Source organism: Taudactylus pleione, unplaced genomic scaffold (genome assembly GCF_031769625.1).
Source record: "Taudactylus pleione unplaced genomic scaffold, aTauple2 ptg000018l, whole genome shotgun sequence".
In the NCBI taxonomy this organism is placed as follows: domain Eukaryota; kingdom Metazoa; phylum Chordata; class Amphibia; order Anura; family Myobatrachidae; genus Taudactylus; species Taudactylus pleione.
The window spans coordinates 17,503,890-17,648,068 of NW_028284420.1; the positions used below are offsets into that span (position 1 = coordinate 17,503,890).

At 44.7% G+C, this 144,179-nt stretch overlaps 1 protein-coding gene across 1 annotated transcript; it reads left to right on the forward strand.

The window, feature by feature from the left end:
- Positions 1-1,581: 1,581 nt before the first annotated feature.
- Positions 1,582-67,258, forward strand: SLCO4A1 (solute carrier organic anion transporter family member 4A1). The gene is made up of 12 exons (XM_088482934.1): positions 1,582-1,936; positions 3,293-4,209; positions 13,987-14,077; positions 28,366-28,487; positions 35,695-35,800; positions 36,778-36,932; positions 52,509-52,704; positions 56,305-56,470; positions 58,401-58,573; positions 61,224-61,288; positions 62,932-63,080; positions 66,747-67,258. The coding sequence occupies exons 2-12, from the start codon at positions 3,390-3,392 to the stop codon at positions 66,897-66,899; spliced, it is 2,196 nt and encodes a 731-aa protein (XP_088339060.1). The 5' UTR covers positions 1,582-1,936; positions 3,293-3,389; the 3' UTR covers positions 66,900-67,258.
- The last annotated feature ends 76,921 nt before the right edge of the window (positions 67,259-144,179 follow it).

The window sequence follows — 144,179 nt, forward strand, 5'->3', positions numbered from 1 at the left end:
TTCTTCGTTTAGGAAGCCGGACGCCTTGTTTGTCCTCTATGGCTTCCGTAAAAAGGGTTGGCCTGCTTCAAAGCAGACTTTTGAAGGCCTTCCGGTTCCTTCCTCTGTGAGGGCTCATTCCACTAGGTCTGTGGGTCCTTCTTGGGCAGCTCGACGTGGTGCCTCTGCAGTCCAGATCTGCAAGGCTGCCACGTGGTCCTCTATCCATACCTTTGTGAGGTATTATGCGTTTGACACCTTTGCCTCTCAGGATGCTTCCTTCGGGCGGCGGATTCTCCTTTCATCACAGGAGCGTCCCCACCCTTAATGGATACTGCTTTGGGACATCCCCAAGGTATCCTGTGGATACCCTATGGACCCTGATGTAGAAAATATGAGATATGGTAAGAACTTACCTTTGTTATCTCTATTTCTACGAAGTCCATAGGGTTCCACAGGACTCCCACCCTGTCGCACCTGTGCTGCAGATGGGCTTTACTCTGGTCACCGGTTTTTCCATCTCCCTCTGGTGAGAATGTGATTCTTGTGTGTGTCCAGATCTTTTTTCTCTCTTCCTTCTCCTCCTCCGGCCTATGGCTTGGTACGTAACTGAGATGCCTTGGCTCGGGGGCGGGGTATAGGAGGGGGACCCTAGTGCATCCTGGGAGGCTGAAAACTTTAACTCTATGGTGCCCGATGCCTGACGTCATCACCTATACCCCCAAGGTATCCTGTGGAACCCTATGGACTTCGTAGAAATAGAGATAACAAAGGTAAGTTCTTACCATATCTCATATTTTTTCCAAATTATCTATAGATTTGAGGCCTTATTCAGACCCACTCGCGAGCGGCTGTCCGCTCGCAAGTGGGTCGATGTTCTGGACTGAGCATGCGCACGACGGAGGGAGCTCCGTCGTGCGCATGCGCCAGACGCGACGAGCGAAGGAAAGTCCTTCGCTCGTTGTGTCTGATCAAAGGGGGCGTGCTGTCGATGTTGATTGACAGCACGCCCCCTTTGGTAGGCGTGCCGGGGGCGTGCCTCCCGTCAGAAGCCGGCCCACTGACATCACTAGTGATGTCAGTGGGAGTGATTTTGGCTCTGATAGAGCCAAAATCACCCCGGAGCTTGTGGTTGAAAACCTCAACTGCAGGCTCCGGCTCGCAGTCAAGACCATCGCGGCCATCAAACTGCACGCTCGTATAGCCTGTGGGTGGTGACCCACAGCTATACGAGCGTCCAGGAGGACGCTCCATTTTCATGGAGGCCGGCCCTCATTCAGAGCGTGCGCTCTGCTCAGAGCGTACGGCTCTGAATGAGGGCCTTGGTCTTATGACCATAGGCTAATTAAATAATTACCTTCAGGGATGATACAATGTATCTGAATGGCATGTAACACGTTTGTTTGTTTTTAAACATTCCTTTTATTTACTAGACACATAACCAAACTTTTTATATATTTTTAATTAAAATTTCCTATATGTGAGACTGAAGAACACTTAAGCCTTCCATTTACTCTATGTTTCTATGTTGCAGTGACTGTCAGGGTAGACTAATTCATTGCTGGTTTAACCAGGAGCCTATGGTTTTTTTGCTTCAATTGCTTCAATTGCACAGCATACTAAGAATTATATTTTCACTCACTTTGTTAAAAAAACAGAAAAAGGTCTATAAAACATAGTTAAGAAGTTGACTTACTACTTAAATTGATAGTTACCCTTAAACTTCCTCTAGCTGTATATATCAGATAGGTAACCATGGGTTACATATTTTGTCAACATACAGCATGTCAAAATTCAAACTGATGAAATGTCGACATTATTACACTGTTGACAAAGCGTTCCTGGTGGTCCAGCGTTGACTTACCTTGTTCAGTGGTTCCGGCCGCACCAGCTGTGTCTTCCAGTTCTGGTGGTCAGCTGACAGTGAGTTCTGACTGATCCTACTGTGGTACTGGCGGTGAGTAATGCTAAACCCTAATCCTAACCCTCTCCCTAGTGCCTAACCCTAACTTTATCCATATGAAGCCTCACCAACCCATCCCGCAGGCTAGCCTTAACTGTTGGCATGTCAGCATTTCAACATTGGGGTGTCGAAATTCTGATTGTCAACATTGTAAATGTTGAAATTATGACTGCATCCTGTAAGTTATCGCTAAAAAAAAAAGTTGTTAAATCCCTTGTTTATTTTGTCGCTCTTTAGATAATTTCTGTAGCTGTGGTTTTTCAGATTTTTTGATAGAATGATAGATATAGAAGCAGAGATTGGGTACAGGATCCGGGCGGTCAAAAACTGATGGTCAGAATAATGACAGTGGCATCCCAACTGTCAAAATCCGGACATATTTGTAAGTATTCTAACCCCGGTCCTAACCCTAACCATAACTGTCCCCTCCCACAGCTCAATGCTGGGTATACACTGGCCAAGATATCGGCTGTTCAATTGTGTGGGTCAGCGGGTGTGTACCAGCGATATGTCTATGAATGATGTCGTTCACAGACATATCGTGTCGGCTGTGCAGCACAGCCGATGACAGATATATCTGCACATCGTGCTGTGCGTACGGGCCGTCAGCCAACCACCCATACAGTTGCTGCAGAGGCCGCTGTTGACTGACATCACAACTGGGCGGGCACATGTAAATGCCTGCCCAGTTGTGATGTCAGGCTTGACACATCGGGTCGACGATTGGTAAGTGTGTATGCACTTACCAATCGTCAGATAAGACGGCGGAACAACCTGATCCAGGCTTAACCCTAACCATCCCCTCAAGCAGCCTAACCCTCCCCCTAGTGCCTAACCTAATACTCACCGTTGGAATCTTTTGTGATTGAGACAGTCGGGATGCCGCTATCGGTATTGTGACCATCGGCATTCTGACCATCGGGATCCTGACTGCATCCCAGAAGCAGAGTATAACAGGAAGTTTTGCACTACCATTATCTACAGTATATTTAATCTTCTGTGTTATGTTTATTTCAGATGTTACCTACAGTAACTACAAAATATTAATAGTATTAAGACATACTATACAATGACACGCAGAATGTCTCTGTAATAGTTCTATAAGTTATATAAATGCATCTTCCCTTCCATATTATCTCTTTCCCTGTTTGCTAGCCAGTAAATTGTCATTTCATATTTTTATCATGCGAGAATTGTAGTGTTGTACAGAGATGCAGGGAAGACTGGGCTGTGATCCCTGCAGCAAATCCAGCAATATGTTTAAGCATGTAGCCCAGAGTAGGGACTTGATTACACATTTCTCTTGTGCATTCTTGATATGATTTACTTGTTACTTTTTGTTTTGCACAGGTGACATTTTCGACTCTACCTGTCCTTCTCCAGAGTGCATAAAACATTCAGCTCTGCAGTGAAAGTGAAGACATCACTCTGCTCTTTTAATTGGGAAATGCTCCATCACTTATCCCCTGAAAATTCCTTTATCTCCAAGCAAGAGCTGCTCCGTTTTGTTGAACCTTCTCAAAGCGACAGTGATTATGACCTGATTACCCCAGAAGGCAGTGAGCTAGCAGACGCACTGCTGTCAAAAACGCCAATTCATTCTGATGCAAGCAGCTCTCCAGATTCCTATACTGCCCCTCTTTACAATGAGACCTCTACCAAGAAAACGTTGTATGGCGATGACCCTTGCGAAATTAAATTTATACCCTCTGAAAATGAAAACCTGTGTGGCTGGGGTGCTATCAAACCTAACTTCTTACAGTTTTTTAACACATCCAAAGGTGTGCTCTTTTTCCTTTGTGTGGCCTCTTTTCTACAGGGCATGGTAGTAAACGGTTTCATCAATACTGTCATCACATCCATAGAGCGGAGATTTGATCTACACAGTTATCACAGCGGACTGATTGCCAGCTCGTATGATATAGCAGCTTGTGTGTGTTTGACATTTGTCAGTTACTTTGGGGGGAATGGCCACAAACCTCGGTGGTTGGGCTGGGGGGTACTAATTATGGGAATCGGTTCTATAGTGTTTGCACTGCCACATTTCACCACTAGTGTGTACGAGGTGAACTTTGAAGAAGATAATGGAGTATGTCTCTCTAATGAGACCCATCAAGTCAAAGAAAGTGCCTTGAGTCTGTCTCACTACAGATATGTCTTCATGTTAGGACAATTTCTTCACGGGATTGGAGCCACCCCTCTTTACACATTGGGAGTCACTTACTTAGATGAAAATGTTAAATCAAGCTATTCTCCAGTGTACATTGGTGAGTATAGAGTTCCGTACAGTTTGTGTGATGCAGTTACTCATTTTGTCTACATTATTCCTCCATTTCCTTGTAGAATATATATTTCAGTGCTAGTAGTCAGCTGAAATGCACAATAACATGTTGTGTGTACATTCTTTATAGCTAAGGTTACAAAGTTATTCATGTTCTATAGGTAAGGCTTCAAGAATGTTCCCGTCCCATTACAGGAACTCCAGCAATTTTAGTATAAATAATTTACAGTCCTCTGTACCATAAGTGAAAATAACCATTTTGTCGAATATAAAGCTACAAATATGCTGGTAAATGTGAATGTGAACAAAAGTAAATAGGAGACCTATATCTGCACGTTTTCCTCAGTGAACTATTTGTCTACATACAGATTACCTGTCTGACATGGTGTGTCCTATGTGGTGCCTATGTATTATCATTAAAGGCATGGCAGAGACATTTACATTCCCACACAGTATGTAAATAGTGAGAGAGAAACAAATGATCCATTCAGAAGTTGCTTGTAGTATACTCTCCTTTCCCAGCTGCTCTGACAGCTGTGATGTGTATGGTACCACAGCACGACCAGCTCTCCTCCACCGGTTATCAGAGCTGCAGGGGAATATGGGGAAAGTGTATAATCCCTTTAAAGCTAGTGCAAATCTAAAGCTTGACACTTATTTGTATTTATCTATATATGTTTTCCATCCACTTTATTTTATTCACATTTTTCATCTTCCTCAAAATATCCAGTACTGTATATTATCCCATTCATAAATATGTATTGTGGAACATCCCAAACTTCCTCACCCTCTTGCAGGGTGTGGTGAATCTATACATGGGTTGTCACTGCTACAAAGGTAATGGTACAGGTCCTGGGGATTTTTGGTACAGGTCATGGTGTTTTTTTGGTACAGGTATAAGAAAACAAATACACATATCACATTGGCATATAACTATAGAGAATTCCTGCATACAAACTAAAATAATTAGATTTGAACAAGGGCCTTGATTAATTATGGTAAATCTCCTGAAAGAAAGGTGTTGAGTTTGTTTTAAGTCTAAATATGAAGCAAAAAGATTTAAATCAATATAATCAGATCAGTTTGGGTATGTACCCAAAGAAGCATCGTTATACAGTATATACTTCTAGTAACTCAATATGATGCACTTAGTGCATTCTGGCTACATGCCTAAAACACCAACAATTTTCTTTGCCTAATTGTCCATCGCAGACTATCATCAGATGCAGGGGGTAGTGTCTGCTTCCTGTTTACCTGCTCCCTGCCCTATATTCCAGACATACTGGCATCTCCTACTGACATCATATCTGTTATCCAATGACATCACACATATCACTTCCCAATATGTTTCTCCTATTTCATTGTTAGGTAATTATCAAACCTAAATATTATGGGCATGGGGGCTCTGAGAATGAGCAAAGTTATGGGAAAGAGAAGAGAAACAGTGACAGTTCTACTACACGATGAGCTGTGTAAGCCGGCCTACTAGAGCCATCATTATAATGAAGTAAAGCACTATATCAAAAACATTTTAATAGATTCATCTCCTAATATTTATAATGGACAAATACAAATAAATAAAAAATAGAGTGCTAGAGCCACTTTGAGTAGTTATTTTTGTCAATCCCAAATGGAAATGCAGGTCATCACAACCTCCATACTGTATATGAAATCTCACACCAGATACGCTTTATAATTTGTTTCATGGTGTATAAATCCTGTGTATCTTTTTATAAATAAAATTGTTAAAGTATACTATACCATGAGAATATGGGGATGTTGTTGAGATACCTACAGCCGGGATGCCGTTTCTCGAAATCCCGGCACCAGAATCCCCACTTCTGGCCAGAAGACCGGTGCCGGAATACCGACAGTAGTGGAGATGCCGATGCCGGAATCCCGACAACCAGCATCCCGATCGAAAGTATAGCGGGGCCGGTTAGGTGTTAGCCGCGGGAGGGGGAGGGTTAGGTTTAGGCTCCACAGGGAGGGTTAGGCTACGCCGGGGGGGGGGGGGGTTAGGGTTAGGCTACAGACAGAGGAAGTTAGGTTTATGCACCACTGGGGGGGAGTTAGGGTTAGGCACTAAGGGGGGAGGGTTAGGTGCAGGCACTAACAGGGAGATTTATGGTGCGGGCTAGGGAGGGTTAGGGTGCAGAAAAGGAGGGTTTGGGTTAGAGGGTTAAAGGGAGAGGGTTAGGATACTTACCTAGCCCCTGTCGGGATACCGAGGATCGGGATGCCGCTGTCGGTACTTTGACAGCTGGCATCCCGACTGCCGGTATTTCATACCCAACCCGAGAATATGTTCTCTCCCTTCTGAGTCAGGATGTAAATGAATAGACCTGTTGAGGACCCAAATTAAATGCAGACAAACAAATGATTTATTCATTGTGCCACACAGTTTGGCAACTTATAATTTTAAATAACATCATAGTGTTCATGTTAAGGTCTTTTGACAGGACGCCACACCCTGCCCTTATAATAAATGTTGAAATACCCTCAGCCTGTTTTGTGACTGCTGACTTGCACCTTGTACTTCCCTGGAAGACGAAAGCCACACAGGCAGCGTGGGAACCACCATGGAGCATCAGGATATGGGCTGAGCAAAGAGACAGGCACCTGGCCATAACCCAGCCCCACCGAGGCACATACCATTCACAGGTCAAGAGGGATGACTCCAGGGCTCCCGCATAATGTCACCATTGCCCAGTGCCCCACTACCCGTGACCACTGTAATGAGTGACAACATAGCAATAAAATGTTTGTCAATTTTCACGTTGTTTTTCATTATACATTGTAGATCTGGGTATCATCGAAATAGACATGGTTACAAAGTCCAAAGGAACTGACAAGCTTGCTATGGGAAGATGTGTAAAGGGAGAATAGATGGGGGACAAGGACAGAACCATGGGGGACCCCTTACAGGAAGGGGTAGCTGAGGATGGTGAAGATGGGTGTAGATACAGAGAGCAGTTGAAAATGCAGGTAGCACAATAGGAGATAGCTGTTTTGCTATGCCTACTGGAGTGGAGGGTTTGTAGGAAGAGGGGGTGGATTTGGCCATGAGGTGGTCAGTTTCAGCGGAATGAAGAGGGTGGTTTAGTGGAATGAAAAGACAGCAAGCCAGATTGTAGAGGGTCTAGGAGGGAGAGGGAAGAGAGGAAGGAGATGAGGCATTTGTTCACCACCCGCTCAATGAGCTTTTAGGCAAAGGACGAAGAGAGATGGGACGGTAGTTTGTGAGGAGGGAGGATTTCATAATTTAAGAATGGGGAAACCCGAGCATGCTTAAGTATGAAGGGAAGGTACCAGAAGAGAGAGATAAGTTGCCCCAGTGTTCAGTGCATGCTTCAAGGAGGAAGGATTGGTGGAGGTCAGAAGGAAATGGGGTAAAGGGGGCAGATGGAAGGGGGTGAGGAGGAGAAGAGGGCACGCGGACTTCAACCACAGAGATGAATGTTATAGAGGACAAAGCCCATGAGGGGGAGAAAGGGGAGAGTGAGGTGGAGCATTAAGTGATAAGTTGTCACTGCGCATGGACTGTACTTTGGACATGAAGTGGGTGGCAAAATCATATGCACTAAGGGGACTATGTATCAAGCTGTTTTTTACATAAAATTATGCAGAAACTGCAGTTTCTGCATCATTTTATGTATTGTTCCTATGTACTAATAGCACAATGCAGGAGATTTCACAGAAAACTCTGGCAAAAAGTAGAGATGTGCGGTTCGGATTTACTCGGATCTCAAAAATGGCATCATATTGGCTATCCGGCTGTCACGTGTTTTGGATAGCCAATAAGAGAAATCCGAACTAATCCGAACTTGCGATAATTTGGCGATAAGTACCGAATTAAACCGAACCCGCACCTCTCTAGCAAAAAGTGCAAATTAGCGCTGCAGATCGCAGTCCCCATTACTATCAATGGGGACTACGATCTGACCCCTATGTACTAAACTCCAAAAAGCAAAGCTTTGAATAATTTAGCTCCGGTAGTTTACACCATCTTCAGATGGTGTAAACTACTGTGTAAACTATTGTCTGTCTATAGGGTCTCCAGGGGCAGGAGAGAGATCTTTTGATTTATCCCCTGCAGCCCTCGGCCAGTTCCAGAAGCTGACGCTGTGCGCATGCGCAGTGGCAGCTTCCACCGGGGAAGTCTTTCAATTCTGTGAAAGATTTTTCCTAAATGCCTGGGCATTTAACTCACGGGGACAGCGGTTTCCGCAACCATTGTCCCTGCGAGTTCCCTGTAGTACATAGCTGGGATATTTGTATTAAAAATGAAAATATCCCTGGGGAGTTAGGTACATAATAATCGCGGCAGTACCGCGATTATTAGAACACAGACTTCTAAGTGAGGCTGGCACTTCTTGCTATTTTATCCTCAGATGAATGAGTCAGGACCTAGCTTTTGCATCTATAATTCCTTCTAGCAGCCAAGTAGAGGTCTCTGTGAGCTGGAGTTATTGTTAATTTTATTATCTCTGATTATATGTTGTATGATTATGCTATTATGTCCAGCTGTTGTCTGCCAGGCTGTTCTCATAAGCTTTTGCTTTTTTCTTAATGCTGATGACACAGTGCTGTACATTTGTTTTCTCTATGTACAGCTTATGGGCAAATCATGGGGTATATCTGGGACAACCCCCTCCCAATTATGTGTTTTTGTCTGCAGAATTTAAAACAGCATTACTAATGGTGGGCATACATGGCCAGATAAAAAGCCTGTCAGCCGGGAGATGTTGGTGGCATATACTGTGAGATATCTCACAGTGTAGTAGCCCAGACATCTGTGCTCCGCCTCCGGGGGAGGAGACATTTCCCTGGACATTTCCCAGGAAATATCTGTCTGTCGACCATGGCTGGGCATACTGTGCCCTATGCGGCCGACATTTTAACTCACAAATATCGCATTGGATGGGCATGCTGTCCGATCCGTCATGCCCGACCGAGCGATATTTATCCCTCGGTCACTCGCACACAAGCTACAATTATCGGGGCGATTCGCGGTGAGTGACAAAATATGTAGGTCCCAGGGTCCCTCCACTTTAAAAAAATGGGGTCCTTCCTGACCGTTTCTGGGTCCCATCATAATTTATGCTTTAGAGCTCCCTATATAACTCTCAGACCTCCCCTAACCTCTTACAAATGATGCCACACAGCCATGCCCAGCCTTTACACATTATGCCGCACATTAATGCCCTTTACACATTACACGCAGTAATGCAGAGTCTTTACAATTTTGCCACACAGCCATGCCCGATCTTTAAACATTAGGTCGCACATTAATGCCACGCAGTAATGCCCCTTACAAATCATTCTATAATATAGAATGTTCCATATGCATGCCGGCTGTGCCGCAGGGAGGCTCTAAGCCGGACCCCCGCTGAGATGTAATTACCAGGGGGGCACCCGGCTCCTTCCCTGCAGCGCCGCGTGAGCCGGAGGCTGGAGTTTTCTTCTGAACTCTAGCTTCTGCCTCTCTCCATACACACTATGGGAGAGATGTCATGACGTCTCTCCCATAGTTCCGAGGAGCAGCCGGGCGGACAGGACGGCGGCGGATGCAGGAGCGGGGATTAAGGTAAGTGGTTTTTTTGTACAAGGGTCATTATATGGGGGCACTACTACAGGGGCATTATATGGGGGCACTACTACAGGGGCATTGTATGGGGACACTACTACAGGGGCATTATATGGGGGCACTACTACAGGGGAATAACTATGGGGGCACTACTACAGGGGAATAACTATGGGGGCACTACTATATGATTTCCTTCCTTTCAAATCAAGGGGGTAACGTCGGCGTATCTAAATATATTTTGGGGTAAAAGGTACAAAAGTTCCCTGACCCCTGGTATAGTGTATGCTCAGCATTAGTCACACTCCTCAGATGTGGTATTTATAAGAGTATTATCACATATTTATCTGATTATACAGTAGGTATGGTTTTGTAATCACCTAACAATATCTCAGGGGTATGAACTAAAATTAGGCTAATAAAAATATGAGAATAAAGTAAATAAGAGGTGCACATGGGATAACATAAAACTATGATAACTGTGTTTAGCATATAACTGGTGAAACAAGGGGTTAAACTTGCCCTCCAACTTCTGCTTATCGTTTCCCGCAGAAAATGGACAGTGGCCGAGACACTTTATCCCCTTTGTGTTACCCCATGTTATAAGAGAGGTTGTTACCATAACTGTTCAAATAAAGGTGAAGCCCATTGGGATCCTTTCTCCTTCAGATAGACACTTCATGTTTTCTCCTTTGTATGTGTATATAATATAATGTGTATGTTCATAATGTGTAATGCACATGTGCATGTGTTCTGACAGAGCTGCAGCCACCCCGAGGTGACTTATGCTAATCATACTGCTTAGATTGGAAATCTCTTCCAGGTTGCGATAAGCACTGGCAATTGCTGCTACAGATCCCTGGACTGTGTACGCAGGTAGCTGGCTAACACCTACAGTATCATTGAGCCTGGAGCTTTGGATCTCATGAGAAGACTGCAGGTGGTTAATTCAGGGAGGTTACCAAAGCTAACTCATCAGTAGTGAGTAGGCTCATTTATTATGACCATTGTGTCTCTTATCTCAAGACTTTGTGGTGCTACTACCTTCAGGGGGTTCAGAAGTGAGTTAGGCAGTACCTCAGTCATTGTCCTGCCCCCTGGAGATAAGTGCTGCCAGTCGGGTAGTTAGAAGTGGTAGTTCCCTCCTTTACCCAGAATTCATGAATATTTGAACCAGAGCCTGGAAAAAAATATGTGCCAGGGGAACACAAGAAAGATTAAGCAGTGACAATCATGGAAGGCTGAAGGCTACTACTGGACTGATCAAAAAGCCGAGGCTACAGCGAAGGGCTGCAAGAGCCAACAAAACACGATGCATACCTGTGGCAGCATAGCTTTGAAAGAGAGCAATTTTTGCAACTCACATATTACATGGAGGTTTAAGCTGCATTTTGCACTTAATTCTACATTAGCCTCCCAAGTGCTCACTTTCAGTACATACCTATTCTCATGGAGTTCAGTTGGAAGCAGAATTGTGCGAGAACCCGTATCTCCACTGTTATAGAGGTTTGGAAAGCATACCTACATTTAAACGAGTTGATTCCTTTAAGTTAATTCTGATACAACATTTCAATCAATTCAGTTGAGCTCTATGTAGGCGGAAATCCAATGCCAGCTGAGTTGATACAACCAACACAGAGTAGCTGTCAATTGTCCCTATGTTCCAGGAACAGTGGCAGATTTTAAATGTTTATCCCTAAACATTATTATTCCTTGACATTTGTTCATGTTTCATTATTGATCAGCATCATACAATTTATTTTTCTTGACATGTTAAGTGCAATCCTTACATCCTTACATCCCAATCTTACTTTCTGGACTGTGTAAGTTATTATTTATTGAAGTGCATAGTATGTTGTAATGATCCACGGGTGGGCTATAAGCGGCCCTCCAGCTGTTGTTGAACTACACATCCCAGCATGCATTGCAACAGTTTTAGTATGAGCAAATAGCGAAAATGTGGAAGAGCATTCTGAGATGTGTAGTTCTGCAACAACTGAGGGGGCGCTTATTGCCCACCCCAATGTAATCAAATGAGATTCAATAAGCATAACACAATGGGGAATGGAGTGCTCCAAGGCCTGCCGTGTAGTATTGTGCATCACATGCCTAAATGCAGCAGCTCTGCTAACAGTCTCCCTGGAAACTATTTTCAAATGTTGCTAACTATGAATCGGCCTACATGCAGCTGGTTAATGATGACAAATAATGTTTAGTGCTACTGTACTGCAATGCATGAAGATAGATATAGCTTTCGGCCCCACTTAGGGTGGACAGTGTAGTGATGTCTCTGCTCTACGGTATTAACACCTCAATCCACCAGGACATTTTTAAAAACTACAAGATTAAATAACTTCCTTGGATTCACAACAACATGTACAAAATGTAGTTCTAAAGTAACAAAACAAACTGTCAAAAATACTAGAGTATATTATTTTAAATTACATTTAACTAATTTTTAAGAACAAGCTGATAACCACACCTAATAATTTCCTACAAATGATAGGTAAATATAAAACAATTTGCCTCTGGTATAATTTAAAACAGAAGACCCATTGTGCTCTTCCCACTCACATAGCTGTTGTATTAAGAATTTGACTATCATTTTCTCTTGTGAATAAAAGACAAAAAATAAATAAAATGTAAGCCTTCCATAGAGCAATCTATAAATATCAGCTCATCTGAGTCTGCTGGTGGTATAAGCAGAGGGAAAACTGCTCCTACAGCAGAATGTTTGGTGTAGCTAGGTTTAATTACTTTGTGTTTTGTTACTTATTGTTATTCAGTAAAATACTTGCTGAAATAAATCTGGGGACATAAATAATTCTAAAGAACAAGCTATCAATTGAGACAACTTCTTGTCCCTGATAGGTATAATCTGCCAAATTGCAGAGCAATGTAATTTGCAGGGCGAGGGTGCCTGAGTTACTTACTGCGTGTCAGAGAGGGTACATAGGATGTATGGGGATTGGTATGAATGACCCCGACGCTGGAAGACTGGCAGCAGTGAAGATCCCGATAGGTAAGTAAACTAATTATACCTAACCCTCTCCTAACCCTCCCTTAGGGGTGCCTAACCTCCCCACCTAGTGCCTAACCCTAACCCCCCGCAAGTGCCTGAACCTAACCCCCCGTCCCTGCAGTCTAAACCTACCCTCCGGGGGGGTGCCTATTCCTAACCTCCCCCCCTGGAGTGCCTAAACTTAACCCCCCCTTCGCCTAACCCTCCCTGGGGGGTGCCTAACCCTAAGCCCCCCCCCCCCGGAGCTCCTAACCTAACTCTCCCTGTCCGCACCCGCTGCCCGGCTTACCTTCGTTCGGTATGCCGGCCGTTGGGCTCCCGGCGTAGGGATAATGATAGGTGTCAGGATTTCATTGCCTATCATTAGTCCCGTCGGGAAGCCAGCGTTCGGCATTTCGACCATCGGCTTCCTGACTGCATACCGATGTATGCATAGGTTCCTCTTCCAGTTTCTCCTTGGTGCAGACTGTGTCTGGATGACGCTGGACAGGAAATGAGTGAGGCAGTGGTTTCTCGGGCTTTGATCATTATAAAAGTAGGGCTCATTTCTAAAGAGCACCCAATATTCAGCATAGTATATAAGACGCCACACAAGTTACTGTATGATCTGGTTATTTGGCACAACTGGCAAGCATCAGGACTTGTAAGTAGAAATGAGCTTTGACTTGGTTCTTTCACCAAATTAGCGCAAGTTCAGATTCATCTTATTGGCTATCCAAAACACGTGAGAGCCGGATAGCCAATAAGTTGCTGTTTTTGAGATCCGAACATAACCGAGTAAAATCGAAACGCTCATCTCTACGTGTAAGTTATTTGGCCACACAACTCTGTGCGTAGTGTGCAGTGTTTCAGGTACTACACAGAACAGGGTCAGTCGTATGATCACACACTGGGGGATTGAGGGCCATCTATTTGTTCTGCCTATAGATCAGCCATACATGTGTTTGTTTAGCTAGCCTTTGTTCTGCCTCACCTGATCACATTTCACCCAATTAGGAATAATTTTAATCTGATATGGAAGCTGCAGACAGCTATACAATGGTCAGTTTGGTCAAGTTGTCCAAAATCATAGTGTGTGCAGAATATTACTACAGTTTGTATCCTCGGACATTATTTCATGTCACTTAATATTTCATTTTCTCTTACATGTTTAGGTATATTTTATACAGCGGCCATAGTTGGGCCAGCAGTGGGATATTTGCTTGGAGGATTTTTCCTAAATATGTACACAGAAATCAGCAGCCTGTAAGTACATGTAGCGTCATATCTGGTGTGACTTTCATGCTTTGTGTTTTTCTCTGAAGCCCTTTACTGTTTACATAAACTGCATTACATGACTCAGGTTCATTTATAACCAGACTCCCAAGTCATTTTATTATCGGAAATTTTGCATGAGAAAATATTTACATGGAAATATACTCCCGTATCTCTCTCTCTAACAGAGCTGCATATGAGCACTGTAGGCTGTAACAGAACACCTGCTGCATTTCCTATTGTTATTACTTGGGTTCCATGTAGGTGAAGGGCTCCTGCCCCACTGGCATATTGCTGCTTTCCAGATTTTGGTAACAGCCATTTTGACAATTGCTTGCGTGTCAGTTCCAGGTCTTGCAGCCGCTCTGTCTTCCTGGAAGACTCTACTCACTTATTCTAATTTCTCGAAAGTGGGATCCCTTGCTAAATAGAGGTTATTCTGCTAACCATAGTTATCACTTCCACTGATAACAAGCAAAAACATACTATGTATAAAGTAAGCTGAAAAGTTTTATTTAATAATTGTAAATGTCATCATCCCTGTGGTTTTCATTAGTAAGAAATGTTGCTTAACATGACTGTCTATTCTACCCCTCACCGTGAGGTTGGCTTGTTTAGGGCTGTTCTGGGGAATCATTGCACTTGGTTTTGGCTCATTTTGTAACATAAAGTGATTGCTTTCCATTGTCTGAGTTAGTCACACTGCTGCCAACCTGAGAGTCATAGTCCCTTTGTCACATGCAGTAGTTGCTGATTCCTGTTACTAATGACTGTTTATCATACTGGAAAGAAGTGTTAAGGCGCATATTCACTACACGACTAATGAACGACTGAACGTTAACGACATCGTTATCTTTCAATCGTTCATTATACTGTGCAGTGGTTATTGTGCCCACAGTGCAGACACCCTCCCTCATCCCCGAACATGCACAACGATGTTGGGCAGTATGTTGAGGCGATGACAGATGCTGACAATGACCAGCGGTAGCACGCATCGCTGGTCGTTGCCGGCATATTCACTGCACAATTAATGAGCGATTGAACGATAATGATGTTCTATTTGAGTTTTGCCTGCTGACTGTGAGGAAATAAAGCTACATTAATGTTCAAGTGACCCGTTATCCGAACAGACAATCACAGTGGTGGCTTTAAATCATCACTCTACAAAAACTCTCACGTAAGGTAGAACGTCAGTGGCGAAAGTCTCGCACTCCATGTGATTTCCTCACATATAAGACGATCTACCACTCTTACCGTAATGCTCTGAACACTGCCAAACAAACATATTTCCAATCTCTTATCTCTGCTCAAGCCTCTAACCCCAAGCGACTTTTTAATACATTTAAACTGCCCTCCCTCACCCAAGCCACCTGCTACTATCTGTGCACAAGATCTTGCTTCCTATTTCAAGGACAAAATTGATAATATCCAAAATGAAATGGTATGTTCTTCCTCAGCTAGTGACCTGCTCAATTCTCTACCTGAACCCTCTGGCACATTCTCTTTATTTGACCCCACAAGTGAAGATGAAGTATCTACACTCTTCTCATCCTCCTACTCTATTACCTCTCCTCTAGATCCTATACCCTCACAAATCAGTAAAGCTCTGTCTCCTGTGCTCATCCCAACCCTAACTAAAATCTGTAATCTCTCTCTCTCTACTGGCATCTTTCCATCACTGTTCATGCATGCAGTGATTACTCCCATTCTGAAAAAACAAAATTCTGACCCTAACACTCTCTCAAATTACCGTCCTATCTCCCAGCTCCCATGCCCCTCCAAGCTACTGGGGAGACTTGTCTACACCCGCCTCACACACTTTCTTAACATCTTAACACCCACAACTTATTGGACCCACTTCAGTCTGGCTTTCGTTCCCAGCACTCCACAGAGACAGCACTGACTAAGGTAGTAAATGATCTGGTCACTGCCAAGGCTAAAGGCCATTACTCACTCCTAATTCTTCTAGATCTCTCTGCTGCTTTTGACACTGTTGACCATTCTCTTCTCGTACAAACATTACAATCCCTGGGTCTTAAGGACACAGCTCTTTCTTGGTTCTCTTCCTACCTATCTGATCACTCTTTTTCTGTTTGTTTTGCTGATTCTGCCTCCTCTTCGCTACCTCTATCAGTTGGAGTACCGCAAGGCTCTGTCTTGGGTCCTTTGCTATTCTCAATCTATACCACTTCTCTTGGCAAACTAATCCACTCTTGGATTTCAGTACCATCTGTATGTGGATGATACTCAAATCTACCTATCCTCTCCAGATTTATCACCATCTCTATTGGTCCGTGTCACTGAATGTATTTCTGCCATTTCATCTTGGGTGTCATCTCGCCACCTGAAACTTAATATTTCTAAAACAGAATTAATTATATTTCCACCGGCCAATAACAGTTACCAATCTGATCTCTTTATCACTGTTGATCAACAATCCACCCCGCCCCACAAGCTCACTGCCTTGGTGTCATCCTTGATTCTGGACTGTCCTTTGTTCCCCAAATTCAATCTGTCTCAAAATCATGTTACATACATCTAAAAAACATATACAAAATTCGACCATATCTCACACAAGACACTGCAAAAACTCTAATCCATGCACTCATTATTTCCCGCATTGACTATTGCAATTGTCTCCTTACTGGTCTTCCCAAAAACAGGCTATCGCCATTACAATCCATTATGAATGCAGCTGCAAGGCTTATCTTCCTTGCCAAACGTTCATTGTCTGCTGCCCCGCTCTGTCAGTCCCTCCATTGGTTGCAGGTTTTCTACCATATTCAATACAAAATACTGTTATTTACACATAAGGCCATTAACCGAATTACACCAACATACATCTCTTCATTCATCTCAAAATATCTCCCAACCCAACCTCTCCGCTCAGCACAAGATCTGCGTCTCTCATCCCCTCGCATTACTTGCTCCCATTTACGGTTACAGGACTTTCTTCGGGCTGCACCCACTCTATGGAATGCCTTACCTCGCACAATAAGACTTACCTCTAGTCTTCAATCCTTCAAGCGTTCCCTGAAAACTCACCTCTTCAGACAAGCTTATCAGATTCCAGAACTGACCACATAACCTTCATAGCTTCCATGTCTTATTACATCCCCTCTCACAGTCCACACATAACCTCACATATTGTCTTTCTTTCACATACTCTTGACATTTGGCCGACATTCCTGTGTGACTGGATCATGCAGCCCACCAAGAAACTCTGCATTCGGGCCGGACCAAATTGCAATATATAGCACCTATCCTTGTGTATCAATGCCTATTTCCCTATAGATTGTAAGCTTGCAAGCAGGGCCCTCTTACCTCTATGTCTGTCTGTTATTACCCTGTTTTGTCTATAAATGTTTCCAATTGTAAAGCGCAACGGAATATGCTGCGCTATATAAGAAACTGTTAATAAATAAATAAATGTTACTGGATTAACTCTTGAATAACTCTTGATACTCATATAACTGCATATGTAACCATGGTTACAATCCATGCTGTTTAGAGTTTGTTTCCATGGCTACAGATAGTTTAAGTATCAGGAGTTATTCCAGTAAATAGTACCCAGCATACTGAGTTTTCATTAGGCAAAATAATTTTCGAGTGTAAAGAGATCTCATGACAAAAAAACTGGTGAGGAACACACCATACACACGCTCGGACACAATTTGTGCCTAACAATATTGTGTGTTAACAATGTTATTCTTCAACTGAACAAGCACCAAAACACACACACCTAGGCGCCTGATCAGAATATGGAGATATCGATCTTAGTACCCAATCCACGCTGTAGCTTCTTAATAGAGGTAATTGCCACACCTCTTAACAGTAGAAACCAAGAAAAAAGAATAATAAAAAGCGCTGCTGATTGGAGACCTTCTGTCTTAATAATAATAAATACAGTTTAATATAACATACAAATGGCCATATATAAAACACATAAAATTAAAACACAAGACAATTTGTATAAATGACAATGCATAGGTATAAATACTTCTGGAATATCAGGTTAATATCTGAGCATGTAGTTATATAAAGCAGCCGAGATAATAGTGAGATAATAGCAAGCTGCCGACATTTCCACATACGAGTTTCCCCGCCTTGTGGTATACCTCAGGAAGCCGCTGAGGTATACCACAAGGCGGGGAAACGCGTTACAGGCTCCAGCTCCACACTATCATCCACCAAAACAGAGCGCTCTGTTGGATCAACTTCACTGTGAGTAACCACATCAAGATCACTCTCAGTGAACACCATCACCTGGGCATTAATAAGATTCTTGCCAATATCTCTGTTTACAAAATGGGTGAAGGATAGCGGAGACTACTTGTACCTGGCTGAATATATCTATCCCATTAAGGGAAATGGGAGGATCTTTATCTCTCTATGAGAAATTTCCCAACTATTAATTGGACATTAAAACTTGAGATCGTGTACTCACATATATTTATAATCAAGTCCTCTCCAACCATCAAGGAACAAAAAGTACTGTTATTCAATTGGTCCTTGACCTAATAAAATGGTATGGATTAAAATACACTTGGACTTTTTGTCATTTTGGGATATAATCCAGAGAAACGTCTAGTGAAGTGTGGAGCTGTTTCATTTACTATATTGTATTTATATGTTCACTTGCACATCATAGCAACATATGTGGAGTTGTCGGCAGCTTGCTATTATCTCGCTATTATCTCGGCTGCTTTATATAACTACATGCTCAGATATTAACCTGATATTCCAGAAGTACTTACCTATGCATTGTCATTTATGTAAATTGTCTTGTGTTTTAATTTATGTGTTTTATATATGGCCATTTGTATGTTATATTAAACTGTAATCAGCAGTGCTTTTTATTGTTCTTTTTTCTTATTCTTCAACTGACATGATATATCAAAGCTATCTAACTGCTGTCAATAGAAAACAAGAGATGCTCTATGTGTGTGTCCAGTTCCTTCCTCGTGCTCTTTGAAAGAGATTTAGTCAGGATCCAGATGGTCACAATACCGACAGCAGCATCGTGGTGGTTAGAATCCTGACACATTTTGGCGGCAAGTATTAGGGTTAGGGGGAATGTTAAGGTTAAGCAATAGGGGGAGGGTTAGGGTTAGGCTGCAGGAGGAGAGGACTAGGGTTAAGCTGCAGAACGGGAGGGTCAGGGTTAGTCTTCGGGAGGGGTGGACTAGGGTTATGTGGAGGGTTAAGGTAAGAGTTAGAATGCTTACCTAAATCTGTCAGGATTTTGGCCGTCAGGATGCCGGTGTCGGTATTCTGACTGTTGGGATCTCATACCCAACCCATTGGAAACGTGCAGTTAGACTGCTTATGCTTATTGCTCATGGCAAGGAAGGATAAACCACCATGCGTAGAGATTCATCAGCTCCTTCTAGCATCTAATACTACCTCTACGCTTATGATTGTCTTTCTGCATTTCCTCCTGGATATCCTAGTGCTTTCACAAACTTGATATGTCCAATCCAAACTCATTGTATTCTCCCCATCTAGGACACCCTCACTTCCCTCTCTGGGGTGGGGGTGATTCAGAGATGGACGCAGTAGCGGGTGTCGTAGCTGCTACTGTGTCTTTGTGGATATGGGTGTCCTGTTGAGATGCTCATCGGCTGAAGTGCGAGTCCGCCAATGTGCGCAGGAGCAACATTGCTCGGACATCAGACATATATAACCACAAGTGTCAGTAATACTGCTTCTTCCGACGCAGTCCCTGACACTGATATGCCCCTGACATGCCTGCCCCCATTAGCCGCCCCCCAGCAACCACCCAGGTAACCATCGGGACACATGCGCAGAAGTAAAACATTGGGCATTTGGATCCACCTTTGAATCACCTCCTATATGTTGACAACACCATTCTCACTTCTGTCCCTCAAGTCCGCAGCTTGGGTGTAATCCTCAGCTCCACCCTTTCCTTCACTCCCCACATCCAGTAAATCACACAATCATGGCGTTGCCACCTCTGCATTATCTGTGGAATCAGACCCTTTCTCCCAATGCACTTGTTTTTTTCCCACCAGAACTACTACAACCATTTATTTTCTGGCCATCCTCTCACCCGCTTCTCACCATTTCAGCATATTTTTAATGGTGCTGCCCGTCTCATTTACCTCTCTATGTTGAAATTATCCTCTGCCAACTACTTCACTGCACCCCATTCACCTCTGAGTACAATTCAAACACCTCACTCTCACATATAAAGTGCTCAATCACACCTCTCCCCTTTTATCTCCAATTTAATTTCATACCCCCCCCCCCCCTCTCCGCTCATCCACTGACTGCATGTCACCCCAACTCTGATCACTTACATCCAAGATATTTTCGGTGCTTCAACACTGCTGTGAAACTCGCTTTCTGTACCTATCAGACTCTTTTCCAGTATCCCACCTTCAGATGAGCCCTAAAGAGTCATCTCAGCTCAGCCCTCATCATAACTCATTACACTTCAGACTTCACATCCGCTCTCTTTCCCAGTTCACCATATTGGGTACGGGAAGCAATCGGGAAGCCGACTGCCTAAATACCAGCAGCCGGCTTCCCGACTGTCTTATCCCGGCATGGGTGAAATGCTGGGCATCTATATGTAGACGCCCGCATTTCCCCGACGCCGGGAGACCTTCGATCGTGATGCCGGGCGCCGCAGGGGGGAGGGTTAGGTTTAGGGCTCCCGGGGGGGACAGGGTTAGGCACCCCCCGGGAGGGTTAGGGTTGGGCTAGGGAGAGGGAGGGTTAGGGTTAGGCACCCCCGGGGGGGACTTAGGGTTAGGCACCCCCCCGGGGGACTTAGGTTTAGGCAGCGGGGAAGGGGGTGGTTAGGGTTAGGCACTTAGAGGGGGGATTAGGGTTAGGCACTTGGGGGGGAAGTTAGGGTTAGGCACCCCTAAGGAGGGTTAGGGGGGTTAGGTTAGTGTATACTTACCTATCCACGATCGGGATGTCCAGCGCTGTCGGGCTTCCGCGGCTTCTAACTCTGCTCCTGTCGGGCCGCCGCTGACGGGAATCGAACCGCCGGCCATGCGGCCGCCGGTATATCATACCCATTCCTTGGGTACACCTATCCCTGTAGACTGTAAGTACTCATGGGCAGAGCCCTCTTGCCATGTTCTCTACGCATAGCACAATCCCTGTCACCAGTGTGCCTCTGTACCTCTATCATCCCCTACCAGTAACCTTGATCCTGTGTCCGCTCACCAGCAGTGTATATGTATGAATACTGATTTACTTCTTACTCCCTCTAAGCAAATTTCCATTACTTTCTTTTCACTGTATCCTTCCCTTTTTCCCCCCCTTTAACTCCACCCTGCATTTGGTCGTATCATTTTGTTATAGTTATCCTATTTGTAGATTTACAATTAGATACAAGTGATACAACTAAGTGTCGCCTGAAGATTGTTACATTTGTAAAGAAAAGTGTCAATTTGCAAAGTGTATAATAATATCTAACTTCAAATAGGTCATAGGGATCTTATAACTGCAACTGTGTCCACTACTATCCGTTTGTAATAAGTTTTCCCATTTACCATATTGCAGTACTGTACATCACAACCAGCATGCAACAAGATACAAGTAATACGTTTTCCCATTTACCATATTGCAGTACTGTACATCACAAGTAGCATGCAACAAAATACAAGTAATAAGTTTCCCCATTTACCATATTGCAGTACTGTACATCACAAGCAGCATGCAACAAGATACAAGTAATAAGTTTCCCCATTTACCATATTGCAGTACTGTACATCACAAGCAGCATGCAACAAGATACAAGTAATAAGTTTCCCCATTTACCATATTGCAGTACTGTACATCACAAGCAGCATGCAACAAGATACAAGTAATAAGTTTCCCCATTTACCATATTGCAGTACTGTACATCACAAGCAGCATGCAACAAGATACAAGTAATACGTTTTCCCATTTACCATATTGCAGTACTGTACATCACAAGCAGCATGCAACAAGATACAAGTAATAAGTTTCCCCATTTACCATATTGCAGTACTGTACATCACAAAAGGCATGCAACAAGATACAAGTAATACGTTTTCCCATTTACCATATTGCAGTACTGTACATCACAAGCAGCATGCAACAAGATACAAGTAATAAGTTTCCCCATTTACCATATTGCAGTACTGTACATCACAAGCAGCATGCAACAAGATACAAGTAATAAGTTTCCCCATTTACCATATTGCAGTACTGTACATCACAAGCAGCATGCAACAAGATACAAGTAATACGTTTTCCCATTTACCATATTGCAGTACTGTACATCACAAAAGGCATGCAACAAGATACAAGTAATAAGTTTTCCCATTTACCATATTGCAGTACTGTACATCACAAGCAGCATGCAACAAGATACAAGTAATAAGTTTTCCCATTTACCATATTGCAGTACTGTACATCACAAGCAGCATGCAACAAGATACAAGTAATAAGTTTCCCCATTTACCATATTGCAGTACTGTACATCACAAGCAGCATGCAACAAGATACAAGTAATAAGTTTCCCCATTTACCATATTGCAGTACTGTACATCACAAGCAGCATGCAACAAGATACAAGTAATACGTTTTCCCATTTACCATATTGCAGTACTGTACATCACAAGCAGCATGCAACAAGATACAAGTAATACGTTTTCCCATTTACCATATTGCAGTACTGTACATCACAAGCAGCATGCAACAAGATACAAGTAATAAGTTTCCCCATTTACCATATTGCAGTACTGTACATCACAAGCAGCATGCAACAAGATACAAGTAATAAGTTTCCCCATTTACCATATTGCAGTACTGTACATCACAAGCAGCATGCAACAAGATACAAGTAATACGTTTTCCCATTTACCATATTGCAGTACTGTACATCACAAGCAGCATGCAACAAGATACAAGTAATAAGTTTCCCCATTTACCATATTGCAGTACTGTACATCACAAGCAGCATGCAACAAGATACAAGTAATAAGTTTCCCCATTTACCATATTGCAGTACTGTACATCACAAGCAGCATGCAACACGATACAAGTAATACGTTTCCCCATTTACCATATTGCAGTACTGTACATCACAAGCAGCATGCAACAAGATACAAGTAATACGTTTTCCCATTTACCATATTGCAGTACTGTGCATCACAAGCAGCATGCAACAAGATACAAGTAATACGTTTTCCCATTTACCATATTGCAGTACTGTGCATCACAAGCAGCATGCAACAAGATACAAGTAATAAGTTTCCCCATTTACCATATTGCAGTACTGTACATCACAAGCAGCATGCAACAAGATACAAGTAATACGTTTTCCCATTTACCATATTGCAGTACTGTACATCACAAGCAGAATGCAACAAGATACAAATAATAAGTAAAAGAAATGAGCCAATGGTCCCCTGCCCCAGCAAGGAGCAGATAGTCTATTGTATAATGGCTCCAGTCTTATACTGTAGATAGAAGCAGAGCACAAGCAGACATTTCTATAAACAATACCTATATATTTTATTGTATATAAATTCTTCAATTGATCTGATATATTAAATTTATCTAAATTCTGTCAATAGAAAACAGGAGATGCCTTTTGTGGCCGCCACAGAATAGAGCACGAATCATTTTTGCAGATGAATCTTTCATGCTCCGTAGCCTGCCAATGCCCCGTAGCCCAGTGCACGCATCTGCTGGCCATTCCGAGTCCTATGCACCTCAGTTGCATCTCTACTCGCGGCTGAAGGGGTATTATTGGGTGTTCACACATAGGCATAGTTTAGTGAGGGCATATAGAATTGAATTGACAGAGTTGCTGGATATGCAGAGTTACATGTGCGGATCTCTTTTACAAAGAATAGGGATAGGGAAAGTGTGTACATATAATAATGATGGCTATGAAGTCAAGCGTATGGATAGGGGTGGTGCGGACACATAGATTCATACAACTCTGCATACAGGAGAACATCCACATTTTTATCTGAGCACTCAGGGGCTATTACGTCTGCATCAGCCATTATGTGTGTATTGCCGTTTCCTTCCAGTCCTCGGAAACGTGTGCAGTTACAGCTACAGGTATCCTATATCTGCTTATATCAGTAAAGAATACATTGTACCATATACAGGTGATACAATGAAAATGTAATCTGTAGAATCATACAATACTGAATGGAAAGTGTTAATTTACAAAGTGCTAAATAACATCTAACTTTAAATAGATCATAGGGATCTTATAACAGCATCTGTGTCCATTTGTAATGAGGGTATCACTTTGGATCATAATGCAGGACATGACAAAATACTGCAGCAAAATATATTAACCCTATTTAGTTTATTTGCAGGATCCTTGGAGGTATATATTATACCCCTTTGGTTCTGGGGTCTTATGTGTATTCTAAATGTACACTCTGGATGTATTTCTCCTCTGGAAGGATGAATTTTATGAATTTTCAGCAGTAATGCTGCCCATTCACTAGACGATTTAAATGAACGATATCGTTATCGTGCAATCATTTATAAATTGTTTGCAAATCGTTTGCAAAAATGTCTAAAACGACCAGCGATGCGCGTGCCCGCTGATCGTTTAGACATCTATCATCGTGCAAACATGCTGGTTAACCTGATCGTGCAGTCGTTTTCATATCTGCTAGTGGATGGGCAGCTAAAATACAGACCAAATCTAATTATTTAGGAAAGCTGTAAATATATTTTGAATGTAGCCCAACATGGTGATACTTTGTTTGCATCGCATGCATTTACAGTATTCCTTCTTATGCATCCCAGAATTGTGTTCACCTTTGCAGCTGCTGATTGGCACTTTGTGCTGCTACTTCACTTATTACCACAGCCTAAGTGCTTATCCCACATTTATATACATTACTGCCATTTCACTGCTTAGCTGGTCATTTTCTCAAAATCCTGGAACAAGTTACTATCCAGCTCTGTGTTAATAACCATTCATAGCTTAGTGTCATTAGGAATATGAACACCTTACTATCTACAAGGTCAATATTAAACAATTAAACTGACTACCAGTAATGATTTATTTGGCACACTACTAATAACTCTAGCACAGTCTTAATATGTTCAGTTTAGAATTAACCTTTGTCTCCTATGCTCCAACTATTTATCTATGGATATACTTCTAGCCATCCCTATACCCACTATTCTCATCATATGTACCAGGCTAGTACTGAACTTTTGCAAAAGCCATTATATTTCAGAATCTTGTACCTCAGAATTCCTTTAAATAGACCATGATTGCAATTAGGATAACATGTCAATAATTCCCTTTTCTGATTTTGTTCCTATTTTTAAGTTGTCACATCTGCTGTCTGACACTGCCCCATTTGGAGGAGGGCCATAAAATTATGCAACAGTGGTACATCAATTGCTGCTAACATTGCAGCTGCTAACATTGGGCCTGATTCAGAGCCGCTCGTTCGCTCTGAGCGATGTTCGCACAACTGCGCATGCGTATGGTTCGCAATGCGCACCATCATTGCGGTCAGAAATCATGCGCTCGTAAAACAGCGAGGGGCTGCTAATTTGATTGACAGAAAGTATCGTTTGTGGGTGGTAACAGGGGAAGGTGCTTGAAAACGGGGGAGTGGAGATCCGAACGCAGGTGTGCCTAACGGTCAAAACGGCGTTTAATGGGAGTGCATAATTAGTAAAGGAGCGTCAACGACCATGTCACTTGGTTGTCTTTTAGCCTGAACTGCTCGCAATGATAGCAGGTAGTAAATCCTACCACAAGCACTGCAAGCAGTTCAGATGCCTTTCGATGTTCCCGATTAATCTAATAAATACCGGAGATGACGTGTGATGCGAACGGCAAAGGAGCATATTTACAAAATAGCGAGCGCATTTTTCGGACGTTCGCTCAGACATAGAGGCATCAACACACCGCAAAGAGCGAGCGCTCAATTTAAATATCCAGCCCCTTTTTAACAACGAGCGTCCGCAAATAGCGTCCGGGTCTGAATCAGGCCCATAGTTCTTTTAGCACAGTTGGGTTGATGCCATCTAAGTCAAATGCTTTTTCGGTCTTTGGTCTCAGATCCAATTTTGTTAATTTCATGAATATTATTAATGTTTGTAAAGCTTGGAAATGCATTTAGATGGGGGTTACAATTGAAACAATTGATTCTTGTGTCACCATACATACTACCACTATTACTAGCGTTTGCTAGGGATATGGTAGGGCTGCTTTTGCATTCCAGTTTTTGGAAGGCATCTTGTTCCATTAACTTGCATAAAATCTACATTTTATGTGTTTTAAGCTGCTTATATACTTGCATAACATTTTGGGAAGAGGCTTAGCTATCTGTTTTTCATCTGAAGACTTTGCTAACTGGATATTTTTCCATGTACACTACCAGTCAAATGTTTTATAACTCCCCCAGTTTTCACTTTTTATTAAAATGTATGCATTCTGATGTCTCAATGTACACCAACCCTCCACCCCAACCCTAACCCTCACCGTTAGTGCCTAAACCTAACACTCCCCCCTTAGTGCCTAACCCCTCCAGTGGTCCCTAACCCACCGCCGGGGGTACCTAACCCTAACCCCCCCCCCCCCCCCCTGAATGTCTAAACCTAACCCCCCCCATCCCCCAGCGGCTAAGAACTAACCAGCCCCGCTATACTTCGATCGGCATCCCAGCCGTCGGAATTCCGGCGTCAGCATCTCCACTACTGCCGGTCTTCTGGCCGGGTAGCGGCATGCCGGATTTCGTGAGCCGGCATGCCAGCTGTAGGTATAATAACTGCGTCCCAAAAATAAACTGTAGAATAATTTTGATTAACAAGGTTTAAACTAAATGTTTGACTCACCAAAGCAGCCACCTTTTGCAGATAAAACCACTGAACACACTGGCGGCATTCTTTCTACAGTATAAATCACATATTAGGGGAATTATTCCCAACGCTGTTTCAAAAGTTCCCATAAATGCGTTGTACTTGTAGGTGCCAGATGATTACCTTTGTACCATTTCAGGTTTTTTACAATTCACAATTTCAATTTCAATAAAAAAAACTAAAAAAAGTGGTGGTGTTCTAAAACTTTTCACTGGTAGTATACACTTCAAAATTCCTTTTACAATTCATAATTATTTCCCAGTCCCTTCTAATATCTATAATTTAAATACTAATTAAGAACTTACCTTGTCTTAGCATCACTACAAATTTTTCTTTGCTTTGATACTGGAGCAGTCTTTCCATCGTCTACTACTGGACGTATTTTGCTGGAAATGCTAATCCTGAACTGACATTCCCAATATCAGCCAATTTGGCATATTTGTTGGGGTGTATCACATCCGGACTAATCACCCTGATAATTTCATGACTATGCCTTCCAGCACATTACTATTCATACTCAAACAGTTGTTTCAGAATATGCACATCTAGGACTCAATCCAATTAGCTGAAAATCCCCATGTGGTGCGAGTAAGCGCGGCTGTATGCTAAACTTAGTACCGCCAGACTCGCAAATCTTTGTTTGCAGCTCCACGGGGCTGCGTATAAAAATGTGTGAGTCTTGGATGAGATTGTGCTGCAAGGAGGGTGAATTGCTGTGCCATTGCTGCCATTGCAATGGTAACTAAGCCCCTTTGCGGCTAATTCGATTGAGCCCCACTTGGCACTAGCAGTCACATAACTCATACTAACTCTAAGTTACTAAAACTATATGGAAATACTTAAATTCTGGGCGGCTGATGTATAGTTGGACTCATATTAAGAAGCACAGGCGTTAATTGTGCCTCAAAAAAAGACAGGATAAATCGATCGGTGGTATATGCACAACATTTATGCTCTGATAAAATAGCATACGTACTTGGTTTATACCAGGAGATTTGGCTTGGCAGTGTTAATGAATTGTGCTAAAAATTACAGTACCCAATATGTATATACAAAATAGTACTTTAATGAAGTGTTATATACTTATCATAATTACATTATTAGGAATACTATAAGGAAAATACGAACAAGGTGCTATAACCCCCACCAACCAATCAGATTTCAGTTTATTAGCAGTCTAGCATAGTTCGACTAATGGAAGCTAATATCTCATTGCTGTGGGTTACAGCACATTGTCTGTTATCCCTCCAGAGTTTAAGATTCTGGTATCACTTTGTTTCAATCTATTTATAAATGTTATGTACCCATGATGTATGTCGATACACTAGGTAAATGTGGACCTAGCCCTAATACATGCACTACAATGTATGGTTTATCTAGATTAATGTACATATGTTTTATTGCAGGACTGATCTTACACCTGAAAATCCTCTCTGGGTTGGTGCCTGGTGGATTGGATTCCTGGGTGCTGGAGCAGCTGCATTCCTCATTTCCTTCCCTATACTGGGATATCCACAGCAGCTGCCAGGTACAATTACTTATCATGAATGCAATAACATAGGTGCTATATTACACTGGTAATCTGTCTCCACCCTGGGTTAACAGACTTTAAAACTATCTTACCTGACACAATAGCTGCTAAGTAAAATCTCCCACCAGCTCTGAGAAGATTCACTAATAGTGGATGGATAGCAGCAATTAGGCTTCAACCAGTTGTGATATTTTGGACAGTAGACTTTTCATACTTGTCTCACATTTTCTAACTTTTGTTCCTGGAAGTCAAAAGTTTTGTACATTCCAAATTCACCTTTTCCATTTGTTTCAATCAGCTGAATTTAGCAAATAAATTGTAACTGTGCATAAGATGCTGAGGGATTGATGCTCCATCCTCTCCCCTGTATTTGGCAACTAAATCACCTTGAAATAAAGATACAGTCACTTGGGTTTGGGGAAAGCAACCTTTATTGAATAGAGAAAACATTGGAGTTAGCAAAAGCACTTCAGATGCATCTGTGGTGCAGGAAGAGGGAATTGCTCCCACCACCACAACCAGGAAACTGTGGAGGGATAACCATACTCCTTCCAAGAGTCTCAGGCCAATTAAGTCCCTTCATAGATAGGAAATAAAGAAAATTGCTTCCTCCTTGGCAGTCTTGGCCAACAGGTTTTCTCCTGGCACCTAGCATCATTAGATGTGAAGTATATGGGCTGCCAACCAGACTTTATGTAAGATTTGTATGTACTGCCTGTAGCACCATCTACCAAATTCTGTAATTTCTTCCTCCAGACAGCATGCTTGTGCCACCACTGTATAGTAGATGTGACTAGTGTGGGTGTCGTAGGTTTTTCTGTCAAGCCTTAATGCCTTTCTGCATCTTTGGCAAACAGGGAAGCAACATTGAATTGGTACTTGAATTGGGATAATGTTCCCTCATGTGAAGGCTGCATCTCCTATGCTCTTATCAATGCAAACTGCTTTCCAGTCTGACTGGTCATATGACCGTGACATTGTGCTACCGGAGCTTCACTCCACAACCCCCTCTCCTGCTGAACTGTGTTGGGTTGGGTTTATGAATACTGCAATTAATGGATTTATTGTTAATGATTATGTGCTCAAAGTGCATAACCAACATGTAGGCAGTTTAAGATGATATAACAAGCTTGCCAATTCTAAAGGCTCCAAAGAAAGTCACAACAAATTTTTGTTTTGCCTTCATCTGCACATAGACTCTCTGCTACTTTGATTACATTTGTAAACCTTTGTGCATGTATTGACTACATCCAGTCAGGAACAAACAGGATCCCCATGCCCTATCTTTGTCACTCTTTTCACTTCAAAATTATAGTTGATGTCCTTCTCCCCTGCTTATCTGATGATAATGAAGGAGATGCTACCAGTAAGGCGTTGGCGGCAGCCCTGGAGCTATCTGCTTTATGCATTTGTGGAAAAATTGTGAGTAGGTAATTTGCTTGACCCTTACTCATCCCAGCTCCTGTGCGCCTGCCATTTATGCCTTGCTTACACATACTGCACATAGATGGCCTAAGTTGATAGAGCTAGGGGAATATTGACTAGGAATTCTATGCCTACTTTGACGATCTGCAGAAGAGATTTATTCATGCTAGTCCTACTTGCTGCGTGTTAGGATCGGCCATCCATGACTCTTCCTATTGGAAGTGCAACTAAGAGTTTACCATTGTGTTCTTGTCTCTAAATGTGCTATTTAAACCTTGGCACCTCAGGACAAAATGCTGCTTCACCCTAATCGCCAGTAGTGAAGATGCGGATTGGCTATTGTCTGAGTCAGCCTAATTTATTTGCACCAAAACAGAATGTGCCCGTTTCCAATCTTATGATTACACAGACTGACTGCCACTGTGGTGGAAAAAAGCTTAATTAACAGCAGATTTGGTTAAACCCTTATTTCTCCATCTCTGTCCATGGACCTTTGCACATTCGCACTCCAGATACAGTAAGCTTCAAAACCTTAAGAGACTGTTAATTCTGTGATAAGCTCTAAACTATGCTGGCCACATGCAAATGCTGTTGAAGTGTTCTAAAATTTCTAACTGTACAGGTATGTCCTCATTAAGCTCTTGGGATAGTTTTATAAAGTGGTGCTGCTTATTAATGCATGAGTTAGCCAACTGCAGCTGTCTGCTGAAAATCCTCTCACTAGTATGAACATACTGTACAAGTAAAACTATGGAAACCGAGCATGCACTGTGTCTCTTTAAGTGTTGCTTTCTTATCTTGGGAGAACTTGGTTAGCTGTTCAAGCCTTTGCCAGGAGGCAGTCTCCAAACTTTATAGCTAGAATCAGTTTCTATGCCAGGTATGATTGTGCCCTTAGTTTTATCTTTATCTATGGGAACCCCCAAAATTCTTTACTAAAGCCTTTATGAAAATAATATTGTGGAAAAAAGGGGAGCAGTCTTAATTTTAATCTCTAGTTCATGTATCAGTGCACCACCGTCTCAATCCCGACCAAAAGCCTGTTCTTTGTCAATTGTATAATTGATTGACCCACCCTCTGGCTAAACAAAATTATGAATAAACTTGAATTTGCCAAGAACCTAAGGTACTACACCTAGCAGGAATATCATGCAGTTAGCTATAAATGGGTTGCCAAATGAGTCAACCATGTACCCAAAATATCAGTTCCTTGTTAAGCTTTACTGAAACGTGCAGTTTTTTGTTGGGTGGTGTTGTTACTTTTATATCTGCTTCAATAGGTATCTGAAACCAGTTGGTGAATCCCCGTGTTAAAAACACAGTATCTGCCCTTCTGGGGGATTACTCCAGCCACTTGGCCATTGTTTGTACTAGGCTAATGATGGTTCTACTTGTTCTTTGCAAAAGGCTTTAATATACTGTATGCCCTCAACCAGGAAACCCAAGGAGTACTCGTACTCTGTGAGTGAATTCTATGTACAGATGTGTCCTCATACACCTATCTTTTTTGCGCCACATGGCGCAAGATGCATGGTGCAACCTAGACGAACAGCCACAGGTACTGATTGCTGGAGTTTTGTATTTTTCCTAAATTTAGCAACCTATTTGCATCGTAGCTGCATAACGCTGCTTATAGTGTTCTAGGCAATTAGGAGTACTATTTTAATTGCAAATTGGTATAATATCACAGATTGAGCACAATAAAGCATGGTGCGTCTCACTTGTATCAGTCCTCAGTTTTTTGCCATTGTACCCAGATTAGTGTCTGAGTTGCACACAGTATCTGCATGCAATGCCAGCGTCAGTATCCAGGGTACTCATGCATTGTACTGTTGTCACATTAATGATGTGAATAAGACGCATATTTTGTACAAATGTGTGTGGCTGGACGCATGGCTTGCTTAGTCGTGACGTCTGTGACTTGACAAATGGGCTATTTGGTACAATTTGATGATAGGTGTATATGGACACATCTGTATTCAAATTTCAGTGCCACAAACTATGATATTCTAGTCATCCATTTCCCCAAGGACCTGCTATCCTATCATTTTGCTCCCATTTTATAATCTGCATGATGTGAACATATCAGCATTCAGTGCCTTTTCTATGCACCTGATCACCTACCTATGCATGCTTCTACCTGATACTGCTGTGGTTATCTATATCTACAGAGGGAACTTAAAAGATGCAAGGCATAGGAAAGCATAGAGTCTTGTTCAATATGCACATGTAAGCAGTGGGAATGTCAGCTATTGAGAACACCTAATCATGCAGCACCGAAGATACAGTGTCTTCACTCCTTTACTACTGTACGTGCGTAACATGCAGTATCAGCAAGGAGCTGAGTAGATACTCATTAAGGAACTCAAAAGACAGTTCAGCAAGGAGCTGAGTAGATTTCTCAGTGTGAAACCATTGTGCCTAGAGACATGTGAAGACAGGTATCTTGTCCCTGTAGAGAGAGAGGACCACAGGGACAGGCTGAGGAGGAAATCCCAATACTGTATACAAAGAATTTGTATTGTGTGTTTATCACCTAAAGAAAAGTGTTAAGTGGCCTAGATGTTCAGAAGGGTAAGAAGTTAGGTACATCCCTGACTGTACTAGGTTCTACTTATTATCAGCTGACAATTAAAGCAAAAGAAAAAATACATGAACTGCGCTATGCCAATATTAATATTAAATCAAGTAATATTCTATTTATTAAAAAATTGCCTAACAATAAAAAAGTGTACCTATACAACAATGCATGGGTCCCAGTAAAATAATCTTTATCTAACAATCATAGGTTATAAGTATATATATGTAAATGTAAACCACATTTAAAAACATCCAATTATAATAATCCTCTCCCTATTACATAGTGTCCAGAGTCCGTCGAAGCCTTTGCATCATTGGTATGTAAGTACCAGTCATATCACTCGCTGCCGCTCCATCGAACGATCCGTGGCTTAGACCCCCACTGCCACTCCAACTTCCTGGTGAGACCGTTGTCTCTAGTTAGAAAGGGGAGGGCGGAGCTTAATCAGCTCTGTGTGTCAAAGCAGGGTAGGCGCTGTTGGTAAACTTTTCCTTGAATAGAGCAGTCTTGTGCCAATGCCCGTGGTAAAGCTGATTCTGGGTCCCTGCATTCACGACAAAATAGTGATATGAAAAATGATTGCAGGCTTCCTAAAGCTGCATACACACTAGCTTTTTATGGACGATAACGATATTGTTCAGCGATATATCGATCATATCATTCAGTGTGTATACAGTGAACGATCAACGATGCACGCTCCCGCGGGTCGTTAACGATGTCTTTTGGCGTCCGTACATGCAGGATAATCTGACGATATTGTCAAGAATTGTCTGTTCAGAGATATCTTTTCACTGAAAGATATCTTTAAAGATATATTTCAGTGTGTACACCCAATATCGTTTGTCCTGCACTACAAAATGTTCAAGGGAAATCTTTCACCAATATTGTTCATACAGCACATCATCTAGTGCAGTGGTTATCAAACTCGGTCCTCAGGACCTCACACAGTTCATGTTTTGCAGGTCACCCAGCAGGTGCACAGGTGTTTTCATTACTTACTGACACATTTTAAAAGATCCACAGGTGGAACTAATTATTTCACTTGTGATTCTGTGAGGAGACCTGGAAAACATGCACTGTTTGGGGTCCTGAGGACCGAGATTGAGAACCTGTGATCTAGTGTGTATGAGCCTTAACAATTAAAGCACATTTATGTTTAATGTCTGATTTTGCTCTAACAAAATCAGAGATTAAATATAAAAATGCTGTAATTGTTAGCAAAAAAAATCTTTGCAAGTTTACTTGCATTCAGTTAAAGTGATCCAAAACTGCAACAGAGAAAAAGGATGGCAAAAGGATGTTTCCCATCCAGACTGTTCACAATGTGACTTGATTGGATAAGATGTGATGCAGACCCTCCAACATGACCCCTTCCACCAGGTACAAGAGGCTCTGCTCCTGGATTTCCCACATCATTTATGATTGCAGTCACCTACTGTATGTTGAACAGGTAAATTGAGAAAAAGGGTTTTAATATCACAGGACTGCAATTATAAATGAAGTGGGAAGTACAGGACTAGAGCAGGGTGTACCTGGTGGAAGGGGTCATGTTGGAGGGTCTGGTGATGTGATCAGGCAGAATGAAATCTCTGGTTGGTGGTAATCCTCATTGGCATGCGTGGGGTCAAGCATGACGTAAGGGGCACTTTGTAATCTGATTATTTGGTGATAAGGCTTAACAATGGATCAGCACTTCTTACAGTGGCCACTGTAAGAAGCTTTGAACCTTGTACTCTAGTATGGAACTTGTACATACAATTTGCAATATCCTGAGTTCCAACTTGGCATAATAACATTTAAAAACAGTTACTTGCATTTCAGATTTGGTGACCCTTATTTGATTAGTTTATAATGAAATAATTGCATAAAGATATGTGCCATATTGTTATTATTAATACAAAAATGATTTGTAACCAAAAGTCTAGCATGAATATCCTGTACATCATTAAATTGTACTTATTGCTTATACACAGTGGAAATATATTATATTAATTCATGCTCACTGAGGATGCTACCTGTCAGATTACTAGAAACCAGTGATATTGTATGTATGATTGTATGACACTGTGTATCAGTGATGTCATTGGTGCATTGTAAAGACTTCATTTAAGTGCATCAGTGATACAGCTGTTTTTCATTAATATTAGTTCAGCCCACAAAAAGCCTGGTATGTGCAGACTGCTTGGATGAAATTATTGGGATCTGCACACGTCATCTACCAGGACTTATAGCAAGTTACAGGAATGCTGGCTGCTTATTATCAACTGCTATGAGGCTGCAAGAAAGCATTGCAGTGCAAGAGGGCAGGGAGGAGAGGGTGGGTTGTGTCAGTAGGGATCAGGTGTTATAACTTTGAGCTATGGAAAACCAAGGAAATGGTGCTTACACCTATACTCCTTTTACACCAGAGCTAAAACCCGGGTTATTGCAGGGTTAACCCAGGCAGCTCCTTGGTGTAAAAGGGGACTGGGTTGTATTCCCTGGTGGAGTGACCTGACATTCCAACCCAGGTAATTTGCAGGGTTTAACACGGTAACAACCCGTGAAACCCTGCAGTGTAAACGGCGCAATCCGGGTCACGATCAGTGGCGCTTGGAGAAGACGTCATCTCCAAGCGTCCACTTCAACGCCGGAAACGCCGGGTCACTGCAGACTGGGCTCCGGTGTGAACGGCGCTGACTCGGGAATCTCCTGGGTCGGCGCCAGCTAAGTTCCGGGTCTGATCCGGTTTGGAACCCTGTTCCAACCTCCGGGTCAGACCCGGAATTTAGGTATAAAAGCGGTATCACAGTGTTTATTTTTTGAGGTTCATGGATTTAGTAGTTAATTTCAGGCTATTCTATTGACATCTCCTCAAATGCGTCATGCGCCCGAGAAAGGGACACGTAGTAAGCGTGTTCAATATGTTCTTGACATGTCAAGCAGTTCTTTTTGTCCCAAACTCCAGCACTGCTCACTGGTCTAGCCTGCTGACTAGAGCAGGGGAAGGCAGTGCCTGTGATAGGCATGCTAGACCAGCTGCTTTGCATACTAACCTACTGTACTTGATTTAGCATGCTAATTATTTACACTCTGGTTCCTCTTGCTGGCGTTCATGGGATTGTTATGGGCAGGGCTATGAATAGTATGGAATTAACAAAAGAGCACCTCCTCATTAAGACCATAACTTTTTTCATTTTTTAACATGGATTCTTTTAGGCTCTCAGCGTTATGTGGTTATGAGAGTGTCAGAGGCTCATCAGGTAAAAGATGGGAATCACAAACCAGATGCTGATTTTGGGAAGACATTTAAAGATCTGCCAAAGTAAGAGCAATTTGTATTTGTACACAGCCTATATTGACATGTAGTTATAGGGGTTTATGTACTGTAATAAGATTCAATGTGTGAAGCAGTACAATTTTGGCGATCTCAGCTGCAGATTTAAAGCGGGAACAATTTAAAAGACAGAACCAGGTTGATTTTACCTTTTTAAATTATTGCCGATTTAAATCTGCAGCCAAGAGCGCCATAATTGCTCTGTTTCACACAACTCACACCCTATTACATAGACCACTCTAGCAAAGGTTCCCAAACTCCACTACAGTCCAGGTTTTAAGGATATCCCTGTTTGAGTCTAGATGGTTAAATCAAATTACTAATTAAGTCACCTGTGCTTAAACATGGATAGCCTTAAAACATGGACTGTAATGACAGAGTTTGAGAACCTCTGCCCTATAGTATTTCTGCATTTCTATATCTCATCAGTTTCCATTATTGATAGTCATTTCCGGTGCTGGTGGCATATTATGAGGATGATAAGTGAACAGAAGGCTTTCTGGTATAGTGCAGTTAGCCTTTTCTAATTAAACGGTTATATGATAATTGGTTGCATTTTAGATTTTGTTTGTTTGTAGTATTTTTTATAAGTATCAAACTATACCAAGTTAAAAAAAAAGTAGATTGTGAGAGGTCTCTAACTGATTTTCTTAATCTGTACTTATATATCCTGTAGAAAATAATTGGCTCTTCTCCCCACTAACATACAAATCTACTCATATCCCATAAGAAGACCATTACATTTAGCCCTACATTTAGCACGCAGCCAGTAATTAAATATAGCCAACTGGGAAAGTTGCTTATTAATTTGCTGACGGGGATTACAAAATTATTCTTTTAGTGAATTAAGCTAATAATAATTACCTACAGTAAAAGTAGTATTTAATGATGCCAAAATATTTACATTTACTAAATTGTATATACATTCTCTCTTAACAGACCCCCTATTATTATTTTCCTCACAGGTCATTATTGATGCTTTTGAAAAACCCCACCTTTATTTTCCTGTGCTTAGCTGGAGCAACCGAAGCTACTCTCATCACAGGAGTGTCAACATTTGGACCAAAGTTTCTAGAATCACAGTTTAGTTTAAGTGCATCAGATGCTGCAACGTTTTTTGGTAAGTCGAAATTTCTTCCCATATATTCATCATGGAAGTGAGCATGTCCTTTATAGCCCTGAAGTGCTACCTTGTTCAATTGGTAGACAGTAAAAAGGTTTACAGATAAAAATGTTTCTGAAAAATGCGCAACCAGCTGCAGCCTGTGCAAACTAAAGGGAATCCTTACTTTAAGCATTGTACAAATAACACAATAAAAAAGTTACACTTTGGCGCTGCCAGATGTTCAACCAATAAAAAGTCTCTTGCTCTAAATAAGGAAAGTCTTTACAAGTCCCAGGGGAGATTATCCAAGTGGGGAATATTCTTCCTTTATTTTTTCCTTTTGTCCTTCAGACCTTTTCCATATGCAGTACTATTCAGTAGGACTCTCAAAAAGAGTAAAGAACATATAATAGTGCAATATCGTTTGTATCAAGAGAAAAGTAATTTTATTTCACACAATGCACTCTCATTATATTTAAAAAGGCATTACATATAGCACCACCAATAGGTGCAACAATGATAGGGTCAGTTATGGCTGGGGCATCAGATAACCTTTAGTTGAAATCGCCAGGTAGAGGTTACAGGTTCCGGATACCAGCTCCCTCTTCATGCGGTCCTCCCGCTTGATGCGTTTCAGACTCAATAGCCCTTCATCTTAACCGTGGTGAGTTTTCCTCCCTGACTAAGTTTATATAGTACTGTCAATAAGCACAATTCCTCCCACAATCAGCCTAATTTTTGCTGCCTTTTTTCTTTCTATCTAAAAACGTTGACAGTGTCTAGATCAGGGGTTCCCAACCACGGTCTTCAAGGCACACTAACAGTCCAGGTTTTGAGGCTAGCCATACTGGAGCACAGGTGACTTAATTAGTACCTCAGTTATTTTGATTAACCATCTGTGCTCAAGCCTGGATATCACCAAAACCAGGACTGTTAGTGTGCCTTGAGGACCGAGGTTGGGAATCACTGGTCTAGATAGACACCAGATGTTAGACAGTCAATAGGTCGACAGGGACGAAAGGTCCACACAGAACAGTTTGACATGGGATAATGTCGACACACATATGGTCAACACATGGGTTATTTTTGTTTGGTTTTTAGCGTTACGCACTTACCCCGCCGGTGAGGGTTAGGCACTTACCCCGACTGCTAGGGTTAGGCACCAAGAGGGAGGGTTAGGATTAGGCACTTACCCCGATGGTTAGGGTTAGGCACTTACCCCGAAGGTTAGGGTTAGACACCAGGAGGGAGGGTTAGGGTTGGACACTTAACGGAGGGTTAAGCCCTAGAAGAAATTGTTAGGGTCAGGCACCTGCCCCGACGGTTAGGTAAGGGTTAGGGTTAGAGTAAAGATTAGGCTTAGAAAAGAAAAAAAAATATTGACCATGTCGTCCATTTGCACATGTCGACCTTCTTCCATGCCGACATTTTCTGTGTTGACCTTTTGTCCCTGTCGACGTATTGACTGTCTAACATCTTGTGTCTAACTAGACACTGTCGACCTTTTTACCCTCTAGCTTTTATACAGTACCATAACCTTTTCAATCATGGCTGGGGAGATAAAGATGATGTTAACAGTTTGGTGCAAAGTGATATACCTCTTGCTCTGTACACACAGAGCGATCAGACAGATCAGACAACAATAAAGATATTGTTGTCTGATCGTCCTGCATGTGCTGGATGTTCGATCATGAACCAACCCCCAAACAACTATAACGACCCACGATCGTTGATAGTAACCAGGCTAACCTGGTTGACATCAACCAGGTTGTCCTGCATGCACGGGCGATGGTCGATATCGACCATCCGTGCCTTCGCATTGACCGTCGTTTGGGGTTTGGAAGGGCCAAAAAACAGGGCGATATGAACGATAATGATATGATCGATATCGTTATCATTCTTATTGTCCTGTTTAATCGTACCGTGTGTACACACAGTTACTGAGGGAGGAGATGTTGTAAATGTTGAGAATGTGAACAGAAAGATAAAATATATGTAATTCCTTTGGGCGCACTCCTGTCTGTTTGATGATGCTGGTTTTCACTCAGATGTGCTTAATATAGTTTTTTCACTCTTGTAGAAACATAAGAACGATTGAACAAATATAATCATGCAGCACTATGTTCAAAAATTAAACAGCAACACAATGTGTATCACTGTACATAGAAATCCTTAGAGCAGATGTGTACTGGGGGACACCAATTCCTTCTTATATAGGGCTCCTTCTTATATATGGCTCCCTACTCCAAAAACACAAACACAATTTTTTCACTTAATTGTCCCCTTTAGGTATTGTGCATTATCCATTTTTATATAAAAAAAATCTCTTTAACAAATTACACGATTACACTACAAATATATACAATACAAAACATGAATCCATCCCCTCCTTAATACTGAGGCACTGTAGGGCCTTATTCTGCCTTCCAAGTCTTTTGTTGTGCTTTCCTTGATGTTACTTATAAGTAGAAAAATGTGCCTGTCCACTGACTTATTTCAGCTTGAAAAGTCATGGAAAGTATGCCCCCTGTAATAAAGTCCTTATATGTACGTACAAAGGCTGATCAATAGTCATCTTGTGGTTTGATTCATTGCGCTGTGTATGGAAACTGGAAATTGCATGTGTTCCACCAAGGTTGTAACTGGTTGTAGTATAGCAGTCATGATGGCCTTCCTTGTTCATATTCCAAACTACAAGTAATGTAGTACCAGGGACAATATGACATTATGATGAGCTTGATCCTTACATTTTGTGAATTTAAAACATAATAGAACTACAATTGCTATGAACGCCTACACTTCCATGGCACTACCATGAAAGGGAATTGTTCCATGCATGGTCGCCGTCCAGAAACGCCCATTTCACGGTAAGAGTGCTCTGTCGAAGGATAGATCAATCTGTCCAACATTCAATCTCCTTCTATGTGCGTATACATTATTCAGTGCAGGGCGCAGTTTGCAATTCTCAGCGTGATTCTTTTGCATTTGGGCCTGCGTCTGACTCAGATTTAGGCCAAGTGTTTTATACCATATATTCCATTTCTGTCCTGACCAATGCATTTTCTCATTCTTCATATTTGAATTTGCATGATGAATACCACAGAAATATTGGATATGCTTGTCTGAGTAATTGTGCACTTTCTTAGGCCTATGGGCTCACATGCATAATGACTTGTTGTATCAGGTCACTGAGCTCACATTATCTACTTTCATATTTCTTTGACTTTTACAATAGTTCTTCTGAGGCCAACTGGTACTTCCTAAGCCAAATCGGAGAATGGTAATAATCCTGACTTATGGTCACATTATAGTACATTTAGGGGTAGAAAACATTGTACTGCATTATTTTCTGACCAGGTGTTGGAACATTGTGTCACCTGTCCTGAGTGCCAGTACAGTGCTCCCAGGCCATAATATTAGGGGGAAGCAGTCGGGAGGCCGACGGATGGAATCCCACGGTAAATCATACCGAACCCATATTAGGAGTCCACTTTGGTCCTCTTACCTATTATTTTAGAGATCCTCTATGAACAATGAAAGCTAGTTGGGCATCTAATAATGTCTGCCTGAGTTCATCAGAAATATTATGTTCTAATGGACTAGCACTCTAGCTATTGTCTAAGTACACCATTTCGCAGTACTTAGACAATAGCTAGAGTGTTAGTCCATGTCTTTGGAAGAGTGGGAATATCAAAATAAATCCCTACTGACTGGGCTAACCCTATTTATGTAAAGGATTGCAAAGGATTAAAGCACATTTTTCAAACTCCCCTAAGGAACTCCAACAAAATCCAACTTTCAGACCAATGATTTAATACCCTAAAAAGTATGCTAAAATGTGTTATAGATAAAGATTGAAAAAAGCCCAACATATTTGTTGCTTGTAATAAAGGAAGATACACAAACATTACCGGTTTCTCACCATTTAATTTTTTGTATGGGAGATAGCTTAGGGCAGGCCTGGCCAACCTGTGGCTCTCCAGCTGCTGTAAAACTACAAGTCCCAGCATGCCCTGCCACGGTTTTACTATTAGGGAATATGCTGGGATGTGTAGTTTCACATCAGCTGGAGAGCAACAGGTTGGCCAGGCCTGGCTTAGGGTATTGATGCATATAGCAAAAGATACAAGGGATGGGCCAGTTCTTACAAAAGTGTTATTGAGCATGGCTTTCAAATATAGGAGATGATAGCTGATGTAATGCCATTAATGAGTGGTACACGGAACAGGCCCAACAAAGCTTGTACAATCGTAATTCCAAAGTGCGTCCCTTTGCCCCTGGGGACAGAGTTCCCATTATATAAAATACATTTTTGCCCATATTGCAGGGGCATAAGAATAAGTGGGCAAGGTCAACTATACTACAAACAGCTGTCGAGCCAAATATTGCTTCGTCTGTACATTACATTTACACATTTCTCGACAGAACACTTTTAAAAGATGTACAAAAAGTTTAGTTGTGCATTTTACTGAGGTGTGGTGTCTACATTCAGAAGGTCGACACTTAGAATTAGCCTGTCAGCATGAGAAATGTTAACCCTGAGTACCAGATGTTATAGAGTGTACTGAAAGTGTGGATTGGATCAACTAATTTATAGCCTATAAGTAGGTGTGAGATTGAGTGTGATTACAAGCAGCAACTTCCCATGTCAAGCACATTCATGTGCAACATGTTCCTGACCATTAGTTCACTGTGTTTTTAACGATTGGGGATGTAAGGTAGAACCTAGAGGTGACTTTAATCTCCTTAGAACCCTGCCCTGACTAATTGAGTTGCAATCGGCGGGATACAATTATATTGTCCCAGACGTAGCATAAAAGACTAATTAATCATAATAAATCTTAAAGAGCTCCTGTCAATCATGACCGTAATTCACGATTTACTACAACCAAAGCTCTGTCCTATTCTTGTTCTGGACAAGGTTTTTGCTTTTGTGCTGCATGGCCAACAGAAACTCCACCATCTCGGAGTAGTTGGGTATTTTGTGTACAGCAATGAACATGAACCCACACAGTATACTGAGGGCCTAATTCAGAGATATATATGTAAACTCGATGTTTCCGCATGTCTTCGAAGTTTTTATATATGCGCAGTAGCCGCACTGCACATTTGCAGATCTGGGGCTGTGATGTCGCTCTCAGTGCCTGAAAGGCCGCAGCATTATTGACATGCTATTGTTGTTTGAAAGCAACGACAGAAAGTGTTACAGAAAACGTGGGTGTCTACCCCGTTTTCTGGACGTGCCAAAGCCAGTGGTTCCATCCTTGGATGCAGCTTCACTGGCCCCAGCTGCGTGATTTTAAGCGGACATCCTGAGTAACCTGAGCGTTACTCAGATGTCCAAAGGTCACGCACAGTTGATCCGATGCTGCGTCCTCGGATGCAGCAGCAGATAACAGAAGCCAGCAGCGGGCATCTTTTAATTCAAGTTGCCTCTTGCGGCTTTTGCATATTTTAGTAAAACCGCAGTGCAGAGCTATCCATCTCTCAATCAGGCCCGAAGACAGTCACTTGTTACCCATGTTTGTAAAAGTTGTGGCTGCAACCAAGGCCCCAAATATATAGAGGTATCGGGTGATCTGCTCTATTTGACCTGGTATGTGTGTGTTATGACTGGCTGTATGAGGTGTGGCTATTTAATAATGAGACTGTACATCTAAAAAATAAACTATACTGCTTGAGTTAAAAGGGAGTGGGGGAACATTGACCTTGGACGTTGACCAAAACGTTTTGCAGGTTTCACCCCTCTCGCACAAATAGTTTGCTGTCAACAGCGTTCAATGAATTTGTTACAAGAAACAAGGAAGCAGTGCAATACTCAGGTACCAAAAAACAAAGAATAGTAAATGATCAGTTTGGATAGATAATACATTTATTATACATATAAAAAAACTATAAAAAGCTTAAAATACTAATTATGTGCTGGTTATAGTTCATATACAAAACAGCAAGTTCTCCATTCAAAAGCCACAGAATGATACCATATCAATCATACCATGTACATTGTAACTGATTTCAAATTTGTCTTTTAGTAACAAATAATGGCTATATACTGTAGCAAGAAAAATAAGTCCTGATTAACTAGGAAGCCTCTATATAATTAACTGTGACGGATCACAATAAAATACAAACATTAGCCTCACCTGTGTAACATAGGACCAAATGTAATAGGGTGAGAGTTTAGGAGTAAACTCACACTTTTTAAACTCGGCCAATGCATACTCGCATGTTTTTAGACTCAAAAATCTCTCACGATTTATTCTCTCATCCAGATGTTTTCCCATTTTGAAGATAAAACTCCACCAATGTAATAGTGTGAGAATTGACTGCGCTCTGACATTTTCTAAATTCTCACCCTATTACATTTTGCCCATAGTGTGAAAAAGTTAGTTCATAATATGTCCGACTCCTGGAATAATAACTTTGGTGAAATTCACAGCTGATTGGCTCTCAGAGATGTAGCTTCATACTTCATTTGAAATGTTGTGCATACACTATACCAGAGGTCCCCAAATGCGGTCCTCAAGGCTCCCCAACAGTTCAGGTTTTAACGATATCCTTGGTTGAATACTGGTGGTTAAATCAAATTGACTGAGGTACTAATTAAGTTATCTGTGGTCAAGAATAGATATCCTTAAAACCTGGACTGTTAAGGTGCCCACACACTGAACAACTCACAAACGATGCAATGTCGTTGTTTCCATTGAACTCCCTGGCAGCTCCCTGCCAGTCCTGGACTAACGATATCGTGCATAAAGTGTTCATTGTGATAAACGATCTACTAACGATCTATCGTGCATCCTTAACGATTTCCAGTGCGTCGTTAAAGAGATTGCCAGATCTTACCTGCAGTAGGTAAGATCTGAAGATACGACGGACAACCCACGGGTACGCGCGTTGGCATCGTTCTTGTCGGACACTCATGATTTGCACATATTTTGCACAATTTGTCATTCAGATTCGTCAAAATCGGCAAATCGTGCAAAATATCTAACAGTTTGTGGACACCTTTAAGGTGCCTTGAGGACCGTGTTTGGAAACCTCTGCACTATACAATTATCTGTCAGATATCTGTCCAGTCTGGCTGGTTGGAATGAAAACCTGGTAATGTATGGGGATGTAGTCAGGAAGCTGGCGGTCGAAATGCCGACCGCCGGCTTTCCGACATTGAAATCCTGGCATGGGACTAATGATAGGCGTCTAAATAATGACGCCTATCATAAGCCCCACACTGAAATCCTGACACCCGGCATACCGAACGTAGGCAAGCCGGGCATCGGGAGCAAATAGCCGCGGGGGGAGGATTAGGTTTAGTGACTCCCGAGGGGATTTAGGGTTAGGCACCCCCACGGGAGGATTAGGCTAGAGGAAGGGGGGTTAGTGTCAGGCACCGCCGGGGAGAGGTTAGGTTTAGGCACCCCCAGGCGGGTTCGGTTTAGGGTGCGGGGAGGGGGGGTTAGGTTTAGGCACCCCTGGGGGGATGGTAAGATTAGGCACCCCTAAGGGAGGATTAGGGGGGGGAGAGGGGAGGGTTAGGGGTCTTAACTCAGTCGGGATCTTCATGTGTCGGCCTTCTGGCGTCAGTATTTCATCCGCCAGGCTTAGGTCCAGCAGTCATTCATACCGATTCCGGTTAAATTAGTTTGATTTAACCAATTTGTCTGAACGACCATTTTTGTCTGTTTTCCAGTGAATGTGAGCAAATGGTCCAATGTCATTTGCTCCCATACACCACCAGATTTTAATTACAACCAGCCAGATTGGACAGATATCTGATAGATAATTGTATAGTGTATGCCCAGAATTAGATGGTATTAGATTTGCAGGGTGTATAGTATAGTATCCCTATAAACCTCTTATTTCACTTATTATTTTCTATTGTGTGTTTTTTTTCAGATGAATGATACATTTTCTACTGTTGGTTACTTTAACCTTTTAGCCCGTTTGTTTTATATTTTGCTCTTGTTTAAACAAAACATGTTAATAAAAGTTATGTTTTTAAGCAGTCATTTTCAAAACACCCACATTTGATCTTGGTGATCTTTCCTTGAGTGCCCCACTTTATAAAAGCATTTTCCTCTTCCTTATTACATGTAATTTCTCACTGCCTTCACAAATGTTTAACTGCATAGTACAGTATATATCATGGGTGGTATGGCAGAGAAAATGCCTTTATACAGTATGAAATAGTTAATAGGTTAGTCATTGAAGGTTTGCCAGAAACACATTCTTATTGGTACTGCAACTTCATTGTGCATAAAAAGTGAAAGTAAAAGACATTGTGGTCAAACAAAGTGCCATGTCTTTATCTCAAATAAGTGTTGGGAAAATCAGCAGACTGAGTAAAATCATTGAGTATAGTTGTGTGTAAGGAACAGTTGACTCTTTATATGGTGATTAAGGAGCTCAGTGTGTTACTGTAGACTAGTGGTAATCACTAGAAATTTTCACTAAGAGCCACTAATTAGTACTAATAAGTACAATCGAGTGGTAAACCAACTGAATATATATTTATTACATAAGATTTAACACTAATATATGCAATAATATACTATATACAATTGCAAACATTACCCCCTCATATCTTTTCATTGCCCATATATGTCTCTAATTTCTACCCCATATTGCTTGCGTTGAACTTTCATAACTCTCTGATTGGGGTAGCGAGGGGGAAAGTAGCGCAAGGGGCGGGTTAGTGATCCGGCGGTGTATGCGCAGTCATAATCTCCCTGTATTTTCTCAGGAAAATACAGTGAGAAGTGTGCGGAGGGGATTCGCAGGGACAGAGCTTTATCTCAAGCTCTGTCCCAGCATGTGGATGTTCGTACATCCAAGGGATATTTTCTAAATTCGCAATATGAATTTAGTTGAAAATAATCACACTACAACCGTATTTTAAATGTGGGTTGTAATAAATAGGAGCCTTAGGGGCATATTTATCACAATCTGCATTTTTGCTTGAATACCAAATTTCTCTTGACGGAACATTGGCTCCGATAAGAGCCCGTCCCTGCAAAGACTTAGACGCAAACTGATCGCTTACAATATCACTTTACTTTCAGGCAGAGCTGCGGATACTTGTACTAAAGCCCTGGACTGGTGTGCTACTAATTGGCTGCTGTATGAAAGTGCTCCCATCTACCCCAGGAGGTGGAATCCTTAGCCTAATCTTGCCACTGTATATACATGAACGTGCCCTATTTGTACTTGGCATTACCTAGGCCCTAGTCCCTGTTTCTACTTCAGGGTCCATATAAGGTCCACAGGGAGACCATGGGGGTATAGGTGATGATGGGAGTCATCCAGGCACCACGTAGTTAAAATTTTCTCCCAGGATGCACTGGTATCCCTCCTGTACCCAGCCTCCGGGCCAGAGGCACCTCAGTTTCGTTGGGTGCCCGGCCGAAGTCGGGTCACTACACGCGCTGGGGCTATAAAAGCTTAACAGCCCCTGAAGAGTTTTTTATTTTGTTAAGATTTCTTCAAGAGCAGACAGCACGGACAGTCCAGAGAACGTCCGCGCTGCTGCTCCGTCACCCCGCCGGCGCCGAGACACCAGTACTGATCCGGGGATCTCGGCGGGCCTTCAGGACTCTCAGCTGGCAGGGACCCCGGAGGATCCCTGGACTGCGGCCAGGCGCTACGGGGCAGATAAGCGGCGGGTCACTGCGTCAGCGGTGACCCGCTGAAATCGCAGTCTTTTCCTCCAGGGCTGGGGGCTCCCTGGGGATGACAGCAAATGGAGCCAGGCACTGAGTCCTGCGTCTCCACTAAACTACCGGGGACACTGCTGGACGTTGCGCTGTATTCCAGCGTCCCGGGGGTTAAACGCTGGCATGGGGAGGCAGCCTTCCCTGTCTAACAGCCGGCTCCTCCTCTCAGCTAAAGTGTGCCTTCCCACTGCGGTCTGGCTACGCTGAGCTGCTCTCCTCGGGCTACACCATCTCTGTGGTCTTCGGCGGCCATTTTCTTGGCAATGTCGCAGTTCTCTCTGACCAGCGTGTGCCCGGTTCCCCTGCATACCTCTCCCCTTCAGGTCAGTGTATGCAGCACTATTGCCTACCAGACAATGAGTCTGTGTAGTTGATTAGAGTGCCATGTTGCAGGTTACTTTCTGCATGGTATGTGACTTATGGTGGGTACACACTAGGCGATCAGGAAAGACAGTACGATTACGACATTGTAATCGTACTGTCGTTCCTGATCCCCTGTAGTGTCTGCACTGAACGATCAGTCGTTCAGTGCAGGTACTGTCCATCATTCCTGAACATGCCAATCTGTCGTTATCGTCAGATTGTGCTGCATGTTCAGGCGATGGACAATGTCGTAATCGTGCAGTCGCTCAGTAATATCGCCCAGTGTGTACCCACCATTAGGCTAGTGCTGTTTGTCTGCTATTTTTTTCAAACTGTCAGTACCAAACTGTCATTTCTTCCACTGTTTCTATCTTTCATGCCCTGCTTATCTGGTGTAGTCAGGGTGTTTCTAATACCTCACATATATAAAGCTAAGTATTTGTGAGAGTTGTCACATACTGTTGGGTATTGCACTTTGTAAGCTCCTACAGCTTGCCCAGACGTCAGACTTCACCGATATTTTGCCTTCATAGCTAGTATGATATGAATATACTGTATATATGTATAATATACTCAGTGGTTGCATTATACCCAGTGCCATATTGTGTGGGAAGGGTCTATAATGTGCACTCTGCTGCATCCACTCTGCTATTTTGCAAGTCAGGTGCTGCAGGTTTAAGTGAGGAGGAGAAGGTACAGGATGGATTATGGGCAAGGGGTTATAATCCACCAGGCCCTTCTAATGTCACGGTCCCAGTGCAGGAACCCACTTGGGTTTCCTTTTATCCCAGGTCCTGGCTACTATTGCGGGCCGATTAGCGGTGCCAGCTGGTTTCCCCTCTATGGGGTTACCATGGCAGGCTGTTTTCTTCCCTCACAGGGATTGCCACAACAGAGTACTGCTATGCAGATTCCCCCTGTGCCCCCGCCAGGGGTAGATGGAGGCTACCTCTTATGCTTTACAGACTTATTGCAGAAGGAGAAAACCGTGAGGCCATCTAAGCGTCCTGTGGGGAGAGTTTGATAGAGGATAATAATACAGCTCCTCTGTTCACGCATTCCCTGTATTGGATTATTTAGTTGATCACACTACAGCCTGGTAAACGCATGGTAAGAGGTATTAACCTCAGGGACGTTTGGCTGCGTGTTATCCGTTTCCTGCAGTTCATTACATGAAATGGAATTCAGCCCCTGCAGTAAATTCACTTGTAATACGGTTGATTACAAGTGCTACGTTACTTATGCCTTCCATCTCTTCCCGGAAGGTTAGAAAGGTGGAGGTTTGCAGGAAGTCGATATACCTTCCCTCCGATGCTTCCAGACCTCAGAGTGTTATTTGGTTGGTAGCATCAGAGATGCAACCACACATATTGGGTAGGCTGTTCTAGATATCAGCCTCCTGACTTCGGCTGCAGCTGGGTCGGCTCGCTGTTTCCTGTGGTGGCGTTCTTGGTCGGCAGAGGCTGATCCCAAGACAGGGCTACAATGCATCCCATGAAGAAGTATTGTTCGGCCTTGATATGGACAGGATTGTGGACACGTTGGCAGCGGTTAATTCTGGGTTTCTGCCTTCGACTGCGGCTTCAGCGAAGCCTTACACCTTCTCCTTTTCGATCCTTACGTCCTCAAGGTTATCCCGCAGGTCAGGCCTTTCCAAAGGCCGTCATCTTCCAGTAAGGCTGTCAAACCCAAGAAACAGGCCTGGAGTGCAAGTTGTCCTTCTTCCAAGTACATGGATTAACCCTCAGCATAACGGGACGGCCTCCCTCTAGTGGATCCCAGGATGGGAGGCCGACTTCTTCAGCTCGCCCAGTATTGGTGTCAGACCACCTCTCATGGGTACGTCCTCTCTTTCCACAGAAGACCTTTTCTTCCGTTTTTCTGCCCAGGCCTGCAGTCAGACAGAGACAAGGCCTAACAAATCTTGAAGGCGGTACAATCCTTGCTTCAGGCAGGAGTCATAGGCCCTGATTCAGAGCCGGACGCTCTGACAGAGTGCTTGCTTTGAATCAGGGCCGTCCTTCTTAATTTTAGAGTTGCTCCTGGCCGCTCGCATAGCTGTGGGTGGCCACCCACAGCTATAGCGAGCGGCCAAAAAGATGGTCGCGATGGTCAAGACCATCGCGACCATCGGGCTTGCGACGAGACCCTTGTGCTAGGGTCTTGTTGCCGCAAGCCCTGGAGTGCTTTCGGCTCTATCAGAGCCGAAAGCACTCCCATTGACAACACTTGTGATGTCAGTGGGGCCGACCCCAGACGGTAGGCGTTCCCATAGGAACGCCTCCGTCTGGGAAGCCACGCCCCCGGCACGCCCACCGAAGGGGGCGTGCTGTCACTCACCTTCGACAGCACGCCCCCTTTGGTACGAGACCCATAGCGACGGCTTGGCCATCGCTATCCGGGTCTCGCGCCTGCGAGGCAAGTGCTGGAGTCCATCGTATCGGAACGGATTTCCCCATTGGTTACAAGCACGAACGATGGTGCTCTCTCTCTAGAGGGGCGTCTGTCCCTTGCCTGGTGGCTGCAGACGTGTCTCCTCACCAGGGGGCGTTGCTTTTAGATTCCGGACTGGGTCCTCCTGACGAAGGATGCAAGTCTCCGGGGTTGGGGCACAGTGACGAGTCCACTTCCATTTCAACGGTGGACAGCAGAGGAGTCTGCCCTGCCAATCAAAATATTGCAACTTCGGGCGGTCTTCTAGGCCCGGCAACAAGCCAGATTTGTACTTCACGGCAAGCCGTGCAAGTGCAGGCACACAATGCCACAACCATGGTTTACTTCAACCTTCAAGGAGATACTAGAAGTCAGGTGGCAATGACAGAGGTGTCATGTATTCTGACATTGGCGGAAGGTCATCTCCCAGCCATATCGGCAGGGTTCATTCCAGGAGTTCTCAATTGGGAAGCAGTCTTCCTCAGCCGTTACGATGTGCATCCCGGGGAATGGTTTCTTCACCAAGAAGTGTTTCAGCTCCTAGTGGACAAGTGGGGCCTTCCTGGAACTCATGGCCTTATTGCGCAGTTTTAAACTTCTAGATCAAAAACATCTCTGTAAAACTTCCATTGTACTATCTAATAGCCTCTATGGGGCCAATGCAAGTTTGTTTTCTGCACATAACTTGCAGTATTTAGTGCTGCACATGCTGTGTCGTCGAGCTTGTGCACCTACAGGTGACTTTGAGTCAGGCATCTCCACTTGCTTTGTGGCTGAATGGACATACTGTAGCTGGGTGGCAACACAGCATTTAGTTAGGGCATGTCATAGGTGTAAACAGAATTGTGTTGTCCATGCTAAACGAACCGTGGGATTTCAGACTGGTCTCTTAAAGGGCTGATGTAAGGGTCTGGATAGGGCATTGCGGGCGTGCAGGTGCATTCAAATTGGCATGCTGGCGAATAACCACATTTAGTTTCGTTCACACAATGCAAGTGTAATTGCGATTGACTTGCATGCAACTCTGACATTGTTTAAAGCAGGGATGGGGAACCTCAGGCCCGGGGGCCGTGTAAGGTCCCCGGAATCATTCGGTCTGGCCCTCTGAGCATTTTTCTGCTAGCGTCATCTGGCTAGCAGGGTGTCTAGAATAGCACCCTGCAGCCAAAATCTATTCAGCAGTGCCGCCAGGAGCGTCCTTAAGACGCTTCAGACGGTGGCGCCACTGCCCTTACAGCTACCGGAGCATCCTCAGGATGCTCCGGGCATTGCTGTAATCACCGGCGATTGTGGCCCTGCCCCTGTGTGACATCACACGGAGGGGGCGTGGCCTGCACCAGGCCTGTGAATAATGTTATATATATATCAAAATGGCCCTCGGCAGAAAAAGGTTCCCCACCCCTGGTTTAAAGGGACAATAATCCTTAAAATACAGATCTGGTTATGTTAAAAGAGCTACTAATAACATTTACAAATATAAATGTAAATGTTTAGGAGTGTATATGAACTGAAAATATCTCAGCTAAGGGTATGATAATGGTGGTGGGGTAGAGGCAGATAGTTTCCTACACAAAACAGACTTCCAGACAGCTATCCAATAGATGAACACTGCAGATATCTATAGTACTCCTGGCCACCTATTGCCCAGTATGGGAAAAAAAGTCCTGGAATTTTGTCATGGTATTGTGATATTTATACAGTATATATTACCGATTTGAGTAGATATTTTTTTCTCTCTTTATAAGGTACAATTTGGATGGCTTGGTCCAGCACTTGAACTTATTACAAATGGTTCATGTGAATCCAATCTTCTGACCCATTTGGCCTACTAAATATATCTAATATGTAATAACCATGAGGAATGGGGATTCCATGAGTGTGTGTGTATTCACATGGTCAGCTCCCCTGAGTAGGGGCCCTCTTCCCTCACGTGCTATTCTACTCCCCATTCATACCATCAATTCCCCCTCTACCCTCAACTATTGGGTTTAACAGCTCGTGCCATTTCTGTGGGTATTGTGACTGCATATAACACAATATTTAAATAGCTTGTATCCTATGTTCTGCAGTGTGCTGTACTGTCTTTCGCTTTTTTTTCCTAGTTTTGTTTTGCACTGTTTCTGCTTACGTACTATTTAAAGTGCTGCGTAACTGTCGTGGAGCCATATAAATAAAGGATTTGCTGTGGCCACATCACAATTTACAGTCTGATTGTGTGGTCTATATCATCGCCAGGGCTCAGAAATGGACATCAAGGAGCCCCTCCTGTATCCTGAGCCACCCCATGTATTGGCATACCACAGACACACACACACACAACACTTCTTGTACATCGTGTATATACAAAAGAACACACCGGGCGCGACTGAGTCACTCCGAGAGGTGTAGCTTCCTTTTCTTTTTGCATCTTATTTGCATCACAGACGCCTGCAAAACACCACTTAAAGTGAACTAGAGACGCTGGGCTTCAGCTTTACCCGCACAGGAATTTGTTTTCAAACCCGTACAAAGTCACAGATGAAGCACAACGGAACTTAGCATGAGAAAGAAACGCAGCTGCGGCATCGTAGCACTTTGTAAACGGAATCAGACTCAGTCGCACACAGATGTACAAATGTCCCACATCAAATTGATCAGTGCAAGCTAGCAGTGTAGTTTTGTTGCTCCCAGGTGTTTTATTTTTGGAAATAATGCATATTTTGAATGAAAAAGATGCTCGGCGCAGCAGAGTAGTCGGGCCCCGGCGCGCTGAGAGGGGCTATTTGCTGCGACTAGAGCCACAATGTATGAGGACACATCTGTATATTTTAAAACCCAAAAGCCCAAATTAAAATTTAGCAAACCTTACATAAAAGGTTATATTTATTTTTTTCTCCTTCTCCATAAATTTCTAAATGGATCAGCTATTTATATCATTCAGACATTCACCGGCAATCCCAAAATATTGTAGACCTATGAAAGTCTATATGTCTATATATCTATATATCTATATAAATATATATATATATGGTCTAGCTATAAATGATTGATCTGTTTCAAATTGAAATGTTGTTTTATTTATCTTTTTATCTTCCTTGCACAGGATATCTGGTGGTTCCTGCCGGGGGTGGAGGTACCTTTCTTGGGGGATTTATAGTGAACAAACTGAAACTTCACTGCTCAGGAGTGATTAAATTCTGTATCTTATGTACTCTTCTAAGTCTGATGTCAATCTTCATATTTCTAATAAGCTGCCCTAACATGCCCATGGCCGGAGTGACAGCACCTTACCATGACAGGTATTGTCATAGCTGAACTTACATACAATTTTTGTACATTTACAGTTTGATTCATTCCATATAGCAATGTATATTGGATTGTGGAAGCACGAGTATAACCACACAGTGTATAGCAAGTAATAAGATGCTAGAATTCCAGTGTTATGATTGGACCTATTATTAAAGGAACCAAGAAACAGCAAAGGAACACCTGACGCTTAATAAGCTTTCTGTTATAGGGAATACTCAACCCTTATAGAGCCAAAACAAACCAAGAAAAGAAAGCGATAGTAATTGATATTTAATTGTCAAATATAACATAAAATCACAAATAAAATAGTGACCTAAAACACTGACCGGTATTTAAAATCAATTTATGCTAACATGATACTCTGAAAAGTCCCAGCACAGGAAGTGGATAACTTCTCAGATCTATTAACAGTCAGTTTTATGTAACATAAGGATTAGAAATTGTTTGGTTAAAGTGAAGAACACTCTCCATTCATTCACTTGGTGATATTTTCATGTCCCATCCTGGCCAGGAAAAATAGGTTGTCATAAATATTCAGCAATAAAGTTAGTATGATTATTGCAAACTCCTTGAACACGTCCTTTGAAAGTGAAGTGAACTCACAGTGCCTCCCGGCTGCTGGTGCAGTCCTAAGCAGCCATCTCTGGACTGGCAAAGCTTTTCAACACTGCAGATACTTCTCAGAAACGTGTTTGCTATTACATAAGGGGGTGGTGTATTGAGCAGGGCAGTTTGGTGATGCATGGAGGGGTCTTATATGCACGAACAAATCAATAAATGATCTGCTGTAGTGTAAAGTTGCACAACCTGAGCCCACTATTTATCCCAGTTACTCCATTATAAGCTACAATCCTCATTGGCATCCTTTGCCTGCAGTCGAAACTCTAGCAGCAGCAATCTGAACAGTCCTTACCTACTATAATATTGTATACAAATATAGTGGCCACAAATAAGCCGATGATTTGTGTTGGACTCTACGTCAGGCCCACAGTGTTCACAGATCACACGTTTGAAACTGAACAAAAGATGGACAAGATGCAATTCTGCAATTAGGTCTTAGGGCCTGATTCAGAGCCGAACGCTCTGACCAGAACGCTCGCTCTGAATCAGGGCCCTCCTCCCTCAACTTTGAGCGGCCTCATGGACGCTCGCATAGCTGCGGGTTACCACCCACAGCTATAGCGAGCGTCCATGATGATGGTCGCGATGGTCAAGACCATTGCGACCATCGGGCTTGCGACGAGACCCTGCGGTAGGATCTCGGTGACCGCAAGCCCTGGAGTGATTTTGGCTCTATCAGAGCCAAAATCACTCCCACTGACAACACTACTGATGTCAGTGGGGCCGGACTCAGACGGTAGGCCCCCTTTGGTGCGAGACCCATAACGACGGCTTGGCCATCGTTATTCGGGTCTCGCGCATGCGCACAACGGAGCTCCCTCCGTCGTGCGCATGCGCAATTCGGCACCATCGACCCACTTGCGAGCGTTCTGCGCTCGCGAGCGGGTCTGAATCAGCCCCTGAGGTTGATGTATAGCTAACATCTGTGCATAGATTCCAAGAGCAGTCCAGCTCTTATGCTGGGTACACACGAAATGATATATCGTCCGTAAAGCTGATGAACGATATATCGTCTCTACCATCTGCAAGTATGTACACACAATACATTTGCAAAACGTGTCTTTCACTGATATATCGAGCAATAGTGCACCGCAGATGCAATATATTGTACAGATTTATCATTCACATTATTATTTATTTATTACCAGTTATTTACATAGCGCACACATATTCCGCAGCGCACATCTTATTGTGTATACAGATGACCAAACGGCCGCATGGTATTTTGGGTCAGGAACCATTGAAAATGACATCAAAACTTTGCGGGCACATTTAAATGGGTTCTCCTGACCAGACATATCGCGTAGCCGTTTGGTAAGTATGTATGCACAAAATTGTTGGTGCACAACGTTACCAAAATTGTTACATCGGTCGGTCATTACGTCAGTCATTCAAGTCTGTACCCAAAATTCAGATTCTTCTCTTTTGAAGTTGGAATTGTCCCTATTATTCAACAGCTCAGTAACATTTTTCTTATTCTGCATATTGGGTACTATTCTCAGTGTCTGTTTGTAGTCAGTGGGGTAAGGTTATACATTTATTTACTTATCATGTGAAAAAAATAAACCTATCATGATTGGTATTGTAGATCTGTGGTTTCCAACTTTAGCCCTCATGAACAGGTCATGTTTTGAGGATTTCTGGGCCTGATTCAGAAGTGGGCGCTATAATGCAATCGTAAGTGCGATCTTGCAGTTGTTAAAATATGCTAATGTCTTCCAAAGCTTAACCGAGCATCGGGATGCCCACTGCTGCCTTCTCATATCTGTCTGACAACGTGCAATAGCGTAAACATCGATGTACAGCAGCCAGTCACACAGCATGTAAGTCACGTATGACTAGCCGCAAACACTGCACAGAGCTCTCCTTCTGAGAAAGCAATCGCAATGACTAATTTATGCACGCCCATGAAATGGCGTTTGAAAGGTCAGATACAACTGCGTTTTTTTTAATCCCCCGTTACCTCCCCCTTACGCTGACTACCTGTCACTCACTTTGTGAGTGATTCCTATGTATGAGAGTAATCACAATTCAATTGCTGCTTGTGCACCGTGCCGCGTTCGTGCATGTGCAATAGCAAACAATCGCTCGTTCTGCGAAAATATCAACATTGCGCCTGTCTCTGTGTGTGGTAGCTGGTGGGATAAATACTGACCCAGCAAACCTGTTGGTGGTACTTGAGGACTAAAGTTGGGAACCACTGTTGTAGATCACCAAGGTCCACCACGACCTTATACAAAGACTTGCCTTATCATCCCTTTAATTCGGGACACACGTGAATTACACAGATCCTGTGGCTGGCTCACTTAAAGTGGTATAGTTACTAGAGTGCAGGTTTTTAGAAGTGGAGATGTTGCCCATAGCAACCAATCAAATTCTAGCTATTGTCTTCTAAAAGATGCTAGATAAATGATAAGAAGAACTGACCCGCACTTTAGTAAATATACCCCCTAGTGTCCATTTCACCTGGTTTCAATCAGCCACAATACCTGTGTAATTTACATGTGTCCCGAATTAATGGGATGATACGGCAAGCCTAATTACACATGATGTACAGTATTTGGAAGAACCTTTTTAACAGTAAAGTAATCTGGGAATTTTCCAACTTTGGCAACTATAATAATTGATGTTTCATTGCATTCTGTACCTGTAACTATGTAGAGTAATGACAACACCACCAGGAGCGTAGAAATAATGAATAGAAATATTATATTAGACATGAGGTGCATTTAGTAAAACTGGTACAGAAGAGACATTTGCGGTAATGAAAAGCATCCAGGCGTTTGCTTTCATCTTTAAGGTGCAGTAGAAAAAGTCAGTTTAAATCTAATCAGCTGCTATAGGTTCTCCTGTGCATTATTTTCCATCATAATGTTTTGTCATTGCTGAAACAAGTACAGTTGCTTTTGGAAGGTTGCAGTCTGAGTTTCTGGAATAAAATCTCAATGTTCTATGTGCTTTTTCTGCAGTGTCCTCTTGGCAGGCAGCCTGAATCTGTCTGCTGCATGTAATGGCGGCTGCCGCTGTTTGCAGGACCATTACAGTCCTGTCTGTGGAGCGGATGGTGTTATGTATTATTCTGCCTGCTATGCAGGGTGCTCTAGAGCATACATGGATCATAGTGACGGTAACAAGGTGATGTAACTCTGTGTACATTAACACATGAAGTCATGTTAATAATCTCTGCACAGTAAGCATAGTGGTTAGCATTACTTTCTCAAAGCCTTGAGGTTAAGAGTTTGGATGTTCTCCCTGTGTTTGCTTTTGTTTCCCTTGGGTGCTCCAGTTTCATCCAACACTCCAAAAACATACCGGTTGGTTAATTGGCTTCTGACAGAAAACCTCCCAAAACCCTAGTGCTTGATTCTGAGTCAGACGCAGAAACACGCAGCAGCGTTTATTGGCCGCCACCCCCCTGCCACTTATGCATATTCCACTAAAAACCTTTGTGTACAACCGTGCGGCCGAATATGCAAGGGCTGACACACTTGCTTTTAGCATCTGTACATGCAGTAATACTGATTAGTGTGTCCTTGGACGCCACCATCGGTCACACCATCGAAAATTTCACCAGCCCTATGGCAGGTGCAGTTTCTCCATCTGACTATGGCCTTCTACACGTGTGGCTGAGAGTCTGTGTACTCAGCCGCTTCCACTGACACTCCCATAACGTGCCATTTCTGCGTGCATTTATAACCACCGCTCAGGAACGCTTTCACAACATTTCTGATACCACATGTCTAGGACGCAACAGAGCTTTTGCGCCTGCACTTTGTGTAACGCATGCGCTGTAGTCGTTTTTAGGAATAGCACGCGCAGTAGCAAAAAATCACTCAATTACATGAACATCGGCATTGCGCGCGGTTTACTTGCGGCTCAGAATCAGGCCCCTAGTGTGTATGTGTGTCCATATGATATGAAATAAAGATTTATTTCATATCATATTTGCCTTATGATAGAGATGTCACCCTAACCTGTTCCATCCTGGTGATATTGTGTGTCAGGAAACACAGCACCAACTCTTTCCCTGAGGTAACCTGGGCTCAATTCATTCATATTAAATAAGCACAAATTAACTCAGGAAAATACATGTACTTGTACCATTACAATCTTTGTTTAACATCATTATAATTGTCTTAGACTATAATTGGTCCATAGTGCCAGACAGAGAAAATTGATCATAAAACAGGAACATACAGTAGCCAAACAAATGCAGAAGTGAAAACAAGGGCAGGACCTGCTTATGAGAGCTTCCAGCCTAGTGGGGCCATACATTACACCTGTTGTTTTTTTTTAGCACGAAAAGCTGGAGTTTTTTACAATTTTTTGTTACGTGCTATTCAATTGCACCCTGAAAAAATATCTATTTTCGGGCGAAAACCACAAAGAATCTGTGAAAAGATCTGTGAACGGATCTATCTGTTTCCCCGGCCGCGATTGCGAAAATGGGGCTGATTAACTGAGGCAGGCGAAAAAAATCCCTGATGACTGCTGGCTTTGGGGCTAATTAAATAGACCCCAAGGGATCAATTAGCCGTGGAAAATGACTGTGGCTAATTGAATTCCCCCATTAGTGGGTAAAGGGAGAGCAGAGACAAACAAAAGTGTACCTCATAGTGGAGTATAGGACAGCAGCGAGGGTATATTTGTGTGAGCAGGTTAGGTGGGAGTGTGGAGGCTCTAGTTTAATTGTTTCACAGAGCGTTACAAAGATTTGAAGCTGGGGAGAGAGTATGATTATATATTCACTAAGGCATATGTATTTATTTTTAGAAATAACATTTTTGTCAATTAGATGTATTAGGAATTTGAATCGACACACCTTCCTTTTGTGTGGAAAGTTCTATTGTATGTCTGTATATGAACATAGAGAGCATGCTAGGGTTACTTACATAGGACAAGATAACTAAAGAACAGAAAATACCGAGCTTCTAATTCTGTCTTTGTTCAGCAACCATAAGCTTTATATTCGGGAATGTTAGAAGATGCCTTTCCTGTATTTTTATTGTCATTGTAGTGGTCATTCAATGCAAGCCTTCAAATGACAATTTTCTCTATTGTTTAGGTTTATGAAAACTGCAGCTGTATTGCCTCAAATATGTCAGCGGCTGGTGGACAAGCCGTAGTGGGGAAATGTTCGTCTTCCTGTCACAAGATGTCTCTGCTTTTAGCATTTACATTTTCTATTATCCTGTTTACATTCCTCTGCAGTATTCCTGCATTGACCGCAACACTAAGGTATCATCATTAAAGCTTATGCAAATCATCTGTAGGTTTAAGAGCAGTTATATTAATTCTGTGGCTCATCAGCATCTGTCTTTTTGAATGATGACTCATATACAAAAGTTACTATATTCCTAACAGGATAATATCTGGAATAGAGCCTTAAGGTGCTCATACATGGTTCCCATTGCTCAGCCCAAGTGGTCACACATATCTGCATCATGTAACTGAACCAGGCTAGGTGGATCTGCCTATTTATAACTGGGACTGAAAACCCGGATCCTATGTGACAGTGGGCCTTATTTATCAACGAGTTTTATCACTCAAAACGAGTGATAAAACTCGCTGTGTGTGATAATGGTGCTCCAGCCAATCAGCTCCCAACTGTCATCTTTTTGAAAAATGACAGTTGGGAGCTGATTGGCTGGAGCACCATTTATCATACACAGCGAGTTTTATCACTCGTTTTGAGTGATAAAACTCGTTGATAAATTAGGCCCAACCTGTTTGGTAGTTATTTTTATCACATCTTTTGATAGATCCTCACCAGCTTCTGATCTGGATTGACAATATCATAGGGCGTGATTCAGAGATAGACGCTAATGCGATTACATCTGCATTTTCGTACGCAACGCAGTAGCGAAAATATGCTAATGTGTGCAAAAATCACCCGAGCATAAAGACTCCCACTGCTGCCGCCTTACCTGCGTGCAACGACGCATACCTGCGTAAATATTGGTACCAGCGACTCACGTCGGCATCCATCTTGCCCTTGCGGAAGGTCTGATCTGCTGCAGGCTTGGGAGCTCTCCTGACATGCAGAGCTGCGTTGGGGTAGAGGTTCCATGGGCTAATTTAAGCACGGTTAGGAGCTGATTTGCTGGGATCAGGGGCGTCCTTATAATAGGTGCAAGGTGTGCAGTGCACATGGGTCCATGGGGGCCCACACCGCACACCCTGACCCATAGTTAATCATACTTACCTCTCCACCAATTCCGGTGTCCTGCAGCAGCAAAAAATCACAGGGAGAATGGCGGCAGCCATTTTCCCTGTGACTCGGGCATGCGCAGAAGAGATGTCCCCGGGAAAAAGTCACAGGCACCATTTTCCCGGAGACCCGCGCATTCGCTGTAGAATCTACTGCGCTATCAGAGAGGAGGGGGCCCAAATGGAGGCTGCACACGGGCCCCCTCTTCTCTTAAAACGCTCCTGGCTGGGACTTATGCATGTTCCAGAATGTTGTACCAACTAATATCCCTCTCCTTTACCAGTATGATGGGTTCCCTGCTTTTTTTCTCTGAGTTGTAGGGACACTAATAGTAGTGTTTTGGCATCGGATGGCCTTTGGCGTCATTCTGCCATTTAATCTTGTCAATATAATTACACATTGAAATCCCAACACCGTAGTATCTATTTGTACTTGGTCATTGAAACATAATGATGGCAGGAAGCTGACCCAGTGTAATGCTCTGTTGGAGCCAGTTATGCAAGTGGGTTGTCCTATGTGGGGGTCCGATTCACCAGTGGACCCCAACAATGCAGAGAAATGGAGATCTCAGCCGAGGATTGGGCTGGTGGAAAATTACCTTTTATATGTGGTATTAGGATCTTAAAGTATGAATTATTATTTTTTTCCTAATTTGCCCAGCACAGGGAAATACACTATATGTAGTAAATATAGCACTATGCTTTATATCGCTACAGGCTATGGGCCTGATTCTGACCCGCTCGCGAGCCCTGAGCGCTCGCAAGCGGGTCGATGGTGCCCAAGTGCGCATGGCGGAGGCGCCTCCGTCGTGCGCATGCGCGAGACCTGAATAATGACGGCCAAGCCGTCGTTAAGGTTCTCGCACCAAAGGGGGTGTGCTGTTGATGGTGATTGCCGGGGGCGTGGCTGCCCAGACGGAGGCGTTCCCATGGGAACGCTCTGATAGAGCCAAAAGCACTCCTGGGCTTGCGGCAGTGAGACCCTAACCCCAGGTTCTCGTCGCAAGCCCGATGGTCGCGATGGTCTTGACCATCGCGACCATCATTTTGGCCGCTCGCTATAGCTGTGGGTGGTCACCCACAGGTATGCGAGCGGCCAGGAGTCCGCTCCAAAAAGGAGCAGGGACGGCCCTGATTCAGAGCAAGCGCTCTGTCAGAGCGTCCGGCTCTGAATCAGGGCCTATGATCATAGCAAGGCTCCTTACGTACGGGTGGTTTACATCCATACATGGTGCGAATCTTGTACTGACTTCAAGTTCCATACTGATGAATACTGACACGCAGCTGTTCTTACTAAAGCTTATTTATGCTGCATTAACCATGTGGCAGACATTCCAAACCTTGGCCACATGCTTAATACCGTATGGCACTTCACCCCTATAACATCAATCCCATCCAGTTAAGTGACAGATAAAGTTATGGAACTCTGTGACTCCTGCATATTTTAGCATAACAAAGAATGAAATGCAGCCAATTCAGACTAAACATGAACGACAGATCAAAATAGTGATATGATGTACCTGCCACACTGTGGTGTTATACACACCGTTATATGAAACCAACGTTATACATCCAAATGTTGTTATCCCATGGGGACTTGTGACACATTCTTGCACAAATCATATTTTCCCTGTCGGATTCACACTGCTCTTTCATGTTCTGCTCTTTCATGTTCTAGGTGTGTGTCGGATAGTCAGCGTTCTTTTGCACTTGGGATCCAGTGGATATTAGTACGGACATTAGGTATGGTATAATGAGAAGCACTTATACTAATGTACTCAATAACCTGCTGATAAACTCTTCAGTTTCCTGTGTTTTATCATCTCTATATGTACTCTGAGAAAAGTGCCTCTTACTAAGCCTTTCATTTTAAAACACCAGTGCTGTCTTTAGCTTAACTATTAAATTGCACTGTACAGTATGTGTCAGGATTATTACAGTATGTATAAAATGTATCAACCAGAAGATATTACACCAAAATGACTCTTAATTTTAAGTATGTTTTGTTGGAAAGTGGTGAGGGTCTATTAGAGCAATGGGTAATAAACACAGTTCTCCTAATTTGCCAGGGTGAGATTAATATACTGTAATTTCCAGATGAGAGGGAACCGACTTGCTGAGTGAGTTTAGGATGGCACAGCTGTGGGAACTGAGAAACATACTGTTTGAATAAATTCTGTGGACTTCTCATGTGGGATTAGTAGGGATTCTAGGAGGTATAGTTACTAAAGTACGGGTTTATAGAAGTGGAGATGTTGCCCATAGCAACTAATCAGATTCTACTTATTTATCTAGCTGCTTCTAGAAGATAATAGCTAGAATCTGATTGGTTGCTATGGGCAACAACTCCACTTCTAAAAACCCGCTCTTTAGTAAATATACCCCTAGTTCTCCACACAGCTGTGTAGGAAACAGCTTCACTTATGAAAGTTGCATCCAGCCTAGATTCCCCCAATGTTTCAATCTAAAGTGAACAGCTAGTGTCTGGTTGCTATTGTGCACACTGTTTACATATCTATTATATAATGAGCTAAAACATCTGTCTCTGGCATGGACAGTGAGCCCCAGGTGGCTGTGAGTGTGTGACCTTCACAGGTGTGGATTAACAGACATTAAAAGGTCGACAGTGTCTAGATAGACACCAGATGTTAGACAATCAATAGGTCGACTGGGACAAAAGGTTGACACACTAAAGGTCGCCATGTAAGACGGTCGACAGGTAAAAATGGTCGACAGGGTCAAAAGTTCAACACAAAAATGGTCGACGCCTGATTTTTTTTCCCGAGCCCTAATCTTCACCCTAACCCTCCCGTTGGTGCCTAACCCTCCCTCCTGGTGCCTAACCATCAGGGTAGGTGCCTGAACAAAACCGTCCCTTCTACTGCGTAACCCTAATCGTCCCTCCTGGTTCCTAACCCTAACCATTGGGGTAAGTGCCTAACTGTCAGGGTAAGTGCCTAACCCTAAAAAAAACTAAAATTATCATCTGTCAATCATTTTCTTGTCAACCTTTTGACCCTGTCGACCACTTGCACCTGTCGACCTTTAGTTTGTCAACCTTTTGTCCCTGTTGACCTTTTATCACAGTTGACCTATTGACTAACATCTGGTGTCTATCTAGACATTGTCTACCTTTTTACTTATCTTTTTACTTTCTTATCTATAGTCCGGAACCCGACCTTCACATGTACACTGACACTGAGTAAGAGCTGAAGCTAGGCAGCAAGGTACTGCCCAGAGGCAAACTCTTCACTCTTCTTCCTGGTTGATGAAACCAGGTTCCCTACTAGCCCTGTTATGAAGTCTGTTTTCAATTTGTTACTTTCACTGACTGACTATCACTTGGAAAATAGCAGCAATTCATAGACCTTTCATTCACCCCACAGGTGGAATCCCTGGACCCATCGCCTTTGGCTCAATGATTGATATTTCATGCCTGCTCTGGCAGAACCAAAGTGGAGAGAAAGGTTCCTGTTACATATACCAAAATTCAGCCATGAGCAAATACATGCTCTTTGCTGGTCTTGCTTACAAGGTGAGCACAAGCAGATTGATAGTTATACTAGCGAGTACAAATAAACAGCCCACGTGACCACACAATGTGGTCAGATAGGACCGTATATTATTTAGGAGCATTGTTATGTACTGAATATTACATCCCAAAACAGAAACTGATTTTGTGCAATATCTACACCTTTTAGCATGAGACTTTCCTGTGTATGCCCAATGATGGCACTGTATATTAGAACCTTTCCTATTATTAAATGTCATTTTTCCAGTATTATTGCTCACTTGACCTTTATTCAGGTTGTAGAAAACTCATGAAAATAAGAACACCGAAGGCTATCTTTATTAGGGTATACGAGCACATTGTCAACATTCTGAATGTTGACATGGATGGGAGATTGTGAATGTGGACAAGTGGAATATTAATGTCGACAATGACAGAAACACATTGTGAATGTTGACAGGCACAATATCAGGCGATTTTCAACAATATTCTGGCAATGTCAACATGTGAATTTTGACACATCAACCTCCAGTCCATGTCCATGTCGACATTCAGACCATTTATCCCAAAGAAACCAGAATATCCCGCACAGGAATAATAACCACTGTTATATTTCACATCTAAAAGTAAAACCAGCAATAGGTACCATATATATCATATCTTATGTCATAATTTTATCATTAGACAAATTTTATATGCTGGAGGTGTTCCCTGGAATCGAGTAACTAGAACTCAAAAAGTAACAATAATTGTAAAAACCAATCATCAGTTTAGTGATTCCTTCGTGGGGCGCTCTTTTGTACAAAAATGATTTGTTAGTATAATTAAAAATTAGCTTTTAATATATTTCCAATAAAAGAATAGGGATTTGTTGTGCTCATTTGTAAAATATCTAATCGAGCTCCCTTAGGAATTAATCTCATGAACTTATAAAAATATATCTATTATAAGAAGTGTGATAACTATGCTTGTTTGAATTCATATGCTCATATAGCTCCTGATGGGTACATAATATATTATAATAGTAGGGTCAGGTACAGTTCGTATGACATAAAAATTGTAAATAATAATTGGAAATAACTCATAAATTAGAACTGTATGTAATAATAACCACTCGGTCGTTTGAAATAAGTCTATACATTGGGTGTGATAATAGCGTGTCTGCTATTATCACACTGCTCGATTAGATATTTTATAAATGAGCACAACAAATCCCTATTCTTTTATTGGAAATATATTAAAAGCTAATTTTTAATTATACAAACAAATCATTTATGTACAAAAGAGTGCCCCATGAAGGAATCACTATACCGATGATTGGTTTTTCCAATTATTGTTACTTTTTGCCATTCAGACCATATTAGCATTCTGGCATTGACATTCTGAATGGTGACATTCTAAATTTTGACTTTTCATACCTATATTACAAACTACAGATTCATAGACATACTATGTACTTAACAAGTGCATCCTGTGTGCCTAGGGCTAGAGAATTCAAAATGACAAAGTTCTACACTAAGAGTAGGGAAGCCAATCCTGAGATCAAGATCAGCAGAACCACGGGTTTTAGCTTAAAAAACACTGGGATTTCAATCCATTTTTAGGATTAAGCTGCGCAGGCTGCGCATTTTTCTTCAGCCTGGGCAGCGCTGAGCACTAGTTCCATCTGCTCAGACGCTGCCTCTTGCGGCTGTGCTGTGTGACTGCGTAAGACGTCATAGGGCTCACGCTGCGCAGCTACACATCAGCCCGCCCCGTATACAGCACACACGCCTGCACTGTGTGGGCATCCTGCTATTGCTAAGCAAGGGCTGACTGCGATGCCTGAGGAGGAGGAAAGGAGTTGAGTGAATACCTGCTGTGAGAGGACCACGGTGGGAGTCGGGCATCGGAGGGACGGGAGTCTGTGCTTGTTGCTGCCTGTCAGTGCCTGGGACCTGGACTGGCCCTGCACTCTTTAAAACTTGCTGAAGTCTGCTGTTCTGGTGAATGTGTGACAGAAAGTGTCACACAGCCTGAGTTTTTCAATTCGATCCTGGGAATCCCGGGATTTCGATTTTTTCAATCCCGAAATCCCAAGGATTTAAAAAAATTAGACTGGATTGGTTTCCTTAACTAATAGGAATATTTAATCTGTAAAAAAAACAAAACTTTAAAAAGAGCTTTTTAAATCTAGACAAACAAGTTAATAATAACCTTCCACTAAAACAAGTGATATTGACTAATACAGTACTTTAAATGTGACCTAAATGTTTAGTGCTGTACAAAGCAAATAAAAAAATCTCACCTATGATAATTTGAAAAACTTAAAATGTAAAAAATTCAAATGAATGAGTACGGCCAATTGATAATCACTCCATTGACCTTAACGGACTACTGCTGAGTTGACATACATTATGGGAGAGTGAGAGAAGACAATCTAATGGAGGCCAATTACAGCTAATAAGTGATTTATTCATTGCTTCTGCATATTTAATGATTCTGTGAGCAGATTTTATCAAAAAATAAAAGTGCTGCCAATCACATCATAACTACTCTATGTGCAAGATCATTTGTCAGCAGAAATCACTAATAAGAAACTAGATGCAAATCCCTTATTGCATGAAAATGGAAACATCCTTCCAATTATATACTTACCATCTGAGTAGACATTGTTTCAATCGTGCAGAAACTAATGGGTACACACTATGCCGACAGCACCACCAACTGATGGACCCATAGACCAAGCGGACGATTTTGGTAAGCATCGACACTTGGCAATCGGTTGCACGATATGTCTGGCCGAACATCACAAATGGACGGGCATTTAAATATGCCCACTAAATTATGATTGTATTGTCGCTGGTTCCTGTGGCCAGCATATGGATTGGTCAGTCGGGCGTACGATATGTCTTTTAGAGATAACACATGGCAGCGCAGCCGATATGGTATATCTTCACAGATGTATCGCGTGTACACACGAGCGGATGCACTAAATTATATATCGTTTGTTGGCTGTACAAACAATATATATCGTGCAGTGTGTACTCAGTATAACAGTGGTCCTTGCTGTCTGTCAAGTTCAATATAGAAAATAACTACAATATTGTTCTTTCTTGTGGTATTTGATGTATACGGTTTTCTGTGGTAGCACCCCCAGCTTAATAATTACCAATTACATACAGAATGCTTTTATATATACACTTGTTATGGTAGGGGTTGTGCTCAATGTTGATTCATTCTATTTCACTACAGGTTGATTTTTTTATAAATTTTCCATAAAATCTTGATATTCCAGTGCAGTCCGACGCCTCTCTTTGTGTATATATAAGTTAGAGATGAGCGGTTCGGCCCTACTCGGTAACATTCGGATCTGAAAACTGGCATCTTATTGGCTATCTGGCTCTCATGTGTTTTGGATAGCCATTGAGATAAAGCAGAACCAACCGCTAATCTCTAATATAAGTTCAATGTAGCAAAAAGGCATAGGAGGGAGAATGTGATGCTTTGTTTACTCTTCATAGCTGAATTCTCAATCTATACATATTAATAAGGATATAATCATTTCTGCCAGAAAGCAGCAGAAAAAATAATTGTACATTTAAAATCTGATATTCTTATCATTTGAGGAATATCATATATATTTTTTTTAATTTAATGGATTCTTATTTTACTTTTGTGTGTTAATTAACCCTTCACTCTCTGTCACAGGTGATGGGATCAGTCTTCTTCCTACTCGCTTTGTGTCTTTACAAACCTCCCCCTGTTTCCCCTGCAAGTAGCATGGACAAAACAGCCAATGGGCATTCAGAAAAAGTCTCTCAAGAAGAAACTGCTGTGACCTCATCGGCAACTCCCACCTGAATGGCCCCTCCCCACTCCAACACCATATGTCTTCATTTCCCAGCGCTATTGCTGTGTTGCCTTCACTTATCACACAAGTCTGTAATACTAAATTCAGTCACCTCATATTGAGCTACAGTGTTGCTAATATTCAAGTATTTCTTTTGTTTCTTTTTTTTAAAGGCTTCCTTCTTAGGAGAAAAGGGCTTTTTAGAGCACTGTAGCTACGATGCAGGCATCTCATGTGTCACAGAATGCAATGTTCAACACAATTTCATCACAGCTAGCACACAAAATCCTTTAAGTTTTAGCACTTAAAAAAAGAAAACATTCAATGCTACATGGTTTTCTTTCACCCTGGAAAGGACTTTGTCTTGGTAAATAATGCATTTCATTTTTGTTAATGTTTTATTTCTTTTTTCTATAAAACGTGCAGTATGATAAGACAAGCACTGGGCATTTACAGTCACCTTCATCACATAGAAAATCTGCCACAGAACTGTCTTTGGAAAAAGATGGCATATTTCACATTATGAAACATTGTGGATACACACGATGTACTAAGTCTTGGGGAGAGATAAAGTGGATGGAGGTAAAGTACCAACCGATCAGCTCGTAACTGTCATTTTTCAAACACAGCCTGTAAAGTGGCAGTTAGGAGCTGATTGGTACTTTATCTCCATCCACTATACCCGCCCGACATATCGTGCGGTCCATAAACACCACACGTTGTGGTGAATGACCACACAATATGTTATTCACCAGCCGCATCATTCATCAAATTGAGCATGCATGCAGCTTAATCTGTCGCTGCGATGAACAACCCCAAGGGAGCGAGCAGGGTCGTCCATAGTGGGTACACATTTGCCAATGTGGACGATATGTTGGCACGATACGCCGGATCGGACAACATATTGCTTAATGTGTATTGTGTACCCACCTTTACAGTAGCATGGGAAAATCTTTCAACGATTTCTAGAGAAGATGGGAGTAACTAATGGAAGGCGCTTTGTCCGAATCGTTGATTTTCACTGATTTTTGGAGCATGGTTTAAAGCAGTGAATTCTTTCAAAGTAATCCCATGCTAAGCTCACACTGCTAACATTATGTCATTCTTGAGAAACCTGATAACTCAGGTGATGCCTTTTGATTTATGTGTAGACCTGCAGTAAAACCTGCAATAAAAGCCCAGAATATGCTGACTCTAAATTGAGATATGAGGAATTGGAGGGAGAGAATGAGTTGTTTTTTCTTTTTTTGAACAAAAGAACAATTTAAAAAAATGATCCCTTTAACTATACTCGATCTGTTACAGATCATGCCCTTTCAAAGATGTGTTTTGTTTTCTAGTAATCTATCAATATATTAACAACAGGTAAGAAATGCTATCTACAGGGCTGGCCTGGGGGGGGAAGGGGCGTGACCTAATCTCGTGAGGCGTGGCCACCCCCACTTTGGAAAAAAATTAAACAAAAACCTAGTTGCAGCGCCACGCTCTGAGGAGGGGGGTCGCTTTTGAAACCCTCAGCCCGGCGCAAATTTAAGGGGGGCGCTCTCAGTACCCCCCCTCACAGGCAAAGGAGGCCTTTCTTGCTGCTCCCACTGCAGTCCAGCACACAGCAGTGTGTGCCAAGCTGCTAACAGGTAAGAAGGGGGTGGGGGGGTGTCAGACTCGGGTTCCTCCAACAAGCCTGGGCCCGGGTAATTAGTACCCGCTCTCCCCCTCTCGGCGCGCCTGGCTATGTATAGAGTATACAGTAAAATGGTTGTGAACCAGGTACCCGCCTCATTCTGTGACTTGTTCTTTCGGTGCTGATTATGATCAATCATACTGTATATAAAAGAAGACAAAAAATAACTATGCAGATGTTTGTGTTACAAGCATTTTCTCAATGTGTAATACCATGTATACTATATATATATATATATAGTGCCTTGCAAAAGTATTCACATCCTTTGCATTTTTCATGTTTTGCTGCCTCACAACCTGGAATTAAAATGGATTGTTTGCAGGTGTGCATCATTTCATTCACAGAACATGCCTACAACTGTGAAGTTGTGTTTTTTTTATATTGTGAATCAAACAACATTTAGGATAACATAACAGAAAACTTCAGCGTGCATAACTATTCACCCCCCTAAAGTCAGTACTTTGTCGAGCCACCTTTTGCGGCAATTACAGCTGCAAGTCGCTTTGGATAAGTCTCTATGAGCTTGCCACATCTTGTCCCTGGGGTTTTTGTCCATTCCTCAAGGCACAACTGCTCTAGCTCCTTCATGTTGGATGGATTCCGCTTGTGAACAGCGATCTTCAAGTCTGACCACAGATTCTCAATTAGATTGAGATCTGGGCTTTGACTAGGCCATTCCAACACATTTAAATGTTTCCCCTTAAACCACTAGAGTGTTGCTTTAGTAGTATGCTTCGGGTCATTGTCCTGCTGGAAGGTGAAGCTCCGTCCCAGTCTCAAATCACAGGCAGAATGAAACAGGTTTTGCTCAAGAATATCCCTGTATTTAGCACCATCCATCTTTCCCTCTACTCGACTCAGTTTCCCAGTTCCTGCTGCTGAAAAACATCCCCACAGCATGATACTGCCACCACCATGTTTCACTGTGGGGATGGTGTTCTTGGGGTGATGGCATGTGTTGGGTTTGCGCTAGACATAGCGTTTTCCTTGGTGGCTGAAAAGTTACATTTTAATCTCATCTGACCAGAGCGCCTTCCTCCATACATTTGGGGAGTCACCCACATGCCTTTTGGTAAACTCAAATCATGTCTTCTTATTTTTATCATTAAGTAATGGCTTTTTTCTGGCCACTCTTCCATAAAGCCCAGCTCTATGGAGTGTACGGCTTATTGTGTTCACATGCACAGATACACCAGTCTCTGTTGTGGAACTCTGCAGCTCCTTCAGGGTTACCTTTGGTCTCTGTGCTGCCTCTCTGATTAATGCCCTCCTTGCCCGGTCTGTGAGTTTTGGTGGGAGGCCCTCTCTTGGCAGGTTTGTTGTGGTACCATGTTCTTTCCATTTGATGATGATAGATTTGATGGTGCTTCGGAGGATCATCAATGATTTGGATATTTTTTTATAACCCAACCCAGAATTGTAGTTCTCAACAACTTTGTCCCTGACTTGTTTGGAGAGCTCCTTGGTCTTCATGGTGTGATGCCTCTTGCTTAGTGGTGTTGCAGCCTCTGGGGCCTTTCAGAAAAGGTGTGTTTATACTGACAGATCATGTGACACTTAGATTTCAGACAGGTGGACTTCATTTCACTCATTATGTGACTTCTGAAGGTAATTGGTTGCACCAGAGCTTTTTTGAGGGGCTTCATAGCAAAGGGGGTGATTACATATGCACATGCCAATTTTCAGAATTTTATTTATAAAGATTCTTTTTTATATATATATTTCTCATTTCACTTCACCAAATTAGACTATTTTGTGCAGATCCATCACATAACATTCAGATTGTAATGTAACAAAACAGGTAAAAAGCCAAGGGGGTGAATACTTTTGCAAGGCACTGTATGTGTATATATATATATACATATATATATATATATATATGTTTTATGTATATAATGCTGATATTGAAGTTGGCTTACATATATGCATTTAAATTAACATACATTGTACAAAGTTACCACATTTTATTTTTAATTTTAAAGGGCAAAAGCAGTATAATCAGTCATACAATGTTAGGATTTTGTGCTTAATTAATTGCATTCCTAAAGGAGCAACTATACCTGCCACAATAGTTTTAAAAATGCCGATGTGACAAGGGAAGTACTCCCTTTTAAATCTGTGGTTTTGCAGAAAGTAATTAACAATCGTCTAGTCCTCACCAAGTCCTAAAACTTATAAATCTAAATTTATGTGGAAAATACCCCATAACAAATTTACTGTGTCATTATTTATTCATCAAAGAATAAGCAAATATGATATGATGAAACCACAGGTGTAAAAGTAAATACACCTTATGCTGCTTCCTTATCAAGTGTACCTCATTATTTGATCATGCAGAAGTGCTGCCACTTCTATATACTTAAGCTGCATACACACGTAAGATTTTCTGTCCAACCAGCCAACTATTTGATTGGTTGGAATGAAAATCTGGTAAGGTATGAAAGCAAATGACAATCAGCAATTTGCTCCCAAACGCCGGAAAATGGACAAAAACTGTTGTGGGAACAAATTGTTTAGATCAAACATTTAACAAACTTGTCTGACGACCATTTTCATCTGTTTTCTGGCATTTAGGAGCAAATTGGTGATCATCAGTTACTCCCATATGTTACCAGATTTTCATTCCAACCAATCAACTAGTTGGATGGTTGGACAGAAAATCTTTACGTGAGTACCCAGCTTAACAGAACTTTTGGCAGTCGGTCTGAAGCATTCCAGGTTTGTGTTAATACCAAGCCAATGAGAGATGACATCTGAAGTGATCTAAAGCTGGGTTAACACGTAAAGATTTTCCTTCCAACCATCCAACTAGTTAATTGGTTGGAATGAAAATTTGGTAACGTATGGGAGTAACTGATGATCAGCAATTTGCTCCTAAATGCCAGAGAACTGATGAAATTGGTCTTTCAGACAAGTTTGTTAAATGTTTGAGCTAAACTATTTGTTCAAACAATAGTTTTTGTCCATGTACCGGTATTTGGGAGCAAATTGCTGATTGTCAATTGCTTTCATAACTTACCAGATTTTCATTCCAACCAATCAACTAGTAGGATGGTTGGACAGAAAATCTTACGTGTGTATGCACCTTAAGGGCCTGATTCATTACCGTTCCCAACTGTGACTACGCACGCAATCAGGCGATTGTTTGGTTCTGCGTATGCATCGCAGTGCACGAACGCGAACCGGCTGCTGCGATCGCAATGACTATGCAGACCCATCACAGAGTGATTGACAGGAAGTGCCATTTGTGGGAGGTGATGTGGGGGTGGTCTGCAAAACGCAGGCGTCCCAGAGCATTTGGACGCCGTTGCAGGGGACTCATAGCGTGCGATGAAGTTAGCAATTCCAGAGAAAGGTCAGAGCTTGTGCAAGTGTGCGTGAGGCTGCAATGGTACTCGATTGTACCGATGGTTTCGCAGTCTTACTAAACATTACGACGGGATAGCGATCACAATGGATTACCATACTATCGCAGTTGAACTTCGTACATAATCGCATTTGAAAACGCAGTTGCGATCCGTAGTGAATCGGGCCCTAAGACAACAACATCGTTCTAGTAAGTGTTATAAAAACATTACCAATTAATTTGAAAAAAGCTGCACTTTTTCACATGGCTGACATTAGATGTTTATTTGGTAATAATCCATTATTACTTCCTTTAGATTTTTATTTATAATTGTTTTATAATTTTGTATCATTTTGTATGTTGTTAAATTAAAACGAAGGTTAAGTCTAGTTCTGAAGAACAGTTCAGTATGTATACGAAATGTGTTTTTATAAATACTGGCAGAAATTATATATTATAAGGTCATGTTTAACAGGTATCCTAAGTGCCGTATCACTGAACGGTAAATCCTAGATTGCTAAAATAGGTCACCTGCTGCAGCCTGCTCTCCCATCTCATTGCCTCCTTGCATTCCATTAAGCCAAGCACTGAGCTGTACAGTATGAAGTACGATGGTTTACGTCACTATGTCCCTCTTCTATTCTTTACCTTTTTTAGTTTCCTAATACTGAATTAGGTGCAAAATTTTCATTGATCTACCATCTTTGATCTAGACAGTAAAAGCCAGTGTCCAATTGGCTCCTGTAGTTTAGTGTCAATTCTACACTTAAATGCAGTGTTAGCAAATGAGTTCTTTATTTATTAAAAAAAATAAATTAGGACAGATTTATCTTAGATAATATATTTGTATTGTTGTGTATTTGGGTATATAGACAAGTCTTGGATGAGCATGCAATATTCAAACCTGATTTTAATAATTTATGGCTGTGGATATTAAACACATTTTAGAAATTTGTGCCTACCCCCCCCCCCCCCCCCCCTGCTGTGAGCACTCACAATTTATTACCATGATGGGAAATTGTGTCCAAATGTAATTTTTTAATAAATTGTTTAAAAACAATAGTAATTCAACTTCTTTAGTTTGGAACGGGTTGGGTACAGGATGCTGGCGCTGGGATTCTGACAGGTGTCGGGATTCCGGCGCTGGAATCCCTGCTGTCGGTATTATGACCGCATCCTGTTGGAACATGTTTCAGTCACATGCAGAAAGCTTTCCTTAGATAAAAGGAAACTGGTAAAGGGACACTAGCCTAAATCACCCCACCACCATCATAATTTACCTATTCTAGCCCCTAATGAAATTAGTTCAAAGCATTGGCTGGGTAACTGTTAGGGGCAGGTATTTCAACTGCTTTTTCAGCTGACCAGCTTACTAAAAAGTAATCAGTAAAGGCGGGTATCCACTACAAGATCTGAAAACGACTGCACGATTACGACATTGTAATCGTTCAGTCGTTTGTCAGTCATGTGATGAGCCTGCACTGAACGAGCAGTCGTTCAGTGCAGGGTCATCAATCATCTGGAAACATGCTCCTGACAATATCGTCAGGTTGACCAGCATGTTGGAAAGATGATAGATGTCTAAACGACCAGCGGGCACGTGCAACGCTGGTCGTTTTAGACACTTTTGCAAACGATTGTTATCGTTCAATCGTTCAACTAAATCGTCTAGTGGATACCCCCCTTTAGTCTATAATACAAGTTTCCATATATGGTAGCTCTATTAACATTTACTTTATATGTAAAAGCCTAATACTATGATAGAACTTGAGATGTTTGATTGTGCATTTACATTTGCTTTGCAGATGAGTGCAAGTACTTGCTCTCTGTTATCAGCCGGAAGGTAAAAGACTTATTGGATTTATTAAAAGGCAATCTGGTGTGCATAAAATAAAACTTCCCCCATGATAATATTATTTGTCTTAAATTTCTTCAGCTCCAATAAACTCCTGCTACTTTTACATATACATGTAGTGTTTGTAAATAGTAGAATTGGCTCTTTTATATAAAGCAATTAGTATAATTCAGACAGACCATTAAAGCTATTTTTTGCCTGAAAATCGTTTTTTGAAGATTAAACATGTTATTTAATTTACCAGCTTGAAACGAATACTGTAGTTATCATCTGATATGAGGAGGCTTCACAGAAGCTCATGAATCTGTCAGTTACTGTATGATTTTTTTTTTTTGTTTCAACAATGACATTGATCTTTATTTCCCACAGTGCTTAGCTAATGCTGCTGAAATTCATCTCAACCATTGGCCACCACTGCTCTACGCAGAGCCCTGCAATATCCATCCGATATAAACACTATAGTCCATGATAATATTACTAGCGACCAGGGGTGGGGCGGCAGCACAGTCCAAAATTCAAATAGGGGAGCCACACCAACTGCCAGGGAGTCCTGGCTGACGGTTTGGCAGCGTTTGGAAAGACAGTTGGATGTGGCTCCCCTATTTGAATTTTGAGCTGCAGCTGCTAGCGACATAAAGGGGCCCTTAGACATGAAAGGCCCAGGTTACACTTCTCTGTAAGGAGCTGGGCATACAGCCCAGGATGTGTGTGAGATACCCTCAAACATTTATTGATGTTTTATGATTTACAGGTTCTCTGTTTTTCTGTAGTTTTTGTATAAATATCTGTATTTATGTACATGAAAGACTTTCTATAAACAATACTAAAGAAAAATATAGCTGTTTTGGTTTTTTATTTATTGATTTACGTACAGACAGACGAAGGATATCACACCTTTCCCAGGAAATGCCCAGGTTCTCCTCATTTCCTCACTTAGAAAGAGTGAAAGCATAAAGAAAAGGGGTTTAGAAGGCACACAATGCTTTCAGTAGAATGCTCAAAGTTAAGCTGTGCACACACCTATACAATCCTCAGATGGATCACCCGATATCAGGTGATCGGGGCAATGATTGCATAGGTGTGCATGCAGGAGCGTTAGATGAGTAACGGCTTTTAATGCTCCTGCAACAGTCAGGATCAGGATTTCGCTAAGTACAGTAGTGATATTTCTGACTACATGAACATTGGCCCTCATTCAGACCCACTCGCGAGCAGCTGTCCGCTCGCAAGTGGGTCGATGGTCTGCACTGCGCATGCGCACGACGGAGGGAGCTCCGTCGTGCGCGAGACGCGACGAGCGAAGGACTTTCCTTCGCTCGGAGTGTCTCATCAAAGGGGGCGTGCTGTCGATGTTGACTGACAGCACGCCCCCTTTGGTGGGCGTGCCGGGGGCGTGCCTGCCAGACGTCTGAAGCCGGCCCCACTGACATCACTAGTGATGTCAGTGGGAGTGATTTGGGCTCTGATAGAGCCAAAATCACTCCTGGCCTTGCGGTTGAAAAACTCAACCGCAGGCTTTTGCTCGCAGTTTAGATGGTCGCGATGGTCAAGACCATCGCGACCATCATCCTGCATACTCGTATATGTTGTGGGTCGTGACCCACAGCTATACGAGCGTCCAGGAGGACGCTCCATATTAATGGAGGTGGGCTATGATTCAGAGCGAGCGCTCTGGTCAGAGCGTCCGGCTCTGAATCAGGGCCATTGTTCATGAGCAACTGGGGTGCAGGGACAAGTGTTAAGATGAACGATATGTTCAGTTTGTCAACAATATCACTAACTCAAATGCGTCTGTCCTCCTGAATCAGACCTTCAATGCGGTACAGATTGTCTGTTGCGGACCTGCTTTGCCGGCCGGATCACTGCTCATCTTGAACGTCTGTCCTGCCGTTATCAAAGGATGTGCATCAAACTTATTTCCGTGACATGACATTATCAGCGTACACCACAAGGTGGCAGTGAATTTCAGCTGCTGATGTGCCCTTTAGATGCAGACATCTGATCACACTGCGCACCTCAATGTATGACCATGTTTCTGCCAGCCCCGCCATCTTACATCTGATGTTGGGACAGTATGACTGATATGAGGTGCAGTCTAATGGCCGTTAGGGGAAGCAGTGTCTATCTGCTCTGACCTGGTGGGAAATTAGAATGAAATAGAGAAAATTACACAGAGGTCTTGTTACCTTACTTATTGAACCACCCTAGTATATACAGTATGTATCTATATGTACTGTAGAATTGCACAGCCTGTTATACAAGTTGTTTTACACTGCTCTCGTTAAGTCTAACAAGTTGGATGTATACACTTGGCTTTATATAGAGGAGGGCCAGACATATTTTATAACTTGTATACCTGTACATTTTAAATTTATAAAAATCCCTTCTTAGTGTGCACCTACGTCATGGAAGGAATATACGCCGATTTTCTAGGTCCAGGGGTTTGTGCTGGGCAATGATGAGTCATTGAGGACATCTGATTATATTACTGGATCAAGATTGTGTCACTCTGCATCTTATACTTCAATTAATCGCTTATTTATTTAAATGTTTTGGGCATCTGCCTTCAATAGAGTGCCGGAAATCTGCTTTTCTACTTTCTCTCGTCATCAACGCCCAGGCCAAACCCCTGGACCTAGAAATATGAAAATTGTATGTGCCTTCCATGACATAGGTGCCCACTAAGAGGGGTTTTTCTAAATACTCCTAAGGGTGTAAAAAGGGCTAAAATTATTCCTCCCCCAGATGTCCTGACTGGCTGTAGCACAATTCATATTCAAACACCAACTGTCACCCCAAGTGCTGCCAAATATTACTGGCAGTTGGTGTGGCTCCCCTATTTGAATATTGAGGGAAGGAAATGTGTTACTGCAGGGGTGAGAGAGGAGAGTGTCAAATATTACTACACAGAGTTTGAGAACCTGTGAGCTAATGTATATATATATATTTCTACTTCAGGGTCCATAGGGGGTCCACAGGGTTGACCTTGGGGTATAGCTGGATCTGGATCCACGGGCACCACGCAGTTAAAGCTTTGCTGCTCCCAGGATGCACTTGGGTCCGTCCTCTATACCCCGCCCCCGAGCCACAGCACCTCAGTTTTAGTTGGTGCCCGGCCGGAGTCGGGTCACCCTGCGCAGTGGGGCTGCATAAGCAGCCCCTAAGCTTTATTATTATTTTTTTTTAAAGATTTTATTATTTTATTTTTACTATCTTCAGAGCAGCAGCATCGGACTGTCCATCTGGACGTCCACGCTGCCGCTCCAACAGCCCTGCTGGCGCTGCGACGCCGGTACTGATCCGGGGATCGCAGCGGGACCCCGGAGTCAGTACTAGCGTGGCTCCGGGACCTCCCAAGGACTGCTGCCGGACTGAAGGGGCCAGGTAAGCCGCGTGCAGCGCTGTCAGTGCTCCTCCCCTCAGCCCAGCGTGCCTTCTCTCATGTGTGCTGGCGTCGCTGGGCTGTTATCTCCTGGCCACTCCTCAGTGCTCTCCGGCGGCCATCTTCAGGCAGCATCGCAGAGCTCCCAGGCAGGCTTACAGTGGACCAGTCCCCCTGCGTACCTCGCCCCTGATCAGGACGGTGTTCTGGGAGGTTGATTGTAGCGGAAGGTGCAGTGAGTATAACTTCTCTGCATGGTATGTGACTTTTGCTAGTGCTGCTGTCTATGCTTTTTTTCTACTTACTGTCAGCTTTTTACCCATACCTTTCTTTCTCCTACGGCCCGCAGGTGCGTGGGGGAGGGGTGTTCTTTCTGTGTAACCTCACTTATATAAATCTACGTATTTGTGAGGTCCGTCACATACTGCGGTGTGCTCCTCAGTACCATATTGTGGGCTGTTTGGGTTGCATACTTGGGAGTGCATGGGTGTTATACGCCTTACCTTGTTTCGGTGAGACACTTTTATTGAAAAAAAGTTTGTGTCATGTCTGATGAGGGGAATGAGCGCTCCGAGGCTCCTGTGTTGTTTTCCTGCCGACGCTGTTCGGCAGGGGTTGACGGGGCAGATTTGTCTCAGGACGGTCTGTGCGGGCGGTGCCAGTTGGTACCTGGACCCTCTAAACCCCCGGTGGCGCAGGATCCTCCGTGGGCGATGTTTACGCAAGTGCTGGCGTCAATCGCGGACCAACTTGCGGTCCCGACTGCGGACCCTTCTAGGGCGTTGCCCCAGCCTACAATCCCCCGTTCCCCGGGTGTGACTCGTCTGGTGCAGTCTCTTCCCGGGTCTCAGACTGTGGGTCCTTATGCGGGTTTGCCGGTATACGTGCAAACCCCCACGGTGCCGCAGCAGTCGATGGTACATTTTCAGGGGTATCCTCAGGCAGTACCCCCGCCTTGGGTGGACGTCCTCTCCAGCTCTGTTCAGAGTCTGGCGGCTTCGTCATCGGCTTTTCAAAATATGTTGCACAGTGATTTGCCCCCACGGGCGTCCAAGCGTTCCGTTCCGGCTTCGCTGGCGGCTCAGTTCACGGACACGGACGTGTCTTCGGATGACGGGGAGATCCATGAAGACTCTGACTCGGATGCCGGGGCCCAGGAGGTGGAGGCTAAGGCACTCATTCAGACCCGGACGCAAGTGTCCGTTCGTAAGTTCGGCGTACGTACAGAAATATGTTAATTGAAGCGCTCGCTCGTAATTTCGAACGCAGCTAAACTTCCTCCCCAAACTCTACCGACCCCTCCTCTAACTAACGAGCGTGCCAAATAGCGAGCGTACATCCCCAATGTGGCTTGCAGGGAACGCACGCACAAGTCCAACCCGGAAGTGGGCCTGTCAGATTCCGATTACCTGCTCGTTTATTCTGCCTACCTCCCTCAATCGTATCATGCCAATCAATATATCAATTATCTTAATTGCTCGTCAATTTTAGTTTTTGGTTTTTTTTTGAAATGCAATAAACTTTACTCTTGTCCGTGTTTGTGTTTACCCGCAGAATACGTACGGCTTAAACATTCGCTTTTATTTGTCAAAATACATGTTTGAGGCAATTATCCTTTTGTTTTCTTTGTTTTTTACCCACGCATATTTTACTGGGTTCATTTCTTTATTTAAATTAGCTTACGCATGTCACTGCATCAAGCCTATCATAACTCTCAATAGATTTGTGGCCCTGTCGAACACATGACTCATACACTAACCAATAGAATTTGTCCTGTTAATTACCCAAATACATTAGCCAATCAAATTTTTTTTCGGGTCTTTATTAAAATTGTTTTATTTAAAATACACCATTGCCATCATGAGAGCCTCGGCATTCACCAGGCGCGAGCTGATGGTCTTAACCGAGGTGATGGACAGGCGAATCACCAGCCAGCCTCCCCCCATCACCAATAGGGAAAAGCGTTCCGCATATGCGGAGGTACGTGGCCGCCTGCGTTCCTTCGGCTCACGCCGCCAGATCGGCCAACTGGAGCGCAGGTGGTCCGACCTGCAACGGCGGACGCCACGCTTGCTGGCATGCTTTCGCATGCAGATAGCGGAAAGTACGTTTTTTTGACTGTGGTTTTCATGTTTATCTTTGTGGCCCTAACTGCATGTGCATGTTTTCATGTATGGCCTATTTATTCTTTGTACTCATATCTGCATGTGCATGTTTTCATGTATGGCCTATTTATTCTTTGTACTCATATCTGCATGTGCATGTTTTCATGTATGGCCTATTTATTCTTTGTACTCATATCTGCATGTGCATGTTTTCATGTATGGCCTATTTATTATTTGTACTCATATCTGCATGTGCATGTTTTCATGTATGACCTATTTATTATTTGTACTCATATCTGCATGTGCATGTTTTCATGTATGACCTATTTATTATTTGTACTCATATCTGCATGTGCATGTTTTCATGTATGGCCTATTTATTCTTTGTACTCATATCTGCATGTGCATGTTTTCATGTATGGCCTATTTATTCTTTGTACTCATATCTGCATGGGCATGTTTTCATGTATGGCCTATTTATTATTTGTACTCATATCTGCATGTGCATGTTTTCATGTATGGCCTATTTATTCTTTGTACTCATATCTGCATGTGCATGTTTTCATGTATGGCCTATTTATTCTTTGTACTCATATCTGCATGGGCATGTTTACATTTTTTGGGGGTTAAAAATTAGCGTTTAACAAGGTGATGTTCTAAAATAACCACAATTTGTTTTCCATCATTTAGGGGCAGAGCGAAGACTACGGCGTCATCGCCGTCAAAGACGGCGCTCTCGGACCCTCTCCCCAACCCCCAGCCAAACATCCTCACCCCAAAATACCCTAAATTCCCCCTCCTCCCTAGCCTGCACAGACCCTGTGGCACATCCATCTGTGCTACTTCCCCTCCATTCCAATTCCCCCTCCCCTCCAACCACCCCTCTCGTGACTACCCCCTCCCCTGAATCCGAAATCACCCCTCCCACCTCGTTGGGGAATGTTGCCACCTCCGAGGAGGACGAGGGAGTTGGTTCTGGGCCAGGCGTCATTTTGAACGGTATGTTTCCCTTTTATACTTTTTTGTGTTTTAAAATGTTTGGATCTAATCCTGTGTCTGTGCCTTTTACTTTTTTTGGTTTGTCACAAGTTTGGGTATATCTCTGTTTGTTTTTACCTTTTACTGCTGATTTCCCCATACACATATCCCACATGGCAAAACTGTTTGTTTTTTTTTGGCAATTTTTTGGGTGTCCATTTTTGTGTCCTTTGGTTTTTTGGGTTAAATGTGCTTTTGGTCACAATATTGTCATTTTTGGATAGCTTTGTTTGGCTTGTTTTTTCAGGGGGTTTCATTAATTAATTATTAAGCCCCACACTTTTCTAACCCACAGAGGACCAGAGGCGTTTGGCGGACCTAGCCGGGTGCGTCCAAGTGATGCGGGGCCACGTGATCGGCCTGCTGGTGGTCCTTGACCATATGGCTGGGATCCTGCGTCCATAATTTTTTATTTTCATAAAAAAATATTTATCATAATAAAAATTTTAAACTTAGAGTTCAGTCTCATTCCTTGTCTCCAAATCTTAGGTTGTTTACACTGACATAAGTAGACTCTTCCAGCAAGTATTTGCAATTAATGTCACTAAGATTGTGTGTTGTAGATTTTTAGGAAACAGGCACATGAAACAGCTAACAGTAACAATCTGCTTGGGCTTTTTTTGTGTGTTACAAGTTTTATATTAGTACATTTTACATGTTCCAATTTGGGGGGCAACCTGCTTAGCCCGAGATTCCAAAGCCTACTGATTGTACATAATACCTTTTGGTGTTGGTTTTGACCCAGAAAGCATATTTAAATTTAGATCAAATTGCGACATTACAGGATTAACCCTTAAGCAATTTTAACGTGGGTGAACCTGGTTACACTTGCTTGCAATGTTCAAGAAAATTTGCAAAATTACACTCTCAAAAAATTTATTCAAAACATAACTAAAAAACCAAAGTGTTGGCTCACAAACAATACACACAGTGATAACAAAAAATACAACCCATCAAACACCATATGAAAAAAGTAAAGAAAAATCAAGAACTGGTTGACGAATGAGCATGCCAACATGATTCCACAAATGTTGCGTTGCAATATTGGTTCCAGAATATATATCCAATGTGTCCCCATGAAGGTTTGTTTTGGGTAGCAGGAAGTAGTCATCGTTTCAGTCCCAAAGATTATGAAATCAAACAGAAGATGGGGAAAAATAAACAAATTAATTAGATGGTCTCCAAAAATCCTTACCACATTGTGTCAAATAACTACTTTTGTGCAAAAAATTACCTAAAATATCTGGCCACCACATCATCACGTATGGCCCCCCCACATACTGACCTCCGACCAACCTCGGGGGGGCCATCCTCAGGCAAGGCATCCTCTGGCTGCATTGGGACACCACTCCTTATGGCGATGTTGTGAAATATCCCACACAGGACCACAATTTTCGAAACCATATCCGGCAAATACATGAGCTCGCCACCAGAGCGGTGGAGGCATCTGAATCGGCTTTTTAAAAGGCCGATACAGCGCTCCACCACTTGCCTGGTGGCTGTAAGTGCGGAATTAAAATTACTTTGTGGCCCTGGTGTGGGAGCCAAATAAGGAGTGAGCAGCCAGGGCGTGCAAGGGTAGCCACTGTCTCCTGAGAAAAAGAAGTGACAACATCAGGATCACTGTGTATCAAGCTTAACATTGTTATGTACTAAAGGTCTCCACTTACCCAGAAGCCACGCATCACCAGCTTGTAGGTTGTTTCATTTGTGCCATATCCCTGATTGCCGGATGACGAATGAGTCATGTGCACTTCTGGGTAATTTTGCATTCAGGGACAGGATCTGGAGAGAAGCATCACATACCACCATTACATTCAGGGAGTGATAGTGTTTGCGGTTGCGAAATATGGCCTCCAGCCGTGCTGGAGGCTGAAGTGGTATGTGAGTACCATCCACAACCCCTATGATGTGTGGGAAGCCAGCTATTTGGTAAAAATTGGCCTTGGCCACACTAAGGGCACCCATATCCAAAGGCATTTTAATAAAATGATGGAGGTGCTTGAAAAGTGCCTCCATCACTGCCCTCAGGATCCGGGAAAAGGAGGATTGGGAGATTCCCACCACTATTCCCACCGTTGTTTGAAACGATCCTGAGGCACAGAAATGTAACACCGCCATAAATTGCGTAAGTGGTGGTATTGCTGTAGGACTGTCAATTTGCCGCTCAAGATCACTCTCTATTAATGAGAGAGTGTCTATGATGATTTGGGGCAGAAGACGGTAGCGTCTTAACACCTCATCATCGGGCATTCCAAAAAGGGTGACACGTGTTCGATATATCTGGGGCCTTGCACGCCTACGATGCCTACGCCTGGGACGAGATTGAGGTTGGTCGGCTTCCGGGAGCATGGCCAGAACAATCTGACCAAGATCAACCTGAAATGGCAAGAATTGAATGTAAGGTTTTTTTGCCCAAAAATAATTGAAAAATTACTTAGCTTGACGATACAATCCAATGATGCTTACATGCCGGGGTATTCTCATGATTTTCCCAACCTATAAATAAAAACAAACAAACAATGCAACAATTTAGGATGGCCATTTAGGAATCTAAATTGGGTGCAAGACAAAACATAAAAGGGGATAAACACACATTTGGGCAAAGAGCAAAACGACAGTGCGCAGACTACCACAATTTGGGCCTAAAATTAAAAAAAAATTGCTAACGGGAAATCACAACCAATTTCAAGTAAAAAAATAAGCAGATAAAAATGCGCTAATTAGTTCGCAAATACAAGATAAAAAATAAGCAGATAAAAATGCGGTAATTAGTTCGCAAATACAAGACAAAAAATAAGCAGATAATAATGCGCTAATTAGTTCGCAAATACAAGTAAAAAATAAGCAGATAATAATGCGCTAATTAGTTCGCAAATACAAGACAAAAAATAAGCAGATAAAAATGCGCTAATTAGTTCATACATTTAGGAATCACAAAACCAAAAGTTAAAAGTGTAAGGTCAAACAAAGTTGCGTTAAAAAAAACATGAACATTTAATAAACAAGTGAAAAAAAAAACTTACCAATAGAGGATATATAAGTCACCGGATAAAAAGGTCGTTGGGGCAGAGCCAAAAGAAACCTAACAAAGGAGAATTTGTAAAAGTTTAATGACCCAAATTTTACAAAAAGGAGACACAAAGTGAACAAAAGTAAGATGGCCAAAAACTTACCAAAAAATGACACGACAAATAAAACAAACACACCAAAAAAAGCGAACGGAAATAAAAACTTCAAAAAGACAAACCAAAAACAACTCCAAACAACGCCAAATACAAATCCCGCCAACAATCCACTCCGACCAACGTAACGTCCAACAACCAACACCCGCCACCTCGACTCGAGACGCCCCAAGCCATAAATAGTGTTTATTTTCCCGCACAAATTAAGGAGGGATCATAGGAACGCGCAATCAATGATGCGGACGAAAAATAAGGACCCATGTATAAATACGTCACGACCCAAAAAAAATGTTCTGGTGTATTTCTTGTTTGGAGGTAAGAAATGGCTACAGACCAGGGAAACAATGGCCAAGAGTCTGCCGGTAAGTTTTTCATGCATTTCCAAACAAGGATTATTTTGAAACATAATATAGTGAAAGTTTGCAAGCTTAAATTTCTCAACGTTTAAACAAATAGGTGAGGAGGATGACATGGAAGAGGCTGCTGGGCCCAGTATTCCGGCCAAAGCAGGGAAAAAGAAAAGGCAGCCACAATTCACAAGAAAGGAGATGGAGGTTTTGGTTCAGAAGTGTGTGGACATCCTGCCACAGGCAGACAGGAATATGGGTGCAAGCCAGAAGTGGAGAATGTGGGAGGAGGTAGCCAGTGCTGTCAACAGGGTGGGTGATTATGTCCGTCTAGCCCGGGATGTCAAACGGCGGTAAGTAAAAACTTGACCCCCCTAAAACCAAAAAAAAAAATAAAACCGTAATAATGGTTACTTTTTCACCCACAGATGGCAAGACTTCAAATATTGCCTGAAACAAAAAATGGCGGACAGGGCTAGGCATGCAAGGGTGACAGGTGGGGGTCCCACCCCTGTGTCATTGGAGTTGAATGATTTGGAAGAGCTGGCACAGGGGTGTGTGCAGGCTGTGGAGGTGTTTGGCGTGTCCAACATGGATACGGACATGAAAGACTTTGCGGCTCCTCATGTTATCCCAGGTAAATATTGTGATGTAACCAACTCTGAAATGTTATTGTGCCAATATGTAGATTCTAATGTGACTCTTTTCTCATTTTTCAAACAGACACAGGCGGATGAGTCTGCTCCAGAGGGGACCCTTGGCCGCAGAATTTCTGCAGGCTCTGCAGGGGAGGAACCAGTACATCCGGCTGAGGACCCTGCAGAAGCCAGTCCAGGGCAATCCCCCTCGCAGGCAGTGGCACTCCTCACAGAACTCAATTTTAAATCAGATTTCCATACGGAGATTCTGCAGAGGATGGACGCCAGTCTGCTACGGGTGGCTGAGGCCCTGGAGCAAAATGCTGCGGCCAACGTGACCATTGGTCAGGCCCTGGCGGAAAATACCAGGACCAACATCCGCATCGCCAATGCCCTGGAGCAGCTCGTTCGCCAGCACATGGTGGAGCCGACCTCCCTTCCTGCCGGAACATCAGGATCCTCCACCTCTGGCACAACATCAGCCAATCCTCCAAATGTGCCTAGCCCTGTGCCTAGTCCAGAGGCCACAACATCTGCCTCTGGACAGGCCAGCCCGATGACATCCCGGACCCGGTCTGGCGCCCACCCTCCCCCAGCCAAACGGGGGAAAAAACGTTGACAGCACTGGCTACTTTTCCCACACTCCTTCTGTGCTTGCCCCATATTCCTTTCTGGCCAAAACTTCCCTCTCCTTTCTTGTGAATTGTTTTTAATTTTTTGTTTTAAGTTTCCATACCTTTTATGTTTGCCCAAATTATAATTTTTATTGGAATAACATTGCCAAAAAATGTTGGGCCGAAAATGGGCCAGAAAATGTTTTTAGTTTCCAATAAATTTTGAAAAAATTTTCGACATTGTATTCTGACATTATTTTATAAATGGTTTACAGTTAATCCTGGCCCACAAGGCAAAAACAACCTCCCCAAAAAAAAAAAAAAGGACTCTTTAAGGAACACTTTAAAAATTACATAAGGATGCAAATTCTCCAGACAAAAGCAAAATGAAAAAATACACACAAACATGATGACATTATTGTTACAATAGCACAAAAACCAAATACAAACAAAAAAAAACATACCTACAAATGTACGCTAATTGATTGTGTAATCCTGAAATTAGCAGCTATGATTTCCACCTGCGTACGGTTTTGTGCTAACCAAAAAAACTGTTTGCAAAACACATTACAAGCTGGTTTTCAATTCAAAACTGATTGTTTTTCTGACAAGCCGTGATTAATCGATGAAACATCGTGGAGGGCTGGGACAGAGGAGAAGGCCATCGCCAATGTGGTCGAGTAATCCAGACCCCAAGCTGTGCGAGCGGTTTGAACGGAAAGAGGATCATCCAGTGATGTATGACTTGGTATGAACACATTTGACGTTCGCATCAGATAATGTATGTACGCCCAAAAAACGCCTCGCCACGCCTGTGTTTTTCCATCTCCCAAAAACGCCCTGTTCTGTCAATCACATTTGACATGTCACTTCCTGTACGCAATTTGACGAACGAGACAAAAAAAACTCGCAATATGCCATACGCACATGCGCAGTGTTACACCGACGCATGCGCGGTTTCTCAACATCGGAATGCAACGAGCGTACTGCTGTTAACGAGCGGCTCTGAATGAGGGCCTACGTCTTCCATTAATGTGCCGGCATTGGTTAGGGCGGTGCGGGCCATCCTTCACATTGAGGAGGATGTGCCCGCCCCCAGGTCAAAATACCCAAATTTTAAAAAGGCCAAGGTAGCTTCGACGGTTTTTCCCCTGTTCGATCAATTGACGGATCATATGGCAGGGGCCTGGCAGTTGCCCAGCAAGAGGTTCCAACCGCAGAAGCGGTTGGCTTCGAACTATCCGTTTCCGGAGGCTCATTGCAGGAAGTGGGAAACTCCTCCAGAGGTGGATTCCCACGTTACCCGCTTAATTAAAAGCGCTACGCTGCCTTTGCCGTCGATCTCCTCCCTGAAAGATCCCACGGACAGGAAGGTGGAGACTTGTTTGAAGTCTATCTACTCTCTCTCGGGGGCGGTGGCCTGTCCGTCCATGGCCATCTCTTGGGTGGCTAAGGCCATCGAGAGCTGGGCCAATGCTTTGGAGGATACCTTTCCGGAAGATGCTCCGGAGATCCAGAGAGCGTTGATAGGTCAAATGAGGGATGCGACTTCCTACATTGGGGAAGCATCGTTAGATGCAAGCCTGCTAACCTCTCGGGTGTCGGCTGCAGCTGTGTCGGCGCGTCGGTCCTTGTGGCTGAGGTCTTGGAGAGCTGACGCTGACTCCAAAAAGGGGCTGAAGGCCTTACCTATTAATAGGGAGTTGCTTTTTGGTCCAGACTTGGACAAAAATGTGGACACTCTGGCTAAGTCTAAATCAGCCTTCCTCCCTTCAGCTTCTGCTCCTACCAAGGTACGGAGCTCTGCTTTTCGGTCCTTTCGGGTTCAGGGCAAGGCCAAAGGTCAGTCCTTCCCGAGGCAGTCGACGACCAAGGCCGCTTCTAAGCCCAAGAAGCAGGCCTGGAGTTCCAGGCGCCCTTCTTCCAAGCAGGAAGATAAACCTTCTGCCTGATGGGACGGGCCTCCCTCTGGGGGACCCCAGAGTGGGAGGCCGACTTCTATTTGCCCAGTGCGGGCACAATACCACCACGGATGCCTGGGTTCAAGAAGTGGTCTCCCAGGGGTGCGCCCTGTCTTTTTGGCACAGACCGCCCCACCAGTTTTTCTGCACGAGTCCTTCTCAGGATACGACCAAGTCTTTACAGATTCAGGAAGCTATAGAGTCCTTGCTGACAGTAGGGGTCATTGTTCCCGTTCCTCAATTACAACGAGGGACGGGGTACTATTCTTCTCTGTTTCTGGTGCGGAAACCCAATGGTTCTCATCGCCCTATCCTCAACTGGAAGTCTCTAAACAAATTCCTCAGAGTACCCAAGTTCAGGATGGAAATGTTACGTTCCATCATTCTGGTGATGGAACCAGGGGATTACATGGTGTCCCTGGATATCCAGGACGCCTACCTCCATGTTCCGATAGCACCTTCGCACCAGCGGTATCTGAGGTTCGCTATCCTTCAACACTATTACCAGTTCCGGGCGCTACCCTTTGGTCTCTCCATGGCACCGAGGGTGTTCACGAAGATTATGGCGGTCATGGCCGCACATCTTCGGAACCAGAATGTACGGCTACTACAGTATCTGGATGACCTCCTGTTGCTGGCGAGCTCCCCGGAGGTACTGCTTCAACATCTCCACTTGACGGTCGCTTGCCTGCAAGCGCACGGGTGGCTGATAAATTGGAAAAAGTCCTCCCTGATTCCATCTCAGCGGATGGTTCATTTGGAGGCGTGCTGGATTCTCGTCAGCAAAGGATCTTCCTGACCCCGGAGAAGGTCTCCTCCCTGCAGCTGAGGATACACAGTTGCCTGAGCAGTTGCCGCCTGTCGGTCCATTCGGCTATGAGGGTTCTGGGCTCCATGGTGTCAACATTCGACATGGTGGAATTTGCCCAGTCCCATTCCTGGCCCCTGCAGGGGCTGATTCTATCGTAATGGAACGGGTTACCTCACCGGATCCACTCTCAGTTGCTGGTGTTGTCCCCAGAGGTTCGGCAGTCTTTGGCTTGGTGGCTTCAGACAGCTCATCTGGTCGAGGGGCGCCCCTTTTGGATCCCGGACTGGGTCCTGCTCACGACGGATGCCAGTCTTCGGGGTTGGGGGGCAGTGACCGGCTCGTTGTCACTTCAGGGTCGTTGGTCTGCGGAAGAAGCTCTTCTTCCCATCAATATTCTGGAACTGCGGGCAGTTTATCGGGCCCTGCAGTCGTCCGGTCCCGCTCTTCACGGAAGGGCGGTTCAGGTGCAGTCCGACAACGCCACCACAGTGGCATATATCAACCACCAAGGAGGAACTCGCAGTCGGGCAGCGATGTCGGAGGTGTCTCGCATCCTTGCTTGGGCGGAGTGTCACATTCCAGCGATCTTGGCAGTCTTCATTCCCGGAGTCCTCAATTGGGAGGCGGACTTCCTCAGCCGTCACGACGTGCATCCCGGGGAATGGTCGCTTCACCCAGAGGTGTTTCAGCTACTCGTGAACAGGTGGGGGCTGCCAGAGCTGGACTTGATGGCCTCCCGTCACAATCACAAGTTGCCCGTTTACGGGTCAAGGACAAGAGACGCAGGCGCCAGTCTGGTAGACGCGCTGTCGGTGAAATGGACGTTTCACCTGGCGTATCTGTTTCCTCCGATATCCTTACTTCCTCGGGTTCTGCGGAAATTCAAGCAGGACGGCGGCACTCTCGTGCTGGTGGCTCCGGCGTGGCCCAGACGTCCTTGGTACTCCGATCTGAGGTGTCTCTCCATCGACGCTCAGTACCTTCTTCCTCAGCATCGGGACCTGTTGTCTCAAGGGCCTGCCTTTACCTGGATCTGGGTCGGCTGTCTTTGACGGCGTGGCTCTTGAGACAGCCGTCTTGAGGTCTAGGGGTTTCTCTAGTTCGGTCATTGGTACCATGCTTAGGGCACGCAAGCCTGCCTCCGCACGGATTTACCACAGGGTGTGGCGCACTTACTTTCAGTGGTGTGAATCCAGAAACTATGATCCTCAGGTGTTCCGGGTTTTCAGAATCTTGGAGTTCCTTCAATCAGGTTTGGACCTCGGCTTACGCCTGGCCTCTCTGAAGGTTCATGTGTCTGCTTTGTCCGTGTGGTTTCAGCAATGGATTACTACACTACCGGATGTTCACACCTTTTTCCAGGGTGTTCTCAGGATACAGCCTCCCTTCGTGCCTCCTGTGGCTCCTTGGGACTTGGCGGTGGCTACGGGTCTTGCAGGGTCCTCCTTTTGAGCCTCTTGAGGTGGTGGACCTCAAGTGGCTGACGTTCAAGACCGTTTTTCTCCTAGCAATTGCTTCTGCCAGGAGGGTGTTAGAGTTGGGGGCGCTTTCCTGTCGCCCCCCTTTTCTGATTTTTCATCAGGACAGAGCGGTGCTCCGCACTCGTCCTGAATTTTTGCCCAAAGTGGTCTCCAAGTTCCACATTAATCAGGAGCTTGTCGTGCCAGCTTTCCAGTCACCTGATCTTTCAGCTGGTGAGGCTTCCTTGGATGTAGTCCGGGCACTTAGAATCTATGTGGACCGGACTGCTTCGGTTAGGAAGTCGGATTCGTTGTTTGTCCTCTTCGGTTTTCACAAGAGGGGTTGGCCTGCCAACAAGCAAATGTTAGCCCGTTGGCTTCGTTCAGTTATTTGTGAGGCTTATGCACAGGAGGGTTTACCTGTGCCAGCCTCTGTTAAGGCTCATTCCACTCGTTCTGTGGGTCCCTCTTGGGCTGCTAGAGGTGGCGCCTCCGCTGTTCAGCTGTGTAAGGCGGCCACTTGGTCTTCCATTCAAACGTTTTTGAGGTTCTATGCGTTTGACACCTTCGCCTCTCAGGATGCATCCTTCGGGCGCCGGGTACTCCTTTCAGCACAGGAGCGTCCCCGCCCTTAGTTGAACTGCTTTTGGACGTCCCCAAGGTCAACCCTGTGGACCCCCTATGGACCCTGAAGTAGAAAACAGGAGATATGGTAAGAACTTACCTTTGTTATCTCTGTTTCTACGAAGTCCATAGGGTCCACAGGGCGCCCGCCCTGACGCACCTGGCTTCATATGGGTCACCGGTTTTCCGTCTGTGAGTATGGTTTCTTGTGTGTTCCAGTCTTCCTTCTCTCTGTTTTGTCTCCTCCTCCGGCCTTAGCTGCTTACCAACTGAGGTGCTGTGGCTCGGGGGCGGGGTATAGAGGAGGACGGACCCAAGTGCATCCTGGGAGCAGCAAAGCTTTAACTGCGTGGTGCCCGTGGATCCAGATCCAGCTATACCCCAAGGTCAACCCTGTGGACCCTAAGGACTTCGTAGAAACAGAGATAACAAAGGTAAGTTCTTACCATATCTCCTGTTATATTTGAGATAAGCAGTTCGGCTTTGCTGAAAACCAAACACACCCGAACTTTGGGCTTCCAAGTCCCGGCTTGAATCACTTTGGGGTTCCGACTAGAACCAAGTCCTGACTTAGGTCTCCTCTCCAAGTTCGGATCTAAAAACGGATCTTGTGTGTTTTGGTTTGCATGTAAGTCCCTTCCTCGTGATTTCTGGTGCCATTTCACACAGGAGAGTGTATAGAGAGGGTGTGGGCAGTAGTTCATGTGGTAATACTACATACTAGTCGCTATTAGCAGTGGCGCCAAGAGGGGGGGTGGGTACTAATTACCTAGGCTGGGTTTAATGAAGGTGCTCGAGTCCGCCGTCGCCCACCCATCTCCCCCTTACTTATCAGTGGCAGTGTCTCAGCGTGTGCTGGGCTGCTTTGGGTGCAAAGAGGATGCTGCTGCTGATCAGAAGGAGCAGTCTCCCCTGGCTGTGCACGGAAGGGGGGTTAAGGAGGAAGGGATCACACTGGTCGCGTCCCCTCCCTGGATCTGCCCCTGGCTGAGGGGTACAATGGCACCCTCTGTGGAGCGCGAAGTGACAACAAATACTGTTTGTTTTTTTGTCACGCCCCTTAGAAGTACCCTGCCAAGCTTACCCCCCCCCCGCCGTTAGAGACAGCTGTAAGACGATGGAGTGGGTGGGAAGCATATAAAAGATTGCAGGCATCTTGTGTATGTTTGTTTGCCAGACACTAGCTAGCAGGCTCATAACTAGGGTGGTGCGACATGTGCCATGGCACAGGGCACCGCAGGGCAGGTGCCACTGCTCAAGCCTGTCAGTTTTCTGTTTATAATCATTCTCACTTAAAGCTTCCTTTTCTTTTATCCTTGGCATCTCCTGGCTGCCCCTAATCTCCTCCCTGGCCGACTCCCCTTCCATCTGGCCACCACCCTAAGCACCTTCAGTCACATCCTCTTTAATTTAACACACACAATTCAAAATAGTGTCATACCTGGGACTCAAACCTATCACCTCTCACATGACACCTTACACATGGACAGGGGCGTGGAGAGCGCCACCGGGCCCTGGTAAAGAAGGGGCATGGCCTAATCGCAGGAGGCCCCCTTGAAGAAAAAAAAAACAACATACTTTTGCGCGTGCCACGGAGGGGGCGCTGTGAGCCCCTCAGCCTGGCGCAAAGCCAGGGGGGGCGCGATCAGTGTGATCACTGTCCCCCTCAGGCATAGGAGAGTGCTGCTGCAGAGGGAGGGAGGAAGGGTGGGGGGCACCCCTCTGGAAGCCCGGGTCATTTGCACCCGCCCCCCTCTCGGCGCCCCTACACATTGAGCTACCTGTATCTGCCCCACAATTTCTGATGGCAGCTCTGAACACAGCCACCGATTCCCGACCAAGGTGTTACCAGCACAGCTTGAGTACCTTTGCCAGTGAGAGTCATACATAGATCTCCCCACTGCTGATATTTGCTGCATATACACTACAAGCAGCACTCTTTCTATACCTCCAGTCAGTTATCTACACTGCTGGCTCCAGGCTTGTGCACAGCTGCTCTGATGGACAGATTCTACTGCAGGTGCAGCTTCACCAGTGCTCTCACATCTAGAGCTGGCTAGTTTTACTGCATAATTATTGTGTATCATCACGGCAGCCATTGGATTCACACTGTATTTGGCAGTGACACCTGGATAACAGTGATACAACAGAATCATTACCCCTTCATCATAGTACGGGACAAATCAGCATTGTCCTGCCCCTTTCCCATGAGGCCACGCTCCTTTTTCGTACAAGTCTCATATTTCCCCACTTGAAAATGTGTGTGTGTTTGTGGGGGCGCCATTGCTCTGGCCCAGGGCAGCAATAAGTCTAGTTACGGCTCTGCTAGCTAGCACCTGCAATCCAGTGCGAACAGACTCTTGGATATGTTTGTTAGAAATGAACTTGAAGTGAGCTGCACTTACTTACAATTGCTTTTCATAAATGTGCTATATTCTTTTAAACTGCCATCAAGTGTCAACAATGCACAATGAATGGGGTTGTATCTGGCAATAGAAGCTAAAGCCATGCCTCTTAAGGAGAAAATAAGTAGCAACTCCATCCAAGTTACTGTATTTTATTATAGTATTAAATATATTTCTGGAAATAAATCATCTCTAACACTGCCAAGATATTTGCCTGTATAATTGTTGGCTGAAATGTCCTGAAAACATATGAAAGAACCTTGAATGAATGGCAATATAATATCATATTATTAAATATGCAAAGCCATATCTGATGCCAACTGGATAAGGTTACCGTCAGATGTCCCAGCTGTATGTGAGGGGATGTAGTCAAAATGTTGACATTCACAATGTCGACATGACACATTTCATTGTGTGCAGAATGTCGTCATGTTCACAACGTCAACATGTAAAATGCCAACATTCTGCACAAACCGAAAGTGGTAGGTTAGGGTTAAGCACTAGAGGGAGGGTTAGGGTTAGGCTACAGGAGGGGAGGTTAGGGTTAGTCACTGGGGGAGGGTTAGGGTTAGTCTGCGGTAGGGGAGGCCAGGGTTATGCTATAGGATGGTAGGTTAGTCACTAGTTGGTGTTAAGGTGCGTACACATGGTACGATATCTATGAATGATATGAACGATAACAATATCTTTCAACGATATATCATTCATATCGTTAACTTTTATGCAGTGCACAACCAACGATGTGCGTTCCCGCAAAAACGATAACAATACCTATGATCGGCCAAACATGCAGGCCAGTTTGGACAATATTGTCAACTTTGCCTGTTCAGAGATGTGTCAGGATGACTTCACTGAAAGATATCTTTCAAGTCGTTGGTGGTACAGATCGTACCGTGTCTATGCAGCTTTAGGGTTAGGTTGAGGGAGGAGAGGTTAGATTTAGGCACTAGAGGAGGGTTTAGGGTTAGGCTGCAGGAGGAGAGATTAGAGTTAGGCACTAGGGGGAGGGTTAGGGTTAGCCTGCGGGAGGGGAGGCAAAGGTTATGCTATAGGAGGGGAGGTTAGTCACTAGATGAAGTGTTAGGATTAGGCTTCGGGAGGAGAGGTTAGGGTTAGGCACTCAGGGAGGGGAGAGTTATATGTTAGGCATATTCATCGCCGAAAGTGCTGCTGGATCTGTCAGAAGTCTTCATCAGATAACCGCTGGACCCGGAAGACTTCGCTGAGCTGCTTGTTCCTCCGTACCAGGTAAATCTCCACTAGACCATCAAGGACGTTTTGTCGACATTCTACTCAAGTCGACATTTCATCAGTGTCAACAAGATTAGAATGTTGACCTGGTCAATATCGACATTGCGATCATGTTGACATTATGAATGTCGACATTATATCCTGGTCGACGTTCTAAATATTGACATGCTGAAAGTCAACAAAATACTCCACAACCATATGTAAGTGCTGAGAAGTACGCTGTACAATACTGAACATTGTAGTATTTCACTCAATCAATTCTTCATCCAGGCGAGTACACCATTGAGCAAGTTCATTCACAAAGTGGAAAAACAGTAAGTCAAGCAATTATACATTCATATATAGACAAATAGACTGTAGATGCAAAAGTACATTAGTATACGAGTAGAGTGGCAATTCACAGGATACATAAAAATATTTTTGGGATTAGGTAAAAGTCAGTAGGGTATGCACAAAACTGGGGCAGCAAGTCATAAAGATTTATACCTAATCCAGCAACATTCATTGTTTAACATCCCTGTAAAATAAAAGCATTATAGTCCTTAAAGAAATTAGTTAAAAGGGTCACTACAAATGATGTGTGGTGTGCATGGTCAGTTCAAGAGGAATCCTGGTGTTTCGTGGGGAGGTATCCGGTTGTTTGATCGACCTAACTGAGATCAACAATACATACATCGACCACAGTAGTGTACATCGACTCCAACTAGTTCGACAGGAACAATTGCTCGACAAACCATAGATCGACCAGACCCCTAGATCGACAACCTGAAGTTCGACATGGACATGAGATCGACACAACATAAGATCGAGACAAAGCATATCGACAATATGCAGATCAACAACAAACAAGATAGACAGGATAACAGATCGAAGCCAAATAGGTAGACAGTGAAAAGATCGACATATCAAAGATCGACGAGTTCAAGATCGAAGCCAAATAGGTCGACATTTAATAGATCGATGCGTTACTTTTAGACAATACAAAAAGGTATACATATCCTACACGCTGCCTGCTAATAGCGCATCCCCAGACGCTACTTTCAACCGTGGAACTACAGGTCCCAGGCAGCCCTATCATCCATGCAAGCATTCCTGGCAATGCTAGCTCCAACGTACACCTTGCAGTCCTTGTCCCTAATTGCTGGGCACCCCCATGCGCTGTAGTGCACCCCCTTCATCAACCCCCCCCCCGTGCTCCCCGCTATCCTGGACGCCTGGACATGGGCGCATCCGTCTAGTTTAAGACGCTGCCCACTAATAGTACATCCCCCGAAGCTACTTTCAACCTTGGCACTACAGGTCCCAGCCAGCCCTTTCATCCAGGCAAGTGCTCCTGGCAATGCTAGGCCCAACGTACACCTTGCAGGCCTTGTCCCTAATTGCTAGGCACCACCATGCTCTGAAGTGCACTCCATCATTACCACCCTCCCCCTCTGCTCCCCGCTATTCCTAGTCACCTAAACTTAGGCGCATGTTAACCATGGCAACCCGTCTACTTCTAGACGCTTCCCGTTAATAGCTTCCTGCTAATAGCGCATCCACCACCGCTACTTTCAACCGTGGAGCTACAGGTCCCAGCCAGCCCTTTCATCCCTGCAAGCGCTCCAGGCCATGCAAGCCCCATACATCCATCATGCAGCCCTTGTCCCTAATTGCTGGGCACCCCCATGTGCTGCAGTGCACCCCTTCATCAACCCCCCTCCTCAATGGGAGGAAGGGAGAGTTGTACTTGGAGCAAAAAGTCAGTTGCCGGCATACGGTATTCAATTTGGAGCGAAAAGCCGTTTTCGGCGCAACTTTTTCGCTGATGACGTCATTTCGCCAATTTCACTTATCCCAGTATTCAATTGTAGCGTATTTTCGCCGTTGCGAAAATGCAATGCAATGTAATAGGCAAAAAAGTTTTGCCTATGAATATCCGGTGGAAAAAAGTGCAGAATTGGGGTTTTGGGGTACAGACATGGCTCGTAGTGAGGCGGTATACAGCTTCAGCTGTATCAGTCACTTCAGCCCCACTTCAGCCAGTGTCCTGCTTGGCAGTCGGCGCTGGGATCTAAAGAGCAGCTGCTGGAGATGTGTCCCACTGGGGACACATCTCTGAGCAGTGCTGATTTGACCGAGCATCAGGAGACTGGTCCCGAAGCCAGGACAGATGCGGCCACAGTACAAACTTGCTGGCGCCGGTCGTGATTCGTGAACAAATCATGGACCGGCAGCCAATAGAAAAAAACATCAGCGGTGGCCCTTTAAATTTGGTGCCAGCCGCTAGCCAATTGGCAGTCAATCAGAAGCAGCCACATTGCTGCATCTGATTGGCTGCTGGTGCATGCTGTGATTGCTTCACAGCTGGCATCAAGTCCAAAGCCTGAAGGGAGGATGCTGAGCTGCCCGCGGAGTCCCAGTGCCAGCCAGTGAACAGGAAGAGGAGAAGCTGGACTCTGTCAGTGCCAACTCCGCACATGGAATGAGAGATACAGGGGGTGAGAGAGGTAGTAGTAGATAGGTAGTGTGAGGTGCAGGGCTTTGGGTGAGGGAAGCTGGTAGTGTGAGGTGCAGGGGATGAGAGAGGAAGTAGTAGGTAGGTAGTGTGTGGTGCTGGGGATGGGTGAGGGAAGCATGTAGTGTGAGGTGCAGGGGGTGAGAGAGGTAATAGTAGGTAGGTAGTGTGAGGTGCTGGGGATGGGGGAGGGTAGCTGGTAGTGTGAGGTGCAGGGGGTGAGAGAGGTAATAGTAGGTAGGTAGTGTGAGGTGCTGGGGATGGGGGAGGTAGTAGTAGGTAGTGTGAGGTGCTGGGGATGGGTGAGGGAAGCTGGTAGTGTGAGGTGCAGGGGATGAGAGAGGTAGTAGTAGGTAGTGTGAGGTGATGGGGATGGGTGAGGGAAGCTGGTAGTGTGAGTTGCTGGGGATGGGTGAGGGAAGCTGGTAGTGTGAGGTGCAGGGGGTGAGAGAGGTAGTAGTAGGTAGTGTGAGGTGCTGGGGATGGGTGAGGGAAGCAGGTAGTGTGAGGTGCAGGGGGTGAGGTAGTAGTAGTAGGTAGGTAGTGTGAGGTGCTGGGGATGGGTGAGGGAAGCTGGTAGTGTGAGGTGCAGGGGGTGAGAGAGGTAGTAGTAGGTAGTGTGAGGTGCTGGGGATGGGTGAGGGAAGCAGGTAGTGTGAGGTGCAGGGGGTGAGGTAGTAGTAGGTAGGTAGTGTGAGGTGATGGGGATGGGTGAGGGAAGCTGGTAGTGTGAGGTGCAGGGGGTGAGGTAGTAGTAGGTAGGTAGTGTGAGGTGATGGGGATGGGTGAGGGAAGCAGGTAGTGTGAGGTGCAGGGGGTGAGGTAGTAGTAGGTAGGTAGTGTGAGGTGATGGGGATGGGTGAGGGAAGCAGGTAGTGTGAGGTGCAGGGGGTGAGGTAGTAGTAGGTAGGTAGTGTGAGGTGATGGGGATGGGTGAGGGAAGCTGGTAGTGTGAGGTGCAGGGGCTGAGAGAGGTAGTAGTAGGTAGGTAGTGTGAGGTGCTGGGGATGGGTGAGGGAAGCTGGTAGTGTGAGGTGCAGGGGGTGAGAGAGGTAATAGTAGGTAGGTAGTGTGAGGTGCAGGGGGTGAGAGAGGGAAAGAGCCTGCGGGTAGTCTCTAAGGTTTTGGGGGGAGGTTTCAACAACAATTTACATAACCCCACTTCAAACTTCCCACTTAGTGGCGTGGCGGCCATTTTCCCTGTACTGCGCATGCAAAAATAATGGGAAAACGGCAGCGGTGGCCATTTTCCAGTCGTTTTTACAGCGCCCCCCCACTCCCGCGCCAACGTGGGACTCTGGAGAGGTAAGTGATTCTATGGTGCAGGGTGTGCGGTGCGGGGCCCCCCTGAACCCAGGGGCCCGTGTTCCCTGCACCCATTATAGATACGCCCCTGCTTATAGTGCATGCATGATAATGTACAAGAGTGATAGCAGCAATACACTGTAGTGAATACACCATAGTCCTGGGAATGCAGTATAATGTAACATATGTATAATAATAAAGCACATGATGGTGATCCTGTCTATATATACCACATTAATGAACTGTACATGTGATAGGGGACCCTGGTACTCAGAAGCAGATTGGGAACTTAAACTGCCCCTGGAAAAAAATCTGAGAGTGCTAGCAAACAGCCAACTTGACAGCCATACAATACAGAGAGCATCTATGTGCCTGCCATAGAGCACAAACAGCATCCCAGTCAAAGGCGTAGCTATAGTAGGTGCATAGAGTTTGGCTGCTACAGGACCAAGGTTGCCCCTGGGGCCCAATCCTCACCCTGCACTGCCACCTCCTGAGCCCCGGGCTTTTCTATTCTCACCAGAGTGCTGCTACAGACAGGGCTAGTTCTAGACATTGTGGAGCTCAGGGTGAAAGTTTCCATTTTGTGCCCAGAAAAAAAAAAAGTTATTACAGCTTCTGGAAAGGGGGGTGTCCTTGCAGAAACACCCCCACTTCATCACACTTTGAGGTATGCCCAGCACTTACGGAGGTGCTGGGCTTCACCCAAGCTCTCCCCTCATGATGAATAATTTCAGTGTGCAGTAATGCGCCTTACATAGTAATGTCCTTTATAACACATTATGCCACATGCAGTAATGCCCTTTATAACACATTATGCCACATGCAGTAATGCCCTTTATAACACATTATGCCACATGCAGTAATGCCCTTTATAACACACTATGCCACTTGCAGTAATGCCCTTTAGTATACATAGTAGGAGCTGTTCTTCAGTAGTATCTAGGTATGTGAATGAGACTGCCTCCAGTAGTCAGTATCAGTCTCTAGGCCTCTAGGGTTAAGTGGTACCTGGGTGTGTGTAGGAGCCTGTCTCTAGTGGCGAGTGGTATCTGGGTGTGTGTGGGAGCCTGTCTCTAGTGGCGAGTGGTACCTGGTTATGTGTAGGAGCCTGTCTCTAGTGGCGAGTGGTACCTGGGTGTGTAGGAGCCTGTCTCTAGTGGCGAGTGGTACCTGGTTATGTGTAGGAGCCTGTCTCTAGTGGCGAGTGGTACCTGGGTGTGTGTAGGAGCCTGTCTCTAGTGGTGAGTGGTACCTGGGTGTGTGTAGGAGTCTGTCTCTAGTGACGAGTGGTACCTTAATGTGTGTAGGAGCCTGTCTCTACTGGCGATTGGTACCTGGGTGTGTGTAGGAGCCTGTCTCTAGTGGCGAGTGGTACATACCTGGGTGTGTGTAGGAGCCTGTCTCTAATGGCGAGTGGTACCTGGTTGTGTGTATGAGCCTGTCTATAGTGGCAAATGGTACATATCTGGGTGTGTGTAGGAGCCTGTCTCTAGTGGCGAGTGGTACCTGGGTGTGTGTAAGAGCTTGTCTCTAGTGGCGAGTGGTACCCGGGTGTGTGTAGGAGCCTGTCTCTAGTGGTATGTGTAGGAGCCTATCTCTAGTGGTGAGTGGTATCTGGGAATGTGGAGGAGTCTACTGCCTCAGTGGTAAGGTGTACCTTGGTTATGTTGCCCCCAGTGATAAGGGCTACAGGTGTATATGGATATTGCTGAGCCTGCCTCCATTACTTGGTCCTCCTTGACCAACACCCTAATACCAGCAACAGTTACACCCCCCCTTATACCAGTAGCAAGACCCCCTCCTCTACACCAGCAGCAGTTACACACTCCCCGCCTAACCAACACCCCAGCACATGCAGCACACTCCCTTCCCTTACCAACACCACAGCAGCACACTTCAAGCCCTTATCAACACCCCAGCAGCACACCCCCCTCCTTACCAACACCCCATCAGCACACTCACCCCCCCTTACCAACACCCCAGCAGCACACTCCCCCCCTACCAACATCCCAGCAGCAGCATCACTTATAACAGTACACTAGTTAAGAAAAATCCTTACTTGATTCTGGTCTTCCCCTTCCGGTCCGAGTAGTCTGTGTAGTCTATACTGCTTGAAAAAAAGGGGGCTAAGGGGAACTGGGAAGGATTCTGCACAAGAGAATTGATACGTGTAATTATGGATATGATTCCAACATTAAATATATACATGGAAATTAACCAACTATAGCGAACAATAATAGAGAATACCCCCCTTATACTCAATTGAAATTGTTGGTGGTGCTCCCAATAGTCTATTATTTTAAACAAGAAAAAAATTCCCTGCACAGGCAGGCCAAGTGGACTATTTTTTGGGGCACTCTTAACTAATGACAAGTGAAATAGTATTTGATATGATGTATAACAATTAAAACATCAATTTTATTACTCTACTCAATAAAATATTAGTGCCGTGAAACACTGTATAACGAAACAACACATACGACAATAAACATACAATGATCTAAAATCATCAATCACAAACCTTGTCTGAGGAGATAAAAAATGAACTCCTATGACAGGAATAGTGTGGGCGAAATTATTAAGAAATGGCCATCTCATATGTATGGAGATGATAAGATGCTAGCAAGCACAGGAATTAGATCATGAATCAGAATTGTAAAAATCACATTAATTGTTGTGTCTCTCACTGGTGGTACAAGAAATGTGTATATCTCAAACCAAAATTTATTCACATATCAGATATTGCTGTCGGTACAAAGACATATCCAATGCATACCATAAGGATAAGATTCTAATGAATCATACCAGTGTCTAAGAGGTTATCATGGGTCATCATATAGTCACAATTGGTTAAAGCAAAATACCTTGCAAATGAAAGAATGTAATCAACAGTACACTTATACTGCAACATACCACTATTGTCAAGTGGTGAAACCTCACATCTTCTATTGAAAAACAATTACTATTAAATCACAATTCATTAATTGACCATTGCATAAGCATTAGGAACAAATGTCAGTTTTTTATATATCACTATTATTAATTAGTGAAACTTTACATTTGCCACTGGTGACCAAAATACATTATATTACAGCTCATCATTGCATACGCATGGTCTCATCAAGCTTATTAAAGTGACTGTATGTCATATGTTCCAGGTTGAAGAAAGAAAAAAGTAAGGCACATAGAATGTCTCTCCACTTCTGCTTTCACTCAGAATAATACAGGCCGAGTGATAAGAGAGTGGGGAGACCTGTGTCTATGGAAACAACAGCCAGGTGGTGTCTGTTAAGGATCCGTGGGTGTTAGGTGAGCTCTGTTACCAGAGCATTGCAGAGCCCAAAAGCGCCCAGATCAGTCAGACCACCGCCGGAGGGGATAGAAAATACCTGGTTGAGTATCTGTGCCAGTGAGAGATTGCCTGTACTGTGCTGCATACAAACATCCGATCAGCTGCAAACAAAACTCTGTGTAGAAAGTGCAGCGTCTGTGAAGTGCCGCCCGATAGCGGTCACGTGCAGACAGTCAGCTGGTCGAATCCTAGGTGACGCACGTTTCGCCCGGAGGCTTGTTCACACAAAGGAATGCCCAGTCACTGTATGCAATGATGAGCTGTAATATAATGTATTTTGGTCACCAGTGGCAAATGTAAAGTTTCACTAATTAATAATAGTGATATATAAAAAACTGACATTTGTTCCTAATGCTTATGCAATGGTCAATTAATAAATTGTGATTTAATGGTAATTGTCTTTCAATAGAAGATGTGAGGTTTCACCACTTGACAATAGTGGTATGTTGCAGTATAAGTGTACTGTTGATTACATTCTTTCATTTGCAAGGTATTTTGCTTTAACCAATTGTGACTATATGATGACCCATGATAACCTTTTAGACACTGGTATGATTCATTAGAATCTTATCCTTATGGTGTGCATTGGATATGTCTTTGTACCGACAACAATATCTGATATGTGAATACATTTTGGTTTGAGATATACACATTTCTTGTACCACCAGTGAGAGACACAACAATTAATGTGATATTTACAATTCTGATTCATGATCTAATTCCTGTGCTTGCTAGCATCTTATCATCTCCATACATATGAGATGGCCATTTCTTAATAATTTCGCCCCCACTATTCCTGTCATAGGAGTTCATTTTTTATCTCCTCAGACAAGGTTTGTGATTGATGATTTTAGATCATTGTATGTTTATTGTCGTATGTGTTGTTTCATTATACAGTGTTTCACGGCACTAATATTTTATTGAGTAGAGTAATAAAATTGATGTTTTAATTGTTATACATCATATCAAATACTATTTCACTTGTCATCAGTTAAGAGTGCCCCAAAAAATAATCCACTTGGCCTGCCTGTGCAGGGATTTTTTTCTTGTCTATACTGCTGTCATCCTCCCACACACTCCGAGTATGCTGCTGCAGCTGCTATACAAATCAGGTTGCCAGTAGCAGCAGCTGCCCGGCAGCCAGCAATTATAATAATAATAATAATAAAAAAAAAAGCCTGGAAATGACAGGGGCCGGTGCTCCGGGCGACAGCCCTGTTAGCCCACCCCAAGAACCATCCCTGGCTACAGAGCATCTGGACCCAGAGCTGATCTCAGCTACAACCATCTCTAGCTGCTGCCCTCATGCATTATGATGTCACAATGAAGGTCACAGCATTATATAAAGGATGCCCAGCTACTGGCAGCCATTTTATGGTAACATTTTGTCCTGATACTCTCTGCTTAATTCCTGCTTTATTTAGGCGACTTTGGACAACTACTACTGATATGGACTTTGGACAACTACTACTGATATGGACTTTGGATTATATTTTCCAATAAGGTCCTGAACAGCAATATCTTCAAAGAAAGAATCTGAATAACATCTTCAGGTAAGGACTTTATAACAAATTTTGGCCTGCCACCCTTACCCCTTCAGACACCTCCCTTCATTTTATCTGCAGATTTTAATTTAGAAACAATGGATAAAGCAAAGTATTCATCTGATATATCATTGCGTGTCTTATGATGGATACACACTTGTTCAAACCACTGAGGAACCAACTCTAGACTGTTGACACAATCCTACTGAGACCTGGACGCAGATTCAACACCCAGTATCAGACCCTCCAACATGACCCATTCCATTAGGTACAAAATGCTCTGCTCCTGGACTTCCCTGTTAATTGATGATTGCAGCCACCTGTGTTAAAACACCTGTCTCATCAATTACCTAGTTCAACACAGGTTACTGCAATCATAAATTAGGTGGGAAGTCCAGGAGCAGAGTGTTTTGTACCTAATGGAACGGGTCATGTTGGAGGGTAGGCATTATATGCCTACACACCTGTCCAATTTTGCAGCAGATCTCAGACAGGACAGAGAATGGGGTTTCTATGGGGCCCAGGCAGCCGCTGAGTGTTGCCAGGGCCGGCAATACCATTAGGCAGCTTTAGGCAGCTGCCTAAGGGCGCCGGTACCTGGAGGTGCTGCTGAGGCTTCCTGATGCAAAAATGAAGGAGGTCTCTGTAAGGGGATGCAGTCAGGAAGCCAGAAATTCCTGGGGGGGGACTTAGGGTCTTAGGGTTAGGCACCTCCCCGGGAGGGTTAGGGTTAGGCTAGGGGAAGGGGGGGTTAGGGTTAGGCACCCCCGGGGGGAGGTTAGGGTTAGGCACTCCCCCGGGAGGGTTAGGTTCAGGCTGCAGGGAGGGGGGGTTAGGTTTAGGCACTTAAGGGGGGGTTAGGGTTAGGCACTAGGGGGACGGTTAGGGTTAGGCATCCCTAAAGGTGGGTTATGGGGAGGGGAGGCTAGGATAGTTAGTTACTTACCTTGTCGGGATCTTCACTGCTGCCCGTCTTCCGGCATTGGGATTTTGCGGTCATTCATACCGATCCCCTCTGTAAGAGCCTTCCATCTCTACGTGTTGCTGGAGGCAGCCGCTGATCTTATAAGCTGCAACCACTGCTGTCCCCACACTCTGCTCTAACTCTCTGGGCTACAGCTGCCCTTCTGCTGTACCTGTTATTTTGTGATAGACTCCAATGATGGTCATCTATCCAGCAATGTCTGCCTGTCCCCTGATCTCATCTTCCATCATAGCCAGACAGCTCCGCCTCCCAGTATCAGCTGACAGCAGCTCCCTGCTGAGCTGTGTGCCTGCCGTTAGTGAGGAGGTACGCAGAGGGGACAGGAACATTGACAGACTGGTTCCTCACACCACGACAAGCCACAGCACTATCCTGTAATGGGGCTGACACTATCAGCCATCAGCATCACACAAATTCTGGGAGAGTGTGGGCACTATTAGTGTAATGTGCAGGGAGAAGAGCCTTATTGAATTTTTTATATATATATTTTTTTACCTTATTCTGAAATCTGACATTTGCAAACCCCTTCCTCTAGAAATCCTACTTTCACCCTACGCAGCATTCAGCATCAAACCTGAGTGCATCTGCATATTAATGTGGAGGCGGTAAGAGTTGTTAATTTTTGCTTCCTGCTATGGCACTTTACAGTGTATCTCCCCGAAGTTTAAGTTGGCCTGTCCATCCTGCATGTGGTCCGGTACTTTGGTCCCGGCTCTCGACCTCTGTGGCTGCTGATCGGGCTGATACTACTCACCTGCTGGTCTCTCCCTGGTTTCCGGACGTGATTCTGGTGCTCCGGGCCCTGCACTGCCGGCTATCTGCATGCTCTCTGCCTCTTGCTGCCTGTTTGTGATGTGCTGGATGTAGCTGCCGCCATTTTGAATTTCTCGCTGGTCTGCCGCTAAAACGCTGGTTTCCGCTGGAATGCTGCTCCTGGACCGGCTGTTCCCTCTGAGCGGCCCTCTTGTTGTTGACTGGGATATCATTCTCCTATTGCCCATCGTGGGATTCTTCTCCTGGCCTCGGCTATCTTTCATCTGTTGCACCTGGCGGTGAGGTTTATAAAGTGCTGGAGATATCCGCCATTTTGAGCTCTCCTGTCTACGTCTCTTGGTGCTGAGCTCTGGTGGTGTGCTAGCCTCCACCATCTTGTCGCTGAGGGTTCGCTTCTGCAGTGTGCATCCTGTTTTTTCCTGCTATACTGGGATTCCTGTTGTTTGACATTTCGTCCTAAATATGGCTATCTCTGTGCAACAAATCCTTCAGGCGGTCAGGGCCTCTACTCAAAGGCTTCTAAAGGTGCCAATACACGGTGCGACGATATGCTGGTTTCTCCCTCCTTCATCTGAATGGGTTCGTACATTGCATCCCAGATCAGATGGTTTTGCAGAAAGATCTGGAGATGCGATGTATGACCCCGCAGCACGATATCAAGTACGATATCGTGCCCATACATGGCACAATATAACACCTATATCGTGCCGATCCGACGGATCGGCACGTATATCGTGCCGTGTATGGGGGCCTTTACAAGGCTTGAAAACATACAGATGGATATCCTTCCTTCATGTTTCACTCCTGAGAGGTGCTGTGATGTGGATGAGCAAGTTACACAATTTCTAAAGTTGCAGTCCTCACAGCTTCTATGACTGACTTCATCCCAAATTTATTCCCTCCAATGGATGTGATTAAACATCTAGTCTAGTTGCTATCCTATTTCTGGGTGTTCCGACGTTGCTGTTGTACCCCTGATGATTCGTCCTTTATTTGTATTGAGTGGGCCGAGATACCAGGGTTTACCGTGTCAGTATGCCTCTTCTGTTCTACTTCATATGTGCTGGAGTGGGACTATCACTTCCATTTCACCTTTTCAAGGGATAGAGATGTGGTAGGTCTAATACTAATATTTTGAAGCATGTTATTATGTTTAGTTGCTGGGAATTTTGTATATCATGTTGTTAAATGCCTTATTCAACTTTTCTCTTTTGCTATATGGTTATACTTAGATCTGTAATATATTGCTACTTCTCTTATGGAATGTACTTACTGTAAATTTCAAATGTTGCGGGAGAACTGGGGCTAGTCTGGCCTAGCTTAGGGCCATAAGTATATTGCCCTTGTCATTTATATAATTATTATCCTTTATTCGGGTTTGGGGGGGGGGGTTATTTTTTAGGTTTATTAGAGTACTTAGTGGTGGGGTGGGGGTTCAGGGATCCAAGTATGCCTGGGTTGGGGTTAGGTTATACAGGGTGGGGGGTTATGGGGTGGTTTGTTTTGGGTTAGGGGAGGGGGTTTGGTTTGTATTTTAATTGCTATTATATTGATTTTCTGGCGATATAGTTTTATTTATATATTTTAGTTTTTATATCCTGTTTTGTGATCATTTTCTGATGAGTATACAGTTCTCAATCAGTTTTATGTTGTGCAGACCCAGATGGCGCCTTTGGGTATGCACTAGTATATCCGTAGTATTTTGGAATTGGTTTTATATTTTCTTATATACATATGTTTTACTTCTCTATTTCTAGCAGTTGATTTTACTGTCAATGTAATAGGTATATTGGCTTCAAGTAATTTCTATGTCCGCCATGAATACTATGTTGTACTCTTTATTTTGTTAGAGTGTAGTTTTAAAATATCTCAATAAAATCACTCAATTTGATTTTACAAAAGTTAAGTGTGTGAGGACAGGTAAATGGGTAATGGGGGTATTAGGCTGTAACTTCGCTTAGGTCACCAAGAAACCTTGCACCAGCCCTGAGTGTTGCTGCAAGGAATCTGCTGGCACTGGCACAGCCATCTCTGCCTCCATCTCTCCTCACTAACTGATTCGCTTCTCATAGGCTTCTTATATATCATGTTATATCATAAACATTTAGGATTGGGGAGACTATATATATATATATATATATATATATATATTTTAAATATAATTTGTTTTCTGTTTATAATGCTTACTATATGCTAATTACCAATCATTTAATCCTGCATGTCAGCTAAGTAGGCAGATAATGCAAATATTAGAACATTTCCAAGCAAAATGGATATACTGCTAAATAATTTGCACGGGGGGGGTCTTTGGAAATTTTACTATGGGGCCCCTATAGTTCTTGCTACACCTTAGATCCCAATGATCATCTTACAGTAGAGAGACCATCTCAGTCACCGTCACATACCAGCTTGGTTACCACAATAAAGTACAGAGATCATTCCAGAGACTGCCACATATTAAATTGAGCATCTTAGTGACAATATAGCACAAGCTGTATCCTAGTTACCACTATACAGACTGTATCTCATGATCACCATACAGCACTGACAGCATCCCAGTGACTGCCATAATGTACAGACAGCATTTCACTGAATGTTATACAGTACATTGAGCATCAAGGTGATGCCATACAGTACATCATAAAGTACATAGCACCCCAGGCTTATAGCTTGAACACTTCTAGATGACAAGATCATGGAACAGCACTCTGGCCATAGCCTGTGTCCAACAGACTGTGTGGAAACCAGCATGGGAGATCACAATGCTTGAGTGTCTGTGGACTTGGGGCATGATCATTCTGGATCGCTATTGCAGTCTCATTGCGAAAATATGCTAATCATTGCAATCGCAATGCCGTTGCCGCCAAACATAAGGACGGTCACTTTACTTTACACACATCCATAATACTTCGCAGTCTGATCTCAGTGAAGCCTTTGCGCACGCACACTGCGATGCATACACATGCACAGAATGCAACAATCGGCCAACTGCATGAGTAATTGTAGTTGCGATCGGTAATGAATCAGGCCCTGGGACCCTTGTTGCCCTATTCCTGTTACATGTTAAACAAAACAAATTACAAACATCCAACAGTGAAGCCTACGACCAATCCGCCCTGCTGTTTAGGTGAATATAGTTATTTAAGTCTATATCAGTATTTTAAGTAGGGGTGTGCACCGGCCACTTTTCGTGTTTTGTGTTTTGGTTTTGGATCTGGATCTTTCTTCGTGTTTTGGATCTGGATTGGTTTTGCCAAAACCACCCTTCCGTGTTTTGGGTTCTGGGTTTTGTGTTTTGGATCTGTATTTTTTTTTTAAAAAAAGCATAAAAACAGCTAAAATCACAGAATTTTTAGGTTTTTCTGCTCCTATGCTATTATTAACCTCAATAACCTTAATTTACACTCATTTCCAGTCTATTCTGAACACCTCACACCTCACAATAGTGTTTTTATGTCCAAAAGGTTGCACCGAGGTAGCTGGATGACTATGCTAAGCGACACGAGTGGGCGGCACAAACATGTGACCCATCTAGGCGTGATACTGCAGTGGCAGACAGGATGGCAGTTTGAAAAACTAGGCCCCAAACTGTACATAATGCAAAGAAAAAAAAGAGGTGCAAGATGGAATTGTCCTTGGGCCCTCCCACCCACCCTTATGTTGTATAAACAGGACATGCACACTTTAACAAACCAATCATTTCAGCGCCAGGGTCTGCCACACAACTGTGGCTGAAATGATTGGTTCGTTTGGGCCCCCACAAAACAAGCTGGCAATTAATCTGTCCCTGCACAAACTGGCTCTACGGAGGCAAGATGTCATCCTCATCCTCCTCATCCACCGATTCCTCACCCTCTTCAGTGTGTACATCCTCATCCTCACAAAGTATTAACTCGTCCCCACTTGAATCCACAACCACAGGTCCCTCTGTACGTTCTGGAGGCTGGTCTCCCTGGAAGAGCTGATAATTCATTTTGATGAACATCATCTTCTCCACATTCTGTGGAAGCAATCTCCTACGCCTTTCGCTGACAAGGTTCCCGGCTGCACTAAACACTCTTTCGGAGTACACACTGGAGGGGGGGCAACTCAGGTAAAATAGAGCCAGTTTGTACAGGGGCCTCCAAATTGCCTCTTTTTCCTGCCAGTACAGGTATGGACTGTCTGACATGCCTACTTGGATGCTGTCACCGATGTAATCCTCCACCATTCTGTCAATGGTGACAGTATCATATGCAGTGACAGTAGACATGTCAGAAATTGTTGCCAGGTCCTTCAGTCCGGACCAGATGTCCAAACTTGGTCCTGCCTGCCCTGCATCACCGCCAGCGGGTTGCTTAGGATACCTAAGTTTTTTTCCTGGCAGCCCCAGTTGCGGGAGAAAATGAAGAAGGAGCTGTTGACGTGTCACGTTCCGCTTCAGCTGACAGTGTGTTCACCAGCAGGTCTTTGCACCTCTGCAGGCTTGTGTCGGCCGGAAAGAGAGACACCACATAGGCTTTAAACCTAGGATCGAGCACGGTGGCCAAAATGTAGTGGTCTGATTTCAACAGATTGACCACCCTGGAATCCTGGCAAAGCGAATGAAGGGCTTCATCCACAAGTCCCACATGCCGAGCGGAATCGCTCTGTCTTAGCTCCTCCTTCACTTTCTCCAGCTGCTTCTGCAAAAGCCTGATGAGGGGAATGACCTGACTCAAGCTGGTAGTGTCTGAACTGACTTCACGTGTGGCAAGTTCGAAGGGCTGGAGAACCTTGCACAACACGGAAATCATTCTCCACTGCGCTTGAGTCAGGTGCATACCCCCTCCTTTGCCTATGTCATAGGTGGATGTATAGGCTTGTATGGCCTTTTGCTGCTCCTCCATCCTCTGAAGCATATAGAGGGTTGAGTTCCACCGCGTCACAACCTCTTGCTTCAGGTGATGGCGGGGCAGGTTTAAGAGTGTTTGCTGGTGCTCCAGTCTATGGCACGCAGTCGCTGAATGGCGAAAGTGGCCAGAAATTTTTCGGGCCACCCAAAGCGTCTCCTGCACGCCCCTGTTGCTTTTCAGAAAATTCTGCACCACCAAGTTTATTGTGTGAGCAAAACATGGGACGTGCTGGAATTTGCCCAGATGTAATGCCCGCACAATATTGGTGGTGTTGTCAGATATCACAAATCCCCAGGAGAGTCTAAGTGGGGTAAGCCACTGGGCGATGATTTCCCTCAGTTTCTCTAAGAGGTTGTCGGCGGTGTGCCTCTTACTGAAACCGGTGATACACAGCGTAGCCTGCCTTGGAACGAGCTGGCGTTTCTGAGATGCTGCGACTGGTGACGCTGCTGCTGTTGCTGCGTAAGGTGATACATCTACCCAGTGGGCTGTCACAGTCATATAGTCCTTAGTCTGCCCTGTTCCACTTGTCCACATGTCCGTGGTTAAGTGGACATTGGGTACAACAGCATTTTTCAGGACACTGAGGACACTTTTTCTGATGTTTCTGTACAGTCTCGGTATCGCCTGCCTAGTGAAGTGGAATCTAGACGGGATTTGGAACCGGGGACACACTACCTCCATCAATTGTCTAAATCCCACTGCACTAATGGCGGATACCGGACGCACGTCTAACACCAACATAGCAGTCAAGGCCACAGTTATACGTTTTGCTTCAGGATGACTGCTGTCGTACTTCATCCTCCTCGCTAAGGACTGTTGGAGGGTCAATTGTTTAGTAAAAGTAGTGGTGTTCCTACTTCCTCTCTGGGATGATGAACGACTCCCAGCAGCAGCAACAGCAGCAGCGGCAGCAGGAGGCGCAGCAATGCAGGATCCTCCGGAGGAATCCCCGATAGGAGAGTCAGTCATGCCAGTGACATGGCCTGCAGGACTACTTCCGATCCTGACTAAGGAGGAAATTGACGAGGAGGGAGTTGACGGTGTGGTTTGCAGGCGCCTGGATACAACAGGACAACGGGATTTAGGTGTCCCTGGACTGCTTACGGTCTTAGCCAAAGTTTCTGAACTTGACAGTAACTTATTATGAACGCGCTGCAGGTGCCGTATAAGGGAGGATGTTCCTAGGTGGTTAACGTCCCTACCCCTACTTATTCCACCTTTACATAAGGTACATATGGCAAGACAGTTGTTGTCCGGTTTGGATAGAAATATTGCCAGACCAAAGAGGTGGAATGTTTGGTCTTCTGCCCAGGCATGACCGTGATGGGCTTTTTCATCCCACGGACAACAACTGTCTCCCCTGGAGCCTGATTTAAACAAACCACATCACCATCAGAATCCTCCTCGCCAACTTCCTCCTCAGCGCCAGCTACACCAGTATCCTCATCCTGTTGTACTTCAACAGTGACATCTTCAATTTGCATATCAGCAAGTGGACTGTGGGTGCTCCTTTCAGCACTTGCAGGGGGCGTGCAAATGGTGGAAAGAGCCACCTCTTCCCGTCCAGTGCTGGGAAGGTCAGGCATCGCAACCACCACCACACTTGGACTCTCCTTGGGGATTTGTGATATCTTCTTAGAAAGCACAGTTCTTCGATTGTGCTTTTGCCAGCTTAACTATTTTGATTTTTTTAGTGGGAGGAGGGCTTCCACCGTCATGTGAAGCTGAACCACTAGTCATGAACATACTAGGGATCGACCTTAGCCGTTCCTTGCCACTCCTTGTCGTAAATGGCATATTGGCAAGTTTACGTTTCTCTTCAGCTGATTTAAATGTTTTTTTCAAGGTCATTTTCCTGAACTTTGTCATTTGGGATTGTATGTGCCCTCTATTATGACATTGGGCATCGGCCTTGGCAGACGACGTTGATGGCATGTTATCGTCTATGTCATGACTAGTGGCAGCAGCTTCAGCACTAGGAGGAAGTGGTTCTTGATCTTTCTCTATTTTATTTTTATCGGAGAAAGTTTGGTCCTCCATTTATGTTATATCGATTTGATATATACGTGCGGCTAAACACAGAAAATATTTTTTTATTTTTGCTGGAGAGTAGTGCACTTTGTGGGTTACACCAGCCTTTAAGAAATGAGCCAGCCGGCTCTTTACTTATGGGACACAGGCGCACGCTTGGCGCTGCTCCTTTGTTGATGCACGTGCGGCTACTGCGCACACAATTCACAAACACAGAAAATAATTATTTTTTTGGTTTGGAGTGTACTTTGGGGATTACAGCACCCTTTAACGGTCAAGCCAGCCGGCCCTTTACTTATGACACAGGCGCACGCTTGGCACTACTTTGTTGATACACGTGCGGCTACTGCGCACACAATTCACAAACACAGAAAATAAATTTTTTTTTGGTTTGGACTGGAGTGTACTTTGGGGGTTACAGCACCCTTTAACGGTCAAGCCAGCCGGCCCTTTACTTATGACACAGGCGCACGCTTGGCACTACTTTGTTGATGCACGTGCGGCTACTGCGCACACAATTCACAAACACAGAAAATAATTTTTTTTTTGGTTTGGACTGGAGTATACTTTGGGGGTTACAGCACCCTGTAACGGTCAAGCCAGCCGGCCCTTTACTTATGACACAGGCGCACGCTTGGCACTACTTTGTTGATGCACGTGTGGCTACTGCGCACACAATTCACAAACACAGAAAATATTTTTTTTGGTTTGGACTGGAGTGTACTTTGGGGGTTACAGCACCCTTTAACGGTCAAGCCAGCCGGCCCTTTACTTATGACACAGGCGCACGCTTGGCACTACTTTGTTGATGCACGTGCGGCTACTGCGCACACAATTCACAAACACACAAAAAATATTATTTTTTTAGCACTTGGGGGGAGCACCCCTGATGGACAGAGCACCCCCTGGACAACACTACAGCACCCCTTTAGGACTGGGACACTGTACAGGACTTTGGAGTGGACAAACTGACTGCACAATACAGTCCAGCCAGCCCCTATGGACTTTGAAGTAGTGGACACAGCCCCTATTAACAACAGCAGCACAGCACAACACAGCCAGCCCCTATGGACTTTGAAGTAGTGGACAACAGCAGCACAGCGCAGCACAACACTACTCTGCACTACACTACACTACACAGCCCAGCCAGCCCTAACTCCCACCCTCCCTCTTCACTGTCCACAGCCGAGTGAGAAAATGGCGCCGACGCGGGTACCTTATATAGGATCCAAAACCCACGAGACCCGGAAGGCGGGATGATGAAGTTTTGCCTCGATTTCAGATCCGAGTCAGGTGGGAAAAGTCGAGCCTGACTCGGATCGGCCTCGGATCGGGGGGGCTCGGGGGGGTTCGGATTTCAGAAATCCGAACCCGCTCACCCCTAATTTTAAGTAATTGTTTCCTATAGTTTAGTCAAATTAGCCAGTATTTTGGATTAAGTTATTATATAGAGGTATGTTTTCTCATAACTTGCCACTAGTTAAAGTTAATATTCTGCAGACTAAAGTACGAGAATGCCAAATTAACTATCTATACTAGTTGGTTTAATCACAATTGTATTTTGATTGCTGGCAATGTAAATAGTGTGTGTTTCTGTTATACCCCTTTTACACCGACTGAAAAATCCTGGGTTGATGCACGTGAATGCACATCAACCCGGGATTTTAGTCAGTGTAAACGGAATTGGTATGAAATACCGCCGGCCGCATGGTTCGATTCCCATCAGCGGCAGCCCGACAGGAGCAGAGTGCGACGCAGTGGAAGCCCGACAGCGCTGAAAATCCCGATCGTGGATAGGTAAGTATTTACTAACCTAACCTAACCCCCCTAACCCTAACCCTCCTTAGTGGTGCCTAACCCTAACTTAACCCCCAAGTGCCTAACCCTAATCCTCTCTCTAAGTGCCTAACCCTAACCACCCCCTTCCCCGCTGCCTAAACCTAAGTCCCCCGGGGGGGTGCCTAACCCTAAGTCCCCCCCGGGGGTGCCTAACCCTAAGTCCCCCCCGGGGGTGCCTAACCCTAAGTCCCCCCCGGGGGTGCCTAACCCTAAGTCCCCCCCGGGGGTGCCTAACCCTAGCCTAACCCTAACCCTCCCGGGGGGGTGCCTAGCCCTAAGTCCCCCCCCGGGAGCCCTAAACTTAACCCTCCCCCCCTGCGGCTGTCCGCTCGTGGCGCCCGGCATCCCTATGATCGGGATGCCGGGCGCCGGTCTCCCGGCGTCGGGGAAATGTGGGTGTCTAAATCTAGACGCCCGGCATTTCACCCTTGCCGGGAAATGACAGTCGGGAAGCCGGCTGCCGGTATTTAGGCAGTCAGCTTCCCGATCGCCTCCCGTGTAAACAGATCAACCTGGGTCCAGTGACCCGGGGATCCGACCCGGCTAGCTTGCAGGGATGAGCACGGGTTGTTCCTTTGTTCCTGTGTCACCCTGCAATGTAAATGGCGTGGCCTGGGTCACAATGATCCAGGTCGCGCTGCATGCCGCCTGAGTTGCCGGCTTCAGTGGCGCTTGGAGATGACATCATCTCCAAGCGTCCACTGCCGGTTCGACCAGAGCGGAGCAGCGCACCCCACTCACCCTTCCTGCCTCCGGACCACTACAGAGTAAGGTAAGTAGGTCACGTAGGGGAAGACGCGCCGCTCACATGCGCCAGAGAGCCGGGTCAGTGCTGACCCGGGTCCGGTGTGAACGGTGCCGACCTGGGCTATGCCGCGGTGTAAAAGGGGGGCTGTCCCGGGTCTGAACCAGGTTGGAAACGTGTTCCAAATCCCGGGTCAGACCTGGGACTTTGGTGTAAAAGCGGTATTAGTGTGATAAAGGGATCTTCACATGTGCACTGTATGTTTGGATGATTATATAATATGTCTTTCACCCCATTTATGAGAGAGGAGGAGTCAATTCAATGATGAGGAGGGGAGGTCTTGTTGGCTGGGACACACTCTGTTAATCCCCAGAGGTGAATCCTCTAGCTCAGGCCAGGCCAACCTGTGGCTCTCCAGCTGTTGAGAAACTACAAGTCCCAGCATGCCTTGCCACAGTTTTGCTGTTAGGAAATACTAAAACAGTAGCAGGGAATGATGGGACTTGTAGTTTCACAACAGCTGGAGAGCCACAGGTTGGCCAGGCCTGCTCTAGCTGGTTGGTAACCGAGTAGACAGGACTTTCTTCTCTGTGAGGGAGTTTCCCAGCTGCTGGACTTGGGGCGGTTGTTCTTCTCCTGTCAGCAGGGTCAGAGTAACAATGGGAAGGATGAAGCTACAGCTCCAGGCCTCCACATAAAAATAGGCCCATTATCATGGCAGCAAGGTGATGACCAGTCGGCCATAAATCTTAACTATTAAAATGGTATTTCTATTTTTCTCAAAATTCTGCAACTTTTCTGTTTCTATGTATTTAGGGAGACAGTGGGGCTGAGAGTGTGCGGGGTGGCCACACCCAGACAACACTGGACACAGATTCTGTCCATCTCAATATAGATCATTGAACATTTACAGTCCCAGGCCCATGTAGCCCTTAATGCAGCCCTGTCTGTCAGCCATGGTTAGGAGAAGCAAGAATGTTTTGGCAGATTTTTCTTCAAAGGGGGCTGGGCAAGTGGTGGAACTGCAGCTGGGGTGCCAGGAAGTGGCAGAGACATGTGCACAGACTAGTGCAGACTGTGTTATGCAGCCTATTTGAAAGGCTGCACACAGGGGCGTTACACCACTGGGCAGCATAAAAATATTATTTATAGTATATACACAATAAAAACACAAAGTAGTACACTGGGACTTCCTGGTGAAGCTATGGCCAATCTGCCCATGTCCTCAGCAGTGAGTGTACAGAGGCCTAACCCCAGTGTAGGTACACCCTCAGCAGTGAATGCCCAAGGGGCTGGCCCCAGTGTAGATACCCCCTTTAGCAGTGAGTGCCTAGGAGGCTGAATGCAGTGTAGGTACCGCTGTCTTCCAGGGGCCTGTAATGTAATGCAATGAAAGATGCTGCAGCCTCCACAAACAACCAGGTAGCTAAACACCCTGGAGCCCCCCAGACAGCAGCCCCCCAGGTGCATGCACATCTCAGAATTCCACAGACGCACTTACCCAGAGACAGGAAATGCTGGATGTTCAATGCTGGCTTACTCATGCCCTGTGATGAATGAGAAGATGGTCTCCGGTGAGGGTTAGAGAGCAATGGGTGACCTCTGCTGCAGCGACCGGGAGGGGCAGCAACAGCCGCCATTCCCAGCATCCATAGAATAGATCCACAGGCAGACAGGAAGTCAGTGTGTGTGTGTGTGTGTGTGACCCCAGCTTTGAGACACTGCCTGTGCTGCTCACCTCACATACCTGCTTTCCAGCACCCATGGAGCCAAAGGAGGGTGAGTAGTGGATCAGGAAGGGGTGGGCTGATCGGCAAAGCACAGCCATAGGTGGCTGGTCCCTGGAGAGGAGTCAACCACCATGAACAAACCATCTCAGCTTCAGCCACTAATGTGCCAGGGCTGACTCCAGTTGGGCGGGTCGGATCACATATTTAAAAACAAAAATAAATAAATTGTTTTTAGTGGCCCCAAAACAGTTTGATGCACCAGGAAAACTCCCAGTGAAGTCTATGGCCAATCCGCTCCTTTCGGTACTGACAAGCCAGTGTGTAAAATTGTATAAGAACTGCATTAGTCCTAGTAAAGGTTATGTACATGTCGTAAAAATAATTTGACTATCTGAGCTCTTACCACTAGGATAACTAAATTGTAGGTTGATGAATTAATGCAGAGCTACTGATAGGAAGTGTGTTCATTATGTTAAAGCCTACAGCCAATAAGAGGAAGGGACAGGGTTGTGTTGTGTGACCACAATGACAGGCAGGAGGGCGTATCTTAGTGTAATTTCTATAGAAGTGAACAAAACACCCATATTCATCCATGGTCCCGCTCCACCAGGCAACTGACCCTGTAATAGAATATCAATGTATGATTCAAATGCATAGTCTGGAATTGACCCCTAGAGAGGCCCTTAGGCAGCTAGGCCTACCAGGATTTCCCCTGTACTCTTGTGAGCCAATACAACCCTGTTGCTGGGATCCACTGCAAGTCTGTGTATGTTGGGACAATGTTTCGAGGCACCCAGCTTTCTACACCCACTCCCGCACATACTATTGGCATCACTGATATCACAATCAGTTAACAATGCTGATTGTAGGTTTGCGTGCAGAAAGCTGGGTGCCTCTAAACATTGTCTTGGCATACACATGCTTGCAGCTGATCCTGGCAATACCACTGTGAACCAGTCAGATTCTGGTATTGTATGTATCTCCACTGAGCTGGATCATAGAGGCCGTGCATACTAATGCTTTATGTTGGTTGGTGAATGAGGGGGCCGCAGGTGCAGTGAGTGTGTGTGGGGCATGGCTGGCAGTGAGAAAAAGAGCCGCAAGGTATGTCAGTCTAGCAGCCATTGAAAGCTCTGAGAGGCGACGGATTCTGCTCTCATCTATAATGCATAGCTGCTAACATAATTAACGGCTTATGAATCAAGCTTTTTTTCCATAAAATTATATAGGAGCCTATTCATCAACACTAAAATAACGTTTTTAAGGACATTTTCCTTAATTAACGTTATTTTAGTAGTCATGAAGAGACTTAACACAGGAGATATCACTGATATCTCCTGGTTAAGTCCACCTGCGTTAATTTCCACACTCCCCATACATAGTATGGGTATATGGAAATTATGGTATTCATCAATTTCCGAAAATTATGTATTTTCGGAATTTGATGGTGTTACTATTCGCCACTGTGAGGTGGCGTATGGCAGGTAAAAACTTGCCTGTGTCAGCATGTGCAGGTCCCCCGGAGTCTTCCTCCATCGCTCTGGTCCCTCCTCTGGCTTCGGTTGCTGTTCTGAGGTGTGTTCTCCCAGCAGAACACAGTAAAGTTTAGAAAAAAAACACTTTTTTTTTTTCTAAACTGTACAATGTGCTGCTGGGAGACCACATGTCTGCACAGCCACCGGAGCCGGAGGTGCTGCTGCGGGCAGGTAAGTGCAGGGACGGTGGGGGGGGGGGGGGTGAGTGGGGGAGTGATGGGGACACATAATTACCGCAGCTGTAGGCAGTGCTGGTTTTACAGATGTAACAGCGCATTTGTGCAGCACAGATTCCAGCTGTGGTAAGTTAGAGCAGAGAGGGAAAACTACCTATTTCCCGAAAAGCTGTCAACGCAAAAATGACAGCTTTTCGAAATAGATACTTATGGAGAGGAGGAATGATGAACTCCTTGCGATTTCTAAACCTAATTACCTCCAACCAATTTTGAGGTATGATTAATAGGCCCCATAGTAACTGACGTTTCCTAAATTTTGTATTGTACCTATGTACTAATAGCACAATGCAGGAGATTTCATAGGAATTTCCAGCAGAGTGCAAATTAGCGCTGCAGATCATAGGCCCCGATTCAGAGCTGGACGCTCTGACAGAGCGCTCGCTCTGAATCAGGGCCATCCTTCTCGTTTTTAGAGCAGCCTCCTGGCCGCTCGCATAGCTGTGACCACCCACAGCTATAGCGAGCGGCCAAAAAGATGGTCGCGATGGTCAAGACCATCGCGACCATCGGGCTTGCGACGAGACCCTTGTGGTAGGGTCTCGTTGCCACAAGCCCTGGAGTGCTTTTGGCTCTATCAGAGCCGAAGGCACTCCCACTGACATCACTTGTGATGTCAGTGGGGCCGGCCCCAGACGGTAGGCGTTCCCATAGGAACGCCTCCGTCTTGGCAGCCACGCCCCCGGCACGCCCACCAAAGGGGGCGTGCTGTCACTCACCATCGACAGCACGCCCCCTTTGGTACGAGACGCATAGCGACGGCTTGGCCGTCGCTATCCGGGTCTCGCGCATGCACCCGACGGAGCCGGGTCCTTCGTGCGCATGCGCACTGGGCCAACATTGACCCGCTTGCAAGCGCTCAGCGCTTGCGAGCGGGTCTGAATTAGGCTCATAGTCCCCATTATTATCAATGTGGACTACGATCTGATCCCTATGTACCAAACTCCAAAAACCAAAGCTTTCCTGGGTTTGGCCCCGGTAGTTTATACTATCTTTGCATGCTGATGCTGTGCCCATGAGCAGTATCAGCTTCCCCCGGAGAAGTCTTTCACTTCTTACAAAATGCCGGGAATATAACTTGCAGGGACAGAGTTTACCACAACCGCTATCCCTGTGAGTTCCCTCTGTACATAGCCGCATGAATACAGTACATCCTCTGCAAAATGGATCCTTAATAGTCACAGCAGTATTAAGGCGTCCATAACTTTATTGCAATTAAACACAATATATAACAGCTTACACTAACTTATACTAAAATAAAGACAGGACACAGACTGCTTTGGTTAAATGGTCATAACTTTCTTTTATTAAAGGTATGACCCTGAATTATACTTAAATAATTGAATTTACTTTATTGGGAGGCAAAGAAGGATGCTACAACCAGCTCCAGCCATATGATCTTAGCCAATATTGGGGAACGACTGATACGCCCCCCCTGTGGCCATTGTGACCAATATTAGGGAGCGACTGAAACGCCCCCCCCTGTGGTCATTGTAAGCTAAGCCTCGAAGACTCACAACCCCTATGATATTGCATAGTACGAGCGTGTCCGCAGAGACTGATGCCCAAAGTCCTCCCGCAGAGGTAGGCCATACTACGACCATTTAAAGGATATGTGCTCCACAACGAATACTCTTACTCTTTACGTGGCCGCTGGATTGTTGCACCTTCCCGCCACCGCCAGGTTCCAAAGAACCGCAGCCTGCCACCCAAACCAAAACACTAGACCGCATCCAAACAGGAAAAAACATCACCCAAAAACACACCTAACCCCAAATCTGATAAATGCACCCCATCAGGGTGAAAAAACGGAGCCTGTTCTAAACGTAAACTTGGGTGCCGAACCACCAAACCACCTGACCCGGAGACAAAACGAGAAACAGCCTTGTTAATCTTCCTGTGAGCCTTATCCAAAGCCAACAGGTCCCTCGAACCCCTCCAGACATGGCGAGGGATAATTTCCGACCATACCAAGCGCACCTCCGGCCACCGGGACCGAAGGGCGCACAAATCAGCCTGCATCCGCAAGATCAGATCTATACCCTTAGACTGCCCCACATCATTGCCTTCGAGGTGAATCACCAGCCATGCCGGGCGCCCACAGCGCATCTCCTGCTGAAACAAGAATTCTAAAAGAGCTGGCCACCGCATGCCCCTGACTCCAAACCAATGAACCTGACGCCCCCCTAACAACAGGGATGCCTTTTTTGCCATCGCATGCCTTTCAGCCCAATAAATAAACGAATGGCCCACAAGCCAGACTTGCTCAGAAGACACGGACATAGCTGTAATAAAGCAAAAGAACTAAAACGTCAGTAAAGGAACATTATATGAAGAGGATAGAGTGGTAACTTAGGAGGAGAATGTTAGTAACAATGCCCAGGCGAAGGAGAAAATCCAAAAAACCTCCTTTTTGTTTTTGTGATCCATGAGCCGTGTATAATAAGCCAATTGAATTACGGCCCTATTATTGGAGGAAAAATTAAAAAATCCCTTCACACCCTCAATTTTTGAATGCTAGCCATTCAAAAACTGGCGTGTAAACTACGTTTCTTGGTGAGATAAAACAACTTAAAGCTTATCACATCTAACATATGTTTTATAGGCAGATGACCTCCATCTCCCAATTGCTTGAATTGCAGATGGAGGCAGCCCGCTAACTGCCGCACAAGTAGCCGCGCCAATACGGAAAGAATGCGTACCGTAATGCGCAACATCCAAACCCAGCTGACCCAAACATCGCTTAAACACGGCAGCAAACTGAAACTTAGTCAAAGGGGAGGAGTCAGCATGTAATAACCATTGTGCGCCAACTGACGGGCGCAGACCCGCATATATCCCAGCCAAGCGCAAAGGGCAAATCTCAGAATTAGCATGAGGCTTGATGGTAACCCAACGCCCACGCCCTAACTGATCAGTTTTGGAACGTGGAATTTTGCACAGGATAGCCCCCGCCTGGATTACCACATGCTTAAATAATAGCCCTGAATCAGCAGACCTCTTACTAGATGCCACAAGCTCACTAATCCAAAACGCGCCAAAAAAAGCAAGCGCAAACGCTAAACGGAACAAAAAAGACTCAAAATCGGAAAAGATGTAATCAATAAAACTACCCCTATCAACCGCTGCAGCAGTGCCAAGTCAATTGGTCGGCGAGAATCAGCCACCATGGGACTTTCCTTAGCCCAACCCTTAAGGGCCTTAGACAGCACAAATGACTTTGTGGGATCATTACCGCCGTGAAGGCGAGAGAAAAAAGCAATGCCTGCAAGGGCGGAAGCCATGGTCGCCGTAGATCGGCCCCTCTGATAATGGTCCCACACAAATTCAACTAAACGCTGATCTAAAGACTTACCCACCGCAGGATACCTAACCCGATAAGCTTCCCAGTCGCACCAAGCTGCCTCGTAAACTCGCAAAGTTGACGGAGCCAGGGACTTCCGGGCCAGACCAATTAGTCCGGCTCGACAATCTGCCAGACAGAAGACGGACACGTCATCCCAATCGGATTAGCCTCAGGGGCCAACACCCGAAACCTATCGAATTGAAAGCGGGATAATGAATCCGCTATCCCGTTTTCAATGCCCGGTACATGCCGCGCCCTAAAGACAATATTCGCCTTCAAACATCTCAAAACTAAAAACCGCAACAGACGCAGCGCCATAGGAGAAGAAGAACGTTGATTATTAATAGCGTGCACCACGCCCAGGTTGTCGCACCAAAAAATTATGTTCCGGTTAGACAAACTGTCAGCCCATAAAACCACAGCCACTATTATCGGAAAGAGTTCCAATAACAACAGGTTGTACTGCAAACCGCGAGTTATCCATGATGCCGGCCATGGAGCAGCGCACCATTCCCCTTGAAAATACGCCCCGAAGCCCGTTGAACCTGCAGCATCCGTGAACAACTGCAATTCAGCATTGTCAACCGGCTGCAATGGCCAAATCAACTCCAGGTTGAAATCCAACAAAAATGAAGCCCACACCCGGAGGTCATCTAGGATTTCCCTGGACAGGCGAACACTAAAATGCAGGTTGGAGACCCCCGCAATGGCCCGCTCCAGTTTACGGCAAAACACCCTCCCCATCGGAATGATCCGGCAAGCAAAGTGAAATGAACCGAGGACCGACTGCACATGGCGCAATTTAACCCACCGAAAATCTAAGCAACATTGAATCTGACCTAGCAATCGCTGCACCTTATCGTCTGGCAAACAGCAGCACCCAGCAACAGTGTCCACTTCGATACCTAGGTAAGACAAGCAAGAAGTCGGACCCTCTGTCTTGTCTGTGGCCACCGGAACGCCGAGCACCCGAAAAAGGGCCTGCGCAGAAAACAACACATCCCCACAAACTGTGCTATCATGTGGGCCGACGAACAAAAAGTCGTCCAAATAATGTGCGATACCAGCATGGCCAGTGCCAGCCTGGATACACCAATGCAAAAAGGTGCTGAACTTTTCAAAATAAGCACACGAGATAGCACAGCCCATGGGGAGGCATCTGTCGCCAAAAAATTGACCATCCAACATAAAACCCATAAAACGTAGGGACTCGGGGTGCAACGGAAGCAGGCGGAAAGCAGATTCCAATTTTGCCATCACCGCCCCAGGACCATAACCCCTAATCATAGCGAGCGCCTCATCAAATAGCTGGTACTGGACCTGGCAAAGCGAGTGGGGGATTGCATCGTTCACAGAGCCCCCATGAGGGTATAACAAATGCTGTATCAGACGGAATTAACCCTGGACCTTTTTGGGCAGGAGAAATGCATAGGTCCTGCAAAGGAGGGGAGGGAAAAGGCCTGGACATACGGCCCAACGCCACTTCAGCAAAGACTTTCTGTCGTACCACATGGGGAAGCTCTCTGGCCGACCTCAAATTCCGGGAGGAGACTACATGCAAAGCGCCAGCTACGGGTAATCGGAAACCCAAACGAAAACCATCCAGCAAAAATTGGGAATCGTCCCGCAAAGGATACCATCCCAACCATTTCGCTAACTCGTCTAGTACCACCGGAGAATAGGCCTTACTTGTCAACTCCGGTAGCGTCAGACCTGCCCCCTGAACCGCCCTTTGCTCCTGACTTACAGTCTTTAGCGGGGTGACTACCGTTACAGATGCGGCAGGAGTGACGAAAACGACACCCTGACCCCCGGGAACACTGAGAGTCATTATAGGTGAAACACTTCCCTTTACCGAGCATGTTCGCTCCAGCACGCGAAGGGAGAGAAGCCTTCCTACCCTGTGCCCCATCCGCAGGCGCCTTAGTTTCCTGTGTAACAGCTAACCAGACCTCCACATCCTTATGGCCCAGAGGCATAACCAGCTGACCGTCCTGCTTCCTACGAAACTGTTCGTCATAATCTCTCCAAACAAAGCCCTTAGATTTGATAAAAATATCATGCACCAAATGAATATACTTTATTACATTACGGTGCTCCGTTGGGCGTGTTTCAAGGTAGCACGCCGAAAAAACCAGTATGCCACTAAGCCAATGATGAAAACCACGGCAAGACTCCTCCCCGCCACCCCCAGGTTTTTTGGCTTTATCTAAAGCTTTCTTCATGTCGTCGGTTAGAGAAAACATATCCACAAACTTACCCTTGCGAATCATGTCCCTAACTCACTTACGCAAACCCCTGTCTACTGCCGTATTGGCACAGTGAACCATACCGGCATCTTCAACAGGCGCTACACTAGCAGCTGGAGCTGACTGACGCTTAGCCGCTTTCCTAACCAAACGCTGCGCAACCAGTTTAGCTAATTTACGCGGGTGCGGCGGAGAGCTAGACGAGGAGCTACTGTCGCTAGACCCTGAACATTCCGAATCGAACTGCAAAGGAGGGACAGCAGACTCACCACCAGCCAGACCCGACATCCCGTCACCGACAGCCTCCGGCACCGCAACATCAGGGGCAATGATCACGTCACCTGTAGCAGGATTGGCCACGGCGCTACCACTCGCGATCCCAGCATCACCAGAAGCCATCACTGGAGCACTAGGCAAAACACTGCGGCGAGACATAGAGGATGGTAAATCACTGGACACCACAGCGGGGGTACTCGGAACTGTCGCTGGGTGAAAAACCGGGACAGGACGAGAAGCAGGGTAAAGGGGGAGGGGCGGCGCAAACTGCACTGAGAGAAGGCGCTGGTGGGCGTGGGGCAGGACCCTGTGGGGGAACAAACTGTTGCGGCCAAGATGGGGCAGAAGGAGAATTCACGGGCACAGGGTAATTTGGGACATGGTAAGGCTGAGCAAAAGAGGGGTGCCAATAAGGAAAAGGGGCCCCCGCAGGAGGATAAAGAGGGTAATTGGAAAATTGGCCAGGAAAAGTAGGAAAAACCGAAGGTTGGGAAGCTGAAGGAAAAACTGGGGAGGACCATGAAGTGAGGGAAGGAGCAGAGGAAAAAACAGGGAAAGAAGGATGGGCTGCTGAAAGAGGAAAGGGGGGGAGGGAGGAAACAGGCTGGGAGAGGAGGCTGGGAGGAACGGGAGGGGGGTTATAGAGAGGGGGGGCGAAACCCGCCCCGGCAGGAATTGTAGGGTGGTAAGAAACAGGGCCCCCAGGGTAAGTGGCCCCCATGTAAATAGGGGCTGAAAGCTGGTGATGTGGGGCGGGGCCCGGGGACAAAATGGCGGCCGCGGGGGGAAGGGGGGGCGGCGCTGGCCGCATGGAGGACTGGGCCCCCTGCAGGTGGAAGCAGCCTCGTGGGGGTGAAGAGGCGTGAAGCGCTGGCCGCAAGGAGGGCCGGGCCCCCCTCGGCTTTATACAGCGCCGCGGGGGGGCACCCGGCAGCGGGGGACGGTAGGACAGGAGCGGAGCTGGGAAGGGACTGGCCAGGGCTGCACGCAGGAGCTGTGAAGGGCTTGCCCCCGCAGCTTTATACAGCGCCGCGGGGGGGACCCGGCAGCGGGGGACAGTATGCGGCCAGGAGCGGAGGGAGGAAGGGCCTGGCTGGAGCTGTACGCGGGCGACGGAAGTGGGCGCGCGCCCGCGAGGAGGTAGTGAGAGGCTGACGGGGTGAGCGGTGACCCCGCATGAGACGGGGACCGCTCGCCCGGGGGGAAAAAGGGCCCGGCAGGAGGGGGAACATAGTCGGCGGCGGGGGGCGTGGCCGGTCCCCATGAAGCATTGGAGACTTCGGCCGGGGACAAAATGGACGGCAAACTAAGGCGCCGCCATGCAGGAGGAGGTGGGGGGGACAGGCGAATCCATGAATCGGCGGGGGGGGTACTGATCGTTTTGGGGCGGGGCATGAAAAAGGGAGGGGGGTTTGGGAGGGTGAAAGAGGAAGAGGTTGATGGAACAGGGGAGTGAAAATAAGAAATTGAAAAGCCAGAGGGGAAGCAACAGACAAGAGGTGCACAAAAACAGGAGAATACAAGAGGCAGGGAGAAGAAAACAGACAGGGAGATACAAAAAACAGGGAGATACAAGATAAATGTCACCGGATACAGGTCCTGAGGATGGCACCCAGGACAAACACCGTCCAGAAAAGGAAGTTGCTGGGCGTACACCAGTCCTATAAAGGCCACCAAGCCACTCCCACGAGCTCCCACATGGTCAGCGACCAACCAACCATGATAACCCCCCCCAAACTACTCTACCTAGCAACTACTGACAAATTCCAACCAATTACAAAAAACTAAGGACTGTTATATAGATTTCAACTTAGTCAGTTCTCATCTCTTCTAATACATAGGCCCCTTGGAATTTTTTATTTGTGAAAAATAAAGCTACTGAGGCTGATTGTACCCTGTTAGGCATATAATAATACCCTGACACATCAGTATAACAAACAAGTGTTTTCTTTATTTTTCATTTACATTTGTCTTCTTACATAAAACAATTGTTTAGCCACCTCTTCTGGTCACTAACAAATATAAAGCATAAGGACAAAAGTCCATGAAGATGATGTTTGTCCATGAAAGATGATGTTTGTCCATGAAAGATGATGTTTTGCCTCTTTAAGAGACACGAAATTTGGAGGGAAAAATCTTAATTTGGCAGGAAAATCCGAACTAATCTGAGCCTGCACATCTCTACTTCATAGCTATCTCATTACACCTCCATATCACTCTCTAATTGTCCCCTCCATAGCTCCCTTATTGCTACTTCATAGCTATCTCATTACACCTCCATATCACTCTCTAATTGTCCCCTCCATAGCTCCCTTATTGCTACTTCATAGCTATCTCATTACACCTCCATATCACTCTCTAATTGTCCCCTACATAGCTCCCTTATTGCTACTTCATAGCTATCGCATTACTCCTCCATATCACTCTCTGATTGTTCCCTCTATAGCTCTCTTATTGCTACTTCATAGCTATATCATTACACTACCATATCACTCTGATTGTCCCCTCCATAGCTCTTTTATTGCTACTTCATAGCTATCACATTACACTACCATATCACTCTGATTGTCCCCTCCATAGCTCTTTTATTGCTACTTCATAGCTTTCTTATTACTCCTCTGTATCACTCTCTGATTGTCACCTCCATAGCTCTCTTATTGCTACTTCATAGCTATCACATTACACCACCATATCACTCTCTTATTGTCCCCTACATAGCTCCTGTCAGGGTTCGGCCTAGGATCGGCCAGCACCGGCTTTCCCTGACTTCTCATGCGGTCCGACATCAGGTGCGACAGCAGGTGACACGCTGAGGATTTTGCCTTAGGTGCTCTGTTACTTCCATGTGCGGCTATGTGTCTTGGTTACGAAGGTTGCCATCATGGGCGCCGCCATGATAGTCTTTCTCACCTGACTGTTCCTTCAGCCAATGGTAGCGTTGTCTCGGTCAGCTTACGCTGTCCTCCTATGAACTGCTACCATAGGGTATATAACTGGGCTCTGGACACCAGGAAGTTGCCTGTACAACGTCATTACCACTGGAGTATGCTTGCTGTCACTTCCTTCCAGGTTCCTGTTCCTTGCTCTCGAGTCTTCTCCAACTTCTATCACCCTCCAGTGCATCAAGAGACGCATTCCATGTACTCAGTACACATCAACTGAGTACCACCACTGTGTCATCCTCCAGAGCATCTCAATTCGCACTCTGTGTACTCAGGGCCTGATTCAGCAAGGATCGCTATTCTGCTAGAACGCACACATCGCAGTTGCTAATATTAGTGGTGAAATGCAAATGTTTGCAATCGCATTGCGATCACAGCTTGCCATAAGGATGCCCACTTCCCCTAACACACATCCGTATACTTGGGCAACATAGCAAAAAAATGGGTAACATCGAGTAACAACGGACCCATACGCACAGTTAAGGCAGGTCAGACCTCACTCAGGAATTGCTAACTTCAGGTCACGCTATGAGGCCTCAGGCTGCGTATAGAATTACAGTTGATAATTTATGCACGCCGCTGCAACACCGTCCCAAAGCACTGGCACACCTGCGTTCGCCCGACCAGCCCCCCCCGTTACCACCCACAAACGGCACTTCCTGTCAATCACTGTGCTTGGGGTCTGCGTAGCCTCTGCAAATGCATTTCCCAACGCAATTGCTAGTTCGTACATGCGCACTGCAATGCTTATGCATGCGCAATGCGAATTAATTGACTGATTGCTTGCGTCTTTGCAACTGCGATCCTTGTTGAATCAGGCCCTCAGTACACATCAACTGAGTACAACCACTGTGTCATCCTCCGGAGTGTCTGGTATCGCACTCCGTGTACTCAGTACACATCCTCCAAGTACAACCACTGTGTCATCCTCCTGTATCAGTGGTGCATCTGGATTCGCAAATCGTGTACTTAGTGTGCATCCATCCTAGTACAATCCCTGAGTTAACCTTCTGTTCCAATGGTGCGCCAGGATCCGCACTCCACACATTCAGTGCTCGTCTATTCAAGTGCAATTACCATCCTCCTCCAGTGCCAGCAGAGCATCCGTACTCCTCCGTGGACCTGCCCTCCTGTCTTTCTTTGTACCACTTCAGGAAGCAATTCCCATTGTGCCAATTCTGTACCTACAGGTATAGAATCTGTACTAGTACTTCTCCAAAGTACTTCCTCTGGGCCATAGCGGTGTACCTCTCTCCATTTCCCACTCGTATCGGATACCTGACCAAAGGGCCGCGATCTGCTTGCTGGGAGCAGCTAAACCGATATTTCCTGATTGTCCCCTCCATAGCTCTCTTATTGCTACTTCATATCTATTTCATTACTCCTCCATATCACTCTGATTAACCCCTCCATAGCTCTCTTAGGGGCCCATTTATCATTGATCGCTTTTGCAATGCGATCAGGGCATGCCAGTAACGTCCCTGATCGCATTGCAAAAAGTGATCTCTTCGGCTGGATGTATCATCCGGGACATGGGCTCCGAAAAGGAGCCCATCCTTGCGATGTCTCCGGAGAGCAGTCGGCCACTACAGGGGGTGGTGCGCATGTACAGGCCCGTGGATTGGCCATGCACATCCGCCATAGCCGGGGAGGGTTACAGCAGAACTCTCCGCCAGCTAATAGTGCGCAGTGTAGCCCATAGGATACAGCGGCTAACGCATCACATTCCAGATATTGGTACATTTGGCAGCATCGCTTCCCCGATAGAAACCTATGGGGAAGGCGGATGCCAGCGGTAATGGAGGGATCACAGCAGGTATTGGAGATACCTGCTGTGGTCCTTCCTTAATGCATCCGGGGGATACTAAGTATTTGAGGTAAACCAACGAAAACGGGCGTTTTCGGGGATAAATGGGCCCTTTATTGCTACTTAATTTCTATGTCATTACTCCTCCGTATCACTCTCTGATTGTCCCCTCTATAGCTCCCTTATTGCAACTTCATAGTTATTTCTTTACTCTTCCATATCACTCTGATTATCCCCTCGATACAGGGGCATATCTATAATGGGTGCAGGGGGGCCCACACTGCACACTGGACCCCGGGTCCAGGGGGGCCCACACCGCACACCCTGCACCCATAGGTTATACTTACCTCTCTGATGATTCCTGAAGTGCTGCTCCGCAGCGCCAGGCCGGCGCTGTAGAGCAGCAAACTCTCACTGGGAAAATGGCGGTGGCCATTTTCCCAGTGATCTGCGCATGCGCAGAAAAGATGTCCCCGGGAAAGTAGGCGCGGGCGCCATTTATTTTCCCGAAGACCCGCGCATGCGCTGTAGATTCTCGCATGAAGCCAGAATCTACAGCACTCAGTGCTGCTGAGCCGCCGTCAGAGAGGAGGGGGCCCAAACGGAGGCTGCACACGGGCCGCCTCCTCTCTTAAAACGCCCCTGCCTACATAGCTCTCTTATTGCTACTTCATAGCTATCTCATTACACCTCCATTTCTCTCTATGATTGTCTTCTCCATAGCTCTCTTATTGCTCCATCATATCACTCTTACCCCCCTAGTATGGTGCACGGGACACAAGTCCCATCACCCCCTGCACACTAGCGTCCACAGCTTATCTCTTTTTAATATTGCTGTAAACCATGCATATTTTCACTAAGGTTATGGAGGTGTTAGGAGCAGTGGAAATAATTAAATGAAAAGTAGCATATACAGAGCCTGCTGATCTGGCCAACTCTGCCAAAGGGAGACTTTCAGATTGATGGCACATCCAAGCAGGTCAAGATTCTATTTTGATCTGTTGGTAGAGAATGTGGGTGACTCACAGATATGGCCCAGTCCTCTGTATCAACCAGGCATTAAGCAAATATGAGAATCATGCTTTCCAAACATTAGGTGAATCATGAACTCAACATTAACTGCTATTTTAGTCCATATAGCTTTTAAAAAGAGTATAGAAAATGTGTTGCCCCCCAACTGTTCAATAGATCACTACTGTAAAAGTCTGTTTATCCTGTGTTGTCCACCTGGTGACTTATGCATAAAGCTCATCTGTATATAAGTCCTACAGAGGTTCCCAAACATGGTCCTCAAGGCTCCCCAACAGTTCAGGTTTTAGAGATGTCCATGATTGAGTCACCTGTGCTTAACCATGGCTATCTCTAAAACCTGAACTGTTGGGGAGCCTCGAGGACCGCGTTTGGGAACCTCTGCCCTAATAATTTACTGTTATACATAGTGATTTGCTGACATCTTGTGGAAATTTTCAGCAATTACAATGATATTAAATATAATTATTTGGGAACTTCAAATTTTCCCCCTAGCGGCGTTATAGGGCTCTTTCTGAGTCGCCTGCAACTGCGACCCCTTGTGCACCATTTGCCGTAGTCACATTCATTAAAAAGATATCCTGTATAGATGCACTATACAAATATACACTATATAACATATAGCTAGCAATATATAGTGTATGACTCTGGTATCCATTACAGATATATATGTATGTAGGGCATGGTTGGTCAGTACAGAGTTAACGATAACATAGATATTAGCAACACTAATACATACCTTTCATATTTTCCGCATTTGGAAATTTGTCACAATCCTCCAGCAACATTTGGCCTTATATGTTCCATTGCAAAATCCCACTTAAAGTTTTTGTTCCAAGCAGACTGCAAACCTCACCACAGAGCAGAATAAACAGACTGATATTCTCACAGCTCTTTTACTAAAATACATATATATTAATAGCAGAAGGACAACTTTTATGAGTGACATATTTCTTTGATGCTGTTGTCCGAGCAAGGCACATTAAATACCAAATTACAGGTCTTGGACTGTAGATTTGCAGAAAAATATTAGCGTTGCAATTGATTGCTTTGTTTCGGAGTTATTGGGCAAAATGTCCGGGTGCCATTTACAATGCATCACCATTTTGCTCTGGAAAATGTGACAGTTGGTGAACTCTCCCTGTACAACTGCTGGGTGACCTGGAAACAGTGACAGTTATTAGCAGCCACATATATCAGCGCGTCTTGTACAGGGACTTCAGTCACTGACTGCTGTGTTATTTCATTATTCACTTCACCTCACATTGTTTACACCAAACATGCCAGCCTTGAGGATGTCGATGTGGTGGCTGATTCTGTATCACGTCTGTGACTTTATGCTAATGCTAGTAAGAGACCTTGCCCTGGTGTACAAGTGTGTGTCTGAATGTGCAAGGACTGGGGGGCTCACTTTGTGCTTTTTTAAATGCAACAATCCTGCTTGATACATCTTAATATAACAAAATAACTTAAACGAAATAATTATCATAAAGTATATATATACATACAGGAATCAGCATGCATATATATATACATATATATAATTATATACTGTACCAATAAACAGCGGCACTCCAGGACTTAGTGAATATCTCCAATAGAAATTTATTGCATGCCACAGGGTTGCCGACGTTTCAGGGCCGCACAGGACCCTTTTCTCAAGGCTAGGCAATGCAGTGATATACATACATAACAAAACACTCTTAAAAGAGGTGCTTACCTTTATAGAGATGAAATGAAATCCTCATTCCACGCTGCAGCGGGCCGGGGCAGGCAGTGTGCGAGGGAGCCGTGCGCGCGACGTGCTCGCGGCAAGGCTGGCCCCTACTGATGACGTCAGGCTGAAGTCACTGAGTTGCCTAAGTGACAACTCAAACAACGGTAGCGCTGTCTCCCTGGGCCACTGCGCAGTACATGAGGATACATATACCTCATACAGGGACTGCAAACCACCTCAGTAATTACCCTTCTGTGTATGAAAAGACCAGTGAATAAGCCACAAAAATGATCCAACGATATATTACAAAATAGTCCACTTGTTTATGACACAGGACAAAAGAGAAATATCAATGTCTGCAAATCAGGCCATCTCTCTGCAAATATCTGCTTTAAAGCCATAATTCATCTATCAAGACTGCATTCACATGAACACATTAAGGGGTAGTTTTTCATTCAGACCCTTTGGGTATATGGTACCCAGTCTGTGGATCCATGCCGCTTCAAGTCTCAGTAGTTGTCCTCCTCTATCGCCCCCTCGTATTGAGACAGGGACGTGATAAATTATCAAATGCTTTAGGGATGTTAACGGATGGTTAGCTTGTAGAAAATGTCTTGCAACTGGTTGATCAGCTGATTTTTTAGTCAGTGCTGCTTTTATAGCTGAACGGTGTAAGGCCATCCGCTCCCTCACCATCCTGATAGTTTTGCCCACGTAGTAGTATCCGCAGGGGCATATGATTAAATACACTACATGGGTGGAAGTACAAGTCAGTACAAAATTAATGTGGTAAGTTTGGTCCCTGTGTGGATGCTTAAAAGTAGATCCCGTGAGCATATGTTTGCACGTTGTGCATTTAGTACACCTATAGCAGCCTGACGCCCAAGTGCGGAGGAATTGGCTCTCGTCTCTCAATATTAAAGCCAGTGACGTCCGTGTGGACCACAAAGTCCTTTATATTTTTACCTCTTGTGTAGCAAGCCATAGGACGTTTTCCCTTAAAGCATTGTAAGTCCTTATCCGATGTTACTAGGGGCCATAGTGCCCTAGTAGCTCTTTTGATGACCGGACTGCTGGTTTGGTATTCCAATTTCCAAGGAATTACCTCCTGGTCCTTTTTAACTTTAGGATGTAGTAGATCATTACGGTTCAAAGCGAGTACCTCATCCCTTTGTTTTTTGAGTAGGGATAATGGATAACCTCTCATTACAAATTTGTCGATGATATCATCCAATTGTATTCGTGTGTTGGCAGGCTCGCTAGAAATCCTTGCTATCCAGAGCATTTGCGATTTTGGTAGACCTCTGATCAATGGTTTCGGGTGGTGACTGCTTGCTGCAAGTAAGGTGTTGCGGTCGGTGGGTTTAGAATAAACCCCCGTAATGATAGCCCCATCCTGGATCATCACCTGTACATCTAAGTAATTCAATGTGGTATCACTATATTGGTATGTCAATTTAATTGGCGAGTCCCTATTATTATGTGTTGAATGAGAGACTCTAATATTTTAACACCCCCGGTCCATATCATAAATAAATCGTCTATATACCTTATATACATGAGTATATATTTGTTGATTTCCATATTATCCAGAAACATTTCCCGTTCCTCCCGGAACATGAAAACATTGGCGTAGCTAGGGGCCACATTACTGCTCATAGCACATCCAGATAGTTGTAAGTAGAATTTACCATTGTACATAAAGTAGTTTCGTGTTAGGGAAAGATACAAAAGATGTAAGAATAAATCTTTATCCAACACAGTCATCTGTTGTTCCTCAATAAACTCTTTCATAGTGTCCATACCTTGTTTGTGTGGGATTGAAGTATATAGACTGGAAACGTCCATTACGCAAATAAGCGTGTTAGGAGGAATTACCGGAATAGTTTGTAATGCTAGGAGAAATGCTGTGGTGTCTTTAATGTACGTGGGTTGTGATTGCACAAGCGGTTGTAATATATAGTCAAGAAACATGGATATCGGTTGGTATAACGAGTTTCTTGCCGATATAATCGGGCTTCCAGGTGGAAATTGAGAATTTTTGTGTATTTTTGGTACTGTATAAATTATAGGTACCACGGGAAACTCCTGCGTGAGAGCTAAAAATACTTTGTCATTGATGGTTCCATTTTCTTTTGCCTGTAGAAGTATTTGGTCCAGTTCCATTTTGTATTCCATGGTTGGATCTTTAGTAAGGGTCTGGTAAGTTTTAGTGTCAGCAAGCTGATTTTCCAGTTCACACATATAGTGCCTTAGGTCCTGTATCACAATTGCGCCCCCTTTGTCTGCGGGCCGTATGACTATATCCCTATACGTGCCCAATTGCTTAAGTGCTATTTTTTCATCTCTAGTTAAATTATAGTGTTGTGCAGTCGGAGCTTTGTTGTATCTAGATTAGGGGTGAGCGGGTTCGGATTTCTGAAATCCGAACCCCCCCGAGCCCCCCCGATCCGAGGCCGATCCGAGTCAGGCTCGACTTTTCCTGCCTGGCTTGGATCTGAAATCGAGGCAAAACGTCATCATCCCGCCTTCCGGGTCTCGCGGGTTTTGGATCCTATATAAGGTACCCGCGTCAGCGACATTTTCTCACTCGGCTGTGGATAGTGAAGAGGGAGGGTGGGAGTTAGGGCTGGCTGGGCTGTGTAGTGTAGTGTTGTAGTGTAGTGTAGTGTAGTGTAGTGCTGTGCTGTGCTGCGCTGCGCTGTGCTGTGCTGCTGTTGTCCATAGGGGCTGTGTCCACTACTTCAAAGTCCATAGGGGCTGGCTGGACTGTGTTGTGCAGTCAGTTGTCCATAGGGGCTGTGTCCACTCCAAAGTCCTGTGCAGTGTCCCAGTCCTAAAGGGGTGCTGTAGTGTTGTCCAGGGGGTGTTCTGTCTGTCAGGGGTGCTCCCCCCAAGTGCTAAAAAAAATAAAATATTTTTTCCGTGTTTGTGAATTGTGTGCACTGTGGCTGCACGTGCATCTACAAAGGAGCAGCGCCAAGCGTGCGCCTGTGTCCCATAAGTAAAAGGCCGGCTGGCTTGTCCGTTAAAGGGTGCAGTAACCCCCAAAGGGCACTCCAAACAAAATATAAAAATATATATTTTTTTGTGTTTGTGAATTGTGTGCACAGTAGCCGCACGTGCATCAACAAAGTAGTGCCAAGCGTGCGCCTGTGTCATAAGTAAAGGGCCGGCTGGCTTGTCCATTAAAGGGTGCTGTAACCCCCAAAGTACACTCCAAACAAAATAAAAAAATATTTTCTGTGTTTGTAAATTGTGTGCGCAGTAGCCGCACGTGCATCAACAAAATAGTGCAAAGCGTGCGCCTGTGTCCCATAAATAAAGGGCCGGCTGGATTGACCGCTAAAGGGTGCTGTAACCCCCAAAGGGCACTCCAAACAAAATAAAAAAATATATTTTTTTGTGTTTGTGAATTGTGTGCGCAGTAGCCGCACGTGCATCAACAAAGTAGTGGCAAGCGTGCGCCTGTGTCCCATAAATAAAGGGCCGGCTGGATTGACCGCTAAAGGGTGCTGTAACCCCCAAAGGGCACTCCAAACAAAATAAAAAAAAATATTTTTTTGTGTTTGTGAATTGTGTGCGCAGTAGCTGCACGTGCATCAACAAAGTAGTGCCAAGCGTGCGCCTGTTTCCCATAAATAAAGGGCCGGCTGGATTGACCGCTAAAGGGTGCTCTAACCCCCAAAGGGCACTCCAAACAAAATAAAAAAATATTTTCTGTGTTTGTGAATTGTGTGCACTGTAGCCGCACGTGCATCAACAAAGGAGCAGCGCCAAGCGTGCGCCTGTGTCCCATAAGTAAAGAGCCGGCTGGCTCATTTCGTAAAGGGTGGTGTAACCCCCAAAGGGCACTACTCTCCAGCAAAAATAAAAAAATATTTTCTGTGTTTGTGTGCGCCTTAGCCGCACGTATATATCAATATAACATAAATGGAGGACCAAACTTTCTCTGATAAAAATAAAATAGGGAAAGATCAAGAACCACTTCCTCCTAGTGCTGTTGCTGCTGCTGGGAGTTGTTCATCATCCCAGAGAGGAAGTAGGAACACCACTACTTTTACTAAACAATTGACCCTCCAACAGTCCTTAGCGAGGAGGATGAAGTACGACAGCAGTCATCCTGAAGCAAAACGTATAACTGAGGCCTTGACTGCTATGTTGGTGTTAGACGTGCATCCGGTATCCGCCATTAGTGCAGTGGGATTTAGACAATTGATGGAGGTAGTGTTTCCCCGGTTCCAAATCCGTCTAGATTCCACCTGCATCCTCAAAGTAGCAGCGACAAGCGTGCGTCTGTCTGTTAAAGGGTAGTGTAACCCTCAAAGTGCGCTCCACAAACAATAAAAAAATTCTTCTTTTTTTTTCTGTCTTTGTGAATTGTGTGGGCTGTAGCCGCACTTGCATCCTCAAAGCAGCAGCGACAAGCGTGCGTCTGTCTGTTAAAGGGTGGTGTAACCCTCAAAGTGCTCCAAAAAATAAAAAACTATTTTTTTTATGTGTTTGTGACTTGTGTGCGATGTAGCTGCACGTGCATCAACACAGTAGCAGCGCCAAGCGTGCGCCTGTGTCATAAGTCAAGGGCCGGTTTGGACATCTGGTCCGGACTGAAGGACGTGCCAACAATTTCTGACAAGTCTACTGTCACTGCATATGATACTGTCCTCAAAGCAGCAGCGACAAGCGTGCGTCTGTCTGTTAAAGGGTGGTGTAACCCTCAAAGTGCGCTGCACAAACAATAAAAATATTCTTCTTTTTTTTCCTGTCTTTGTGAATTGAGTGGGCTGTAGCCGCAACTGCATCCTCAAAGCAGCAGCGACAAGCGTGCGTCTGTCTGTTAAAAGATTACATCGGTGACAGCATCCAAGTAGGCATGTCAGACAGTCCGTACATGTACTGGCAGGAAAAAGAGGCAATTTGGAGGCCCCTGTACAAACTGGCTCTATTTTACCTGAGTTGCCCCCCCTCCAGTGTGCACTCCGAAAGAGTGTTTAGTGCAGTCGGGAACCTTGTCAGCAAAAGGCGTAGGAGGTTGCTTCCACAAAATGTGGAGAAGATGATGTTCATAAAAATGAATGATCATCTTTTCCAGGGAGACCAGCCTCCAGACCGTACAGAGGGACCTATGGTGGTGGGTTCCAGCAGGGACGAAATAATACTCTATGAGGATGAGGATGTACACAACACTGAAGAGGGTGAGGAATCGGTGAATGAGGAGGATGAGGACGACATCTTGCCTCCGTAGAGCCAGTTTGTGCAGGGCCAGATTAATTGCCAGCTTGTTTTGTGGGGGCCCAAACGAACCAATCATTTCAGCCACAGTCGTGTGGCAGACCCTGGCGCTGAAATGATTGGTTTGTTAAAGTGTGCATGTCCTATTTATACAACATAAGGGTGGGTGGGAGGGCCCAAGGACAATTCCATCTTGCACCTCTTTTTTTTCTTTGCATTATGTACTGTTTGGGGCCTAGTTTTTCAAACTGCCATCCTGTCTGCCACTGCAGTGTCACTCCTAGATGGGCAACGTGTTTGTGCCGCCCACTCGTGTCGCTTAGCATAGTCATCCATCTACCTCGGTGCAACCTTTTGGACATAAAAACACTATTGTGAGGTGTGAGGTGTTCAGAATAGACTGGAAATGAGTGGAAATTAAGGTTATTGAGGCTAATAATAGCATAGGAGCAGAAAAACCCACAAATTCTGTGATTTTAGCTATTTTTATGTTTTTTTTTAAAAAAAATACACATCCAAAACACAAAACCCAGAACCCAAAACACCGAAGGGTGGTTTTGGCAAAACCAATCCAGATCCAAAACACGAAGAAAGATCCAGATCCAAAACCAAAACACGAAAAGTGGCCGGTGCACACCCCTACTTTAAAGTAGATATTTGCAGAGAGATGGCCTGATTTGCGGACATTGATATTTCTCTTTTGTCCTGTGTCATAAACAAGTGGACTATTTTGTAATATATCGTTGGATCATTTTTGTGGCTTATTCACTGGTCTTTTCATACACAGAAGGGTAATTACTGAGGTGGTTTGCAGTCCCTGTATGAGGTATATGTATCCTCATGTACTGCGCAGTGGGCCAGGGAGACAGCGCTACCGTTGTTTGAGTTGTCACTTAGGCAACTCAGTGACTTCGGCCTGACGTCATCAGTAGGGGCCAGCCTTGCCGCGAGCACGTCGCGCGCACGGCTCCCTCGCACACTGCCTGCCCCGGCCCGCTGCAGCGTGGAATGAGGATTTCATTTCATCTCTATAAAGGTAAGCACCTCTTTTAAGAGTGTTTTGTTATGTATGTATATCACTGCATTGCCTAGCCTTGAGAAAAGGGTCCTGTGCGGCCCTGAAACGTCGGCAACCCTGTGGCATGCAATAAATTTCTATTGAGATATTCACTAAGTCCTGGAGTGCCGCTGTTTATTGGTACAGTGTTGAATTTTTCACAGAAGGCACCCTGGCAGTTAGCCATTGCAATTATTGAGTGCCGGTTCTTTTTTGTTCCTATATGTAATTATATATATATATATTAATTTTGTAATTATTAAGTTCTACACATTAATATACTTTATAATAATTATTGTGTACAAGACGTAGTACGTTACCCAAAACATTGGAATAAAGGGTCATATTGCTTTCACGATTTGGAGATTTTGAGTGCCACCATCTACATATATATAAACACATATTATGTATATAGATATTTTTATAGAAATATATATTTATAGATAAGTACAGTATAATAATGTATGTGTATATAGATAGATATAAACACATACTGTATATACACATACATATATATATATATATATATATATACACATATATGAACACACATTATGTGTATATATAATATATATATATATATACATACATAAACACATTTTATATATATATATATATATATATATACACATATATATATATGGAATGGGTATGAAATACCGCCGGCCGCATGGCTGGTGGTTCGATTCCCGTCAGCGGCCGGCCGACATCAGTAGAGTTCCGAGCAGCGGAAGCCCGACAGCGCTGGAAATCCCGATCGTGGATAGGTGAGTATCTACTAACTTAACCTAACCCCCCTAACCTTCCTTAGGGGTGCCTAACCCTAACTTCCCCCCCAAGTGCCTAACCCTAACCACCCCCTTCCCCGCTGCCTAAACCTAAGTCCCCCGGGGGGTGCCTAACCCTAAGTTCCCCCCGGGGGTGCCTAACCCTAACCCTCCCTTCCTCCCCCTAACCTAACCCTAACCCTCCCGGGGGGGTGCCTAACCCTAAGTCCCCCCTGGGAGCCCTAAACCTAACCCTCCCCCCCGTGGCTGTCCGGCATCACTACGATCGGGATGCCGGGCGCCGGTCTCCCGGCGTCGGGGAAATGCGGGCGTCTACATCTAGACACCCGGCATTTCACCCTTGCCGGGATATGACAGTCGGGAAGCCGGCTGCCGGTATTTAGGCAGTCGGCTTCCCGATTGCTTCCCGTATATATATATTAGGGGTGTGCACCGGCCACTTTTCATGTTTTGTGTTTTGGTTTTGGATCTGGATCTTTATTCGTGTTTTGGATCTGGATTGGTTTTGCCAAAACCACCCTTCCGTGTTTTGGGTTCTGGGTTTTGTGTTTTGGATCTGTATTTTTTAAAAAAAAAACCATAAAAACAGCTAAAATCACAGAATTTGTGGGTTTTTCTGTTCCTATGCTATTATTAACCTCAATAACCTTAATTTCCACTCATTTTCAGTCTATTCTGAACACCTCACACCTCACAATAGTGTTTTTATGTCCAAAAGGTTGCACTGAGGTAGCTGGATGACTATGCTAAGCGACACGAGTGGGTGGCACAAACACGTGGTCTATCTAGGAGTGACACTGCAGTGGCAGACAGGATGGCAGTTTGAAAAACTAGGCCCATAATGCAAAGAAAAAAAAGAGGTGCAAGATGGAATTGTCCTTGGGCCTTTCACCCACCCTTATGTTGTATAAATAGGACATGCACACTTTAACAAACCAATCATTTCAGCGCCAGGGTCTGCCACACGACTGTGGCTTAAATGATTGGTTCGTTTGGGCCCCCCACAAAACAAGCTGGCAATTAATCTGTCCCTGCACAAACTGGCTCTACGGAGGCAAGATGTCATCCTCATCCTCCTCATCCACCGATTCCTCACCCTCTTCAGTGTTGTGTACATCCTCATCCTCACAGAGTATTATTTCGTCCCCGCTGGAATCCACAACCACAGGTCCCTCTGTACGTTCTGGAGGCTGGTCTCCCTGGAAGAGTTGATAATTCATTTTTATGAACATCATCTTCTCCACATTTTGTGGAAGCAACCTCCTACGCCTTTCGCTGACAAGGTTCCCAGCTGCACTAAACACTCTTTCGGAGTACACACTGGAGGGGGGGCAACTCAGGTAAAATAGAGCCAGTTTGTACAGGGGCCTCCAAATTGCCTCTTTTTCCTGCCAGTACAGGTACAGACTGTCTGATATGCCTACTTGGATGCTGTCACCGATGTAATCCTTTAACAGACAGACGCATGCTTGTCGCTGCTGCTTTGAGGATGCAGGTGCGGCTACAGCCCACACAATTCACAAAGACAGAAAAAAAAAGAAGAATTTCTTTATTTTTTGTGGAGCGCACTTTGAGGGTTACACCACCCTTTAACAGACAGACGCACGCTTGTCGCTGCTGCTTTGAGGATGCAGGTGCGGCTACAGCCCACACAATTCACAAAGACAGAAAAAAAAAGAAGAATTTCTTTATTTTTTGTGGAGCGCACTTTGAGGGTTACACCACCCTTTAACAGACAGACGCACGCTTGTCGCTGCTGTTTTGAGGATGCAGGTGCGGCTACTGCGCATACATTTCACACACAAACACAGAAAAAAAGAAGATTATTTTATTTTGTTGGAGCGCACTTTGGGGGTAACACCACCCTTTAACAGACAGACGCACGCTTGTCGCTGCTGCTTTGAGGACAGTATCATATGCAGTGACAGAAGACTTGTCAGAAATTGTTGGCACGTCCTTCAGTCCGGACCAGATGTCCAAACCGGCCCTTGACGTATGACACAGGCACACGCTTGGTGCTGCTACTGTGTTGATGCATGTGCGGCTACATCGCACACAAGTCACAAACACAGAAAAAAAATTGTTTTTTATTTATTGGAGCACTTTGGGGGTTACACCACACTACCTCCATCAATTGTCTAAATCCCACTGCACTAATGGCGGATACCGGACGCACGTCTAACACCAACATAGCAGTCAAGGCCTCAGTTATATGTTTTGCTTCAGGATGACTACTGTCGTACTTCATCCTCCTCGCTAAGGACTGTTGGAGGGTCAATTGTTTAGTAAAAGTAGTGGTGTTCCTACTTCCTCTCTGGGATGATGAACAACTCCCAGCAGCAGCAACAGCACTAGGAGGAAGTGGTTCTTGATCTTTCCAGATTTTATTTTTATCGGAGAAAGTTTGGTCCTCCATTTATGTTATATTGATATATACGTGCGGCTAAGGCGCACACAAACACAGAAAATAATTTTTTATTTTTGTTGGAGACTAGTGCACTTTGTGGGTTACAGCACCCTTTAAGAAATGAGCCAGCCGGCCCTTTACTTATGGGACACAGGCGCACGCTTGGCGCTGCTCCTTTGTTGATGCACGTGCAGCCACAGTGCACACAATTCACAAACACAGAAAATATTTTTTTATTTTGTTTGGAGTGCACTTTGGGGGCTACAGCACCCTTTAACGGTCAAGCCAGCCAGCCCTTTACCTATGACACAGACGCACGCTTGGCGCTACTTTGTTGATGCACGTACGGCTACTGCGCACACAATTCACAAACACAAAAAAATATATGTTTACATTTTTTTTGGAGTGCACTTTGGGGGTTACAGCACCCTTTAATGGTCAAGCCAGCTGGCCCTTTACCTACGACACAGACGCACGCTTTGAGCTACTTTGTTGATGCACATGCAGCTACTGCGCACACAATTCACAAACAAAAAAATATTTTTTTATTTTGTTTGGAGTGCCCTTTGGGGGTTACAGCATCCTTTAATGGACAAGCCGGCCAGCCCTTTACTTATGGGACACAGGCGCACACTTGCCGCTGCTCCTTTGTTGATGCACGTGCAGCCACAGTGCACACAATTCACAAACACAGAAAATATTTTTTTATTTGGTTTGGAGTGCACTTTGGGGGTTACAGCACACTTTAACGGTCAAGCCAGCTGGCCCTTTACTTATGACACAGGCGCACGCTTGGCACTACTTTATTGATGCACGTGCGGCTACTGCGCACACAATTCACAAACACAGAAAAAATATTTATTTTTTTTGCACTTTGGGGGAGCACCCCTGATGGGCAGAGCACCCCCTGGACAACACTACAGCACCCCTTTAGGACTGGGACACTGCACAGGACTTTGGAGTGGACACAGCCCCTATGGACAACTGACTGCACAACACAGTCCAGCCAGCCCCTATGGACTTTGGAGGACTGGACACAGCCCCTATGGACAACAGCAGCACAGCACAACACAGCCAGCCCCTATTGACTTTGGAGGAGTGGACACAGCCCCTATGGACAACAGCAGCACAGCGCAGCACAGCACAGCACAACACTACACTGCACTACACTACACTACACTGCACAGCACAGCCAACCCTAACTCCCACCCTGCCTCTTCACTGTCCACAGCCAAGTGAGAAAATAGCGCCGACGCGGGTACCTTATATAGGATCCAAAACCCGCGAGACCCGGAAGGCGGGATGATGACCTTTTGCCTCGATTTCAGATCCAAGCCAGGCGGGAAAAGTCGAGCCTGACCCGGATCGGCCTCGGATCGGGGAGGGCTCGGGGGGGGTTCGGATTTCAGAAATCCGAACCCGCTCACCCCTAATATATATATATATATATATATATATATATATATATATATATATTAGGGATGTGCAGGCTCGGTTCTACTCGGTTCCGTTCGGGTTATTTTACCGAATCTTATTGGCTATCCAAAACTCGTGACAGCTGATACCCAATAAGATTCGGTAAAAACACCCGAACGGAACCGAGTAGAACCGGACCCGCTCACCCCTAATATATATATATATATATATATATATATATATATATATATATATACATACACACACAGGTTGAGTCTCCCATATCCAAAATACTTGGGATATCTGAATATTCCGTATTTTGTAATAATTGCATACCATATTGAAATGTCTTAGGAATAGTGCCCAAATCTAAACACAGAATGCATTTATGATTTATATTTATTTACACCTTTTACACACAGCCTGAAGGTAATTTTATACAAAGTTTGTGTACATACATGAAATTCATTTATGTGTCATATACACCTTATACACACACCCTATAGGTCATTTTATACTTTAGTTTAAATTTTGTGCCTTAAACAAATTTTGTGTGCATTGAACCATCAAAAATCTAAGTTTTCACTATCTCAGTCATGCTAAAAATATTCAGAATTTCGGAATATTTGGATATGGGAGTATATATATATATATATATATATATATATATATACACACACACACACAATCTTGAAAGCGGCACTCCTCTAATGTGCAAATATAGCAAAAAGATACTTAGTTACAGACCGGTGCCTTCTGAGCTAAACACAGTCAGTGCAGCTGTATGCAAGAATCCAATGCGGTGGCACTCATGGAATGAGACACGACAAGATAAGTGTTTCCAATGTTTCAATGCTCTATTGCTGCATTTTCGTCTACTTGCACCCTGACAAAAATGCAGCAGTAGAGGGATGTGCGCCGACCCCCGTGTTTTGTTTTTGTTTTCTGTTTTGGATCTGTATCTCCTTCGTGTTTTGGATCTGGATCTGGTTTTGCAAAACCACCCTTTGCGTGTTTTGGTTTTGTTTTTGGATCTGGATCTTTTCTAAAAAATTATAAAAACAGGTAAACCCACATAATTTGGGCCTGTTTTTGTTCCTACAGTATTATTAACCTTAATAACATTTATTCCCAGTCATTTGCAGTCAATTTTGACCACCTCACAGCTCACAATATTGCTTTTTTTTCATCTAGGTTAGGCCTAGGGCCAAAATGTTGCATCCAGCTAGCTGGCTGACTAAACTAAGCAACAGCAGTGGGCGGCACTAACATATGGCCGTTTTTAAAAAATGAAGGAGGCATACAGGAGATGCTGAGTGTGGCCATTACAATATCTGGACATTCAGAAACAATCAAATTCAAAATGTCAGGCAGCAATTCCCCAAACAGCACATAATACAGAGAAAAGAGAAGATGGAATAGTCATTGGACCCTCCCATCCACCCTTATGTTGTAAATGAAACAGGATATTCACAGTTTAACAAACCAATCATTTCAATGACAGGGACTGCCAATTGTGGTTGAAATGATTGGTTTCAAACAAGAATACCTATAAATCTGATGGCGCTAAAAATTCCAATGTATCAGATATAATTCGATCAAAATCACCCACAGATTGCAGCAATAAAAAAGGTATCTGCAACCTCCAAAAAAAAAGGGGGGAAACCAAATATACAAATTAATGCGCTATACTTGAGGGTGTTAATGATTAAAAATTGTGGTCTGGTTTATGAACAATTTATTGGAAACATACACAAAATAATGACTAAACATTTAAATACACATAAAGAATATAATTAAAAATAAGTAGTTAAAATTAAAATGAATAAAATAAATACTATATACTCAGCAAAGGTATTTAGCTTCAGTGAGTATCAGAAAAACGCACCTGCTCTGTTTATATCAATTGTTGCGCAGAGCTTGTGAATCGTGTCCACTCTGTAAAATTGTATCAACTTAGCTGTTATTTGGTAATCACATCAGCAGCTGAAGAATTAAAAAGGCTTATTATGTAGTATGTTGTTGAAATGTTACAAAAAGACGGGGATAATTAATCAGTCTTGCTTCCCCGATAAGTAATTGTAGTGTATATCACTGGCTGTGCACAAGCACAGTGATCATCACAATACAGTCAATTAATAGCCACCAGAATAAACTGCATTGATTAAATAAGGTGGTTACTAATCGGGATGCCGGGCGCCGTGAGCAGACGTGGGGGGGGAGGGTTAGGTTTAGGGCACCCGGGGGGGACTCATGGTTAGGCACCTCCCCCGGGAGGGTTAGGGTTAGGCTAGGGGGAGGGAGGGTTAGGCACCCCCGGGGGGGACTTAGGGTTAGGCCGGCGGTATTTCATACCGATTCCCTCCTCGGGGCTTTGTGATTTTGATTTCTCGGAGCACGCTGTAGGTTCTTCCGGAGCTGTCTTACTCGTCTTCTTCTTAACAACTTTCAGTTTTTTTTTATAGTACCACCACTACAACAACAAGCAGAAGGGCTATCATCACTAGAACCACCAGTCATAAATAAAGGCCAAGGCCTTATCCTTTCCTTGCCACTTTGTGTAGTGAACAGCATATTGCCAATTTTTCTTTAATCTAAAGTCAACTTGGCTTTATTTTTTTTTTCTTTAGTAAAGTAAAAGAAGTTGCTTTTCCATATCCATGGCCTGACTTATACCCTGGGGCATCGGCCTTCATAGAGGACGAGGACGTTGACGGTCTTGCATCATCATGACTGCTGCTGGCAGCTACAACATGTGGTTCTTGCTCTCCTGTCATGCGACTGCCCTCCATATTCACTGTGGACTTGCAGCAGAGTCACCAAGCAAGCAGCAATAGTTTTGCCAAGTTGCGGCTAATGCACACACACACAC

Excerpts from the sequence above, each read along its gene's own strand:
- SLCO4A1 (XM_088482934.1), top strand. The coding sequence starts at position 3,390 with ATGCTCCATCACTTATCCCCTGAAAATTCCTTTATCTCCAAGCAAGAG. Across the intron at positions 36,933-52,508 it reads AGATGCTGCAACGTTTTTTG|GATATCTGGTGGTTCCTGCC; the intron begins GTAAGTCGAAAT and ends TTCCTTGCACAG. Across the intron at positions 58,574-61,223 it reads GCATTGACCGCAACACTAAG|GTGTGTGTCGGATAGTCAGC; the intron begins GTATCATCATTA and ends TTCATGTTCTAG.